At 39.3% G+C, this 144179-nt stretch overlaps 3 protein-coding genes and 2 long non-coding RNA genes across 7 annotated transcripts; 1 reads left to right on the forward strand and 4 right to left on the reverse strand.

Moving 5' to 3' along the window:
- Positions 1-10709: 10709 nt before the first annotated feature.
- Positions 10710-24817, reverse strand: TRAM1 (translocation associated membrane protein 1). The gene is made up of 11 exons (XM_052704929.1): positions 24575-24817; positions 22349-22412; positions 21604-21725; positions 21300-21416; positions 20243-20301; positions 19798-19882; positions 17390-17460; positions 17193-17297; positions 16440-16583; positions 15226-15386; positions 10710-11360 (listed from the first exon to the last, which is right to left on the reverse strand). The coding sequence occupies exons 1-11, from the start codon at positions 24695-24697 to the stop codon at positions 11287-11289; spliced, it is 1125 nt and encodes a 374-aa protein (XP_052560889.1). The 5' UTR covers positions 24698-24817; the 3' UTR covers positions 10710-11286.
- A 2340-nt stretch (positions 24818-27157) lies between these two features.
- Positions 27158-40756, reverse strand: LACTB2 (lactamase beta 2). Its single transcript, XM_052704930.1, has 7 exons — positions 40573-40756; positions 40042-40205; positions 38662-38788; positions 36867-37045; positions 32877-33025; positions 31294-31375; positions 27158-28575 (listed from the first exon to the last, which is right to left on the reverse strand). The coding sequence occupies exons 1-7, from the start codon at positions 40692-40694 to the stop codon at positions 28532-28534; spliced, it is 867 nt and encodes a 288-aa protein (XP_052560890.1). The 5' UTR covers positions 40695-40756; the 3' UTR covers positions 27158-28531.
- Positions 40757-45036: 4280 nt separating this feature from the next.
- Positions 45037-47651, reverse strand: LOC128091605 (uncharacterized). The gene is made up of 3 exons (XR_008211484.1): positions 47532-47651; positions 46481-46688; positions 45037-45454 (listed from the first exon to the last, which is right to left on the reverse strand). It is a non-coding gene; the product is annotated as an uncharacterized LOC128091605 (long non-coding RNA).
- XKR9 (XK related 9) lies at positions 45946-58147 on the forward strand. Of its 3 annotated transcripts, XM_052704926.1 has the most exons (5): positions 45946-46071; positions 46176-46270; positions 48602-49160; positions 54670-54893; positions 55840-58147. In XM_052704926.1, exons 3-5 carry the CDS (start codon positions 48886-48888, stop codon positions 56475-56477), a joined length of 1137 nt encoding a protein of 378 aa, XP_052560886.1. In that variant the 5' UTR covers positions 45946-46071; positions 46176-46270; positions 48602-48885; the 3' UTR covers positions 56478-58147. The 3 variants fall into 3 exon arrangements, with proteins under 3 accessions (XP_052560886.1, XP_052560888.1, XP_052560887.1); XM_052704928.1 differs by lacking the exon at positions 46176-46270; XM_052704927.1 differs by lacking the exon at positions 45946-46071 and having other exon boundaries at positions 46109-46270.
- A 214-nt stretch (positions 58148-58361) lies between these two features.
- On the reverse strand, positions 58362-66095 carry LOC128091600 (uncharacterized). The gene is made up of 4 exons (XR_008211476.1): positions 65640-66095; positions 61467-61690; positions 60995-61121; positions 58362-58601 (listed from the first exon to the last, which is right to left on the reverse strand). It is a non-coding gene; the product is annotated as an uncharacterized LOC128091600 (long non-coding RNA).
- Between the last annotated feature and the right edge of the window lie 78084 nt (positions 66096-144179).

Raw genomic sequence — 144179 nt, forward strand, 5'->3', positions numbered from 1 at the left:
TTTAACCTATCTGTAGGTCACTGAGATCCTTGGATGGAAGGTGTGTAGATGATTGAGTCACTGTCCTATTATGTATGTGAGCTAAAAATAATCCACCATTTAAAGAGAAGCAGGAACGAAGTTTGAAATGACAGGTCTGAGGTTCACAAAGATGACAGATTCAAAGACAGAACTTAACTCATCGCTCTTTTCATCTTAACCTCTTAACTACCTTATGCAGCAATTCCATTTGTTGTGAAATCAAAAGCCATCCTTGGAAGTTGATGCTGGGAGACCAAGTCAAGCTGCTGAGAGCTCCGGAAGACAGCTTCACACTGGGAGAGAGCAACTTTCATTTTATGCAATTTTATGAAATTATCAAGGATAAAGATAAAGCAAAACATATATATATATATTAAAGGCAAAACAAAACAATAAAGTAGCTCTATCTTAAAGATTTTTCTTTCTAAATTTATGGCTTGAGTTTAGTTATGACCCTGTAAGTGTGAGCTGACCTCCAGTGCAAATCCAAGCTTCTCTTGGTACTGGGGCACACTGCTGTGCTCCTGCTAGTGGGGTTCATTTGTTCTGCTGTCCTTTTTCAGGTACTCGCGATCCCAGATCTTTGACACTTCCAGCATTTGCTATTGAAACACTGCAAAAATAAGGCCTCCTGACCAGCTTCTGACCAGTCTTAAGTTCCTGACTTCCTGACTTTCACCATTTGAGTATCTGATCCTAAGTTTTCAGGTATACACACTACATTCTAGATTCTCATTTTTGAGGGTCATATTTTTTCTGTTCAATATCTGTACCTTGTATACTTAGTTTCAGATTCCAGATACACATGCACATAAAAGCTCATGTACTGTAACTGTAAGAGTATTATAAACTCAAAGCAAAACTTAAAATAAGAAGCAAGATATGACAGAACGTTGATTTGATTCCCTCTGACCTTAAGCAGGACAGAATTCAGCTCTGATTATGTTTATAGAGAAGTCAAGAATGATATATTCATATAATAATTACACATTTGCATAAAAATGCCACATTTAAAAGCATTTTTCTGAATCATTTGAACAATGTCACACTAGCACCAGCAGTAACAGCACCAGAGACCAATCCCTGCCCACCAGGCTACAAACAAACCTGGCAGAGAGGAGGGGAATGGAGCAGAGCCAGGACAGACTGCATGCAGGACTAAGCCTCTCTTCCATGCTGACAAGTTACTATTTGATTTGCTTGTGTAATGAGCAGCATTCTAAAACGAATACCTCACTTTCAAATTGTTGAAGGAATATAACTACTCAACTATCTAGCATGGAAACGTGTAGTGAAACTAGAAGAAGAGATGTAAAGTACATACTGGAAAAAATATAGTGTAAGATTTGAAAAAAATAATGTACCTAGAAGGGAATGAACTGTCAGGAACTACTTCCCATTAAGGGTGGATAAGGCCCTGGGCAACCTGATCTAGCTGTGGTGTCCCTGTTTATTGCAAGGAGTTGGACTACGTGGCCTTAAGAGGTCCAAGTCTAAGGGTTCTATGGTTCTATACAGAAAAAAAAAAAGCAATAAAAAAAGCATTTAGGTGAACAAGGAAAGGTACATAAAAATGGCAGAGAGAACTGGATGGGCAGAAGAAAAGACGAAGTAGGTAGGGAATGCCTGGGCTTTAAACAGAGAGATACATAAAATTATGTATAGCATGAAAGAGATGAAGAGGGAATGATTTTCACAGCTCGAGACACACACGGAAATCATCAGGTTTAAAAAAGAAGCCAAAGGAAATACATTCTTTTTAAAAAAGGCGTCATTAAATTGTGTAACCCATTGAGCGTTGTGGATGCCAACTATTTCAATGGGTTCAAGAGGGATCATACAAATGCATGTAGAATACTTCCACCGGCAGCTATAAAACCAAGGAATAATAGAAGTTTTGATGCAACTGAAAGCATCAGAAGTCCCTCAGCTGTTGGTCACCAGACATGGGGTGAATGGTACTGGCTGACAGCTCTCCATCTCGCCTTCCTTCCCCACAGAGCTTTGAAGTCATGGCTCTACACAGGCACATGGGCTCTGGGTTTTCCCAGGACAGCAGCTCTCTGCAAGGCAAAGCAGCTCTAGGGCCCTGGAGACAAGAAGTCTGCTGGCCCCTGCAAGAGGAACCTGCATGATGGGTGAAGCAGCTTCCCACGGCCCCAAAGCTTCCGGGGCAGAGCAAGACTGTGGGAGCAAGAAGGGGCAGGAGGGATGTGGCCCCATCCATGTCGCATCTAGAAATGATAGAGCATTTCCTTCTCCTTCTCAATGTTCTCCTCTAGAAAGCCAAGAGCTTTCATGACAGCACAGTTTACAATGTCTGATTTTTTTTTTTTTTTTTAGTATTTAAATATCAGTGCCAAGAATTAAGATGATTTACATCATTCTCTCCAGGGTGGGGCACACTCCATCCTCCGTTCAGTTAGAGGCTCCTAATAGCCCCCGCGCTGCTGAGCTGCGTTTATTGCTATATATTAAAAGGTTTCAAATGTCTTCAGTTCTTGAAGGAGGGCAGATGTGGGGGGTGGGAAGCAGGGTACAGCTTTCCAGTCCCAAAGGGTTCAGCTGGTCCAGCGTGCCCACATCTCCTGGCTCTGCGTCCTCCTGTAGGACTGAATGCAGCCACAAACGAGAGAGCCCGACCTCCCACCTTGTCAGCGTGAGCACCGCGCGCCTCACGACCCGTTTCCAAACGCATTTACATTGACGAAGAGCCACACAGACGGATTTGCTGCACTCCTGCCCTGGTGGTCAGTGCAGCGCTGCTGAGCTGGGAGCAGGCGGGCCGGCCGGACGCTGAACCCGCCCTCGACTGTTTAATGAATTCCAAATCAGAGCACGCTCACAGCTAATAATGTGACCCTGCTCGTCTGCCATCCCTCACCAGGACTACCCAAATCCAGATGTTCAGGACAGATTTGCCCAGACTCCACCAAAGTCCCAAGACATTCCTGAAGGAAAGCCATTTTAATTATTCTTCCAGGGCTAAATCATCCTGCTCTGCAGTGCTTTCCAGCAGATGAAGGTAAAATGACCCAGAAGATACGAACAAAAAAGAACACATTGCAAAGTCTTCCAAAATCACCCCAGAACGCCCTTCTGCTACATGAAAGTGGGCACATGCTCAAGAAACAAGACCTCTCTGTATTATTGAAGACAAAAACTATAAGCTGCCAAGTTTAATGTATTTCTTCACTGAAATTACTTTTAACTGCAGAGTTCTTCTACAGCATCTAAAGGAGATGTCCACAGGCAATACTCTTGCAAAGTAAGTCTCTCCTATCAGCAGATGAAACAGCTCTTTTTCCATTGCAGAGAACAGATTTATGGGGCCATCACCCCATATCTTGTTCTGAAACCATCAAAAATTGCTGGAGATGCAAAGAGCAGTTTTTTCTTTTTTTTTTTCTTTTTCTTTTTCCCCCACACAAGCAAAGAAATCAGCATCTGCCTCAGCACTGTGCGCTTGCCTGCAAAACCAAACACAGCCAGCAGATCTAATTTGAGGCTTACATTGCATTCTGTACTCTATTTTTAATGTAGGATATTGCAGCTTTGGAACAAAATAAAGCTTTAATAGTGAAGATCTACATCCTGCTCTCCCAAACGTGAGTCAGGAAATAGTTTCCATCCCAACAAGATCGTCTTTTGAGATCTGCAGAGTATCACTTCTCCTAAAAAAAAAAAAAAAAAAAAAAAAATTAAATAAAAATAAAAATTAGGTCAGCAGCAAGATCAAAACCACAAGGAGTTGTGACTAATTTAATTCAGTGCTTGGCTTTCTGAGTTACAGCAGAAATGCTACTTACAAGGAGACAAAAATATATATTCTTTCTTGCAGGAAGGGTAGCAGGACTGTGGGCCTCTGGACACCCACGCTCAAAGCCAGCTGCCAGAAAGATTGTGGTGGCCTCTAGTGGCTGTTTTGCCCAGCACGCCAAACTCATCACACACTCAGCTGCGAAGGCTCCGGCTGCTCCACCTCCCTTCAGCATTTTGCAGGTCACCCACCTGAGATGGGCAGCAGGAGCATGGGAACGACGCTGAGAGGAGCAGCAGGGAAAGGTGAGGCAGGGGGTTGCACTGCATGATCACCAGAGGTCCCTCCCAATCCTACCACCCTGTGACTTGCAGCCCTCCTGGGTGCCAGTCGTGCAACATCCACCAACCCTCACCAGGTGACCTGACAGCTACATCTATCACTCAAGTAGCTCAGGTTCTTAGAATTAGATTATCAATGGACACTACATAACACAATTTCATCTCAAGCTATGAGTGTCTCAATAATGTAATTGACCCAACTGTAACGAACCTGAGAATGAGATGTGTCTTCACAGCTGACTAGCGGTGTAGGATTTTAAAACGATTAAATAGCTCTTCATAAGAAGAACTCTGATTTATCTTGAACTGAATATGAAGATTTTTCAGTCTATTCTCAACCCCTATACCATACAGGAATCAAACTCATTTGAAGGCAACACTTGTGGCACAGATTTTCTACAGTCCGTCTTTACTTTCCCTTAATTTGGGTGAAAGCTCCCTATCACCTGGCCTACATCACCAGTGGATCAATTCAGAGGTTACTTTATAAGATTGCATTCAGTTGTTTTTCTTCTGTGTCAGTGAGCCCTAAGCCTAAAAAGGCTTTAAATGCAAGTATTAGCACAAACAAGCCACATCTTCCCATGATGGAGCACAAAACTGGTTGTCAAGTTGATGGCAGGTGGAAAAACTCAGTCTTGAACTCCCAATAAACGTGCAAGCTCCAGCTCCAGCCTCAGTTGCAGGGTATTTCTCTTCAGCCTAAGGTTGTCTCCTGGCTGTGTTCACCTGTTACAGAGAACAGCGAGCATCTCTCTGCTGCTGGTGCAGCTTGGCTGTAGGCAAACCTCCATCATTTAACAGACTATCCAAGCACAATTTTAATTAGATACTCTTTATTGTGATATCCAGGAAAACAATAACACGGTGATTGCTTATTACAGCTTCCACAGATTGGGGCTCGAGGCCGTATTGTCCTGGGTACACACGCACACACACACAAGACAACTCTTGCCACAAAGAACTTACAATCTAAATAAACAAAACAAAGGTAATGATGAATCTAAGAAACAAAGAGGAGGAATCACCTGCATGAGAACACAAGGTAGTTTTGGTTTGGCTTCCAGCCTCAAGTTCAAGAGTTGAAATTCCTATCCTATTACAATATTCCCATCACCACGGGCTGAATTTTTAATCCATTAATTACAATGCAAGATACATTCTTCAACATTCTTAATCAATATAAGGAGACACAGACAAAGATCAAAGTCCTTGATCATGATTCGCCAATATCTTTGTTGTGTGACAGCAAAACTACTTTCTACAGATACTGAAATCCTTTGCGCCCAGTTTCCTAAATGAGAAAAGCAGTACCAGTGAACGGTAACACAGAAAGATCTGGACTAAGAAATATCCAGGAACACCATTTTTTCCTAAAGCAGTCAGGACTTAGCACTTCTTTTTCTTTTTTTTTTTCTTTTTCTTTTTTCCATTTCAGTGTATTGTATTGCATAATGTTCTTCTGTTTGGAATAAAGAAATGACAACTGCATTGTGCTGCATGACAGCGCCTGACCTTAAGTGTTAACCACAATAAATAAGAAGAAAAAACGAACGCTGAAAAGCTATCAAATTGTAAAGCTACACCTCAGATGCTCTGATTCTGCAAAAAGATCCTAACATAAAAAGAAAAAGGAGTTGTCATTTCTGGCACTCACATCACAGATTTTCCATTCTCGAGCTGGATACAAATAAAAGTCTTTGCAGGTACCCAAAATAAAAGTGACAGGACACACTGCGCGAGATCAAGAGCAATCATCTTAGATCCAAAACTAGGTAGCACTTTCTCTTTTTTTTCTTTCAACCTGAAATAGAAGTCGTTAACTTTTTTCTTGTTGACATCAAAAGAACTTCCCTAAGAGGCAGAAAAAACCCACCTGCAGCTGCAGCCCAGGACTCCTCACCCATCACTCACAGAACGGGAACCGACAGTTGTAGATGCTAATAGTAGTTCTGTTTTGTGGACAGAAAGGCACTTGCTATCTGAATGTGAGCTAAATTCAAACACCTCACTTGAAATACAAGTTGTATCAAAATGTATTCATGCTATAAAGAGTTTCAGTTCCCATTAAACGGGTTCTGATGACACCCTGTATATTGCTTTAATGTGCTTCTTTCTTCTTACGTGTCTGCTCCAGAAACACTCAGGCACTGCTTCTATTTTAGTTCTGAAAAGTATGCCAAATTCCTTAACGTGCACAGAACCAGGCTTATTAGATCCTAAATTGAGTAGTTCGGGGAGCAGGGAAAAGGGGGATAGCAATGAGAAGAGGGTATACCCACCACAGAGATCCATCACCACCTATAGCAGAACAAGAAAACTAAAAAAGCTACAAAGCCAAGAACAACCACAACAAAAGCCCAAACAACAACAGGAGAAATTCAGACACAATGGACAGATGATAACGGACATCAGTTCTTTTAAGAGTCCTATTCTTTTCAAAGGATCTTTTCAGAATCCCCCCCCCCCAGACTTAGCTCTGTAGGACAGTCACACCCAGTGCAAGAAATCACTTCAGCACTTGAATAATAGGATAACTGTTACAGAACCTACAGGCATCAAACTACCAGCCACTAGAACGCAGTATGCTCTGTTTGCTGACTCGCACCGTGCCTGTACCTCAAACAAGCAGTATGACTGTCTGTCTACCTGGTGTTCTAACTCCTTCAATACTGACTTTTTCCACAAAGAACCATTAGGCCAGCAATGACCAACACAAAGAGAGCAGCCATGGAAGCTGCTGCTTTCTACCTTCTGAGCACAGGTCAAGGGCCGAGTCACAAATGGAACAAAACATAAGAATGAGCTAGAAATGGGCTAGCCAGCATCCTGAAAACAGAATAACAAACTTAAGAGAAACAGAACAACCCTCCCTCCCAGATTGCTCAACAGAAAGACAACGCAGTTCTTGCAAAGCTCTTTGGAAGACCTGCTTTAACATACGAAGGGTTCACAGTGAAAAGAAGCTGTAGTTTCCCAGCTGCTAAAGAAAGTAATCTTGGTCCTTGATCCAGAAGAAATTACATTTTCAGAATTCCTATTTCTACACTTCCAGTTCCACTGCTTGGAAACCCATGAACTGAGACAGAGAAAATGCATTTCACTACAGAATACTGATTATTTCCCCTTCACCAAAATACCTGGCAGAAAGCCATAAATACTTAATCAGTTTGGCATGTCAGAGCTACCAGATAGCAGTTTCCTTCTTGTGTTGGAGACTGGAAGCCCTTCAATAAAGTCTTCCAACTTACACATAGTGTAATCTGTCATTTTCAACCAAAAAAAGTGCAGTTGAAAGCAACAATTGCCTTACGCCTTCATGCACGTTTTTCCAGCATCTCCTTGCTTATCTATAAAGACTTGTGTACCTCCAGGATTACTCTCAGGCAACTAATTCAGTCAAGAAATAACTCAGCAAACATGGCAGTTTACAGCTGCGCCAGCTCCTTGATTGAGCTGACCGTGCAATAAAAAAATCTTTGTGCTAGAAAAAGAGAAGGGGCACTTTTTGGCAGCAACTTACAGTATTTTAAGTTTAGCACAGCCATGAAAATGCTCCTTCCCTCCAACACCAAATTTGACTCCCAGCAAAACTGCTTCGGGTGCAGTTACTTTTGCTAAGTTATTTGCTAAAAGGGCTGAAAATGTACGCTAACTCTTTTTAAAGCAGTCTGATAACAGGAGGACGATTACTTTTATCAAAGTACCAAACTACTTCCTAGAATTCAAGATGATGTAATTTCATTAGCACAACTAATATTTTCAAACAAAAAAGCATTTTGGAAAGAGTATCAGATGCTTCATAATGACTGATACTCTAAATACATTACCCCAACATACTTCATTTACTCACAGTGTATTGTAACACCATAACCTACGCATTCTCTCTGCACGACTCCCTTCCCTTGATCACTCCTAACTTTGGGCTCGGGATCACACAGAAAGCAGTTTGTGAAGTGTCACCCTCACAAATAATTTACACATGAGAAATCACTCTTTTTAACTAGTCGTGAGAAATAAGTGTACTAACAAGAGCAGAAAACTGCAAATGCTGAAAATGAATGTCAGCAGCTCTGCAGTCTCTGTTTACACTTCTAAGTTGCATAATGTTATTTAGTAACAGTAAAGTCCCAGCTTTGGTAACTAATTCTGTACATAAAGCAAAGATACATTTAGGGCCAAAAAGAAAAACATAAAAATAAAAAAGAGGCTCAGGATCATCAGTTAGGAAAGAGTTCTTCCAAGGTTGGGGAGAGAGGTATGACAATAAAATGAAAACCCTTAACCACAGTCTGTATGGATCATGAAATGAAAACCCTTAACCACAGTCTGTATGGATCATTCTCTTCACATCCATTTACATGGACAAAGCCTTCTCTTTGTGGGATCTAGTAACTGGTCAGGATAAACTGCCACAGCCTAAGCAAAAAGCATTACAATGAGGCATAGGAGCGCAATAACAAACTCTTCAGTCATTTCCATTTCTGATTTTCCTGATACCGTAACTTTGAAAGCATTATTAGACAACTAATCTCCTATCCTAATGAATCCCAGATTACAAAGAGAGATGAAATGCGGTAAGGTTTGAAAATCAGACTGTAAGCAACTCAAAAGAAGTTATCCAAACAGGAAAGAACAACCTTATGCCAAAGCAAGTAACAAATCGGAAACAGAAATCTCAGAATGTTCTAAATTCACAGAGGTTTTCAGCACAAGGTAGAAATTAAAAAATTATTGCTTCTGCAGGAAGTCAGGAATGCCTCCTCCAAAACTATCAATGGGCATTTTTAACTATGACGTAAGAAGATGAAAGAAACTGGCATTCAATGCTCTGTTCAAACCCAAGAACAAGAGAAATCATTCTATATTACTCATCAGAAAGCAACAAGTCCTATAAGGCAAAGATGAAGATCAAGCCATCGTGGAAGTAAAAATTCTTTTTGTGAAGTCCAAAGGCCGAGAACATCCATAAGGCCAACAGGAGACAAAAGCAATGTCAATATTAACAGGCAAGAACACACTCTTCTGAAGTTTTTAGAAGGGAATCTACAATTGACGTTTCAAGACTCCCGTGACAAACAATGAGCTTTACAAAAACAGTTCCTTTAGGGACACAGCAATCACAATCCTCAGACTCCAATGTATCAAAGAGCTGAAGAAGTACCTTAAAAGCACCCTCTATAATTTCTTTCTCCATCTCTTATGATTCTGACAATACCAAGACAACCGGATGTATCACACGCAAACCTGATTTACAAGTCAAAGTACCAGACAAGAAACTTTAAACATTTGCCCCTTTTGGCTTAAGGTACAACTTGAGAGCAAGGCACACAGAATCTATGCACGTCTGTTAGAAATATCAGATGTGAAATGTGATTTTGTGCAGTATTTCATTTATCAATTCCCTCAGCATTTCTGTATTCCGAATTTCCAGTTTCATGGTCAGATTGGATAGACTCACAGTTCCATCACTTTTCTTTTTTTCCCATCAGTACATAAAAATAACTACACCTACTGAAGTAGATTGGGAGCATTAAAGGGCGTGCAGCTCCAGGGTTCTCAAGTTAACTAAGTCCAAGTCTGCCAAGTACACTTCAGGAGCTGTGAAGCAAGTACTCAAAACTGTGACTTGAACTGCCTGGAACACGTAACAAATTAAATGGTAGTAACACTAAATAGCACTGTATGACTGAAGAACAGATAGTTACATGTAGTCAATATTTTGCACTAGAAATTTTATTCTGTATAGTAAGCAACCGAACTGTGTAAGATACAGAATGCAGATTTTTTGTTGTTGTTGGGCATAAACTCAATTAAAGTAACAATTTTTAGTTCATCTGTTTATTTCTCAGTTTGATTGCTTATAATTACTCCTACTCAATCCATAAGCATTCCAATACTGGGGTTAACTTGAAAGCCTGATTTAGTAACTCGTCAAGACTGAATAAAAATCTTTAACTCATTCCCAAGTCAAATGGTTCCCATTACAAAAGGATACACAAGAAAAACATTAACTGCATATTAAATTGAAAAATTAGCTGGACAAGGCTTCACATTTAATACAATTCTGAAAGACAGATAATGGAAAAAATCTTAAATCCAGATTCCTCCAGCCGTAGCGAAGGGCACACACAATATACGAGTTTTAAGAAGTTGTAGCTTTTAAATATTCTCTCATAAAAATATATATATAGGAGAAATCAAACTATTTCCTAACAGAGGCGAAACAAGGCAAAGCATTTAGAATAGAGGAATGTTTGTCAAAACTTGATCCATTTATCTAACAAATTCCCTCTTCGTGGAGCATTAGATGCCTCCCCATCTAAAACAAACAACACAGTGTAAGAATCTCCCCCTCTAAAATCAGAAAGACAGGTTTTGGAAGAAGGTCCAACGCACGGTAACTGTCCAAGATATGTACACTTTAAAAGCACAGACAGGAGTTAACAGTGCTACTCAAATCAACTCCACGACATACACTTTTCCCTTCTAATTTTCAAGTGCTAAAGCTTTATCTCAGAAAGGTTTCTCTGTTCCTTGTAAGACATTTCTAACCAACGAGCAATAAGACTCTGCAACATTTCCAATCAGTTCAGTTTTGTTTTAATGATATGGGGCAATTCTTAGAGCAGACATCGTGTAGCTAGCAACTACAAAATAAAATAAGTTTACTTTTGTGGTCCTAGAATTCCAATTTGATCTGTGAATTTGAATCAACTAACTTAAAAGTCAGAGTATCTGAAAATGCATACTACATTTTTACTTCAATTTTGTAATATATTTGAAGTTTTGAAGAACTAGGAAAAAGTGAAGTTGGAAAACAGTATATATCACCAAGATTACAAAAACTGGAAAGAAATAATACATTGCATCAGTGATCCTCATTAAGTGAAGTTATTTCATCACAGTAAGTGTTTAAAAAAGTGTCAATGTTATTTAAAAAGTGTTTTGTCCCCCCACCCCCCAAGCGTTTGTTTGAAGACAGATAAACCTTTTCTTTTAGTCAAAATGGCTTTTAAAAAAAGTTTCACAAAACAATAGCAATAATCAAAAAACATGATTTGTATTTTCTTTAATCCATTACATCTCTAGTGCTGAAGGGCCATCCATGTAAAAAGCAGATTCTTTGGGGACACTTGTCAATTAACTTAATAAAACCCAGTTTTACGAGGATTTATCCTTCCTGCTACGAGGCGAGTCTGCTCCATTTGAGGTCACTGTCCCATTTATTCCATTTTCTACAAAAAAAAAAAAATAAAAATAAAGTAGAATGAGACACTTTATTATTTTACTACATTTTAGTAGGTCCTAAACAGTCATTAACTTCTTCTCTGATGCATCTATTTTGTTAAATCTCATCATTACCATTTATAATTGGAACCATACCATTTGTTACCATTTATTCACTGGAACAGGTTGCCCAAGGAGGCTGTGGATGCCCCATCCCTGCAGGCATTCAAGGCCAGGCTGGATGTGGCTCTGTGCAGCCTGGTCTGGTGGCTGGCGACCCTGCACACAGCAGGGAGTGAAACTAGATGAGCATTGTGGTCCTTTTCAACCCAGGCCATTCTATGATAATACAATAGCATAACGAAGCTTTTACCAACTGCACAATATAACGTTTACTCAGACAACTGAAGCACAGTTTGCTGACATGGCCAAATACTGACATGGTTGTGTTACATGTATTATAAACTGAAAATCAAGATTAGCTAGATATTCTCTGATAAAGAGAAATATTCAACTTGTTGGTAAGACATTCATGTGAAATTCTGGAGTCCGACGGTACACCCCTCATATCATTCTTCCTATTTCATTTTTTAATGCCTAAGAAACTTGCACTCCTTTACTCACCTTTACAAGCTTTGTATACATGTAGAAAAATTAAGGTTAATTAATCATGTCCTTAAAAAAATATAGAGGTCATTTATTTTCTGAAGAAAATATTTAAAATAGATAAGATGGATGGAAGTAAAACATCAGTTAAAACATAAGAAAAGTATAGAAGGAGCTCAAGCATAGGACTTAGATACTTAAGAACACAAAGCAAGAACCTGATACCATCAGCAGTTCTTTACTTGTATCCCACATCTGGGTCAGCTCAAGAGTTTTAACATGAAATAGTCAACAAGTGGTACCTGTGCACAGCAAACATTTGCTCTCAGCAATGACCCAACGTCTATGGATCTATCATGTCCTCAAAAGAGTGGAACAGAGCAGCGTGATACCGCTATGAACGAAAGCATCCCCTCTACTTAATGTCACCACAGCCCACGGAAGCACAGCTGCTGCCTGACAGCAACCAAATTTATAAAACAGACCAGAAGAGCAGAAGTGCATAGTCAGCTTTACTGCTTGCATCTCTGCTCAACTAACTTGCACCACCATTTTGATTTAAAGCAACTGCTATAACTTCCCGTACAGATAACAGGTTAAATTCATGTTTTCCATCTCCAAAAGTGCTGCAGATCATCAGAAGGAGTGGCCAATCCACAGAAATAACTGCAAATATTCCTTCTCCCCCCCTTTCCTGCACCCAAAGCTCCCACGCATGCTAACAAGCAACTGAAGTAAAAAGGAGAACAAAAACAAAACCAATCAACCAAGCAGCAATACAAGTGAGAAGGAAACTGGTCACAGGCCTGATCAGTCATAGAGGAACAGCCAGAGCCTCTTTATTTGGGTGTAAATGACACCATCATCTCAAGCTTATGTCAGGCTTTTTGGGCTCCTCTCAAAAAAATTTGGTTATTCTTGATTTATAAAGCTTACAAATAGTGATCTAGATCCAAACCAGCAGAGATCACATTCTCTTAACAGTTAAGTCAAAACAAGTGAAAAGAAAGAACACAAATCAGCAAGTGCTTGGGCATCATACACAGATCACCAACATTTTCCCACTATTATTGCTTGCTTCTGGCACAGTCTAAAAGAAAGGCATTTTGTGTCCTGGCTCCCCAAATGCAGCCTGCCACACTCACATGCAGCTCCCCCCAAAAACAAACATAAAAAAAACCCTGTTTGAAATGCAACTTAATTGCAATGTTTTAGTTCTCAGAAAAAAACCACCACATCTTGTGCAAATGTTCTGAGTCAACAATGTTACAGGAATCTTCCAAACAGAAAAGTCTAAAACAACACCAGCCTTTGGGATCAACCTTTTCTTTAGAATTCCAATTTAAAATAAGCTGCAAAATTCCTGGGTCTTTAAGGCAGTCATAGCTCAATTATTATGTGAATTCAATCATAATTCAAGTTAACTACAAGTTTACCAAATTAAATCAATGAAATTTAAGAAAACTTTGAACATTTTAACTCACTGATTAAATAGCAGATATATAAACGAATTCCACAAGTAAAACAAAGTAATAAATGAACATTAAGCTCTGATTCAGTTGGACACCTACAAGTTCTATTGATAAAAATGCCACTCCTATTTTTTTCTAGTATCACAGAATGATAGAATGGCTTGGGTTGGAAGTGACCTCAAGAATCACCAAGTTCCAACCCCCTGCCACAGGCAGGGCTGCCAACTTCCCCATTTAATACCAGACCAGGCTGCCCAGGGCCCCATCCAATCTGGCCTTGAACACCCCCAGGGACGGGGCATCCACAACCTCTCTGGCAGCCTGTTCCAGCACCTCACCACTCTCCTGGTAAAGAACATCCCCCTGAAATCCAACCTAAATCTTCCCTCCCTCAACTTAAAACCATTTCCCCTTGTCCTGCTGTTATCTACCCTTTCAAAGACTTGATTCCCCTCCTGTTCGTAGGCTCCCTTTAGGTACTGAAAGGCTGCAGTGAGGTCACCCCGCAGCCTTCTTTTCTCCAGACTGAACAAGCCCAGTTCCCTCAGCCTGTCTTTGTAGGGGAGGTGCTCCAGTCCCCTGATCATCTTCATGGCTCTCCTCTGGACCCTCCCCAACAGCTTCCTGTTTTTGTTGTATTGGGAGCTCTGGATCTGGATGCAGAACTCCAGATGGGGCCTCACGAAGGCAGAGTAGAGAGGGAGATCATCATCTCATATACATACCACCTCATGTATATTGTGAAAACCTACACTCTGCCCACCAAGAACCCAAAACAAACTCAAAAAATAATATAAAAATCAAGGTCTGAAATCTGTCAGCTGAAGTAAAAATATGTGCATGTTAGCAATGGGCAACAAAACCTAAAAACTAACAATGGACAAACACAAAATAGTGCTAATCGAAAACAACCAAAATGATGTAAGAATCTAAAGCATGACTTTAATACAAAAAAGACACCTTAAAAGTTGAAAATCCACCTCTGACACATCTCAGTTCTCAGTACAACTGTCTTCATGCAGTAAATTCAATGTATTGAAAAAGCATTAGAGGTTAGCAACAAGCAAAAGATCACGTGGAAATAAGCTTTTGAGGTGACTGTTTCAAAGAAGTTCAGGAATTATTCAAGCTAGCACTTAACTACATAGAAGCTCAACTGTACAACAGATTTATCTACGTAAACTGAGTACATAATTTCATTGGAGGAAATGGCAGATTGTTCATCTTTCATCTTCCCCTAAGAGTGACACAAACCATCAATTCATTTCCAAAAGCTCTTAAAGATTAAAGTAGTAAGCAGTTGTTACCTAAGCCTTTAAAAGAAACATCAAAATGCTGTTATTAGTAAAGACAGCCCAACACGAGCTTATTTACTGGATCTTCACTCAGTGGCAAAGAAAAATACGCCTGAAATTCATTGCAAGAAAAAAGAACTGAAGAGCGATCTCGGGAACATCTAAAAATGTCTCCTCCCTTTTTATAACTGAAAACAACATGAGCACGACAGATTTCATGCAATAAGATTAGACACAATAAATTGCAAAGCTGTAATAACTGTAACAGTGATTCCTTCATTCCATCAATTACAAAACAAAGCCAAGCCCACTTTTTCTAGATCAAGATTTTTTTTTTTTTAATCAATAAAATAAATTCACCAATACTGCTTCTGTAACTGAACCTTCCCATTGGAGAGCAGAACACAGAAATTACTTCAGCAGTTTTATCATAAAAGGTTCTCTGTAATCTGAAGTTGCTTTCGAGACACCAAAGTAAGAGGAAACTTGAAAATACAAACCTCTTTCTTTTCTGGAAGTCTTTCCCTTAGCTGTGACAAACTTCTTTTTCACCGATTGAGGCTGAGAAGAAGAATGCTCTCTCCATCTCCGAAGTTGGAAATTAATGAATTTCCACATCATAAATGCTTGAGCCAAGCAGATGGAGGCCAGCACGCTGATTCTGAAAAAGAAACAGGTACAGATTTAGCAGTAAGTCCACCTTGTTCAAAGAAAAAAGGAAAGCAGAATAGCACATCATACAGTTTTTTTTGTACATCAGAAACGGCCTTTTTACTTTGTTTCCTCCAGTGCAACAGAGTTGTTCTTTCTGGACTACACATTAGTAAATGTTTCGTGCTTTCTGGCTAGGAGGTTTTCCTCTGCTCCTCGTAACACCCATTTTTCCACAGATGCAAGAGTTAGTGGGCTTAACACAGCAGAACAAAACTGGATGTGTACTAAGAGCAAAGACTTCATACTTCCATCAAAACTGAAAAGCAGTAAGTTTCTTTTCTGCTTTCTCCTTTCTCTAACACTCAAGGTACCTGCCACCAGAACACACAATCACAGAATGGCCAGGGTTAGAAGGGACCTCAAGGATCATGAAGCTCCAAGCCCCCTGCCACAGGCAGGGCCACCAACTTCTCCATTTAATACTAGACCAGGCTGCCCAGGGCCCCATCCAATCTCACCCTGAACTCCTCCAGGATGGAACACGGGTCCTCCAGTTCTGAATAGTTAGACTGCAGGGTACTGTGAACACTGGCAATGTTTTAATAAATTCCTTTTATGCATTTAATTCATAAAAAGGCTGAATGGTTGGCCGAACCAACCACTGCATCAGGCAGCAGCAATAAAAGTCATAATAAAGGGAGAGAAAGTGGTGAGAATCTTCAACCAGATTCAAAGATGCTTGGATATGATGTCCAATTGTCACTGCAATTATTTATTGTTCGATTTAATAACTCTAAGGTGTGAAAGGCATCTCTACAGCTGGATATTCCTTTTAATCTTGTTTTATTTTCCTAACTTGTAACCAGTTATAGATTTCTCAGTGACAGACTGTAAATTCTTCCATTCACTTCAATGTGCTTGACAAGCTTTTTATTTATTTATTTTTTTAAAAACCAAAGCCATGCCCACTGATCCCATTCAATACTACCAGCATTAACACTACACAGGTTTCACACAGGCTTACAGATCATGCTTAGGAACCATTCCAAGTTTACTGTACCTAACAGCCAGGATATTGAAGTTTCCAGTGCTGAAATTCAGCTGCTGATTTTCTGCTCTTGCCAGACCAAAGCCAAAAGTGAGGACAGAAAGAATCAAGGTGAGAAGCCTTCCCAAAACAAAAAGGACTGCCCACAGTGAAAATCTGCAAAGAGAAAGACCACAAACACTATATGAATTCTCTGCTCACAGCACAAGTACTAACAAGGCAAATAGATACTCCTAACTCTAAGAACTCATCTGAGAGTTAAGAACTCGACTCAGTTATTTTTCACTTGTCCTAATCCTTTATTTTTAGTTATTACAGAAGACAAAAATTAAGAAACGCCTCACTTAGGATTTTTTTTCCTACAAACCAAAACTTTGTTCTGAAAATTATTTTCATCTCAACAGAAAGTGCCTACTGTGACTATCAGAACATGACTGTGTTAAGAGTTTATTTAGAACCGGCTGCATTAGCAGCCCAGGCTGTTGCCTTTTCTACAAGACTTGTACCTGGAAAATGTTTTATTTTGACTTAATAAAAGTAGTATGAGATTTAACTCCATTTTACATAGCTACTAACATCCACTTATACAGGAGAGTAAGTTAAAAAAAAAAAAAAAGAAAAAAAGTTTTTTTTTTAGTCTGGAGGACAGTGGCCTCTAAGGAAATACAAGACAACCTTCCCTGTAATTCTGGCTTCCTCTTAGTTAAAATGCACGAGATTTGCAAGACAGAGGTTACCTGAATCTGAAAATTGCTGACTACTTACCCTTTCTGGTATCTTTCATCACTAAAGTAGAAAAGACGAGATATGTGGAAAAGAAATTCAACGAAGTAATGTAATACCAGGAGAACAAGTCCAAGGTGGGTCAGACTATTAAAACAAATAGAACATCCATTCAAATGCTTTGTTACATTTTAACATTTTAAGTGATTGAAGACAATAAAACCTTATACATTACTTACTTCAAAAGATAGGCTCCAGCAATATGAAAGAGATAAAGTCCAATGTAGACAATTTGGCGAAAGATATCCTCCTATTGAAAAGAAACAAATAAACATACATTACACACAATGCTATATAATGTTACAGTACAGATTGCTTCCTAGTCCTAGAAACGATCATCTTCTCAGCTACCCCACGTGGCCTGTTTTGGCACTGAGTTACTCCCTCTAATTCCACACCACTTACTGCTTACTTACCAGTAACATACAGTATTTTTACATACACTTTTGTGAGAAAATGCATTTGAAAATGCATTTCAAAAGATGAATTTAATTCTTTGTTAAGACTTATCTGAACTTGCAGCAGTTATTAACAATAAGTACATAATTGGTATGAATTATTGTGTCTCCAGATAAACTTCTGTAGTTTGACACATTTTCTGCCATTTGGATTCTGTCAGATCGTTACAGGAATAGAACAAAAGTCTATGAACCAAAAAGAAGTTTACAACTGTTGTTGTGCATTTAAAAAAATTCAAGATCATTCATGATTCTGGTACACTGTTGGCAGTAAACAGAATAACATCACTAAGCAGTGATACAAACATCACCTGAGAAAAGAAAACTCACTGAAGTATACTAGATCACAGTATGAGTATTCATTCTGAAATGGTAGGTAGAATACATTCATTTGTGCTCAAGAACTCCAACTTCTTTAAAGATTCCCTACGCTTCAGGTAAGGGGCTTTCAGTTTTATCATGCATGCACGTAAATGCAACCAACCAAAGAAACACAAGAAAGCCTCCTAAAAATGTCATCCTTTAAGACCTACTCTACATCTCCAATACTTTACCTCAAAGCTGACAAGACGAAATACCTGTTACAACACCTAACAACACAGAGAGAGGGAATATAGTTAAAAACCTAAGTGGTCCCAAAGAAAATAAAAAACAGGTTGTGCAGAGAAAACACGAGTGTACTCACTGCAAACACTGTGGTTCTCCAAGTACTACCAGAACAAGCCTTTTGCACTTTATTTTTGGAACAAAGGTAACATTTAAATAGCCTCAGCTGCCTGCTTACATAAACTGCCAGACTTAAGGCCTATTGGAATAACTCAGGTGGAGTTATCCACCACTACACAAAAAGCAGAGTTGAGAACCCCCTATATTTTTCTTTTTTAAATGTCAGGACTAGAAATAACTGGACCTGAGCAAAAGCAGCCAATTCCTGCATGAGAAGTAAGGCAGGGAAGTCAAGACAGGAGAGGTGAAACTGTGGTAAGGGGGTGTCAACTCAAAACGTGATAAAATAAAACAAATAGCCTTAAAACTTAACCAAAAAACTAAGAACCCAAATGACCAAACAAAATACTACTATTAAGCATACAGCATTTCTGCCACTTTCTGGCAGCTTTCATAAAGTCACATTAAAGCAAACAAAAAACAGAGCCAACCAATACTTAAATATTAATTCAAGTTCTAGAGATATCACTGCCCCAGTGTGGTAATATTGGAGCATCAGCTGAAATACATGCATAACATCACTGCTGATACTGCAATCAGCATGAAAACAAACCTCATTACTACTTTCCCAAGCCTGCTCTAGGTCCTGGAATAAAGACCTGTGGTTACCTAACATACATTTCATTTCCTTGAATGAAGCAGAATCCTGACAGCAGAAACTCAATCTAGTCACAGAGCAACAAGAGAAGAGTTTTTAAAAGGAAGCTGTGCATGCAAAGACAGCCTGAGCAAAGAACATGCAAAGAGACTATTTGTGTTGGTCAAGAAAAGCAAAAACTGCTACAGAAATCTACAGTGAACTCAATGTGAGCAGTTAAATTCTGAGAAACACAATGGACAAAACTCTCATGTGGCAAAGATGCTGTTCAAATACTCACTGCACTACTAACTAGAAATTCTGCTGAGGACAGTGGTATTTACAACAAATCTCAGTAGTTTATAGTGCTTGGATTTAGCACATTATTCACTGCTTCTATTCAGTACCTATATCGAATAGAATACCTGTATTGTGATTCCTGTATTGTACATTTCTGTATTTCAATGAGATTATTCAGACAAGTAATTACAGAAAACAAGAAAAGATTCTGAAACAAAAACCATCTCCCAATCATTTGTTCAAAGGAAAATTCAAGTTCTTTTAGCAGATGGGATATGCTACTGATTTGTATTTACACAACAGACACACAGTGATTTTACTTCAGAAATACGGGGTTTAAGTGAAAACAAAACACTTGCTTCTCACGTGTACATCAGAGCATCAAAATTCCAAAAAGGAAAAGCTTAAGTACACAGATAAGAAAGGGGTTGCAAATGTAGGGTAACACACTTTCCCAAAAGGATGAATCACTCCACTATTCGAGCTGCTTTGCTTGGCATTCTTTCCATTTGCTTTCTGAACTTACTTTTTTAGTTTTCTGGAAGTACAATTCTGGGAAAGCATGAAACCAGTATGCCAACTGTAAGATGTAGAAAAACTTCATTTGAAACCTGTACAATACAGCAAGAATTGAAGAATATTACTTTCTCTTCATAAACTTAAAATGTTCCAGAAACTTTCTAGTGAATATATTTAATTGTTATCTCTAAAGAGAAACAGAGATCCTTGTTGCCAGTCAGCTTTGTTCTCAAAAAGATCAAATAATCAAATTCACCACAGCTTCATTTTATAAATAAACAGCCTGCAGAAGGATTAATGTATACTCCCCACTGACAGGGAATAAAGCTTCTCTGTCAATACAAACAAAAAATACATCAGTGACAAATTTAATTTCAGCAATTTCCATATGACTTCAAAATGCCAACACCCCTTTCCTCCCCCAGAACAGTCCTTCAAGGAAGAGGCCTTACGGAATCAGAGTGTGTGGGTAGTCCCTCCACAGAGAGGTTGGATCTGATATATAGTTCTCCTAAAAAACAAAAGCACAGCTTCTGAAGTCACACAGCGTTGCTGTTTCTGAGTTAGAAATAACGAAGGGACACACATACATGTATTTTTATACATCTGATGTGTGCACACAGAAATACTGACACGCATTAAAAGCTGCAGATTGATACGTTGCCATTTACAAAACTGAAACAACAAAACACAACTGTATTAGCCTAAAAGGAAAAAAAAATGAGGATCAATAAACAATTCAAGTGCTCATTGAAGAAAAGATTCCTTCTGAGCTGGAGGTTATTTCAACATCACCACAGATAGAAGTCTTCCCTTGTAAACTGCTGACAAGCTTTGAGCTTAACTAAGAGAAGAAAAGTTTTTTTAGGAGTCATTGTGCTACAGAAAAATATTATACTCTACCTTTTTCTTGAAAATTTTAAGTTTCTATAATCATTGTTAGAAAATGAGCTTTCAAATTAAACAATAGGTTATATTCCTGTAAGGGAAGAATAACTTAGGAGCTTACAATGAACCACATACTTCTCCCTAAGCACCTGTGTAAGTGGGAACAAGAGATGGGTTATGCCTTTCTTCTAAAAGCAGAAAGTGGGGTGAGCACAAACACAGCCCAGTGCTAGCAAAGTGCATAGCATCTGACAGGGCTCACCTAAGCCTACAGCAACTTGTCCACTGCCCGTTCCCTAGGCTGCCAAAATGCACTGCATAACTAATACATTAAACATTTATTTTACAATAATGAACCAACACAGAAAAACTATGGAGAATGAAGTACCCTAATGGAGCTTAAAAAGCACATTTTATTCATGTGACAGCAAATTCAATTTACTGAGATGGAGCAACAGTAACGCTGCTGGACTTCATACTTAATTTTGATACAATTCACACTGAATTCTGAAACATGCCCGTGCTTTAATATTAAAATCAGCTAAAATTAGGATAAGTTGAAAACTTACTGGTCTTGCTAAGTTGCAGTCTTATAAGAAACACAAGAGGAAGTGTACTTACAGAGACAAGAATACTCGTGCCCCAAACACAGGAGAAAAGGTAGAACGCACTGAGTTGTCCAGACTCATTGAACTTGCTATGCTTTGTTTTGGAAAAGTGCATTTTCCTGTTAATTTTCTGAAATGAAAGTCCACTGTTATTTATATGTTGTACTTAACATTAGCTGCTACCAGCATTAGAACATCTGAAAGTTCCAATAAATGTTTTAGCATTTTAAAGGTAAATTTTAGCATTAAAGCTTTTAAGTTAACAGTCAAAGTCTAATCTATTATCTTGATGAAAGGAATTAGTATTTTGTACTTACATCCAATACATACTCCTGAATAATAGCATGTATGATTATTGCTACGAGCATATAAAAGAAAATTGTAGCCAAGTCTTTGATGCCATAGTGATAGAGAGAGATTGTTTCTGCAGATTGTTCTTCTAGAAGACAAAAACAGAATTAACTGTTAGGCACTGATACAGTTTTATTGCCAATAAGTTTTTTTCTTAAAGTGAAACCTTTCAGGCAAAAGTCATTTGTTGTCAGCTGAACAAATATAAGTCAAATTAAACCACCACCCTGAGCTAGGTCACTAGACTCCATTTACAGTAATCTTCTCCATCGCATCACAAACTCAATTTGATTTTGGAAGGATGTAATATAAAAATGGAAACTTAAGTGCACTTAGGAAGCTTAGCCAAATGCACTGAAAGGGAACTATAAAATTATGTTAAACTATCAACCCTCCCCCCCCGTCCCCACACACTAAGTAGAACAGATCACTTGCATAACCAGAGTAAGAACATGAACTTATTAACCACTGAGACTGGGTTTCAGGCTCAAGAACAAACCCAGCAGAGCAGAAACATTTACCCTAATGCAATTCACAAAACGACAGAATGGATTCCTTGGAAGTTTTACCAAAACAATTTATATTAAGTCCTTAAAATCTCTGTACTTTCCATTTAAACTCGGTAACTTATCCTCAGTTTAGGGCATACAACACGTTAGCAGTGTCTGAGGTTAACAGCCCATGACTAACCAACCACCTGCAAGCACATACCTGTGGCAGGAATGGTAACGTTATACTGAAGAGTGACGAAAATGACAGCTGCTTTTGCTGTAATCTGGAAAAGAAAACACACAAGTGCTGTCGAATCTCACCAACATAAACTATTTTAAACTGAAGATGTTTACTCCCCAGTTTTAGCACTCTTCCCCAAGCATGTCTGCTCCTCCCAAGAAAACAACCAACTCCCATCATCTGACTTTCTGAAGGCAAAAGAGACCACATAGATTTGTTTACAGAAATACCCTCAAAAATTGCTCTTCATGAGAACAGCAAGAAAAAACGAAATTCACAATAGAAGAGAGAAGCAGAAAATGTTTGTTCTGAAGTCTTTTCTGGGCAGGGAGATGATACCTTCAAAAAAGAAAACAAAAGCAGCAATTCTCGTTCATCAATAACAATTTTCAAGTGTAAGACATTTTGCTACCTGAAGATAACCCACTGAATTATTATTATGGCTCAAAACAAATTGGACTTTTCTTAAAAATTTTTATATCTTTTTCACTGAAACAAGCACTCCATAAACTAGGAGTTTTCCTTGGAACCAACCCTGTGCAACTTCTGGGAACCCAACTAGTCTGCCAGAATTTATTCCACTGCTCAGGACTGTGGAAGGAGCCTCCAGAGGACTCACACCACTAGCCAGTTCCGACATGCCATACCAAGGCTCACTCAGCTAACGCTGTTCAGCTGAGCAAGGGCAAGGCAGTACCTAAAGGAAGCCTATAAACAGGAGGGGAGCCAACTCTTTACAAGGGTTGGTAACAGCAGGATAAGGGGAAATGGTTTTAAGAGAGGGAAGTTCTTTACCATGAGAGTGGTGAGGTGCTGGAACAGGCTACCCAGAAAGGCTGTGGATGCCCTGTCCCTGGAGGTGTTCAAGGCCAGACTGGATGAGGCCCTGGGCAGCCTAGTCTAGTGTTAAATGGGGAAGTTGGTGGTCCTGCCTGTGGCAGGGGGTTGGAGCTTCATGATCCTTGAGGTCCCTTCCAACCTGGGCCATTCCGTGATTCTGTGAGGACAGCATCAATACTGTACCATACCAGCACTAACTGTGGCAGATGATTTCTAAGGCGTGTACGCAAAGCATTGCAGAGACCTAGCAATCTGTTCAGCCTCACTATATGTGTAAGAACAGAGTTACATGGTCCCTCTATGCCAAGATAGAAAATAAATGTTGTGAAGTGAAAATTAGAGAGATTTTCAGAGAAATGTCAAAGAGACAAAGGCTTCGGCACACCCAATGCTAGCAGCAATGTGGTGAATAAACAGTAAGCATACACACACGGGAAGGGTTTAGGTCCGTATATCTTTAACCTTAAAACCACACTGTGAGGCATGGTGTGATTTCTGGTGACTTTTGGTAGTAAAAATCACACAGAGCAGCGTTCTTAGTGTGTCCCATCTTTTCAGAGGTTGGGAGTTTTTCAAATCCTACACCTGAGCAGCACAAAGGCCGGGTAAAACTGCCGAAAGTCACCTGCGTGGGTAAAACAGCCACCGGCTGGGACTCTGAAAAGCCACAACCGCGCCGCGTGGCGGACGTGTCCTGCCGCGATAGGGCACTCTGGGAACATCTCGGGATCCCTCACAAGGGAACCCAGCAAGGCACGCTCAGCTCAGCGGCCGGGTAGGGGAGGGTTTCCGGGGAACCGGGAGCTCCGCAGGCCACGTGGGCCGGGCCGACCAAAGCCAGGCGGCGGCCGCCGGGGGACTCGCGCCCCGCTGCCCGCGCGGCGGCCGTAGGTACACGTCACCGCCGGCCGCCCTTCCCCCTGCGGGCCGCGCGGCGGCGCGCGGCCTCACGGGAGTCGTAGTGCCGGCGGGGCCGCCCGGGCAGCGCACACAAAGAGCGCGGTGAGGCAGGGCAGGGCCGGGCCGCGCCTCCCCGCCGCCCCCCTCCGCCTCCCCCGGTCCGAGCGCGGCCGCACGCCGCGCACCCCTCCCCCGGCCGAGTGCCACGTAACCCCGGCGCGGCGGAGGGAAGCGCGCCTCGGCTCCTCGCGGCGGCGGGGCACGGCCTCGCTCGCGAGGACGGCTGCGGCGGGCAGCGCGTCTCCGCGCCGAAGAGGGCGTTCCCGGAGGGGCCGGGCCCCGGGGAGCGGGGACGCGGCGCCCGCCCGGGCTCCGCCGTACGGCCGCGATCGCGGCACCGCGATGCCGCCCGCCCCCGGGCCGCCCGGGCTCCCGGCGGAGAGGAGGACGGAGCGGGAGTCTCACCTCGAACATGAGCCCCAGCAGGAAGATCATGGCCATGCAGGAGACGATGTCGGCGTGGTTCTGCACGATGAACTCGTGGCTCAGCACCGGCGGGTTCTTGTTGCTCTTCTTGCGGATCGCCATGGCGGGCCGGGAGCTGGGCGCCGCCGCCTCCCCGCTGCCAGCACAGCTCTCGCTGCGGCCAGGAAGAGGCGGGTGGGAGGAGGCGGCCGCGCAGCAGAGGAATGGCAGCAGCCGCCGCTTCACCCCGCCCCGCCCGCCGCGGCCCCGCGCGGCCCTTCCTCCGCTGCCCGGCCGCCGGGAGCGGCCCCCGCCGCCGCCCGCCAGCGCCCCTGCCGGCCGGAGGGGTCTTCGGCCGGCCCGCGGGGAGGCGGTGGCCCGGCGCTTCGCGGGCCCCGACGGCTGGCTGAGGGCCGGCCGGGGCTCCTCGGGCGGCGCTACGTGGCTGTGGCTGCCTGCGCCGGGCCCTGCTTATGCGTTGCCCAAAGCCCCCTTCGGTTTCGTTGTCCTCCCTCTCTCTGGCGAAGTTTAGTTTCTATTAGGCCGTTCCTAGCTGGACGTCGGGGGAAACGAAAAGATGTCGTTAAGAAACGGAACTCGCTGGGTTTGTTAGGGTTATGGCTAGGGCACGGCCTCAGGGTATGAATAACAGCAGAGTCCTGCCAGCCTATAGCCTGGAACAACACACATCCAAACACCCTGGAATCCCAGGACAAGAAAAGTTATCCCATGAGAGGGGTAAAAAAAAATTTCTAAATCAGAAATATATTATGGAGAAGAGATATCAAAAGCCTGTGAATAATTTAAAAAACAAAAAACAAACAAACAAAAAAAAAAAAAAACAAAAAAAACCCAAACCCAATTGCCCCAAAACAAAAGCCTGCTCTTAATTTACAGAAGATATATATATATATATATGAGAAAGATCAGCCCAGATGGAAGAAAAGGGAAGGCAAATAAAGGTGTCCTCAAAAAGTAACCTCCTGACAGATACTCCCACTGGAGAAGAATAGTCTCCAGCGTACCTGATGGCTGAAGCTGAGTATTGTGAGGGTGGGTTCTGGCTTGCCAGAGCAGAGTGCACACCACATCCAGGCCATGACCAGCTTTCTGAATGACACCTGCCAATATAAACTAGATTTATGTTCAGGCTCAAGCATTAAATCAGGTCTTTCCAGAACCAGAGCTACTCTAAACAAAATCTGTGAAGATGCTCAGAAGCTCTGCAAAAGTTTATTAAGTCATGGAGACAGGAATACTCAGTAATTGGAGATGGTCTGGGATACTTAGAATAAACTATTGTATTTTTTTCCTCCTTTTTTTTTTTTTAATATATAAAAGTAGTTCAAACTGAACAAGCGTTCCTGTTTCAATACTAATATATTTCTTTTCAATCCCAGGAATCCCTCCATCTCTTGGCCATATATTTTGTAAAGAACATTATTTCAAAAATGATGATGTGAAAGTTGCATTCAGGTGCATTCCACGTAGTTACAGATGTAATATAATATAATGCAGAAGTGAAGTACACTGAATTAGGATAAAAAATAAAAAAAATTCTTTTTTCAAAGTAGTCTTGAATTTATTTATTAAAAGAAAACAAGTCCACTGAACTTAGGGAATGGGATTTAACTACCTGGGATGGGACATCCTATTTTTCAAGCAATAATCAGCAAATGCCCCCAGCGGATGGCTACTGTCTTCCTTTACAGGCACAGAGATCTTCTTGGTTTTAACTGGCTTTTTGTGTTTATCAATACAAACCACTACACTGACATGGAAAATAAAGCAACCCATTGCCTCATCCGAGTGTTTTCCACATATTCCTATTGTTGGAGACCTCTCTTCTGCCACGTGATGTTTCTTACGGCGCTTTAGGCAAAGTGTTATGATCTGAAATACCTGTCAGTCCTCAGTCTTACTACTTGCCAATGGGCTGTTGGTCTATGTTTGCCAGATTTTGTCCCAGCTTTCCAGACATTGAAAGACTACGCTTCAAAATGATCTTAGGAAGGAAGTCTGAAATCTATTTCAGGTTGGAAGATTGTGGAGGATTTAGCAGTAACAATATTACTGCACCTGATGCAACAGATACAGACAGAACAATGCCCTTCCAATTTGGGAACCTTTCAATCATCATTTATACTTAAAAACATATCTCAAGAAAGATATTTCTTAAGAAATATAAACTTTGCAAGAAGCAGAATGGGAAACTTGAAAATGTTATACCTACTGTCAAAATTATTTCCTAGTTCTTAAACCTAATAACCTACATTTCTGTGTGTTTCATCTCAGGACAGCATATTAAAACTACCCAATTTAGTGCTCCTTCTGTCCCCAGCTGTTTACAAAGTTAGTGCACTGAACAACATTTGCCCTTCCATCTTGATGAGACAGAAATTGCCCCTTCTCCTGTTTTCACTCTCAGTCCTAAATAGATTCTGCACAGACTAATGAATTCAAGGGCAGGGGTTGGAAACAGGATGATCCTCGTTTTTATACAGGCATGGATTATTAAACAAACCTAAAATCTCATAGCAAGGAATCTTATGACTTGTGCAATGTCACAGATGCAAGTATAGGTCTTAGTAAAGCAACCTCTGCTTTTAATATTTCAGGCACCATCTATATCACGAAACAACTCAAGTCTGGTCAAACTGCTATTTCCCTCACCTCTCATGAGCTTTAGACGTCAGCTGCATCACAGCATGGAATATGTAATGTAGTTCTTTGCATCACATCTCTTTCTTTACTATCTGCAATTTAACTCAGTTCTGAAGAATTTTCCATAAACACAGTCAAACAGAAGAAAATGGTGCAGTGACATTTGGGATGCCAGTAGCTTTCTTTAGCTTGGAAGGTAATGAGACATCATCACTTCATACTAAACCCTACTGTGTTTTAGGTTCTCAGGCTTCCCACCATGACAAAACTGTACCATTTCACTTAAATTTCTCTTCTCCTGAAGCAAAAAGCCATCGTTATGAACAAATGTTATCAACTTCATCAGATACTGATAACTATTAAGCTGTGCCTACTAAAAACACCCAAACATACACATGTTCCACAAATGAAGATACAGGAGGAACTTGAAAGGTTCTCAAGGATTTTCAAGAACATACATCTGTCTTTAGTACCTTTAAACATCTCTTTAAGGTTGGACCAGCATTAGAAAAGTGAACCAAAAACATATGTTAAATGCACAATATAATACAAACATTTATATATTACTCTGAAAGCTACACAGAAAACTAAAGTTTGAATTCATCTGCAAACATTTTTCTACAACTACTCAGTACCTTATAACCAAATACAACCTTTAGTTAAGATATTTGTTCTTTAAATGGTGTTAATAACACAATTCTAAGCTTGTTATAAAGTGGTAGAAAAACATAACCTCATATTGTTTACAATATATATTTTGATTTAAGTAGCTTTTTAAACACATTCTTGCAGAAACTTAGAAGATATAGAATTAAAGTCTGTCTTAATGCTGTGTGTGTTTTGACATTAATTAGGTGAAATTAATGATCCTTTAAATTTCACAGAAATGATGTTTCCATGAGCAAACAGATATATCTGGAAGTACTCTCAGTTAAAACATACTGCCAACAAAAACGTGCACAGACAGTTACATTATGGAAAAGAATATGAAAAACAGTATTTCCACTTGCTAGCAAAAATTGGTTGTTTTTAGAATTTACAGAGAAGTTACCATCAGAATCACTTTTTGAAAAGCACAACAGAAGCAGCTGAAGTATCTGATCTTTGTTCTTTTTACTACAGATTTGTTTATACAATCTCCAATTTGTTGTTTAATAAACATCACTTTTAAATTGTTAGAACCTAAAAAACAAATGAAAGACTTTTACTTCACATATCCTCCGAGCTCATCATTCTCTTCTTTCACGCAGCAACCATGCAGACTGAAAATGCTCTCGAGCAATCTTGTGTAAGCTACAGATTGTTTCTCCATCTGAAGCTGAGAGATGCATCACGTACTGTTAAGATAAGGAGTCCAAATTAGTCACAAGCTAACACTTAGATGCTACATATAACAATAGACTATCTCAATCTGCAAATTCTGCATGTCTTTATATGGCATTTTGAAGATCATCAGGTTGGCTATTAAAATGCTTTCCTGCAGGCCAGTGCTGAATTTTAGTGGAAACTGATAAACACTGACTGTTTCACAATGTAAGTCCTAGTGATATTAAAAAAAAAAAAAAAAAGGTTTAATAATCCTGCAGTTATTTAATGTTCAGGATATCAAAATTGCTAGACAGTAATAAATTTGAAGTTGAGGAACACTTGTTGCATTTTGTGACATTTATGAACTTGAGAAGTGTGCTGCTAAATTTATAGCAGTTAAATTATTTTTTATCTCTTCAACTGTTTTTAAAGAACTTGAAACAATGACAATTTTCCAAATATGGCAGAGTTTACATGTATGTGTCGTGCAATGCTCCTGTATGCAAGGCATTGTTTTTCTGTCCAAAGTGAGAAAAACAAATGAGTAAAAGCCATTATCACTCCTAATTGGAGCTATAAAAATTATGTACCCATATACACTGCAATCCCTAGGATGAAGTGGTAAATTAACAACAGTGGCAGGAAGCGTATGGCCATAATCTGCATGGAGCAGCTCTCCAGTAACAGTGGAATATGCCTGTCTTATTCGTTACCAACACCGACAACACGTTTCTTTGAGATAATATTTTGTGAAAATTAGGAGCTGTAGCCATGCTGCTGTTTTCCATCACAATGACAAAATCTGAAATACTGTAAGACTACATGTAAAGTGAGTATGCAAGCATTTGTATGCTACTCATTAAGAACCAATCAATTTTCCTTAACAGATGTGCTTAATTTGAACTGAAAAATCAGCAATGGTTACATGATGTTAAGTGTGTATCACAGGTCCAGGTCTAAGCTCGTACTGAAAAAGTTAGCAGCTATTTTTTAGGCTATTTTTTAGAGGTCAGCACACAGATGCCTCAAGTTTTCTGATGAGATGGCTTTCTTCCTTGTCTGTGAGCATGAAATGAAGATCAAAAACCAAAAACCAAACCAAATCTAAGACCTTTAAAAGGCACTTCTTGTGCTCCTCAGAAAGCAAGAGAAGGCAGCAAAATCATGTAAAAGAATCATAAAAATTATTCTACTCAGTTATCTTCTAGTTACTACAACTCTCTAATGTCTTCAAGCAGAAGCTACTTTGTGAACAGGTATCTGACTGAAGCTCCTGATCTACTGTATCTTCAACCTTCAGAGGTAAGCACCTTTCTGAGGAAAATGGTGTCCACTAAACACGGAATGTTGTTCTGAACAAAACCGGCTTAAAAGATGGAAGCAACTTTGAGAAATTAATTCCTCAGCATTTATGATACATACACACAGCCTACTGTATGAAAGGCTGCAATTCTACTGCTGAAGAGAAAGTTAATTTACCCACTACTTTGTCTAAACATAAAATGCTGTTGCTTGAGCTACTCCAGCAGTAAAAGGGAAGAGATAATTTCAGTCAACAGCATTGGATACCCTGGAGGAACTCTGCGTAGCCAGGTTGGAGAAACGTGCAGGTTTGTGCTCAGTAAGCTGCGTCAACAACCAAGAACTGAAATCAGATTTAGAAGTTGGTGCAGTGCCAGTCAGTGAGCTTACAGGGCATTCCGAATGAAGTACGCATGAAGATACTGTATTTGAACTTTAATAAAAACAACTGTTTGCATGATTCTAGTCCTTTTTCTTGGAACGAATATCATGTCATAATAATAACAGAAATTTGTTCTCAGTTTTTCAATCAGTGCTGAGCCTACCAGATGATTAATTATTAAAATAAACAGGACGATGGAAAAAAGGCACCAGCGGAAAAAAAGGCACCAACTTCACACTGTCGTCATTTACCAATGTAAGCAATTTTGAACAGATAAAATTGTTCATGTAATTGCTTAATTGCAGATGTGTACTAATCTAATGTACAGTGTGTGTGAGTGTACTTATGTAATGTACAGAAACAAATATTTTCCTCAGCTCATAGATGAAAGCGCTTCCAATTGCTCCTGCCATTACCGAAATAAAATACTTCATTTTGTTCACTAATGTAAAGGCAACAGTGTAGAAATAATAAATTAAATATAGTTGCTCTGCTTAAGTTAATCAGAATGCTAATCAGAAAAAAGTAACTCTAACCGATTTTAACCACCCCCAGAACACACATAGACAACATGCACAGTGCACAAAATGAAGGGACCCCAAGGATCATGAAGCTCTAACTCTCCCGCATCAGGCAGGGCCACCAACCTCCACATTCAATACCAGACCAGGCTGCCCAGGGCCCCATCCAACCTGGCCTTGAACACCTCCAGGGACGGGGCATCCACAGCCTCTCTGGGCAGCCTGTACCAGCACCTCACCACTCTTCCTGTGAAGAACTTCCCCCTAACATCCAACCTAAATCTTCCTTCAACTTAAAACCATTTCCCCTTGTCCTGCTGTTATCTACCCTCTCAAAGAGTTGACTCCCCTCCTGTTTGTAGGCTCCCTTTAGGTACTGAAAGGCTGCAATGAGGTCACCCCGCAGCCTTCTCTTCTCCAGGCTGAACAAGCCCAGCTCCCTCAGCCTGTCTTCATAGGGGAGGTGCTCCTGTCCCCTGATCATCTACACAGAAAAACAAAATGGAAATGACTACCTTTACATCCCACCATCCCCAACTTACACACTTTTCCTTCCTTTTCCAACTTCTTCAAGTGGACTATGAGGTTGTTTTCTGCTGCTAGAAGTAAATTTTCAGGAATGTCCTAATGGGAACACAAACGTATGTTTTGTATTAAGTATCTCCCAAATATATATTTAGTACATTGATATTGTTTATTAATATAGTTTTTCCTCTTCTCATTACTGTCTTGCGCATTTAGCTATACAGTGATTAAAACCTGAAATGATTAAATTAACTTCAAACCATTTAAACTGCAGACTATACCACATTTCTGATTACTGTGCCCACTTTTTGCACCACACACTTTCGTAATTTAAGCTTTGGCCAACTCTAAGACTGCATTCTTCTGAGCTTGGTCTACACTGGGTTGTCAATACAGCTAAGCATTTTTCCACAAGTTTCGATGACAAAAATCAAAGATGCATTTCTCCACAGATACTGATTACTTATTTTTTTGACAATATTTGCATGGATTTTAATATTCTTTAACAACTAGCATCCATAAATGTGTAAGCAATTTAAAAATACAACTTCAGGAGGACAAAATATCTTAAAATTTCACACTGATAAAGTATAATATTATAACCAATGATGATAATATTTTTCAAAATCCCCTTCTTCTGCATTATCTTCATATATATAAAGCTTTCTTATAGAAAATTAAAAAAATTCTTCTCCAAGATCTGAAGAAAGGAAGAAACTCTCTAGAAAATTGGCTCAATAAATTGTGAATCTCTAAAAAGCTTTGAGAAAAATACACTTTTTGTTTTAAAGCTTTAGTAGTACTGGAAAAAAACTCTTATAGCATAGTGACAGGAAAAATGGTTTGTGATTTACAGAAGCATAAAGATGGCTCTACACTTACAAAGTGCAAGAAGTAAATAGCCACAGATAATAGTACATCAGCAATGCAAAATATTCAGTGTGACTTGCATTTTCTCCTTTGGAAACTGGGGCTTAGTAGAACCATGAAAAAAATAGTTGTGAAGCTGCGACAGACCTCTTCACATACTACAGCCATTGACAATTATGATATCTTCCTCTGAAGCTAAAGTTGCATTTCTTTAATGTTTGCATCTCTTTCTATTTGCTAAATGCAATAACTCCCACTTCACATGCACAAATTACTGAGGTTACATGAGGAATGAAGTAGGGATGCTTGTCTAATGACACACACGAGCTACCTGACTTCTGAGTGCAATACCTATCTCTGCAAAACTGCAGACCGATGAACGAAGACAGGTCAACAATTAACAGTAATCCCACACTTTGCACTTACAACCAAGCACTACAGCTGTATTTTAGCTTGGTCCTATGAAACCAAGCTTAAGGCTATGTAGTGGAATAAGAAATTTGCAAGGATCATCTGAGCTCCAATCCAATCCAATGCAGTGCTTAAACAATGCTATTTAAAATACACATTTTGAACAGGCAGAAATCTTTCAATCTTTTTTTTTTTTTTTCCCTTCTTTTTTTAAAGCCACCATGATCTTCAATCACACATTTAGGCTGCTATGTACAATTTTAGGAACATACTCTCAATTTTCTTTAGTTAAAGCTAAAAGACTTCCATCAGTAATTACCTTGTACACTATCTTCAGAAGCTCTGAAGATGTATATGATTTTCCAGCATTCTTCTTGAAAACATTCAGAATTTGCTCTTCACGTGCATTTCGGTGAGAAATGTATCCTTGAATTCTAGCATTTGCATCACGGACCACTGGGCCATGGCCTAAATTGAAACACATGCACCAGAGTGCTGTTACTTACATTTGGATTTAAGTATGCTACAGAATAACTGACTCGTTCTTATATATAGACTTTGGTAGGCTTTAAGAACTGTATAAGAGGAACAGCACCTGTATGTATCACTCTGAGCATCCCTGGTGCAAAACTACAAGATGCTCTTCACGCTTCACATTTTTTTTTTCTTATAAAGGGATTGAAATTAAGTTTGAATGCCTTCATCATAGTCTGCACTTCAATAGGATTTAGATGGAAGAGGAGAATTAGGAGATCTCAGAAGTCTGAATGTGCAAAGGGAATGCTTCTGATAAGATAAAAAAAAAAAACCAAAAAACAAACTACTTTATACTGCTTAATGCAAGAAAAAAGAGTTTGCTACTGAACAGATTTGAAAGATGAGAGATTATTATATTACATCTGCTTGTCTCACCCTCCGCAGAGGATATCGGTATTGATTTAGATTGAAACTGGTCTCTATAAAGTAATGATTGAGGCAAAGACTCACGTATTGTACTACCATTCCTGTAACAAACACCAGCAAACACAGAGGTGAAGTAAGTTAAGCTGCAAGAGATACATTTTCCATGACATATCTTCAGAACTCACTCATACACAGTGCTGCGTTAATATCTGTAATGTGCTCCTTATAGCAAGGTTTCTTATATCTTTACTTGCATGCATCATCTAAAGCAGCAGCATCAGCTTCTGGTTCTGCCAGTTTAAACTCATTTTTTAAATAAAATAAAACTTTTCTTTAGAACTAAAATTATCTTTCCTTTAAGTTTTAAAAGTTTAAGTTTAAAAGTTACTGGTTACCATCCCAATCAGTTTTCTTTGATGCTCTTGGGCTGTTTCTGAAAAGTCATCATATTCTCTACTCGTAGTTCTTGGTTGACTGACCAAGTAAGTTTTTAGCTTTCAGGTAGTTTAAATTATGGCTTATTTCACCTGAAAACAGGCACCTTATGAAAAATTATTTGCTCTTTTTCTATAATCTGAATACCTGTGAAATAAAAAAAAAGCGTCAAAGAAATCTATGCTTTACCACGAGTCAAAAGTTTCTTAACTTGTACACTCACTTCAACAGACTTCAAGTAAAAAATTATCAATAAAAGATATCATAGAATCATAGAATGGCCTGGGTTGAAAAGGAGCACAATGATTATTTAGTTTCAACCCCCTGTTATGTACAGGGTCACCAACCACCAGCTCAGGCTGCCCAGAGCCACATCCAGCCTGGCCTTGAATGCCTCCAGGGATGGGGCATCCACAGCCTCCTTGGGCAACCTGTTCCAGTGCGTCGCCACCCTCTGTGTGAAAAACTTCCTCCTAATATCAACCTAAACCTCCCCTGTCTCAGTTTAAAACCATTCCCCCTTGTCCTCCCTATCACTATCCACCCTCGTAAACAGCCGTTCCTCCTCCAAACATATCAAGTACTGGAAAGCCACAATGAGGCCTCCCTGGAGCCTTCTTTTCTCCAAGCTAAACAAACCCAGTTCTTCCTCATAGGAGTGGTGCTCCATGTTAAGGCCAATATAAAAATGTACTGTCACACATGCACTTATTTTTCATGATTTTAATTATATTTCATCTGAATTTATTCTTCCTTACAAAAGGAGCTATAAATATAACAGTAGCCCCTGTAAACACGTTGTCATTCATTAAAAAAAATTCAACTTAGAAAACCACTAAAATACAGAGCAAGGACCATAATATCAACTGTCCACTTACATTCTCAAAAAGACAGCAGGCACAATAAAGTACTCAAGTACTTTAAGTACTTGAGTACTAAATGTCATAAAGCTTGGAACTGAATTTAGGTGTGGATCTTTCACACCTGCAATTTTCAGGGATAGCAACATAATTAACCTCACTGAAAAATTAACATCTACATAAATTTAAAGTATTTCTGAGTATTTGAAGAAGATATCTTAAAATATAACTATCTTTTCAAAAATAACTTAGACATTATGTCAGACAGCTTCATATTTAAGACCTCTGTATATCCCAGGTGATCACACATTTATTCTTATAGCATCCTGTAAAGTAATATAGGTTCTCTTGTTTCATCCATGAGAAATGGAAGCAAGAAAGATAAAACTAAAAGAAAAGAATTGGCTCCTGAAGTCTTGCACAGATTTCTATCTACTGTGCCATTTCTTCTATGCCGCCAAGTAGCAGTTTATTATTACAGGATAGGGCGCCCTCTGCTGGCCAAAAGGTCCTTTTCTGCTCCCGAGGATTCTCACCAACCACGAGCAGCAAAATACTGCAATGAGAACTTTGCCCGGAGTCATTCCAATGCGACAGTAAAACAAACTATCTTCTGCTACGGTTTTTACTATAGTACATAGCAATAACATAAACAGTTATTTTGGCTAGGCAATAACTATCTTTTACACTATTGCACATCCATTTTATGATGTGTGGATAAAGAAACAAAGTTATAAATCATATCAACACCTAGCTACCCATCAGTGAAAATGAGTAATATCCTACTGTCTTCCTAATTGCAAGCAGAGCATGAGCACATTCACAGCAGCGTTGCAAACGGTTACGGATAAGTGGGACAAACGTTCACCCTTGGTGAATGTGTAATCTAGATAAATAATGATGAAGGAGAGAGTGAGACACAGCAGATAGAAGTAATAAACCAAACACAAATTGGCATATGTGGGCTTTTTGGAAGACAGAAATTCAATTAGAGGAACAGATTGTGCTTTGCAGGTTTAAAAAAAGAAAAAAAGTAGAACATTTAATTGATCAATATATCAATAATATATCAGTATCTCAAATATTCTTAGTTTTACCACTAGTTTAGTCAATTACTACAAGCACTATTTATGTTTGTGTCAGCCTCCACATCCATGGAATACATAGAATAATATTTTTCTTAAATTGCACTTTAAAAAAAAAAATAGATCTAAGCAGTTTATGATCTTAGATCTTAAATATCTACTATATCTGTATTAAAACACACAGAAGAGATTTGGCTATGTAGGCTAAACATAGTTAATGGACGTAGACAGAAATGAGAGTGTAGAAAGTCCCTCCAACTAGCTGAAAAAGATGAAACAGGAAAGGCCAGAGAAATTCCTGAGATGTAACTGAGGAAGAAAGTGAGGAGGTTAAACCCATTCTTCTCAAATAGAAATAAACACGTAGTTTATACAAAAAATAAACACATCTTCCCCAAACCTTGGGAATAAGAGGGAAAAAATGAAAAGCAGAGTTTTAGACTGAATCAATCAGCAGTTTATTTTTAGAGCATGATGTTTGGACTTGTTGGATCCTGTTCCTATTAAGCTCAGTCATTAACTAACATAACCATTTGACAGTTCTGCAGCCTTCCAAGATGAATTTGTGATTAAACTGTTGCAAAGGACAAACTCCTCTCTCAAAACACACTGCATAGTGACTGAGCACATGGGCTGCAGAGGACCAAAAGAAGAACTATTTTATTCTTCTAGGGTAACACTGGTGATAGATTGGTTAATGAAATAAAAGCCAACTTCTTATACGATTGCAGCAGTCAACAATTCTGGCTTCTGTATGCTTTTAACGCAGAAAGAACAAGAATCACCCTCAAAGGAAGAAATCACAGGAAAGAAAATTATTTGTCACGGAGAGATTTTTAAGTGTCACAGATGTCCAAGCCATTAACTCAGTTTAGCACCAGGCATACATTCAATATTGAACATGAATTGTTACATTAATAATGATCTTTGACTGTAAGAGTTGATACAGTAAAAAAAAAAAAAAAAATATATATATATATATATATATTTTAAAAATATATAAATAATCAAAACAGAACCACTAACCTGGATATATTAAATCTGGTTTCATTTGTAATAACATTTTCAAACTTTTCATGTAATCATACAGGTCTTCAATTACTGTTGTTCCTTCCCCTAAAATACAGTCACCAGAAAATATAGCATTTTCTTCTTCTAGATGTAAAGACATATGATCATCAGTGTGCCCGGGTGTATATAAAACTCTGTTTAAAGAAAAACAACAAAAAAGTTTAAGACTTTCATTCAGCAGTCATACAGAACTACCTTCATTTCCCAGATGCCTAAAACAACAGTGATAAAATCATACCTTCCTAAAGGAACCTACAGGAAGAATCACAAAAGGTATTCTACTGGGAATTTCTGAAGTGTCAGTGTAAACACAATGTTATTTTGTTTAATCTTAGTCCATTCTCTTATACCAAATAGAGAACACAGATGACCATCTATAACGTTCTTTGTCTTAGTCACATCACAGAGGCAGTGCATTAGTGCAGCTAGTTAGTCATGTAAAACTTCTGTTGTAGAGGGTTTAAGAAAGAAAAAAAAGACAATTTGTTCTCAGATTGAAAAGCTCCTGACATACACATTGCACCTGGCAAAAAAAAAGGCAAAAAAAGTTGCTGATTCTCTGAGAAATTCCTTGTACATTAACAGACATAACACAAATAACATTCTGCATTCCCGTGTTTAGTTTACCCTGAAGGCCCCATGACACAGTGGGCAGAAATGTAAAATGCAAGGACTGGTGGTCTTTTAGCTCTTTTATGTGCAGGTCATGAAACATCTGTAAGGTATGGATTTAAGATACCACAGCTTAGTGAAGTACTGTGTTAAAAGAAAATTAAAAGACAAATATATAGTAATCAGAGCTGCTAAGGAGCTGCACTACAGTTTTTGAAAGGCAGAAATCCTCTGACTCAAGCTCAGACCAGCATCAGTGCTTTAATTCAACAGAATTTACTTGTCAATGGGATGCACAGAGCTGGTGCCAAACATGGCATATAACCTAATGCTAAACAGCCCCAGACACTTCAGCAGAGGGCCAGAAGCACAGCACTGATGCAAAGGCTCTCAATTCTGGAATACCAAGTGCTGTGGAAAGCAGGTGAGTCATCACCCTGCTGAGGCAACAGAAAATCAGGTGAAAGGCTTTCCTAATGGAGTTTCACCAGGAAGTTTCAATACTAATATGCAAAAAAACCAAACATGAATGAAACTAACACGGATTGGCATCCTTGAAAAATTTAAAGTTGCTAACCAGAAATGAAATGTGCTGACATTGTTGCTTTAGAACCACCAGGGAGGGCATCTATGAGTATCCTTAGCTAGTAGAGATTACATGCTCTTAACCAAGTATAAAGGTTGGTTGCATAACTGCATACTTCAAAACGTACCACCTTCAGATTTGTTTGGAATCAAATCAGAATTTAACAATTTAATGCTAAATACTTAATGTTGCAATGTTTCCTTTAGAAGCATTTTATTATGTTCACAGAGATCATCATAAACATCACCAAAGTATCAACTATACATAATAACTATGTATCTAAGAGTAAAGACAAGTTACATAAAATCCTGTGTGGTTCTTCCCTCAGGAAATATTTCTCAAGGAAAGCATTTCTGTGGTGAGGCCAAAGACTAAAGGCTGATTCCTCATAAGAACAACTTTTTTGCATAAACACACCCTGCTGAGTCATGACAGGAAGTCTACTTGGGTAAATGTTGGCAGGGTCAGACATTGGATTGTATGTATTACATATACGCACCAGATTTCTGAAGAAACAAATGATCAAACAAAGCTGCAGAAATCACTGCTTACCTGAGTGTGGCTCCCTCTGTCTGTATCACATCCCCATCTTTAAGATATAAATATTTATATCCTCCATCTCCTATTATTTCTTCACAGTGAGGGACACGAGGAAGCTTACAGATGCGATATTCAGAGTCTATTTAAAGAAAGCAAAGAAAATAATGATTCATATTTTGTCACTAACAAAGCTAATACTACAGAATTACTTATGCTTTTTGTAGATGTACTATAAATTATTACACTGTCTGATAGCAAATCTTCAGGTAAACAATGGTAACCAGTAATTTTATGCTTATAAAATAACTTTCTTATAGAGCCAGAAACACCGAGTAGTGAAGGCTCTGAATTTTATATACCATACTCTGTACCAGCAGCAATTTTGAAGAGTAAAAAGCAAGAGTGAAATTAATACATAACTATGTATAAGCAGAATTCCAATAATCATTACATTTTGAAAATGTTGTTCCTTACTGACTCATCAAGAGCAAAAAGATAAGTGTGTAAAATAGCATTCGAGTCCAACATCATGATTCACAGAAGCACTATGCAACATTTATCTAACACTAAATGGTTTGACATGAAACCTCCCTCAACATCTTTCATTCTAAATTGCGCATGCTTTGATCGCCTTGCCTACAGACAGCATGCAATCCCAAAATTAGGCACTTATACCCCTTGCAAGTCTTAAACTTTAAGGAGTTAGTAAGATTCTCACTAAGACATCCATGCTGGTTTCAGTATTGCCAGAGCTTTTTTGAAGATATGCATCTGGCAACTCAACAAGATCTGATAAAGACTGTGACAAAGTCCACTGAAGCTAAGATGAGCTGCATTATCTACATTGCTTACTCTGTTCTATTGATAACTTCTCAGCTATCACTACAGAATATGAACTTGACATTAGAATTTATCATAAATAACATCCCTACCTTCTTCTCATGATTTGAGGCCTAAAAGTTTGCCATGGTCTACAGTATGAAGTCTCAATGTTAAGCATGTTCTTTTTTTTTTTTTAAAAAAAAAAGAGATTATTTATTGCTTTTTACACAAGTAAAAATAACAGTCAGTTTGTCACAACTGTCGATGCAGAATGGAAAAAGCGCTGTGTTATTCTCATGTCTTTTGATAACATGCAAATTGCTCATTATTCACTTGTAAGAAAAATTCTTCGTGAAGTTACACGCAGGTATTGAAGAAAAATACAGTACTGTAATTATGAAATTCAGATTATTAATTGTCTCACTCTACACATTATAGTGGTACAGTGAAGTTGCATGTGGATTATGTGGAGATCGCAAAAGATTATTCCAATTGTTGTACAAAGAATAAGTCGTTATAAGTTACTTCTTGCCACATATCTTGCAACAAGAACTGAAAGTTGAGGCCTACCATTCGGGATGTTTGTGCAGATGTCAGGTATTCCACCGGTATGATCACGATGCCAGTGTGTCACCAAGATCTCTTGAATTGAGATGTTGAACTCGGACAGGGCCTGCTTCAAGCAGCCAATATACTCAGGAATAGCTGGCTCGCCTGTGTCAATGAGGATTCTTCTACACGTGGGCAAAGAAAAAAAGAAAACAAACAACCACAGAGTTTAGAGCCCTTGTGTGAGTTAAACAATGTCTAAAAATAAAGGAAAAAAAGCAACCACAGCACTGCAGTTACTGAGGCAACAGTAGCTATCCCCAGCTAAACTTCACTACTGTTTCAGCTTTTTGGTCATTAGAAGCAACACAGTTTTCAACCCTCAGTCCTTACACACGATCACAGTTTACTTCCACCACCGACACAGCACGGCCTCGGCTCCACCACCCTTCCCATGGGCTGCACCACAGCTCGGGCAGTCCGACCCGGCTTGTTATTACACTCACACCGCCCAGCCCCGCGCTGCGTCGAGCTTCGCCGCCGGGCCGCTACCTGAGCCCGGTGCCCACCAGATAGGTGTTGGTGCCCTGCAGAGTCATAGGCCCAGGGTTGCAGCCCAGCACCCGCACCACGCGCGACGAGAGCCGTTCGATACGCGGCAGCAGCGACGCCATCTCCACCGCTCGGCCTTCCCGCCGCCGCCACCACCGGACAGCCCGCGGGAAGGCGGAAGCGGCGCTCCGCCTCGCACCGCCCCCCGGTTCCGCTCCTCCCCCGAGGGCCCTTGTGCGCTGCGGGGCGGCGCCGCCGCACTCCGAGGGAACGTCCATGTGAGCCTCTGGCGGTCGCCTTTCTGCTGGCGTTCTTAGAGACGTTGCAGCAGGCAGCCTCCCTCCTTAAAGAGCCTGCAAAAGGAGGAAAAATGCGATTATTTGAAATTAAAGCAGGCAGTACCACGTTGTAGGCAACTTCAGCGGTATTGCAGCTCAAAGTCTGCATTAGTCTCATTGTTTATACATATAAAGGATCTTATGTATTACATACAGCCTAAGAGTTGTAAGTTAACTCTTATAGTTAAGCAATGTTATGAAATAAATGCAATTTTAGAAGTAGTAATAGAGATACAAGACAGAAAAGTGTTCTGTGGTAGCTTTTTTCTTTTTCTTTTTTTTTTACTTAAAATTTTAAATGCTCATCATATGAAAATATGCACAATCTGAGGCTGTCTTAGAGGGTTTGCATAGTCAGATTTGCAGGCCATATTCCCCTTTCTGATGGGGCACGTATCCCCAGATAGAGTCTTGAGAGGCATGCTTCCAGAAGGCTTGTAAGATACAAACAATGCAGTGTGTCTTGGAACTGAAAAACTAAACTACAGACTTTCACAGCAAGTGATATATGCTACATATACAAGGAAATGAGTTACTGGAGAGTTCACATGTAATAAAGGTCTACACGTTTCCATCTATGATAGACTGGTGTTCCCCGCTCCTCTGCAATGTCTCTCTTCCCATTTCAAGCTCTCATTCTGCTGCAGATCCATCTGATATATTTAGCTTGCTGGGCAGTGGCGAGGCAGAGGATGTCAGCTGGCAGGGAGGCAGCTCCAAGGTAGACCTGGTTACCTGCCTGACCTTGTTCTACTTGTTGGTGTCAGTACGCAACTCACCTCTTCCAGCTGGCCTCCAAGGTTAGAGAACAAACAATGTTGTCAGCTGCCAGGTCAGACAGCAGCACTGTGTCTTTGCTTTTCAGGTGCCAACAGCATGCTTGCCTCTATGCTGTTTCAACAGTGCTAATTTAGCTGCATGTTAGTGCACTTAAAGTGCTAACCAGCCCTTCAGCTGTTCAAACAGTATGAATTATTTTCAGTCCCTCATTCAGCAAAACAATCTGTTCTGTGATGTACAAGATGCTTCCTAGCAGCATGTTGTGCAGGTCTCTGTATGCAGCAATTCAAAAAGCCTACTCCTGGGCATGGACTTTAATAGCAGTTGTTAATTGCTAGGCATCAAAAAAGCAACAGACAGCAATTGGACCACAGTGCAGATACTGGACAACCCTATGTTTAGATCTTCAAGCCAATCTCCATTATTCATTTGAATTATTCCTATCAAAACATTGTTTACTCTCTTTTTTCTTCTTCAAACTCATGGAAGCATGATGCACTGATATCAAAAAAATATATTTTCTGTGGAAAGAAATAGGCATTTTTGTGTGCATGTGTGCTACTGGAATAAGGAAGACACACTATATACAATATTTCAATATTTCAATATCTCAATATCTTCCCATATAATTTCCCAGTCTTGTTTTATAAGGACATGTGACTAAATCTGAATTTACTCATGAGATACTCAATTATGTTGACTTTGTAGCACCCATATATACCCATTTGCTGGTACATTCAACCCATTTTCATTTCCTAAGTGAAGTTCAGTTGCTCTGCCATTAAGCAAAAGTACTATCTAATCAAATGTGGGTGTTCCACTGGTTTCCTATTCTGAAAACGTAGAGGCGATTTCTAAAATGAAGATTTACATGCCATTGACAACAGAGTAGTAAGGCACACGTTATTTTATGATCATAGGTTTGATATTGTAAAAACTAAGAGCTGGGGGGAACTGCAGACTTATCCTGTAAGTGGGGATACTTACAACTATGGTGTAGTAAAATCGTATGTTCTATTATTAGGTGAGAGCTTGGATTCTGTTTCGTCTGTAGATGGCAGCAGTGAGTGCCTTCGGACAATTAATTCCAGGTTCTTTCTTTCATTGTGGTCTTCATTTCCTGCACAAGCCCACCAGCTAAAAGTTTAACGTTTCTCTTATAAAATGGGGATAACAGGCATGCATTGACAGTCTTGCTGTCATACATTTGGTACGATCACATGTGACTGCAGAACCTCAAGATGTTCTTTGGTTCAATAAGTTGCTGTTTTACATTGTCAATACAAATTTTTGAGGGGAAATGTAAGTGCTAGTCCTAATGAGGGCCTTAGTTTCTGATATTTGACTACTCTAAAGGTAAAATATCCAGTGTCTTGTCAACACTAATCAAAGTAGAGAGAAAATATACTTCCTGCTCCCTTTGGAAGCAAATAATAAGATGTGTAGTGAATACCATTGGATTTTTGTCATAGTGTGCTTTCTTCAATGGCAAGTCTAGCTAGAAAACAAACAGGTCATCCAGCCACTAGTTTAACTCATGAGTTACATGGTTAGTGAGTCCAAGGATGAGATACGCAAACCTATCTCTCAGTCTTTATTTCTCTGTGCTACAGAATTTGCTTAATTTGTTTAATAACAAAGGTCACAGCAATGGCTTTGTGCCCTGACTAATTTTAGATGCCTTCCCTCAAGGCCACAGGAGCTTAGTTACCATTTGGACAAACAACTTGCAAAGCTTTGTAGAAATTTTAAGTCCTGAGCTTGAGTTATAAGCATTTGAAAATATAGCACAGTATGTAATGTATTTATTGCTCTGCTACTAAATTATGAATATTATTATCATTCTGGTAGAACACTCACCTCAGATGATCAAAAGTTATTTCAAACTTAAAAGTTCTATTAGTAACAGGCTAAAGTCGTTGAAGTTTTTCAACTTTTTTCAAGGTTTAAAAGAGGTCTGTGTTGTACTGGAGGGCACCTGCTTTTCACATCTGGCTCAGACTCATGGAGAGGGGTAGTCTTGGCAAAAACTGTCAACTGTAGGTAGCCTAGTCCACAGCCAGGTTGTCACAGCCTTGTCTTGCTTGTGCAGTTGCATCCATCAAACTCCTGGTGAAGTGCAAGTTATGAAGAACCAGCAGACCAGTGCATTCCAGTGGCTTTTATGCAAGCATAAAATAAAGTCTGGGTGAGATGCATCTCTTTTGTCTTCGCGGAGATTATGCTAGTATCAGACTTTCAATTTGCTGCAAAAACCCATGGTAGCTTAGCTACATGTAAAGACCAAGAAACCTGGGACTTATCACTGTTCATAAATATCAGCAGGGTGGGAGTCAAGTGGATATGCCAGGCTCTTTTCAGTGGTACCCAGTGACAAAAGGAAGGACAATGGCTACAAACCAATGGGCACAAACACAGGGTGATCCATCTGAACTTGGGAAAGAACTTTAAAGTGAGGATGACAGAACACAGGAACAGGGTGCCCAGGCAGGTTGTGGAGTCTCCTTCTCTGGAGGTATTCAAAACCTGCCTGGACATTTTCCTATGTGACCTGCGTACAGAACCTGCTTTAGCAGTGGGGTTGGTCTGGATGAACATCAGAGGTCACTTCCAACCCCTACAATTCTGTGATTCTGGAAATATTGTCCACACATACTATATTCTAACCAAGTGCTTGTATTAATTTGATCATTTATAGGACTGAGCAGGTATCATTACAGTTGCTGAGCTGCTTCTTTCTGGAAGTCACCTGGATTTTGCTGGGATAAATATAAAACTGTATTTTAAATTAATTTGTTAATGATGCTCAGAACCATAATGAAGACTTTGTTTGGCATGTATGCAGCAGCTCTATTATCTTTGAACCATCACCGAGATTTCATATAGGCAGAAAGATCTTCATCTCCAAGAGGGCAGTTATGGATAATGCATTGACCCGCTGATGACTGAAGGTGTTTTCTTAATGCGTTATCTCATAGAGATGAAGGAACCACGTACAGTTAAATCATGAATTCTGCTGGACAGTTTGGGATTCAGACACTGTTCTTTAACTTTGAAAAAATCTCAGATAAACTGATGCCATTATTTAAATGGTGCCATGAAAATACTGGCGCTGCAAGAACTGCTTAGTATTCTGATCTATAGACAGGAGGGAGCACAAGAAAGGGAAATCAGTCATCTTATATTCCCTATGAAGATATTGATTTGGTTGTGTCTCCTGCCCTTAGAGCTAGAAGAGCTACAGACTGCTCTTGCTGAGGGCTTTCATCACCCTGTGCGGCACAGAAAGGCTGAATACCAACACCTCCTCATTGTATCCTGCAGCTCCTTTAAATATGCTCTGGATTTTCTCAGCAGCATCAAGTTTGTGTTGAGTGCTGATAGAACAACTGGAGCAGACTCTTGCAAACACCTGCAGTTTTACCAGAGGGAAGTTTTAATAATTTTTAATAATTTGTCACTGGATACATGCAGTGTCTTCCCATATTATTACATAGAAAAGCTTTTCACAAATATTTTAAAAGTGCATTTTATTGTATCTTTCTACTGTTGCCAAAATGATTTTTTTCATAAATCTTTGAGCTACAGAAATGTGCATACAAATTAATAAATATTTATAAACTTCCGTATAAACACACACATATTGTGGGAATACAAGAAAAACTGTTCAGAGCAGCAGCTGTATTGTAAGGTAAGCAGGCATGAGAACCAAGGACACCTTCGGAAGAAGAAAGAACATCTCACGGCTCTGACTGGATAAGCGCCTGTGTGAACGGTTGGAGAATGTTTTGTTAACATGTAAATGGAATAGTGCTTAACAATAAAGTGGACTAACAGCTTCTAACCACATTGCTGTGCTGTTGCGTCTCCAGCATGTCCTGAGAGTCCAGAGACTTCTCCACAATATATAAACACAGATATATTTATATGTTTTCATAAATATATATTGGGTTTTGCTCAACAGGTCTGACAAACTATGTTCTCAGTTTGAACATGCATACACACACAGGGGAAAAGTGGGATTCTGTTATTTCTTTTTTTTATTATTTTGACCTTTAAGTAGCAAAGTGTCAAATTCATTTACTGAAGGGAATTTTATAATATATTAAACATAGACAGGGATTTATAAATAGACTCCTTACAATGGAATTTTTATAATGTATTCATAAGAACAACGATTCTTAACAGGTAAAAAAACATTAACTATGTCACATGCTTTGCATATGGTTTTAGTTTCGGTTTGTGTTATGTCAGTAAGCCCTGAAACTTTTCTTGTGTTATGAGTCTTAAGGAAGTCTGGATGGGAAACCTGCAAATATGCAAATCTGCAGGTTATTTTACATGAAAAATCTCTTGCATATTTATTGAGGCCAGTGTTATGGTAAGTCTGCATTTTGTAATAGCACTTGAATCATGAAATTATCCAGTTAGAAACATTTTGTTGGTTCTGCTTTATTATAAACTAATTCTATTGAATTATTTTAGCTTTCAAGGCAGGTTTACATTTCTGTTGAGTGACAGATTCTATACTCTGCTTGTTCCTGTCATGCTAGCTCATATGTGTTAAAGACAAGATAACTGTGAGTAATATAATGCATTCTCTCTGGTAGTATTTAAGTGTTCCCTGACTGGGGCACAACACTGTTCTGTTTCTCTAAAGAATGCTCTTGTGGATAAAATATTGGGGATCTTAAGAATTGAGATCTTCAACCTGTGAGCAGACATTCATGCTCGGTCTTGATATTAAGATGTAGGACTACGGGGATGTGAATTTATAAGTCTCAGCTTACCTGATGGCTTTCCATACCAGGCAGGACTGCAGACAGACAGTATGGCAGCTGTTTGGGCAGGATGCATTTCAATGGTAGAAATCGCCTTGTTTCCAGCTACTCTTCATGTTTTTTTTTCTGCATCTGGATGTCGCCCATAAAACTTCCTTTCTAATTAGGGTTAATAAGACAATAAGATAACTCCAGTTTGTTAAGTAGTCACAGAAGCCTGGGAAGGCAATAAAGATGGAGAAGTCCAATTACCTTCATTATTCATTCCAGGTATGAAATTAGAGGCTATTCTTCACTACTGAAATGGTGAATGCAGTATTATTTATTAAATATGAAACCTATTACCTTCTTCAGTCATTTATTGCCTTCACAAGGAAATTTCTGTTTGTAGCAAATCGTTGGCTTACCATTTACTGTTGCGTCTTCTACACAAATAGTGAACTTTTTTTTTTTTAAATCTGTTCCAAAAATTGTGCATAATGTTCTTGTCATAAAAAGGATATACATCCAGTTGTAGACTGACATGATGCTCTTCTATAAAGTAAATGCAGGGCTTTTGTTTTCAATTTTATTGAATGAAGACTGCTTATAAGTTATTAAGTTGATTCATACGTAAGTTTTCAGCTTATGAAATATTCGTAAAGCTCTGTTTATGCTAGACTGTACTAAGGCCCACTTCCCTGAATCTGCCTGTAAGTTGAATGTAGTTTCACTAGTGATTTGAAAGAAACTAGTGATGCTTTGGAGAGGATAGGAAAGGACGGTGAAAGGATACCAGCTGTCCTAACTATGAGATCACCTTATGACCTTTACTGGGTCAGGATGTGCAACCTTAGTAGGAAACAGGCAAGACGCAAGGAATAGCTAAGGCCTAGATTAAATAGTAATAGTAATAATAATAATAATAATAATGCTTAGAGACCCAGACCCAGCACCTATTTAGGCTGTTATGTCCCCATTGCCCTCTTTAGGAAATTAGGAGCTTAGGTTCTCTTTTCAGACTGGTACCTGGGTAAAGATACAGACAAACTCAGCCAGCACAGCTTAGAACAGTTGTTACCTTTCCATAGGTTAGTGTGCTGTTAACTGACTGTGCCAGCCTGCTCCTCTATGATGGTGAGCCTAAACTCACAAAAATCTGCAGGAGGCTGGCCCTGCATGGACCACCATGATGCCGTTGCCCTCATGGCACGGCCTGCTGCCCTTGGGTTTTGGAAGAACCAAACCTGCTGCTCTGGCACCTCCTGCCTCTTCTTCCTTAGGACTGCTGCCAGAAGCCGAGAAATGCAAACAAAAGAGGGAATGCTCTAATTCTAACATTTACAGATTAGCAGAGTGGAACTGAACGAGAGAAAGGATGTATGTACTTCCTTATAGCTTTTATGACTCGCCTGTCAAATATCACCAATCCGTAGAAGGACTAATCAGAAAGATCACAAGAATCCTTGCTATGTTAGGCAATCTACACAGAGTTTGGACTGTGAACAAATTCCATTTGTGGTAGATAGTGTGGTTAGGTCATCTACACATAGCTGCTGCTGATGCAGGCTGTGAGACGCCTGTCAGTGAGGAGTAGGAGCAGGCGTGGCTCCTTCCATGTCTCCTTCACAGAAGAAGCACAGGCCTGCTCAGCACTTTGTTGCTGCATTGGGACAAATGAGCATAAAAGGTGAAACCATGAGGTGCATGCACACAAAGTCAGCCACTCAGATGGAAATGGCATAGTGACGTGTACTGTGATACACCACTGTGTACTCAGGACAGGAGTTCTCTCAGCCTTGCACGTTGTGAGTCATTTGCAAGTTCAAGTTCTGGGATGGAGTCGCTCTTTTTTTCCATAAACTGGCTTCAAAAGTGATTAGAGGTAAGCTTGTTTCTTGGTATTTTGTTGCAATTAAAAGTTGTCTCAGAAGCTGCTTAATAAGGCAAAGAATCACAGTGGTTGGGAGGATGGGTGACCATGAGGTGTTCAGAGGTGCAGCTTCTTTTACACTAATTGTTCACAGATATCTCAGTAAATTCTGATTCACATTCTTTATATGCAAAGTGTGACAACTTAAAAAGAAATTGCTGTGATTCAATTTAAAAAAAAATATTGTCGCTGATGATCTTCCTTTTTCTTCTGTTTAGGAACCAGTAAAGAAGAATGACTGAACCAACTACAAAGACAAAATAGATTTACAATTTACAGAGTAGGCACGCATCAAAGAAGTTAGCTTAATATTTCAATCAAGAACATGGGAAAATGGAAGTAGTGCTTTTAACTTGCCATAATAAAAACACGTAACCAACTTTTGCCTGCATAAAACACTACAAACAGGAAAAAGGACTCTGCTGTAGGAAAGCATTTGGATTTATTCTGAATTTCCTTCACATAAAATGAGGACAGAATGACAACAGTGACAATCTAATGCATGATGAAATTTACCAAATGGAATTTTATTTTTTTAGTTGGTGGAATTGTAGTTTACATAGCTGATATTGGAGTGGATTTCTGGGTTGCTAGTAAATATTTCTATGAGGGACAATATTGTTGGGCTATACTGATACTCTGTTTTAGGGGCTTTTCATCACTAATAACTCAGATATTCAGTTATCAATGGTTTAAAAATGACTGGAAAGGTACTGCTCCTAGGAAGCTAGATTGGATCTTTCTAGCTCATTTCTTCCACTGTGGAATTTTTATAAGGTAAGCTTTGTCTTTTTGTTGTTTGTTTTTAGTTTAAAATGAAAAATCATACTGCTTTTAGCCTTTCTTAAAAAGAAAATCCAGTGGCAGGCTGTCATGTTAATACAGCTTCAGGGATATTTGTGTTAACAATCATTGGTCCATATAAGTGTATACTGCTGCTTATGCTTATGTCAGGTTTTGCTGCACATGCAGATTTCTATTTAATTTTACTTACCAATAATAATCTATTTGATTCATCAACCTTTTGATCAGGTGTATTTATAAACAATTCTTGCTTTACAGAGAAATACTGCCTTAACTGATAAAGAAATGTAAGTAGTTAAAGTGACGCTAGGAAGAGAATTCGTTTGGTTACACTAAGTAGGAGAGAAAGCTGATGAAAGAGCTAATTTGTAGATCCAAGTGCCTATCAATACTTAGAAAACCACAAGATTTGGGAGAGAAATGAATTCTTAAATACTGAAGAAGGATACATTCTATAGGGACCGAGTTAATGGTGATTGGTTCCTTTGTTTCCTGGCAGGTACACATCCAGAAAAAGTTTAGGATATTACACATGTAAGATTCTTTAACTTCTGTGGTGGTATTGCTGTAGAATTATCACTGTCACTACAGAAATCATTTGGGATAAGGTTTGACTTTTGTTTTCAAAATGATTTGAAAGTTTTTAGTGAAAAGTCCTGAGGAACTGAATTTTAATTATTTTCTGTAAGTTACATGCAATAAACACAGGAAGATAAAGACTCCTCAGAGACACTTAATAAAATTCTTATTTTAAAAGCCTGCTTTAAATTCCTATACAAATTAAAGGAAAGTAGTGAAATGTATACTTATGTCAATGTAAAACTTCCCCTTGCACACACATTTTATTCATTTTGTTATCACGGCTTAAGGAGAATGTTGAAGGTTTTGCTCACCACAGTTAACTTTTACTTCTCAATGTTCTTTTTTCTTTTGCTCACCAGCTTTACTTTCCTGCTGTTCCTCATACAATCCTGAAGCCCTAGACTTCACAGAGGAGCACTTACTGCCAAGTTTAATTTTTTTGGTGTCAGGCATTAGAAAAGCTTTAAAATACTTCATTTTGAAGGGCAAAAAAAAATCCCTCTTTAATTTTTCTGAATGGCTTTGTGTTCAGCACAGTTTGGTTCATGAGTGAGGTACAAAGATCCAGCCACAGGAACTGTACCACATTCTGCCTTTTAGGGAGATGTCTCAGGGCCTGCTGAAGCACCCCCCTTTTTGTCCATTTCCAAGGCTCTTAATCTTCAGTTTTCAGTTACTCTGAGCTTGTTTCTTCCAAAGGAAATTAAGGCTCTGACATCAGTTTCTTATAACTCATGATAAATGTTAAACCAGCAACCGCAGTGGCATATGGTAAGCCTCCCTTCTTCCCCTTTCTCTACAATGACATCATTCTCCATGATTTGTACTCAATTCTGGTTTCACCTTTGGTTTAACACACCCAGGTTGCCCCTAAAATCTCCCTCTGATTTGTGCCTATCTTTAAAAACTCTCCTCTTCAACATTCAGATTTAAGTTCTGATCATGTACAGTTCTTGGTGATATAATTTTGATTTAACTCTTACATCAATTCATCTATTCAAAACATTGCCTCTCCAGGCACATTTTCAATGGATTACTTTATTTCCTACTCTTTCAATTTTAATCACACATTTTCACTGTTTCCTTCATACAATGAGCAACACCTTCTCTTAGCAGTTTGTTATCTAGTAAATGTAATTTTGTCTTCTGCAGTCAGTGCAATGTGGCTGTCTTGGTCCTCTTTTTCTCTATTGGGCAAATTGTGTTTTTTCTTATGCTGCTGCTTCTGCATGGAAAAAGTTCCCAGGTTGACACATATAACTGAGCTGCTCCTCAAAATTCAATAGTGTGATAATGCACACTATAAAGTGTAAGTTGGTATCAGCAAGCTGACACCTGTGCTTGTACCTTGTCACCAGCTATTATATACTTCCTATTTCATTTGTTTTCTTAAGTGTATGCATGCACACTCCCCTCCTGTCCCCTTCTCAGTCATCTGATATACCCAGTCGATGCAGACAGTGAGTCTCCCAGGTTTATCTCTATAGTCAATACAGTCAAAATAGATATTGTCAAGAGTCAGGTCATAACTGTTAAGGTGAGCTTACCCAGAGGGCAGGAACCTATCTTCTTCACCCATCAAAGAGGGAAATGGGAGCCTAGACAGTAAATATTGACTCAGCCAGTGAACTGAGGATGTCTGAATTTGGAAGATATTAATACACTTTATCAAACTCTCTTCCTTCATTTTTTTATTCTCTTATGCCTTTTATACCTCTTGCTTTGCCTTTGAAACAGGGAATTTCACTGTATTGTGTTTGTACAGCACTCAGATTGATAGAAGTTCATCCAGTTTTGTTTTTTAATCACAATATCAGTGCTAAATAATAATTGTGGAAGTAATATATATAAATACATTCATATATATGCAAATATTATATATAAGAAAGAAATTAAAACTAGTCATTATCTAATAAGGCTTTATTTTAATGAAAAGATAACTGACATACCATTACATTTTATACAAAATGTTATTCTCTGAACGGAGTTTTTAAAGACAAAATGGAGTTGCTAAAGTATTAGTCATACCAACTAAAATTATTTTCAACTTGACCTATTTAAGTGGGTCCCAAAGATGTTAATAGAATTGAGAACAGACTGAAGCATAACAGCCAACATTAAGAAGATAACACAATCAGTGAATTTGGAAAAAGGGAATATTTCCCTGGAGCAGCATATGAATACATTGACTTATAGCAGTTTGCAGCATCAGTCAAGAACACTTAAGGAAGACTAAATTTTATCAAGAAATAACATTCCTGTCAGAACAGCAGGCCACAGCAGCAGCCATTGTGATATTGGTAGCTGCTACTGTACCTCTTGGTGCTTCAAGCAAGGATCAAAACGCCCCACAGCTTTAAACAGATGAAAACATTTTTTGCTTACTTGTAGATACAAATTATAAGTACATGAAACAATAGAGCAACCTCTTAAACCCAGTATCATTTCATGTCATTTTTAAAAAACGTGAAGAGAAAAAGAGAAGATATGCAGAATGAAGTTGTTAGGAAGGTATTTAAGGTACAAAGTCAGAGAGGTACAGATAGTTAATTGAAAGTGGGAAGTTTGTAAGGCTACTGTGAGTTAGAAGTCACAACATAACATGTACTTGCTCATGCTTTCTTAATGCAAATGTACTGCCCCAAGGTATTGACATAGTCACTTCAGTTTCATGGATTGAATCCAAGCCTTTTGATACTTGGAAGATTAAGTTTAATGCGCAGCAAGGAAGAAATTTCTATTGATTAAAGATTTATTTAAAGCTGCAAATTGTGACTGCCTGATCAAAATTTAGAAGGGACAACTGTTGCTACCAGGTGTCTCTCACATCCTTCTTCCATGGAACTATACATTCTAGCAGGCACCCAAATCTTCATTGGTGTAATTTGATGAGATAGGACATATGCTGTAGTACTGGGACTGATTAATCTCTTGGGGAATAGCCTTTTCCTAACCTCCACCTGACCCTCTCCTGACATCCTGTTCCCTCAGGTCCTGTCACTGTCACCAGAGAGCAGAGCTCAGTGCTGCCCCTCTGCTCCCCTTGTGTGGAAGCTGTATTTCCATATTAATAAGCATATTTCTATAGCAGCACCATGTTTCAATCCCCATAAACTGTTTTCATTATCTCGTGGCTTCACGCATCACCATTAGTGGTTAGTTTATAGCCTTGTTGCCTCCCATGCCCAGACATCCCTTATCATCCTACACGCTACTTTCTCTCCTGCATCTCCACATTTCAGGATCTCTGCTATCAAACCAAAACTGTTTTTCTCTCTCCTACGTCATAATGCCAGTCATACATATCTCATTCAATTTAGAGTAGCAGGTTAGTGTTACCCGTGTAAAACCATGACAGCGCCACACAAAAATAAACAAAAACATCAACTAATCGGTTAGAAAAAGATACCTTTTTTTTTTCCTCTGCAGAAAATCCAAGGGAAGCCAATTTTGGCTACATGAAGGAAAAAGGTTGCAGGCAGGTCAAGAAAACTTCACTTAAGCCAGACAAGCAGAATTCTCAAGGCCTTGCAAAGCCAGTACAATGCTTACAGCCTACTGCTAGCAATGACTTGTTTGTGCTTATTGCTGTGCTTCAGTTCTAGCCTACTGCCTGCACAGCCACTTGAAATCAGGTAACTGCCAGAAGACAGCAAGCATCGCTTTGCTTTATGATGGGAAAGAACTGGCTGGCAGTAGGCTATTGGCAGTGAGAACCCATTCCTCTGGAACTGACACATTTCATCACTCACAGGTAGAAAGTTTTCTATCTCCCCTAGCTTGAGAACCAGTACTATGAGCCAGATCATTCACCAGGGCCAAGCATGAGTGACTCCATCAAGTACAACAAAAATACCATAATTTGCAGGAGCAGGATTTCTGGTGCTTCATCAGGTCACAGCCACCATCCTGTTTTTCTAACACAGGTGTAAAAATTACCATGTACAAGATCTGGTTCCTTCCTTAGCTATCAAAACATTTTTAAAATTACAATTTAATTATTCCCTTCCTTCTGACATGCTATAGCTTCCTTCAGGCCTGAAGCAAAAGCCTTGGAAACAGGAAAAAAAATCTAGGTTTTATTTATCTCCAAGCATGGCATTAGAGATATCCTGAACAGAATAAGTTCTTCACTTAATCAGTCAACTGGCTAACTAATTCCATGTATTTTTGAGTTTCCAGTTCTCTTAGAAGAAATTTTCATTTAGTCTTAATTGAAAATAAACTATTACTGCTATAAAAAGTCATTCAGGTGCAGTCATTCGCTGAAGCAAATGTTGTGTTTATGTAAAACTACTTAGATAATAGAATCTGCAGTCCCAGGAAATCCATCTGTCTTGAAAGTAGTTTTCTGAAATTAGAGTCTTTGTGACTATTTAGAAAAGAACACTGGAGCTTTTTTTTTTTTTTTTTTTTTTGGATGAAATCCTGTTGTATATTTGTAGTTCATTAGATATTATCCTCGGGGTTTATAGACCTATATGCACTGGATATTCACAGCTGGTATTCACTAATACCCTTAGAAGAATACAAAGAAAGTAAATAAGTATCTTAGAGAAAGTGAGAAAAGCTGCTCAGGGAATTTTTAGAATTTTTTTTATCTTTCAACATATAAAAACCCAACAAAGTACTACTCATGATGTTTATTCAAGCAAGTCTCCTGCTCTTTCACTGGTTTTACATTGCATCAGTATCAGTGGGCATAAATGAATATCTGATATCACCAACACCAGTCAGATACTGGTCCAGATTTTATCTTAGCAGAAGGTACATTCAAAGATAAAATATGAAGAATGAAATGGAAAATAATTTGTTAGCCAATATAAATTTATAGAATTGTACTTTAAAAAACATGGTCTAACCAAGTCTCTCTCATTTTTTTCCCCCCCTTTTTAAATAGATATTGGTTTGCCTTGAAGTATGGCTGCCAAGCGGCTTTTAGACAAGACAGCAGTGGAGATATATCAGAAACAGACCCTCCCAACATCATTCATAAACAAGCTATTGAAGTACTGACTGATATTAACATGCTCAGGGTATTCAAGACTTTCCTTGAGACCACACCACAGCTCTTTGTTCAGATTTACGTACTCATGGAACACAGCAACCATAATTTCTATCAATGTGAGTATTTGTTTCACTGTGACTTGGAAGTTGAGGATCTTACCCAAAAGCATAACTGTACAATCAACAAATGTACAGATACTACAGTTAAGAAATACAACAGAGAGTTTAGCTACGCAGTTATTATACCAAAACAGAATAGATAGAATTCTTACCCATATCCTGGGCTTGCTATGAAACTCCAGAGGACTGGATCTCCAGAAGAGATCCTTCCCTACTGGTAGTCAGCTCTTAAACGGGTCTAGGAGAGGTGGAGCCAGGCTCCACCCCTTCCGGCAGCACTGGTGAATTGCCTTCACCTGTGCTCCCAGGGCTGACTTGCCTCAGGTGATCAATCAGAGGTTCAGGCTGTGATTCAGAAGTTCCCATACAATAACTCATATTATTGGATACTATTTTAAAAATATTTTGGTAAATGTATACTTCACTGTATAATTGCTTTGCATTTCATTAAAATTTCAGTCTGAAGAAATCTGCCCTGTTAGGAAGGGTTCTTTGACAGTCCATGACTTCACAGGTACTGAGATAAAATGCTCAGATGAATCTCATCTTAAATATGACCACATGAAGGATCAAGTCTCAGCTATAGATGCTATACATAACCATAGCATCTTTGTCAACATCAGTTGCTCAAACTCAACTATGTATGGGTATAAGGTATTTCCAACACCTTAAGTGTTTCTAAGTCATCTGTGCAAATGACAAACACAGTGCACATTTATGAGATGAGAAACAGCAAGAGATCCCAAATAACAATAGATGTCTAGATTTAGGCAACTAAACTGAGCCTCAAAATTAGTGTGTCTTGTTTAGGAGCACAGAGGATACATGAAGTTGGTATGAAGATAGTGCAAAGAAAGCATATACTTGTCCAAACATCCAGAAGTTCTAATGTAAAAGAAATTCTGTTTCTTAAGTCTAACATTTGTTTTTGCGTTTTGTTTAGATGCTGCCATTATTATTTCATTTTGTGGTATTTCCTTTTCAATGGTTGATTATCAAATATCACTACGAAAATCTCTGCCTGATAAGGAGGAATTGCAAGTGCTTCCCAAGTTAGTGTATCTCTTCTATAAACTGTTCTCCATCACTTCTTGGATACTCAGTATTTCACTGATCACTCTACTGAGTGTTAGAAGTTCCGTAATTCTGCTGATACTTCTTTGGAGCTGCGGTTTTGCCTGGACTTTGAAACAGCACACAACATTTTGCAAATCCACAGAGATGGAATATCTGTACAGAACTGTTGTTGGAATCATTCTACTTTTTACTTTTTTTAACATAAAGGGGAGAAAAACAAAAGCTTGCATTTCTATTTATTATGCTACTCACACCCTTGTAACTGTAGGTATTTTGCTTGTATGTTTGTTTTGGAAACCTGCTGTTATCAAGGAAGTACATCTTACAATTGTGAGCATCTTAACTGTTCTCAGTCAGGTGTTAGGTGTTATTTTTCTTGCTGTTTATTACAAGTATTTTCACCCCACTACTTATTGCAAGCATCAGACACTTTTTGACGAAGTTGACAGAAGGGGAGCAGACAATATGGAAGTTGGTAGATTTCAAAATTTCATAATGCAATGATCAGTATAGGTTTTGGTGCAGACTGCAAAGCAAAAACTTGCTGCAGAGTGTGCTTCTCTGTCTTTGTTTCTTATGTATTTCTACTAAGCAGCACTGGAGTTATTGGTTCTGAATAACTCTTCCACGATATAATATAAAGTACCTTTATAACATGAATATTTTTCTATGTGTTAGTCAGTGTTACTTTTTCTAAAAGGAATCTATTTATGCATCCGACCCAATTCACTGTTTTAGTTTTTAGCAGTGCATGTAGAACATAGGAAAAGCTAAAAACAAGTCAAATGAAAGTTAGCATTACCAACGTATTCTGTTTATTTATGTTAATTCTGTTAAAAGCAAGGCTTAATTCTCTTGATGGAAGGAAAGAGAAATATTGAGGGGTGATGATCTGTGAGCTGGCTGTTTCTTCCCATTACTGTAAGAGTTGCAGTTTTTATATAAATGAGCATAGATACAAACTTCACTGCCTCCTCCTTAAACATCCCATGAAGAAGAATGGCTTTGATTTATGACCCAATCACTGTCATGCTACAAGAAAACATGAGGAGTTATTTTAAAGCATTTTATCTTCTAGGTGTTTTAATGACTCCTTTATTGCTTTTGTTCTGCTAATCTTTCACACACCCCTTATTTAGGAGCAATGCCAGTTTGTTGTTCTGGACTATAATAGCATCTTGAGTGATTTACTGACAGCAACACATGTCTCAGAAATAAAGGAAGAGCTATCTTCCTTGAAGCTTTCCTATCCTCTGAGCTCCAGGATACAATACTTAAATGCTAGCTTCCACTGAAGGACGAAGCTATGCAAGGTATGAAGTGGTACAGTTTCTTTAGTCTTTGCCACCAGCCACAGCTTTTTCAGAAATAAAACCTAAGGTGAAGTCTCTCAGAGCTGCTGGGTTTTTTGAGTAATTTGAGTAATGAAAAATGGGCTTCTCTCCTCCGATAATTCACATTTCTAATTAGCATAGCCACAGGCAAAGGGAGGATACAGTGCTTGAGAAAGGAGACTAGAGATAAGCACAGCTGATAAACTTTGCCAGGAACAAAATCTGTTAGAATTATTGATTGACAGCAAACATCTCTTAAACTCTGGGGGGAGGGCTGATGCTTTGGTTGATACTTAGGGTGCTGAAGAGTTGTTTTCTGTGCTGCTTCGGCAGCAAAATACATGATTTTAGTGTGAATATACTACTCTTTTTCTACAATAAATAAATAAATAGGATCCTAAATAATGAAGACTAAAATCCCTTTATTTCTGTCTACACTTTTATTGTTTGTTCATCTGAAATCATGAGGAAGGGATTACGGGAAGGTAGGGTAGGAAAGTAAGAACATCATCTTGCAGAAAAACTACTTTTTCCTTTTCCTAACTACTACTTGGAAGAAGACCTCGAATCTTGCACATTATCTGGGAAGCAGATCTCTAGGGAAACATGAGCATCTGAGAAACTGAGTGTCAGGCTTCCAGCCCTGGGGCCTCCAGGTTGTCTGCCTGCTTGCCAGATGCCAGAAACGTGGAGCCTGAGTTATGCTGGAGGTTAGTTTATGCTGAAACAAAGCAAACTTGTCCTAGTGATTTTTTTTTCCCTCCCTTTCAGTAAACTGACAAATCCCAACTGAAAGTATTTCACTGTCATATCTCTATGTGATTCTTAACACTTTTTTTTTTTTCTTCCATGAAAATAAATGTGTACAGTGTGTTGGCTTCTATTTCTCCCCTTTTGCATTCTCCTTATGTCTCATCATTCCCTCTTCTGAGCTACAGAAGAGGAATGTTATGTGGAAGTTAATTCGGCAACAAAGGGATCTATATCATAATTTATATCACAATAGCACACACACACCTTATACTTTACTTTCATTCCCCATTTTATGCTTGTGTGTTCTTGAGGATCCAAGTTCATTCTTACTCTAAACTTTGGAACACATCCTTTGGGAAGCCATATGGGTTCTTTTCATAAAGCTTAAGCAGATCTTTGGTACCCTACCAAAGATACCAAAATGAAAATCTCCATTTTGCCACTATCAGTCAGATGATCTTGAAGAAAAGTGAATTCTTGTCAGCATATCCCTTGTAGACTTTTTTCCCCACAGTTTGAATACCCTTCCTTTCTTCCTGACCTTGCATTCAATATTTTCCTCTTAATCAATGAATTCAATGACTTTGAATATCATCCTAATTCATTAGGTCATCCTAATTCATTGTAGCAGAGAGGGAAAGGCAAGAAAGCATATGGATTGGTTATAGACACACTTCATACCATCAGAGGCCACTCAGTCCAAACAAATAAACCCCCACTTCACCAAGGTGTAAAGTTCAAACAATAGATATTATACATGTCCTTTCTGTTCCCTGACTACTCTTAAAATTCAGCTGCCACTCAGTTTATGCATTGCATCTGACCTTGTCATTTTATTCTAACTGCAAATTGAAAACAAATGTTTTTTCTTTCTTTTTTAAAGAACATTTTTTAGGTCCATTACATCTTACAAGAAGTATTTTAATAAGTTAAATAAAAATAATAAACAATTTCTTCCTGTTTTGACTACTGTCAGGCCTAAGTAAGAGGGACAACATTCAACAGAGTTGTTTTAAGTATCCTACTAATATTCAATGTGGTATTTGATGGCATTGGTGAGCTCACCTGATGTACCACAGATAGCACTGATTTATGAAGCCATAATTGGGGTTCCAATAAACATTTGTCAAAATAATGTATTCATTCAAACCAAAGTCTTCTTTATTTATTCATATAAAAGAGCACTTAACTTTCAACAAAGAATTGCTAGCCATCAAAAACACTCCATAAACAGAGGAAATTTATGAAGACGCAGTACCAGAGGGTGATCAGTGAAAGACTAAAGTTCACTTTAACTCTTCAGGGTGCTCCACTCTGCCTCTTCCTTGTTTTTTTGGACTGTACATATTTCTTCCTAAGAGCCCCAAGCCCAGAGGTTAACCTTTGCATATTTACACATTCAAAGTACTAGTCATCTTTTCTACCACAGTCTTGTATCTCAAAGACTTTCAAACCTATGATCTTTCATTTCCATTATATGGTGTAGAAGTACGTATGCAACACAAAGGTAGTTGGTTTTAGGCTTACCAACATTTTTGCCTGAGCCTGAAGCAGTGTATGTACTTGTATGTCATTCCAGCTGAATAATTTTCCACATTCTGCCTCTCTCCACTCTTCTGTATTTCCTTCCTATTAGTTTAGCTTAATTTTATAGATTTTTTTTTTTTTTTAGTAGAGGGATAGCAAAATAGCAGAGATGTACAACTGATAATTGAAGTACAGGTATCCCATTGGGATCCATCTTCTTCAGATTTTTTTTGTTTTGTTTTTAATCTCCAGATGTCTAGCATTTAACGAATAGGAATCAGTGAAGATTCTTTCTATGAGAGTCTTACATTCATCAGCTTAGCAAGAATGCACCTTGTTAGGTAAATGACCAGCACTTTAAACTTTCCTTGACCTGACAACTGTTGAAACTACAAACTGCACCAGCCTTTTGATATTATGTGTTGTAGCTAGGTTATGCATATGCTTGTATTTTCTAGAGCAGAATAAGAAACCATAGTAAAGATTTCAGGTGAACAGTCATGTCTTAGTTAAATGATAGATTCTTATTTCACCAATCTCAATATACAGCCTTCATCATTATTGTCACGGTTACTGGCACTTTGTCTAGAAGTTCAGGATGACATGATAAGGAAGAACTTATGTCTATTGGAATAAGAATATAACGAAAAGTTGCTAGTAAAGTCCTCTGTACTTGTACTAGATTTTGCTTAGATATAATTTGCCAATATTATTCTAACATACTTTCTCAGCTGAGAATAAAAGAACTTATTCCAAACCAAATTCTCTTTGCATTCTCTACCATGCCACTGACTACACAATCTTAACTGAGTACAACATTACAGCTTGCAAAGCTAAAGGTAAGTAATGAGCACAAAGGGAGATAGGATAGACCACAATGTGGAGAAAGTTCTTTAAAAATCACTTAAATGATACTTAAAATTTGCATGAGCTTGGGCTTTGGGAACCAGTTATTTTAATCAACAGCTTTTTTTTTTTTTTTAGAAGACAGCAAACATAAGCCAAGTTTTTTTTTTTCCCTTTCCCCCTCAAGTCTCCTGTCTTCTTCTACTGCTCTTTTCAACAGCTTGGTGAATTTTATGAAAAGAAACAAACAGGGTAGTTCCAAATTGTGGGGAAAAAAAGTTGTATCAAATTTTAATTAGTGGCTTAATGTCTATAACTATAGTAAGACTTTAACAATAATTGTAGCTATCGCTAATTTATGCCTTTGAAAAATGAAAACCTCAAAGCCCCCCCCTCCAGCTTATTTTCTCCCAGGCAAATAAATGTTTATATGTATATAGTCAGCATTGTAATTCAGGCAGCTAGGTGTGGCCTTCCTCAGTCTGGATGAACAACATAAGACTCAAATAATGTTTTGGTAATGAGGGATTGTGCATGGGATAACAGAAGTGAATAACTCACCAGCCTCTTCATAGGCAGTAGCTTCTCACTCATCAAGCAGGGCTGGGCCTGCAGGGTTCAGGTTGAAGTGGTGGATGTGAAAGATGGATGGCACCTTGTTTTCTACTTTGTGGCTTCTTAAGCTTGGCTATTTTGGGAAAGGATGGAGCAAGTTTTCAGCTTAAATGCTTCATAGAAAAGTAACAGAATCCCATGAAAAACACTAAGTCTCCCACTTCCAGCTTCAATTGCTCAATAAGATGAGCAGAACCAGTGACTGTCAAAATAACAATTTGCTGTTCAAAAAAACCCAACACATCAATATGGTCAATGGTATCTCATGTATGTGTCAGACAGCCATACTCAGAGCCAAAAATTTAGCTTTGAGATTAAATTTAAAGACTTCCAGCTGATTTTTTTATTAAATAAAAGATTTTCCTAGAAGCCAATTGAAGTGAAACTGTCAGTACTGATACAGCTTAGTGTAGCTAACCTCACAAAGACGATGATCCCCAGGGCCTTCTGTCAGCTGTTTTCCAAATGGGTGGCTTCAGCACGTTCTGGTGCATGCAATTGTTCCTTCACAGATTCAGGACTTCACAATTCTCCTTGCTGAACTTCATATGGTCCATCTCAGCTGATTTGGGACATCAGTGAGATGAAGTAAGATGTACTAAGTTGGAAAATGCTAGTTATTCCTGCTTGCCATTCTTAGATCTGTAATCAATTACAAAATTAGTTAGATTAGTGGCTTATCTGACCACTCAACCATTTAACAGGGGTTGTCCTCTGTCATCTGAGCATCGGGATAAGTCAACTTTTTGACATTCATAAATTAATATACTACATCCAGACAGACAATTAACTTTAAGTCAGCTGCAGGTCAACAAACAAGACAAAAATAGAAACATTTGAAAAAAATCTCATTTTGATAGTGATGATGTTGGAGATGTACTGCTAACAAATGAAAAGAAAGCATTCTCAGAAGGCAGCATAGCTTCCAAACCGGGAATTGGTTATTGTATGTCAGAACTACAACATCTTCACATTTAGGTAATTTATTTACCAATAGAAAAGCAACAATTGAAAACCTGTGCAGGGAGGAGCGGTGTTGTTTACCATATAAGCAACCATAAATGTGGGGGCTGCTTTCCATTTTCCTAATCCTTCTTTCTCATCTATGCTCTGTTGCCTAACAACTAATCTACTTCATGCATAAAGGGATAATCAGCAGTTCTAGCACTCACTATGCAGTTGATTTTTTTATTGCAGATGCTATTTTCAGAACAGGTTCCTTTAGGAACACATTCCTCACAGAATTACTAAAACTCCACAGCCTTTCAAACAGGCATCAGGGCACGGCATGATCATTTTCTTGCATGGTAATCACGTCAGAAGTTCAGTTTGTGAAAACCATTCTCCATTTTGATGACTTAGCTCACTAAGTGGTTATTAGAGAAAGGAATGTGATAAAGCGATGGAAATTGTTCCTAAGCAACATTTTGGATCACAGTCCTGTTTCCTACTCCCCCTGCTAACTGTGAGGGAATCTTTTTACCCGGTGTACAAAGATGGGAGGCTGACAATGCCAGGGGTAGAGTTTCTCTCTTTATCCATCAAAATTTACAACAAAAGTAAATGCACAGTTTCAACCCATCCTGCCCCATCAAGTTAGACTCTTCATTTAATCAGTGCCAGCCTGAAAAACAAACAAACAAAATAAACCAAAAAGCAACTACTAGGAAGCGGGAATTTGAATGTTAAAAGCTTGCAGAAAAATTACAATCTGCCAATTGGCATCAGTGTTGCTCATTTCTGTTAGTGTTAAATAAAGCAAAATAAATGAAAAATTTCTTAATTCTGAGGTTAAATTGCCTCAGTTACCCCTAGATGAGAACTTCAGTAGTGCAAACAAGCAGCCAAAGCTCTGGCAAAGTACTCAACTCAAGGGCTTGAGCACATCCATAGCTCAACAGTAAATACAGATAGCACATAAATACAGGCTAAGGGATTTGTATTTACCTGAAGAATTACAGAATTATTCTAAGATTTATGAATCTCTGATTGTTATAAAGAATATTTCAGTCCTCTATCGCCCTAGACTTAACTTCAGTTTGATCAAGTGCTGAATTGATTGAATAGTATTTGAATTGAGTTGATTGTCAGGCTGAGGGAGTTGGGCTTGTTCAGCCTGGAGAAGAGAAGGCTGCAGGGTGAACTTCATTGCAGCCTATCAATACCTGAAGGGAACCTACACCCAGGAGGGGAGTAAACTCTTCAAAAGGGCTGACAACAGCAGGACTAGGGGAAATGGAAGCAAGTTGAGGGAGGGAAGATTTAGGTTGGATGTTAGGGGGAAGTTCTTTACAAGGAGAGTGGTTAGGCCCTGGAACGGGCTGCCCAGGGAGGTTGTGGATGCCCCGTCCTTGGACGTGTTCAAGGCCAGGTTGGACGGGGTCCTGGGCAACCTGATCTGAATGTGTATGTTTGGTGGCCCTGCTAGGCAGGGGGGTTGGAACTACATGATCCTTGAGGTCCCTTCCAACCCGGGTGATTCTGTGATTGAATAGTAGTTTAAATGAAGGCAGTTTAAGCTGTTTGAAGTTACTTGTGTTAATGAGTAAATCCCCTAACTTGGTAGATGGTCTGTAGATTTGGTCTCTCTTTAAGCAAGAAGACAGAGTGCACTTGAACTTCAAACTGACATAAGATTTTATTTCTCAACCTATTTTCTGAGTGGATTCTTTATTGCAAGAATACCATGCAATTCTACAACTCTGCAGCACGCTGACCACAAGTCCTACCATTCCTACTTATAAATAATACAATATAATTACAAAAGATATCCACAGGGAGACAAGCACAGTCAAACTGATATTACATCTTTCACACAAAAAAAGCAGATTATATCAAAACTTCAGACTAGAGTGAACTGAAAAGTAGCATACAACAGGTGCCTGAAATTGCTATTGATGTGGAAAAGCAAATTACCACTCCCAATCTGCCCATCTCTTGTGATAGGAGAACAAAGAGACATCAAAGAAAAGAAATGTGCCATTTTCAAAATGAAAGGAGAAACTTACATGCTGTGGAAACTCTTGTCATGGGATGCGTTGGATGATAAGACATTGTGTGAATTTACTCAGCTATTGGAGAAAAATTGCAGAAGAGAAATTCTTGGAGGTCTTACTGAATACCAGCTTTGTATCTATTGATACAGATACAGTTTTGTCAGAAACTTGTCTCATTTTCACACCATCAGTATAAAACACCCTTCCCCTCAGGAATGTACAAGCAGAAGACATACAAGGCCTGGAGACCAAACATGTCACTGGATATTTTTCATATAAGGCAACTATTGGAATTTGTAGTCCAGACTCTTTGATACACCAGTAATTTTGCAATGAAGCAGAAAGCTGAATTTATGGAGATCCACATCTTAAGCATGCAGTTCTAATTTGTTAATGATTACTTGAAAATGTTAATAGGGATGGGTTGCCACAAGCACATTAGCAGCTTTAAGGACAGCTAATAAGGGTAACCACCTACCACAATGTCAGAGTAAAGAAAATTTAAAAAGGCAAGTTGAAAAAAACCAACAACTGGATTTTTTTTAATTTTTGCTTGAAAAAACCACAATGGTTTGAATACGTCAGTTCCAATCACTGAACTGACACTACTGAATCCAACTTTCTCAGTGCGATACTAGGGAAACAGAAAATAAACAGCTCAACAGAGGAATGGCAATGGCTACTCCAATCCTCCCCAGAAAACAGACCAGTGCTGTCATTGCTCTGGTGTACATTAAGAAAACAAGGAAAGCCCTGGGAACCTTGAACTGACAGTGAAGTAGTACTATTCCACTTTCAGTGGAACACTACCTAAAAAGCTCCCTTAGAAGTAAAGAAAAGACTTAAATACGTGAGTGCCTTCAGAGCACCGAAGTGCGTGGAAGAAGGAGGGAGACACATATAGACTACTGCATACACAGGAACAGAATACAAGCCTCTAAATTAAGGTGTACCCTGTGGAGAAGCAGGGCTAACATCTCTCACTGAGATAAGTAATTTGAAAAGGCAATGAAACCAGAAAATAAACATGAGTCTACTGACCTGGAATTGTAGTTCTTAGCCTGCTGGAATAATGAAGCACCCTGCATCCAATTACCAGTTGTCTGCTATGCATTTGTATCCCTCAATGTGCATTAGTTTCCAAACATTTTAAAGGATGGAACATAATGCTCTGACAAGGAACACGTTTGCATACTGATACAACTGTTTTCTGTAAAACTGTTTTCTTTTATTTATTTCACCTAAACTTCTATGTTTTCCTAGGTATAATAGCTTTATTTAAAATGAGCCAAGCAGCACAAATGCTACCGCTCCACATAGGAAAGCAGCCAACAATGTCAGTACATAACATGAATTTATTGTTATCAAAGTCCTCCAGATAACAATTGCTATATATGGAATTAACTGTCACTACTCCAGCAAAAGTGCATTAGAAGTCTGTAGCTTCCATTTTCTTTCTGAAATAATGAAAGAAACTACTGACTCTATCAATAACATAGTTTTTATAAAACTTTAACAAAGCAGAAAGATCATAAGTAGACCTGAACAATGCTTTTCTCTACTGCATTATTCCTACTGAATGATAAATTTCTTACCAGAAAAGGCTTCCACTGTCAGCAGCATCAGCTTCAACTGGGTGTTTCATTCTGGGGAGGAACACTACAGATACAGCAGAAACAGAGATACACCACAAACAGAGACAAGCCAGCAGCAAAGGCTGAGCAGAGCACCAGTAGCAATCTTCCAGTCAGCATACAACCACGCTGTTCCTGGTCAGGATCACATTGGCCACAATTACTACAAACTATCAAATGACAACCTCCAAAAATCTAAGGTTTCAGGTTCCAAGCCCAGCCAGGACAGTGGTCAGAAACAGCAAGGCAAAGATCAGTAGCAAGTCTCCTTTGTGGGATATGTATCTAGAAGCTGGAATTAAATTAGAAAACAAACCAGCTCCACCACAGAAACACCGCTAAACAAACTAGGGAAACAGCAAGAGCTCGGGGCTGAACTTAAATGGAGATCCTAGGCCCAGGAGCAGAGGTGCAGTGGAGGTTCCAGGTGAGGCTGGTCAGGGCAATTAAAGCTGATCAGTGTAATCAGGCTCATAGAGAATCACACCCAGCAGCAAAGAGAGAAACCATGCTTTTTGATTTGACAGCCTAATTTGCAAAGGAAATCGGGGAAATTTCTCAGTTTCACTGAAATTCTTGGCTATCTTCATAGAATCATAAAATGGCTTGGGTTGAAAAGGGCCTCAAAGATCAGCTAGCCCCAGTCCCTGCCTCCCACCAGCTCAGGCTGTCCAGGGCCAGTGCAACCTGGCCTTGAACACCTCCAAGAATGGGACACCCACGGCTTCTCTGGGCAGCCTGTGCCAATGCCTCACCACTCTCTCACTAACATCTAATCCAAATCTCCCTCTTTTAGCTTAAAACCTTGTCCTATCACTATAACAATGTGTAAAAAGTTGATTTCCATCCTGCCTAAAAGCTCCCTTTAAGTACTGCAAAGCTGCTGTGATGCCTCTTCTGAGCCTTCTCCAGGCTGAATAATATCATGCAGTATTTAAGTGCTCAAAACAAGCAGGTACTCTCTTAAACTTAGGGAAAAGTCACGTTTTATCTCAGTGAGGTCAGTAATAAAATTCCCATCAATTTCAATCAGGTCAAGGTTTTACCTTCCCATTTCTTTTCCTGAGCTGCTGCTGTTTTGAAGTCAATCACGGTAATAAAAATAATTAAAGTGCCACAGACTCTCTTCTTCCAAGCCTTTTCTGGAAATCCCATGGATCATTCTTATACCAGTGTGTTTTATACTCCCTACTTTGACCCTTTTGTCAGGCTAACGGCTTGCTGATTGAGAGTCAGATAAACCTACTCCAGAGCACATTAATATCATTCCCTTTCAGCCAGAGGTCTGGGTCAGCAACGTGAGCATGAAATATGCCTTTTGTCCTGACCTGCTGATGGGGGAAATGTTGCTCTATTATAGGGCTTGCTGGTCCAAGCTGAAGGCATCCCAGCAAATGAACCTGGAGTTTAGGACCTTCCTGTGGCAATTCTTTATTCCAATATTGACTATCTTTACTGTGAACTTTTATTGGCAATGCTTTTACTGTATCTGTTTGTGGAAATGGATTAATACTGTTAGTGTTTCTTATCATAGACTTTGGAATATATGAGATTTTTTTCTAATTTTTTTTTTTTTTTTTTAATTTAAGTAAACAGGCTGAGATACTGGAACCAGTAACATGGCAGGAGTTTATACATGCGAAATCCTATGACCTGCATGTCACAGAATCTTAGAATTGCTCAGGTTGGAAAAGACCTTAAAGATAATCAAGACCGACGTCAACCTAACCATACTACCCTAACTCTAACAGCCCTCCGCTAAATCACGTCCCTGATCACCACATCCAATGGTTTTTAATGCATCCGGAGATGTTGACTCAACCACCTCCCTGAGGAGCCTATTCCAGTGCTTAACCACTCCATCTGTAAAGAAGTTTTTCCTGATATCCAAGCTAAACTTACCCTGGTGCAACTTGAGGCCATTTCCCCTCATCTTGTCACCTGTCACCAGTGAGAAGAGACCAACCCTGCTCTCGCTGTAAGCACATTTCAGATATTGGAAGAGAGCAGTAAGGTCTCCCCTCAGCTTCCTTTTCCCCACACTGAACAGCCCCAGTTCCTTCAGTCTCTCCTCATAGGCCATATTCTCCAAGTCCTTCACAAGCCTTGCTGCCCTTCTTTGGACCTGCTCCAGCACCTCAGTGTCCTTTTTGTACTGAGGTGCCCAAAACTGAACACAGTACTCGAGGTGAGGCCTCACCAGTGCTGAGTACAGGGGCAGGATGACTTCCCTAGTCCTGCTCACCACACCATTCCTGATACAAGCCAGGATGCTATTGGCCTTCTTGGCCACCTGGGCACACTGCTGCCTCATATTCAACTGACTGTCCATCAGAACACCAAGGTCTGTTTCTGTCTGGAAGCTTTCCAGCCACTCCTCCGCTCCAGCCACTCCAATTCTATAGGGTTGCTTGGGGTTGTTGTGACCAAAATGCAGGATGTGACACTTGGCTCAATTGAAACTCATACAGTTTACGTTGGCCCACTGATCCAGCCTATCCAGCTCCCTCTCTAGTGCCTTTCTCAATGATCAGAGGCCTGGAGCACCTCCCCTGTGAAGAAAGGTTGAGGGAACTGGGCTTGTTTAGCTTGGAGAAGAGAGGGCTCTGGGGAGGCCTCATTGTGGCTTTCCAATACTCGAAGGGAGCACTGAACAAGAGGGGGAATGGTTGTTTACAGAGATGGATAGTGATAGGACAAGGGGCAATGGTCTTAAACTGAGACAGGGGAGGTTTAGGTTAGATATTAGGAGGAAGTTTTTCACACAGAGGGTGGTGACACACCGGAATGGGTTGCTGAGGGAGGTTGTGGATGCCCCATCCCTGCAGGCATTCAAAGCCAGGCTGGATGTGGCTCTGGGCAGGTGGTTGGTGACCCTGCACATAGCAGGGGATTGAAACTGGATGATCATTGTGGTTCTTTTCAACCCAGACCATTCTGTGATTCTGTGATTCTATGATTCTGTGATTCTCCCCACTGCCTCCCTCATGTTCGTGTCAGCACTTTCAATATTTCTTCTCTGAGGTTCATTATTGCATGGTGTTCAGCAAGGAACTACTCCCAGCACTGTCCAATGCTCTGCTCCTAGTGTCTCACGTACACATTCCATCTCATAGCTAACTATGCTGGAACTGGCAAAGCATATGGGGTTTAGGTATCTACTTAAATTTAGGAATGAATGTATAGATGCGTTAGTTGTTTGTTTCATACCACTAGAGCTTAGGATGCTTTTCAGCTGAGGGTGTTCCTCTCTTGAGGAAGTAACTGGTGTGGAGTGAAAAAAATCCAACAGATTCCTCTCCTGCTTTTCACTGAAACTCCTCCCTGACCACAAGAAAGAGAAAGAAATGTATTAATAATGTCCCCCTCAGACTAATTAATAGCTCTGTTAATGAATAGCTAGATATATTTATATTTCTATATTGCTGTTACTCTGAAGATCTGCCCAGCTTTGAAATCTTGCAGAGGAGACCACAGCTTTTAGGTTCTATCTTTATTTTGTTTTTCCTTTCCAAAGAAGAAAGCTGACCTGCAGACAGCAAGACTCCATTATACGTGTGTCTATATCTGTGAATTAAGTATTTTTTAAAAAGATATATACTACTGCAATTTATTGCTTGGAAAAATGACATAAGATATTAATGTCAAAGATCTCACAGCAATGCACATACACAGGGGACAGAGGATAAACTTCAGTGTGGAAATGGAGTTTGATCTTTTCCTGACTTGTGCTTGGCTGATACTAACCCATTTGCTCTCTCATAATGTTAGTGTTTATAGAGACCATGTATAATGCAAGACTATATTTCATTATAAAATTAACAATATATTTCATATTCTAGTACATTCATTTCTACTTAAATCCTTCCAGTATAACTGATTGATGTTTAAAAAAATATTAAATACATTCTTTTTCTTTGCCATTGAAAATCTAATCTTTGCTTCCAAGTGTCCAACCTCATGCAAATATAAGTATGTTAATGATGGTATGAAGTCTATTTATTTGCATGCATATGAGAGAGCAGCAATGGGACCATTTGCAGACGTGAGCATCTGTGGTAATTTTAGCAAGACAGTCTTTTGGTAACAGTCTTTTAAAACTAAAATAGAGTTGACTTTCAAGAAGAGATAGATGCTGGTAGTTGCTTTTGGTACTGCGTTTTCTAGATTCTTTAACAATCTTACACTCTATTTTTGCCTATTCAGCAGGGAGCCAGTCAGAACCCCTCCTACAGTTTTAATGCTGCAATAGCTAGTGAAATGCATGCTTTCCACTTTCTTCACTTTGCTCCAGGAGGGAATTTCCAGTAGAAATAAAGGGTTAGACTTCGTTTTCTACTGTTTTTGTCTGCTTTGTCTGTGTTCCCCCTCAGACAGCACTGATTCTGCTTGAACATTCAAACAACTTTCAGCTAGAGAATATTGGACCTTCCTATAGCCATAGGAATAAAATGTTCCTAATTGTTTTCTTGTGCAGTATATGAGAACAGCTGAAGTAAAAGGAGACACACACCTAGCATCCAAACAAGGCCTGTACTACGCTTGAACAACATCTGGAACTCCCTGTCTTTGTGGGAGTACAATCTCCTAAGCAAAGCTTAGCTTTTTGGAGGCCAAATACTCCTTTTGTATGTGTGCAGGTAGTTTCCTCGTAAGGTCTTAACTGAATCATGGTGAAGGTTGTCACAGCTCATTCTAACACTTACATTTTTCTTAGAATCACAGAATGGCCAGGGTTGGAAGAGACCTCAAGGATCATGAAACCTCTCTGCCACAGGAAGGGCCACCGACCCCCACATTTAATACCAGACCAGGCTGTCCAACCTGGCCTTGAACACCTTGCGCATCCACAACCTCTTTGGGCAGCCTGTTCCAGCACCTCACCACTCTCTCTGTAAAGAATTTCCCCCTGACATCCAACCTAAATCTTCCTTCCCTCAACTTAAAGCCATTTCCCCTTGTCCTGCCATTATCTATCCCGGTAAAGAGTTGATTCCCCTCTTGTTTGTAGGCTCTCTTTAGGTACTGAAAGGCTCCAGTAAGGTCCCCACAGCCTTCTCTTCTCTGGACTGAACAAGCCCAGCTCCCTCAGCCTATCTTCGCTGGGGAGGTGCTCCAGCCCCCTGAATGTTTATATGACTCTCCTCTGGACTCTCCCCAACAACTCTCTATCTTTCCAGTATTGAGGCTCCAGACCTGGACATGGTGTTCTAGATGGGGCCTCACAAGGGCAGTGTAGAGAAGGACAACCACCTCCATGTCCCTGCTGGCCACCCCTCTTCTGATGGAGCCCAGGATACCATTTGCTTTCCAAGTTGCAAGAGCAAACTGCTGGCTCATTAAGTTTTAGTTTTCAACTTGATTCAGCCATGAAGAAACAATATAGAGAGCTGCAATTCATTTGGAAGGTTTCAGTCTTGCGTATGGTCAAGAAGGAAGAGCAAGGCTTAAGGAAGTGTTTTCCCATTAGATAGAGGCATGCATGAGCTCCTTCCTAGCACTCAAGCTACCCTACCTTCTAATTGAATATTCTTTCCTTACTGCACACATGAGCACAACTTTTGCTCAGTCGAAGTGAACTTCAATACTTGGTGGCACTGCAACCTAGCAGAGCAACTTACCTTCTATGTACATGAGAAAATATTGTTTGTTTTGTTTGTTTCAAAGCAGAAATGCTTAACTGGAAAAACACAGTGCTGCACCGTAAGCTCTGTATATGCAAGTGCTTTAATGAGTCCCAACTTTTAAAAATTTGTCAGACATAAAAGCAGTACTAATCCGATTAGTAACTGTGATTGAGTAAATCTACTGTAAAAATGGACCGTGCCCTGTTTTGAACATGATACCATGCTGGTCATTTGAGAACTGCCACTGTGAAACATAAAAGTCTCTTTGATGGAATATTTATTTCACGAGTTAAAAAAAGGGATAATATAGTATTGTTTGTTTTCAAAATCACTTGTAAAGTTTTATTAGCCAAGGAACCAATATTCAAAACAGCCAGGAAGAGAAGTGAGCTGTGCAGAAAGTGAGATGAAAGCTTGTGGAGGGGAAATGAAGTGGTTAAGCCCATGAGTTGTTAGTTCTACTTATTTAGGCTGCAGTGTCTCATAGGAATAAAGGAAGAGAAGTATTTTGGAAAACCATATTTGTTAAGTTGAAAAAGTCAGCACTTTGTTGTGTGGCCTTGGAAACTCTCGTCAGGCTTTCTATCTGCCCTCCAAAATATTTTTGCGTGTCACTTTGGGAGTCACAGCTACTAATTTTAAAGCAGAGAAGAGACTTCATTCCTTGGGGCTTACATGCGCTGCAATTAGTCTTATTATAAAATGCCAAAAAATCTCCAGCAGCTAAAATAAAGTCCAGGGAAATGTCCACACCACTGATGAATGAGTTCCTTGAAAAGAAGTAGGGGTGGGCATGAGCCACGACGTTTGGATTTAGATCAGGTCTGGAAAACCTGAGGATTGTGTTTTGGCTGGGTCCATCATGCATATATATAGAAGGAGATCAGCAGCGGCGTTTGTATCCAAATTTATGCTCCAGATTTCATTAACTATTTATTATAAGTCCATACACATGTATGCACACGTGCGGTTTACAATTGTTATCCAAACTTCAAATAGCACAATAAATATTATTGCATATAAAAGCTCTCGTTTTTCTTTCACCCACATGGAGCAGCATTTCCTTTCTGGTCAGAGTGCCTATGAGATTGTATTGAGCCATGAACGTTTGACCAACGCTTTGTGCTCTAATGTTAATGCTCTATTTACCTTATTAAACATTAGATCAATTTGTGCAAGATGCCAGACAACGATAGGAAAACAAACAAACAAACAAGCCAGCAACTGCATTTTTTCAGTCAGGACGTGCAATTTATCAACCCAGCTGAAAAGTTTTTCATTTTTTTAAGGAAGAATGAACTCTGTGATGGAGATACTTCCAAATTGTTTGCCAAAGTGAAAAAATGTATAACAGTTTTAGGTTATAAGGAAAGCTTCCTGTGTTGCACAGAAACCTCTAGCCTGATGTTCAGTTTGCACCATTGCACAGAAGGAGCCATTTCAATCACCCGTCAAGACACCCCTCCTGCTCTCTTTCTGCATCACTGTATTCACAGCTGGGGGGATGTGGCTTGAGCTCTCACTGTCTTGGGTCTGCAGTTTTGAGTATCGCAGGCAGTTTCTAAACCACCATGATGAGGGATAGCAGCTCCTATTGTGAGAGAGTGCTTGGTTCCTTGTTGGAGCCAAGGGGTTAGAGGGCCACCAGAGGAACACTGCAGAGGTACGTCCCAAGGGTCTTTCAAAGAACGTGTCTATTAATGCAGACAGGTCTCTGGAAGTTAAATAGGAGGCAGAAGAATGCTTTATGCAGGCTTGAATACAACTTCTGAAGGCTACACAACCCTCCTTTGTTCCCAGCCCCACCAACCTGCATCTGCAGCGCACACCTTTTTTTAGTTTGAATCAGAACTGAATTTTTGCCAACAATTCAACAGGTGTAAAATGTAAAGACAAAAATTACTGTGTCAGCAGTTATTTTCATAATTTTCCTAATCAGATCCAGCTGTTAAGGAGGCACCACAGAACTGCTCAGCTTATGGAGTGAGATAAAAATTGTTTCTCAGAGTTGGAAGAATCATAGGATCACAGAATGATTAAGAATGGAAAAGACCTCTAAGATCACCCAGTCCAACCCTTCCTCACCATGCCCACTAACCACATCCCTCAGTGTCACATCTCCACATTTCTTGAATACCTCCAGAGACAGTGACTCCACCACCTCCCTGGGCAGTCTGTTCCAATGCATCACCACACCTTCTAAGAAGAAATTCTTCCTAATATCCAACCTGAACCTCCCCTGGCATAACTTAAGGCCATTACCTCTCATCTTACTTCTGTTACCTGGGAGAAGAAGCTGTTCCTCACTTCCTCACCTTTCAGGTGGTTGTAGAGAGCAGTAAGGTCTCCCCCAGGCTTCCTCTTCTCCAGTCTTAACAGTCCCTTAAGTATGAAAAAGGCAGGTTAGTGCCTGGGAAGGCTCACACACTGCTCCACATGGCCGTGAATAAAAATTGCATCCAATTACCTTCTTTTAAATAATATGTGACCCACTCTGTATTAAAAAAAAAAAGAAAAAGAAAGAAACTGTGTCTGTAACACACACCTACTGGGATTCTACAGTGAAATGTGGATTTGATCCTCAGAATGTTAATTTCTGACAGAAATTCTCCATCAGTTAACGACACAGGAGCACTAGGGCACAGAGTGATAAATGTGCAGTGTGTTATTGCATGGTGACTGCAGCAGAGTCAAGTCTGGCATTCTGAGAGCAACCGCAAAATACTCTTGGAAATCTTCAAAATCCCACAGATCTTAAAAAACAGAGCTGCAAATCAGTCCTGCTAAAACACTGCATGGATTTTCTCACTGACATTTTTTCCTGACACAAGCTGGATGAGATGCACTTTTCTTTTACACTTCCCACCTGTTCTATCCCAGTGTATTTCAAAATCAGACTCCTTGCCAGAAAACCTTGTTTGTATTGAAACACAGGATTGTGTATTTCTGTCCTTCTGAACAAGGAAAGCCCAGCAGTGCAGTGTCCCTGGCTGCTTGTTAGGGATGATGTTGTGCACAGAGTGAGCCATGAACAATTCTTTGTTTCATTTCCAAACACTTTTATAAATAGAGTTCACTTGCAGTCTCATAAACTTCATTCTGTCCCGAGGCCTTTCTGCACAGCTTCATTTACACGCACACCAATCGAGCATTTAAGAGGTTTACTTTAGTCCGATAATGATCTATTAGGCCTGATTATAAAATAAAAAAATCCGGTATCTAGTACAAATATTCTTTCACATAAACAGCACATCACCTCATTTCACTGTGGTCTTGTTTCTGGATGGGGTATTGAGTTCAAAACATTATTGCAGGGCAATGTGACTCGCTTGTGTAACATATTACTTTGGAAGTTGTATACTTTTAACAAAAGCAGAGCACCAGATCCCGAGCTTTTTTGTGAAGTTTCTTCCTAAAAGACATAAGTAGTGAATCAGATGGGATTCCACATGTAGGTATGTATGTGTGTATGTGTGCAGGGAAGCAGATGTGGATGGAAGGTATTCGCAATGCAGACTTGCACCATCCTGGTCATCCAAAAACTGCATGCTGCATGTCACTGGTTATAATTTAGGCTTCTTTGTTTTCAAGCTGTAATACATCTGGGATAGCAATTCCTAATCCCTTGCCTGCATTTGTAACTTACAAATTCCTCCTTATGCTCCGTCCTACAAAACATTATACATCTTCTTAACTTTACATACAAAGTACGTGATGTGACCTGGGCTTAATGTGCTCAGCAGTGACCAATGCCACAAGCTGGGCTGGGGAGAGAAAGTGGGAATTATACTGGGAATGAGTGGACTAGGACAATCCTGCCTGCAGGCTTCTAACAGCACAGTCAGTGAGGTGGAGGTTAAAGAACACACCAAGCAGGAACAAGTGCATTCCAAGCACTTTATCTGCTGTCACTGCTGGTGCTGTAACCTAGCAAAGAGCTTCAGTCTGCAGTGGTGGTGATGGCTTAGAGTGGTTGGAAGGGATCTATGGGTACAGGGGAAACTGATGAGGAGAAGCTGAGCTGTGAAGGAAAAAGGAGGAGGGGCTTCTAGAAAACTCCCCTGTCAAGTACACTGAATATCAATTTATTGCTCTATTACTCCACCACTCTTCTGCTAAATGCCTTTGTGATCAGTGTTCCAACACTGTTTGTCAGCAGAGGAACAATAGGAAAGTCTGGAGTCACTTTCCAAGCACAGGCCAGGTGGTGGAATTGAACTGTGCTTAGCCCATAACCTAGTGGCCTAAGAATGTAAATGAGACAAGGTGTATGGAGAATAGAATAGAAACCATAAAATGGCTTGCAACATATCTTCACAGTAGGAAGAAGAGAAAAAATGAGACATTCCTGGGTTCAAAAATCCCTTCCCACATCTCAGGAAGGCCTTGGGAGCTCTTTCTGCTCACAGTTGATATCAGGTACAATGCTGTAATTCTTCAGCACCACAAGGAACTTGTTAAAATAGTACCCCAATGGGTTCAACCATTGGGCAGTCAGACCTGTTTATAAGTAGAACAAATAACTGTAAGTGACTATATGCAGGCAGAAAAAGTGAAAGGGTGAAAAAATTGTAAAATTCTGTCCTAGATTTGGTTATTTATTTATTGGAACAGAGTGCCCAGGGAAGTGGTGGGGTCACCATCCCTAAAGGTGTTCAAGAAATGTGTAGCACTGAAGGATGTGGACTAGAGGGCAAGCTGGTGGGGGCTGACAGCTGGACTAGATGATCTTAGTGATCTCTTCCAACCTTAATGACTCTATGAGTCTATTTTTTTCTTCTGAAGAGCTTTCCTTCCAGACAGGCATTTCCACAGAAGGCTGCAGTGGTATACAGCTAAAAATCGTTCAGTTCTTTGTTACCTGTTTGCACTTGATGAGATTCACAACATGATTACATGTAACATCAAAGAATGAGTCAAGCATTGCACTGAATTTGTTCCCACAATTAAAATGAAGTTACATTTCCATCCTGCTGAATGACCCAACCTATGGCAGCCATAAGACTCAACTGCAGATAAACATGTGGTCAAGACCCATCACGTTAATTAACTGACAGTGATCATCAACTCTAAATATCACTAGCTGTTATCTGTCCTGAGTATTTCTTGAAATTCTTATACAGAATCCCAGAATGATTTGGGTTGGAAAAGACCAGTAAGAGTGTTTAGTCAACTGTCAGATCATCCCCACTATGCCCAATGACCATGTCCCTCAGTGCCACATCTCTATGTTTCTTGAACACCTCTAGGGATGGTGACTTCACTACCTCCCTGAGCAGCCCGTTCCAATGCCTCACCACTCCTTCAAAGAAGGAACTTTTCTTAATATCCAACCTGAAGTTACTGAGTTGGTTGATCATCAGTTCAAACAGAGGAGAGGCTCTATCTCACAGCATCCTTTGTCAGAGGAAGAGAACGATGGAAAAAATATATGTATACGAGAAGTTTTCAGATTTTTTTCCTTGTTGGCTTTCAGCACTGACTCAGCGCGGCGGGAGCGACAAGCCCCGCAATCCGGCTCCTCACCGACCCGCAGCCAGGCTCTTCTGCCCCGGAGGCCACGGCGGATGCTGCCGGCAGGTGGCGCTGCCCCTACACGGAACGCCGCCCGCTGGCCCCACGCGGGGCCCCGGCGATCCGAGCGGGTCGGGGCTGCGGTAGCCGCAGGTCCCGGGGTAGTGCTCCTGCGAGGGCTTGGGGTGCAGCCGGTGCATCCTCCTTAACGCAGGCTTTTCTTCTTATTATTCACGTTTGTTTTTAAAATCATGGGTTTTCTGCTTCAGCACTTCTTCACGTAACAGACTGGGTCTGAATAAGTTGACGCATCAAAGATTTTGTCTTTTGCGGAAAGTATAGACAGCATTTAAAAAAGCTCACTGCACAGAAGTGAAAAACTAATAGCAGACCACGTGTCTGCTTTGTACAGAAGTAACAGTGTGGCAACTACTTCATATTTCTGGGAATAATTACTTTACACTTTATTATTTATTTTTCTTTTTAAAGATCAATATTTCTAAGACATTCCAATTTTCAGAGTTAAGTGTTCAGCTTGTTCCAAAAATGAGGCAGATGGAGTCTCAAACAGAGCACCCCCAGCTACTGGTCACTTCTGGAAAACTAAGCCTGAAACTACAAAACTTCTCACTGCCACTGTATTTGCTGATAGAAGCTCATGCTGCCATCTGAAATATTTTGGCCTTCAGAGCAGACACAATTATGCTGTCTCATGAGCTCATCGCCAAGTCAAAAGTATTTGCTCAAATCTTTCTTTTTTTGCTGGACAAACCTCAAAAGATCTGCGTTCAGGTTTGATTGGAACAACCATCCAACGGGAACGCAGTAAGAAGCAACGGTCAATTTTGGTTTCAGATCCGAATTTATTCAGAACTCAAGGAAGAAACAGAACAGAAAGGTGATTTGGGTGTGTTTTGATTCACCCTTTTGTACCTGAGGGGCCCACAGAGAATTTTGGATCTGAATCCAAGCGTGTCTGAAATGCGGGAGCTTTGGTTTGGTTTGGATCTACCTCTCACTGTTTTGAACTGTTTGGGTGTTTACTTGAAACCTAGCCAACCTGCTCCACATTTTGTGAATTTGGAAAACGGAGTTGGAAAACTGAGTGACAAACTGACTTTTTTTCTTTCTCTTTCTCTTTTTTTTTTTTTTTTTTTTGGTGTTATTTAACAATTTCAGTTCTGAACAGAAACCAGAAATGAAGTCTACACATTGCAGAGCTTCTGGCACTTCAGCTGACAATGAGTGTTTGGTAGCAATGAGGGCAAAGAAGCACAGATGCAAGTGTGCCTGCACAGTTCTCAGCGTCTCCTCTCTCCTTACACTCAGAGTACCAACAGAATGAAATGTAATTCTATTAGCAATGATTTGAGAAGGTGCAATGTTGAGACACCACATTTCCATAGATGTTTCAATAAAAAATAGACTTTCCTACTCTTCGATTTGCAAATCCAAAGGCTGGATGTAGCTTTGGGCAGCCTGGTCTGGTGGTTGGCAACCCTACACGTAGCAGGGGGGTTGAAACTAGATGATCACTGTGGTCCTTTTCAAGCCAGTCCATTCTGTGTTTCTATGAAGAAAGTTTGGTGAGCCTCATTAACAGAAAATTGCTTTCATCGTGTGTGCCTTCAGTTTTCTGTAGTTCTGGGCACCTGAAATAAAAGATCCACTGACTTTGGAGGGTTTTTTCATCTTCTCATACATAATATGGTTTGAATCTTTAATGCATCATGTATCCCACTTTCACTTATTCAAAAATGTAATTATGTAAATATAATCAGAGCATCAGCACCAACCCTTGGCTTCAGGATCCTTCCATAGCTACACATGATTTTTATTTGAATTCTTACTTCATGTTAGTTCTGATGATCAATAAAACATTATTTTAAAAGTAACCTGTGATCTGATAATACTGGAACATTCAAACAGCTTTTTTTGATTGTGTTTTTTCTTTTCCTTGTCATTTCACCTTTTACATACTTTAAGTTATCCCAATTTATTACAAAGGCTATTCATGTCTATAGATCTATTTAAATCTGCTTTCTAGCAAAGAGAATCTGCTGACTTCCCTTAAAATCTCACTGAAGCAAATATTTACACAATCGAAAACCGGAGCATATGCGGGTTTTGCTCAGGTAATTTATGAAACAAATGAGGGCCAAAAAGAGAAAAATCAGCATTTATCTTGTGCTAGCAAAAGTGCTTCTCTCAAGCAAGTGTATAAAGCTGTCTGTGCATGCAGAGGGGAATCATATATACAGGTGCTACTTGCAGTCATCATACTCGGCCCCTTTTCAGGTACGTATATTCAACAGCAGCAAAGAAAATATGAGAGAATTAATTTTTAAAAAAGTCTCCCTGAATTAAGTCTGTATAGCAAATCTCTGCAGATAGTGATCTGAAAATTCTGATGTAAAAGAATAAGTATTTTAGCATATTTCTTTTGGGCTGGCAGAGTAAGTACTAAACAGCTTTCTGTGAGCTTTACCATGACAAGAAGCCGTGCATAGATCTCACAAAGTGCTTGAAGGATGACTGCAATAAGTCAGAGATAGTAGCTAGAAATGTAAGTAACAAGGTCACAGTTTATTTCTCTTCTAAAACAAAATAAATTGCTTGATGCTTCAAGGTGAAGAGCTTTAAATTTGCAGAGTGGATTTGCTTGAGCTGACAGTCTTTGAAGAGCTTGACCTGTAACTTGTATGCTCCTGTTCTACTGCCAGCCCAGCCCCATAACTCACCGAGATGGAGAGTGACAGCCTCACCTACAAAGTCATGTCTTCTCCTCGCTGGAGTTCACAGGATTAGCCTCCTTGGAAATGCTAACAAAAGTCTGAACGTATCGTATCACTGTTTGAGACAGCAGTGGGGATGTTTGTGGAACCATTCACTGTCTCAGGGCTAATCTCCGGGATAATTTAGATTGACCTTACAGATCTCTGGAAACCCCATTCCCCATGATGGACTATTTCCATTATATCCATCCTCAACCTTAAAGGTTTAACCCAAACTGACATCACAAAGTTATATCAAAAGCTTCAAACTGATATATATCTCTATATCAGTATAACCCTCAAACCCTCTTCAGTTAGACTTTACCTTTTGCTTTAAGGTCTCTGAGCCCCCTCGCAAAAACACTGTATCTACTGTGAATAATGCTAACCAGAGAGCGCAGGACATCTTGACATCTTCTTGTGTTTACTTTTTCGCAAGATGGATCGCTGTGGCAAATAGATGTAAAGTATCAAAGAGCTGCCCCTCTTGTGTTTGGGAAGGTTTTGAAATCGATCGGTGAGGGCTGGGAAGGGAGAAGGGTTCTTCACCTTAGCAAAGGTACCTGGTACTAGAGGCCAAATCATTCTCTGTTCATGAAGGTATTTATAGCCATAATTACAACTTTGACTGCAGAGTACATGGCCAAAGGCCACTAGAAGCAAGGGGAAATATGCACTAAGAGCATAATTCCAGTCTGAAGCTGAGTAAAAGAAATTAATCATGCTACACAGATTTATTAAAAACTATTCTGGTTTCAGGTGAGTAGAGTTGATTTTGTTCATATTGTCTGATATGTTGCTATGTATATATTGTCTGATACGATGCTTTAGGAGAGAAGAAATGTTCATAACACAGATATGTTTTAGTTGCTGAGCAGTGCTGTACAGAGCCAAGGATGTTTCAGCTCCTTGTACTGAGCTGGAAGAGAGTAGAACCAAGATAGCTTTGGCCAAACAGACCAAAGGGATGTCTCATACCATAAGTGTCATGTGAAAACTAGAAAACTGAGAAGAGTTGGCCAGGGCAGCAGTTGCTGTTTAGGGACTGTTTGGGCATCAATTGGAGGATGGTGCTGGTCCTGCAGCTCCTAGGATCAGGAATCTCCTCTCACACATAAACTTGCTTCTAATGGCCCCCATGACCTGGCCTGCACTGCCTGAGCCTTCTTGCTGACCACTGACTGCTCCCCACCAACAGGCTCAGGATAAAGCTGGCTGAGCTCAGCCATCCAGGTACTATTGCTGCCTATATAAAAAATGTCCAATTAAGCACAATTATTGGAGGGCGAGGAAGATGTAATTGACTTTTTAGCCCAGGAAAAAAGCTGCCCCTCACACCCCCAGTTTTCATATGTGTCTTGCACTGAACCACACTATATCAGAGGGACATTATCCCTCTGATAACTAGAGATTACCCAGCTCCTTGGCTCCGTCAAGATGTTCCCGCCATCCCTGGGTCACAGCAGATAAATTTTACTTTTTGGCAGTTTCGAACAGGTTGAAGAACAGTTACAGAATACAGAAAAAAAATACGTACCTGAAAAAAGCAGGTCAACCATCATTTTGCTCTGGCAACTGTGAAAGTTTTTACTTCCAGACTACTTTTCAAGCACTAGTGTCAAAGATGGAGTAATAAAAGCAGATGAAAAATAATGATGCAAAGAGGCCATGTGTCTTATGGTTTATGTACAAGACAGAAGCTGACATAACATTGAAGGCTATAACTGTCTGGGAGGCACCAGCCTTTGGAGAACATTTTTTTCAGTTTCCATGTTGGTGATGCTCTGGGGAGTACTTATGTGATTGTTTCTCTGGTCTCTATGATTTCACAATTATGCAATCTACCTCCAGGGATGTGATCTCTTGACTCAAGAATAAAACAAAGATCTTAATAAAAATGAATACAAAGGTACAATAGAAAAATGGATTTTAGGACAAAGCGTGGAAAATTTGAAGCATTCCTACAAAGGCGTTTAAACAATGCCACTCACTTCCACATACAGAAAGAGCAAATTTTGGAGCAGACAGTGAAGTCTCCTATTCTGGTGGTATAAAACAGATTTCAGCAAAACACTGGAGAATTTCTGGTGGAAAATCCTCCAACATAAAAAAGAGCAGATGATCCATAAATTGGAGGATTTTCTAACAGAAAATATGCCAATGTACAGATTATTAACTCTTTTTGCCTGTTTCACAAGAAGAGATTATCAATCCCATGGAGCTCTTATCTATGGTATATCCATTTTGGGAGTCCTTAAAGAACTGCTACATAAATATGCCTGCTGTGCCTGGCAGCATAACATTTTGACTGTAGTAATAGTCCTAATTCTAAGTCCTAGGACTTAGAAAGAAAGCCCATGGGCTAACACACCACGTGCATCCATTGATAGGGTCAGAGAGGAGTAGGTGCACATCCATGTGAAAAGTAGTTTGAATGGTGAGCAGGAAGTCAGGTCAGCTAAGGTATGTATGACCTACAACTGCAAGAATCAGGTGAAACCCCAGGAAATGTGTAAAATGAATGGTGTGAATGGATAATGAGAATGTTTTCTCCTACTTTAATATAAAAGTAGCTTTGTTTAAGAAGTGTCAGCCACTTTTCTTTCCTAGTTTTTCACATCCAGCTCCCCAAAGTGCAAGTACTAAAATTCAGCTAGTCATTAAAAAGAACCCCTATTCAGTCTAGATATTGATGTTAATAAAGTAATACATTCAACAGTCAGTATAAGTGACTTTGTTTTTAACTGCACATACAAGCATCCTTCCCATTGCTCGCCCCAAAGATCCTCTCTCTGTTACAAGTGATTTCACAACTATTTCCTTCCGTCTGTGGTGGATTTGGACTAAATTTCAACTACATTTGTGCATTTTTTGTTCTGGAATCACTAATAATGAGTCAAAGAATCAATTCAAATGATGTGATTTATGTGAGAGTTAAGTGCCACTGAAAGGCAGGGTAACTCGTTCTCAAGACTGATTGCTGCTGCAATATTTGGTGTTTTTCTTAAAAGTCCCAGGGAGAGTTTCATGAGAATCCAGTTACTTTAAAATAAAAACCAACAAGTTTCAGGAGACTCAAAAATGGTTATGGGAATGTTAAAAGGGAGACTTCTTAAAGGCCTAGAAGACAAATGCATGAATATTTCAGCAAAAGAGCTGAACTTTCATCATTTGAATGAAGATTTTAAACCAAGTGCTTAGATAATAACTTTTGAATGATTCCTTTGGTGATGCTGAACAGAATCCTTAGCTCTCAAACACTCTATTCTTTGTGCCTGTTTTGGCCTTCAGGAAGAACAGTTTTACTCAAGGGTTAAGAGGTGGAAGAAGATCCTTTTATTAGTAGTAGAGAGAAATCTGTTTGAAGTGTTTAGTTAGGATACGAGGAAACATGCCCTAGCTGTGTTTGGCAACCTCGGTGCTAGGACATTTAGCAGTGCTGGGCAGTGCTGGGGCCCACAGCCTGCCCCAACAGCTGTCAGACAGGGTTTGGGGTGCTGCAGGCCTCTGCAAATGAGCACTTAACTTACTAATATATGTGTGTAGATGTATCCAGTTAGATGGGGACTTGCATATCTAATGATGGCAGAGACAACACATACACCCATTGTAGTTGATTCAGTGACTGCAACCTGCTGCCATGTAGCTGTTGGAAAAGTGGTCCTCGTGGTGTATGAGAGGGAAGAACTCATGACTACCATGTATCCACAAGCTAAAGCCCTTTCACAGAGACTGAGAGCAATTAAGACAGAATGCTCAAGGAATGGGATCAATAGGGCTGCCTATATGAGGTCAGTATGGCTTGGGAAGTGTTGCCAGAAACTTCTTTGATAGGCCTGGGCATCCTGGGGCAAAAAATGAACTATCAGCTATCAGGTATGTGCTTGGATTGGCTGTGATCCTGAAGGCAGCCTGTGGACAGATTTGGAGATCACAGAATCATAGAATTGTTTAAGTTGGAAGGAACCCTTAAAGGTCATCCCAACTCTACTGCAATGAAAAAGGACACCTATGGCTACAACAGGTTGCTCAGAGCGCCATCCAGACTGGCCTTGAACAGCTCCAGGAACAGGGCAGCTCACCACCTTTATTGTAAAAGACTTCTTTCTATCCAATCTAAATCTCCCTTTGTTTAATTTGAAGCCATTTCCCCTAGTCCTGTCACAACAGACCCTGCTTTCTTATAGTCCCCTTTAAATATTGAAAAACCTCTATCAGGTCTCCCTGGAGCTTTCTCTTCTTCAGGCTGAACAGCTCATGCTCTCTCAGCCTGTCCTTGTAGGGAGGCGTTCCATCCCCTGGATCATTTTTGTGACCCTCCTCTGGACAAGTTCTAGAAGGTCCATGTCTCTCCTGTACCGAGGACTCTGTATCTGGAAGCACTATTCCTCACCAGTGCAGAATAGAGGGGTAAGATCACCTCCCTCGACTTGCTGGCCATGCTTTTGATGCAGCCCAGGATATGGTTGGCTTTCTGGGCAAGGACACATTGCTGACTCATGACCAGCTTGCCATCCACTAGTATTCTGAGTCCTTTTTGGCTGGGCTATGTTATATCCTTACAACCACTGGTTTGTATTGGTAATAGAGATTGCCAGGTGCAAGACACTTGGCTTTGTTGAACTTCATGAGATTCTCCTTGGCACTTGGGCACTGCTTGAGACTGAGATGAACTAGAAGATTCATTAACAGCAAACTGCTCTGGGGAATAGGCCCTCAAAATAGGCAAAGCTGTACCTTTGAGTTAAAGGCAGTAAGAACCAAAGCCCACTAGAATGGGGAAGGAACGGTCAACTTTAATTTGGATACTGTATAAATGTGAAGTATCTGGGACTTCCGAAGAGCTATTTTTTACCTGGTGTGGCCAAAAGGAATTGTTTGGTTTGAGTTAATTTCATAAAACAGAACCCAGGAGGGAGATTCCTGCATTGAATCACCTGATGTGTGGTGTGCAAATACCCCTGGGACTCATCAGGGGGAAATATATGGAACGGCAGCAGATGCTGCTTGGGGCAGGAGTGACGTCCTGTCAACACTCATACATCAGCGGTTAAAGGTGCACTGTTCTGTAACAAGGATTTCATGTTTCTTGAACTTAAGCTGCCCATGCAGCCTCTCTGCATTGGCCAGGAAACAAGAAGGAGAAAAAGTTCAACTGCATCTGAGGCCATGCATTTACTGTCTGTGATTAACAGATCAGAGTAAGTATAAATTTGGTTTTGTAAGAAATATGCTTCATGTTTTGACCTAAGTCACATCACATGGACGTGGCTGAGGAGTATGAAACAGTCTAAGCTGAAGTAGTGAATCTAGCTAGCTGTTATTTGCAGGTCATGTCACCCATGTGTTTTGAGTGCTTAGAGGCTCTAACTCTCCAAACTAAAACATTTCACCATAATTGATTAATCGTTTGGCATAGAACTTCTTAAACGTTTTATTCTCTGGGTGCTATTTTTCACGTTTTGTCTCCTTATTAAAAACTATACTCGTCCAATCAGCTCTCAGAAACAATGACCTATGACTCATGTAACCATTGACAGACTGTTTTGGAACAACTCACAAAAAGCTGAAATGCATTAAATGATTCAGCTAATGCATAAATAGAATACAGGGTCAGTTTGCAAGCTATTTGTTAATAGACTAAAGGGCTTGCTTCCCACAAAAATAATTTAAAACATAGTTTATCCAGATTCTTTCAGAACAATTCATTCTTTCCAGAGTCTCCCCAATGTGAATTACAGATGTAAAGACTAGCCTGAATGTAGTTGTCAAAGGCATATAATTTTTGCAGATTTTGGACAATTTTTTTTCCTTATATGTTGGCAAAACACTAGCTAGCTATGGTAGTCTAGCCTGTTGGGTAAAATTCAAGAGCCTTCTTTATTCTTTTTATGGACTGAACAGTGAAACCCCTTTTATGCTGAAGTATTGGGCGTTTTCTCTCTCTGTAGAGTTTCTGAAGAGCTGTAACAATCCTGGTTGAGAAAGTCAAGAAAGCAGAGAGGAAGATCTTTGCTAGAATAGAAAAGGGCCAAATGCTGAGCCTGTAAACTCAAGTTGCCTGGAGGACTGGATATGACTGGAAGAGGGTTGGAGATTACTTTCTCCACGTTTGGTTATGTGGGAAAATCTTTTACTGTTCTGTGTAGTTGCCAGGTTTCATTACAGACAGATGGAAATGCCAACTAACTACTAAACTAGATATTCCCCCCTTTTCCTTGCAATGCAATTACAAACATATAGATACCAAGCTGTACTACAGGTTAAAGGTTATCCAGACCAGTACTCTGTTTTCAGTAGTACCCAGTGGCAGATGCATACCAAAATGCAAAAGAGTAGAGCAAAAAGATAGCGAAAACTTCAGTAAATTCATCTAGAGTCTGCTGTTCACAATCTTCCTCACTTAGACATAGCATCTGATTTTCTGATAGCCTTCAACAGATTTTTTTCCCTGAGTTTATACAATTGCTCCTTAAATCCCTGTAAACCCTGCACCACAGTTTTACCAAGGTTAGGGTTAAGATTCTTCTATTCATTTTGAACATAATCCTGTATTATTTTAGTTCTGCTCTCCGCTCACTTCACATAGCTCCAAATAGTTATGTACATTGTACCAGCTCTTTCCCTTTCCTTCCTTCATTCCACTGTGCTAAAATGGCAGCCAGACATAACACGGCACTTGCTTGGTTACAGTATGCAATTCCTTTTAACATTACTGAGCCCTCTAATGACTTTCTTGGGCACTCACATGGCTGTCAGGGAGTTCAGGCTTTGGCAGCGGTCACCAACCATTCTGTGCTGAGAACTGCCCTGTTCAGCAGCAGGCTATGTTTTGGTCAGCTGTGCTGCCTTGTGGCTTCTCTGGGATCATTTCCACACTGTTGAGAACCCATGGGCTGTTGGCAGACACAGACTGAGGGGCTCTGGGTAATCCAAAGTGCAGATGTGCTTAGGTGCACTTTTGTTGAGGACCGACTTGTCCAGATGCGTGAATATACAAGTCATATTACGTCACTTAGTGCAGCTGGAATGGTCTTACTGCATGGTCATAAGTTTGCATATAACTATATGAAGTCTTCCTGGTCTTACAAGGCTCTTCTTTCAAAGGTCAATCATGTTGTTCAGATATATTCCTAATGCTTTAATGTTTAATTACGATATTGCAAAGAACTATGAAAGGTCTACTACTAGAATTTCCTATTAACATACCTCCTAAATGATCCATATTGTATAAAGTAATATATTTTGAAATAAAACTAACAAAAGCAAACAGCTTTATAAATGAATACATCAATTTTGTTATAAAAGGTAAAGGAAGGTATAAAGATTCATTATTTTTCACACATGGTTGTGCTTTAAAAAGAATCAGGTGGGCAGAGGTAAGTTTCACAGCCAGTTTCAATGGCATTGTCCATAAGTCAGGCTTTCATTTCTTTTCCTCTTCATGAGATCTGAAACAGATGCTCTAAAGGGTTACCTCCAGAATTTAATTTTTTCCAAGTGGAACAAATAACACTATGTAGAAGCAGGGACAATAGGTGAAATTTTGTGCTTTTGAAAACGTGTCAAACAAAACCAGGAGTTGGTGCTTTTCTTGTGAAATGAAAATTACAAGTTTCCTGGGACCACAGGGAGAGTGACATTAGAAAGGCATTGGAGGCTAATCATGATTGCCTCTAAATAAGTTTAGTTGATTAGACGTGTACATATATATATTAATGTATGTTTTATGTTGTTGTGGTTTAATAGAAATTCTTTACTGTGAAGGTGGTGAGACACTGGAACAGGTTGTCCAGCAGGGTTGTGAATAACCCCTCCCTGGAAGCGCTCAAGGCCAGGCTGGATGGGACTGTGAGCAACCTGGTCTAAAGGAATGTGTCCCTGACTATAGCAGGGGGTTGGAACTACATGATATTAAATGTCCCTTCCACCCAAACCATTCTATGATTCTATATACACCCTTAATTTGTAATTCTGTAAGAGGAAAAATGATATTCTGCTGGATGCTCTTGCGTAAAGTCTGGTTGCCCCTCCCACAACTGGTAAACAGAGATGGCAATAGATAGGTTATATACATCTGTAGGAATTTCTATTGCTCATTCCTATGGCAACGAGAAACTCATACAATGGTTGTTCACCTTCAATGTAATTTGCAATAATGCTAGTTTTAGTATTCCTTAACATGCAGAACAAACAGATTTCTTATCTGTGTGCACCAATGCAAAACAACTGAAATATTCTATGTAATTATTGACAGAATCAGCTCACATGTGCCTCATGAGGATGCAGTGACTAGTCAAATAAGTACAGGCATAGCAACCTGCAGTGAGCTCTATTTGGATTTTACCAGTTTTAATAATCAAATACAGACTATTTCTCTGTATTTTCTGATTACTTTTGATGACATGGGAAAGTCAAGTCAGAGGTTTGTGATTTTACTCACCTATCTGCTTCTCAGAGAGGAGGAAATATTTCTGAATGTCATCTAACCCACAAACTATATGTATCTCCCATAACCTCTTTATATTAGCCAACATAAAGAAATTCTTCAGGCATTTTCTGAAAATTTAGTTTTCTGAAAGTATTCCCTGTCAGAAAATGCAAGATGTTATGGAACCTTTTGCTGTGGGGCTGTTTAGAAGATAGTGCCTGGATACGTCTTCCTGGGTAAAATCAGTGAGCCACAGCAGAGCGTGTTGAACAGTGATGAAAATTGAATACATAAATTAATTTCTTTTGTCTGCATTCTTAGGAAGTGCTGGAAGAAAGATGTAGTGAATAGGTGAAAACCTCATCTGAGCATGTTGCAGACATATGAAAGCACATAATGATAGATCAGCCTTGCACACAATGAGAGATCTAACTTCCCTTTTGGACTTGCAATAATATTATTCTCCAGAAACGCTCAAAAATCAGTAAAAAACTAGCCAAATTAATAGTGATTGAAATATATCTCATACCGAGACAAAATATTTGCTATCATAAGATAAATAAGGATTAAAAATGAAGAGATTAGTGAAACATATACAACATTGTCTATACATTTGTATGAACAAGCCTCAATCTGAGGAGATACAATTTTCACCCAGAATCTTGCTGTGAACAAAAACAGACTGTGTAGATATCAGTAATATTTCATTGTTGTAAAAGTAACCTGAAATATAAAATTCACAGCGTGCATACATCTGTGATAGAGTAGCAAAGAAACCTGACATAATCAAGTTAGTGTAACCTGTTAGAATTAGGGTCAGAAGTACCCACTGCAGCAGCCTGTGTCATCAGGTTCCCTGTCAGGTTTAATGGGGTTTATAATCAAGTGTAGGCATTTGTATTAAGATTTCCTATGGGAAAAGAGAGAGGAGGTGGCTAATTTGTTACTGATAGCACTAGACACAAAGCTATGATATGGCCTAAAAACTATTGCTATTATCTGTAAGGAAATCCGTAGCATGGTTTGCTGGATGTAAGTAGACGCAGTGGGAGCATGCTTAACACTGAGCTGTTACCAGGGTTTCATCAAGTGAAGCAGCAGCCACTCCTTTATCTGCAAAAGCGATTAGATAGCAAACTCGCACATGATTTGGTTGCTGAGTGGTGCCTGCAGAAACTTGCTGTTTTCTCTTCACACCTGCCCTGTGTGGCACATGACAAACAGTAGTGAGCTATTAGCAGTTATTGACATTTGTCAACTCTCTGGTTTTCCAGCAGGAAAACGGAAATGGCAGCAATCATGCCCAATTTAGTTTCTCATGATGTCAGGACTTCGTGGACTCACACACACATCAAGAAGCACCCAAAAAAGGTTTACAGATGTGCGGAAGGCAGTCAGCTATGACAGTGATGTTGCCAATGTTGCACATGGATCAACTAACGATTAAGATATCAAAAGCGATCACTGTAGCTTACTGACAGCAAGCTCAATTGTTTGCACCTGTTTCCCCTGCATTACACATGAGTCTGGAATGGATTACCCTAGCTTGTGCTAGACACATTTCACCTTTCCACACCATGATGTACTCCAGCAACATCTCTGCTCAAGATCATACAACTCACTTTTCCATAAGGACCAGGAAAGAGAAGGAGACGATTTGCTGCCTGTTTTCTCCTTGGTGAAAGGCTTCAATTGCTATGGTAATATCTTTACTTATTGCTTCTCCTCTGCAGAATCTGGGTACTGACTGAGAGCTGTAAATCAGGCATCAGCCTGACTGCTAAAATCCAGAAATAGGCCCGTGCTTGATCTCCCACGCATTAAAACAACCTCTTACCATACAGAATTTGTGCAGGAACTCTGAACGCTCCAAGGTCAGATGCACAGTTGACTGAACTAGCTCTGATACCTGTAGTAATAATCACAAAGCAGCCCAGATCTTCTCCCTGGGAGGAGAACCAGAGCCCCTGCAATATCACAGTGGTATGATTTTCCTGGACTTGGTTTCCAAAGTTAGCTGAACTAGTTAAACCTAAGCTGCCACAGGTATATCTATACCAGGCTGCTGTCTGCCTCCTGCTGTACTTCAGGGGCAGCTCTTGTATCAGACTGCAGGCACACTGCTGGGATCAGACAGCTGGAAATGTGCACAGAATGTTTCAGTAATTATTGTACAAAGGCTGCTTATTCCAGAAGCTATTATCAAAATATATTGTTAGTAAAAGGCTGGTGTGAAGACCAGGCTGAGCGGTCTAAATTGTTGTTAGAATCATTCAGAAAAGAGGAGTATAACTTCAGAGAAAACCAGTGTTTATTCAGAAATGGTTTTCTATGAAAACAGGCTAAATTTATTTCAGAACATTCAGAACAAATAGTCCTTCTTATTGTGTGTGTCACGTACCAAATGTGGGAGCTGAGATGTGCCAGTTAGTTAGCAATAACTTTTGCATGAGGTCAGAAACAAGAAGACTTATGCCAAGCTCAAAGCAAATCACACTTAATGTATCACAAGTATCTTGTAGATATCACAGATATCGTGTTGTCTACTATATGATGTTGCCATCTACCATAGACTTATACATGCATACAGTTAGTTATTGTTGCATTTCAGTAGGTGTGATTTATCTGAATGTAATAAAATAAAATTCCATCCTTAAGGCAAATAAGATTTTGCTTTATCAATACAAATCATTTAGCTCATTGTGATTAATACAACTTTTTGATCCATTTCTTTACTTTGCAATGTTTTGTCCTCATTTTTCCATGTAAACTAATGCAGATTCTAGTTAAGAAATTATAGAACAGCATAGATATTTTGCCAAAATGAGCACCATCAGTATTTGTGAGATCACATGGGTATGTTTTACATATTATTATAGTTGCTAAAGATTAAAATTGTAAATAAAAGTTATAGATGATATGCAGGAATAATCTTAGCTATATGGGTAGAATATTTCAACTTGATGGGCTTGTTTCATTATGGTAAATTTGCAGAAATTTAGAGAACTAAACAGACAAATACTTTCAGCTGATTCTTAAATCCAACACTGGACATGACTTTTTCTGAAGAAGCTTTTGCAATCAGAACTTGATCAAATTAGATAGAAAATTATCTGCAGATCCGAATGGAATAAATGTAGGGCATTAAAATGAAAATCAAACTATTCTTCACTTGTGCTCCTGTGGCTTTCTAGTGCATAAATATCAACACAGGCATTCTTTAAACATGTTAAGAATAAAGTATCAGCTTTGAAAATAGATCAGTTCTTTGTAGTCTAAGCTTCTTTTCTTGTTAGACTATTTTTTTTTTAATCATCATTCATGTTGTAATTATTACACTTAACAAAAACCACCATTCTTCATTCTCTCACCATTGCTCTGACTTGTGTTCACAAGGTACTGTCCTGGGACTGAAGGGGCTGAACGTTATTTCTCATTTTGCTGCAGATAGCTGGTACTTTATCACTACAGACCAGTTTTCCAACCTATAAGGTGGATATAAAATTATTAGTCTACTGGATCAGAGAAGAAGAACTAACGAAAAAAAGTTACAGAAAAAAAGTAAATACAGAAGGTTGGTGCTTACTTCTGTCACAGTTTACAGAACCACAGCATGGCTGAGCATGGCAGGGAGTGCTGGGTCCATCTGCTCCAATCCTCCACAGCACCCAGAGCAGAGTGCCCAGGTCCACATCTAGGAGGATTTTGAGTCTTCAGGGAAGAGACTCCACAGTCTCTCTAGGCAACTTGTGCCAGTGTTGGGTCATTTTCGCAGTCAAAAAGTATTTTCTCATGTTCAGATGGAATTCCATATTTTTTGTATCATGGAAGCCAGATGCAACCTCACTGGTGCTGAGTTGAGGGGAAGGGCCTCCTCCCTCCACTAAATGAAAGTTTAGCAGATTGACTAGGTAGCTTCTGTGTAATTCCCTATTCAGATGTAGCAGCATTTCCTGGGGAAGGATTCCTGAAACATGAGAATCATTAAACTAACCCTCTGGAATCAATGGAACACTGACAATTTTGGAGAACAATAATAGTGATAGCTAATTAAGATCACAGAGTTTTCTGTTGTTTGTGGTGTTGATAGTCTAATATTTCCCTGAGATTATTTCATTAGAGTAGTATCCCCCTTTTTTTTTTCATATTAGTAATCTCCAAGAATTAGGAAGAGGTATTTTAACAAACCAAAATACTCTTGTGTTTTAAGTTGTTTCTAGATTAGAAAGGCTCAGTGCTAATGTCATGTGTGGACTCCAAGTGCAAAAGTCTCCACATGCCATTTTGGCAAATCCACTACTATGGCTGAGTGAGACAGAGGTACTCTGTAAGATTCTTGGGAATTTAAGGAAAAGTATGAGACAGAGCAACTTAGCACTTCTATTTCCCCTTTAAGGTAGGACATTTGGGTATCTTTCGATTAATAATAATAAGCATTAAATATTCAGCATTCCAACAGCTTTGTTATTGCTCTTATTTCTGTTTCACCTCCAGGGTTCTGGCCAGAGTCAGGCTTGTCTGAAAGACAGGCAACAGCTGGACTGCAACAGAGATTGCCAAGAAAGCCTACCATGTGTTCAGAAATCTCACTTGTTCATTCCAGGCACGCATTATTTAGAGAAACTATGGCTGCCACACTAAACTGGAAAATACTCTTTTTGGTAAAAACATCAGAATTTCCACATAAACAGTATATATATATATATATACTGTTATATATATATATATAACAGTATATATATATATATATATATATAACAGTAACATATATAAAACAGTAGTATGATTGCTTTTTCACTTTTCTGTATTTTACAGTAAATTATTATTATTATTATTTTTTGTGGGATTTTCTGATCTATTTTTCTTTGTGTATATTAAAACAAAGCCTACATTTTAATTAACATTACAAAAGATTTCCTTTAAAAAATCTCTCAAATCCCAAACAAATTCCTTTGGCATATATGATATCAAGCCCTTCGACCTCAGAAAAAAAAATAGCCCAATAAGAAACTTTTAAAGGCTTTTATTATTTTTTTTAAAGTCATTTATATGTAACTGCTGCTGATCGTTACCTAAAGTCATTATTTCACAAACATAAGCAAAGTAAGTGGGTCATAGAAATGGGACAGACATTAACTGAGGTATGTGGTCAGATTACACAGATAAAGTGATATGTAAGAAGGCCCCAGACTACTGGGCCATAGTTCTAGGAAATATTTTTTACAATTTAGAAAGATGACTCCACTATTACTGCACAAAGAATTCATTTTATACCATACCACAGGTAAACAGAATGAAAAATGCACTATCACAGTTGGAGTGCATTTGTTTATACTTTAGTGTTAGACTGGGCCACTGGCCTTCATAAAGGCAGAACTCCTGATTAAGTCGATGACATCTAAAAGGTTTAAGAGAATAAAAGCTTGCATAGTTTAAATAGCTGTCCAGAATTAAAATTGTGTGTGCATATATATATATATACCCACATGCTTGCACACAATTATATATATATGTATATATTATACACACACACAGATATATATGTGACATCTGCCCCAAAAGTAATGCCTTCTATTTTGTTTTGTAGTCCATGCCATCACATGGCAGATGGTGGTGGTATGGCAGTAGGAGTGAACCTTCCTACCAGCATTCCATTACATGTTGTAGTTGTGTGACAGATGGCAGCAGAGGGGCAGTTTGACAAAATGGCATGGAAGTGTGTATGGAGCAAAAGTGTGTCACTGAATTCCTCTATATGAAATAAAAATGCACCCACGGTCATTCATAGATGCTTGTTGTAAATTTATGGAGATCAAACAGTGGATGTGAGCACAGTGAGACAGTGGGTGGCTCATTTCAGCTGTGGTGACAGTGAAATGATCGGCAAACCATGTTCTGGAAAGCCACGCTCAGCTGAAACACCATGATATGAAGTGCATCTTGATCATCCACATGAACTGGCCAAGGATGGTGACTATATTGAAAAATAGTGTTTTGTAACTGAGAATTTGCACTATCAAATAGTGTTATTGTTCTCTTTGTGTCTGTTTAGGAAATAGGAAGCATTACTTTTGGAGCAACCAACATATATATACATATATATATATATACGTATATATACACACACATATATTTGTTTATGTATCTTATTATTACACGACATATATATATATAGATAAATAAAAGAGTCCAGAGAAACAAAAACACAGAAATCAGAATCAGAGGAAGGAAAACACAAACATATATTCTCAGAAATGTGTCCTACAGGACATTTTCTAATGGTGGCAGCACAGGGGAGAAATAAAGCAGATCTGAGAACAAAATTATTAGGAGCCGATGTCACCAATTTTACTTTATGCAATGCATAAAATACTTATTGGTGGTTGACATTCAGAAATTGCATGTCATTCAATATGATGATTACTGGTAATTAGCTGAATTGAGATCTTCCGCCTTAATTTAACTTTTGAGGTACCAATCCATGCCAGCAAACCGATGTGGCTTAGCATTGCAGATAAGAGATGAAGCGCATTTGGCATGATTACAGACAGGCAGAAAAGGAAAACTAAGAAACTCTTAGGTGTGCAAGAGATCTTGAGGTACAAGGACTTCACTAAAATCATAGGCATGCTTTCAACTTTCTATGCATTTAGTGGGATGAAAATCCAAACATTTAGCAATTTGGTGTGTGAGCACATATATGTAACTTCTCTAAAGGTGTATTATGTATCGTCTTCTTTAAACCTGCCACCTACTGCTTTTGTTTGATGCCTCTTAGGGACAGACAATGAGCAGTTGATCTGTATCTGTCGTGCTGCTCTTAATTATCCAGCCCTCTCTCACAGCCTCCCTCAGATGTCTTTTCCAGGCTGACAAGCCCTTGCCTACTTAGCTGTTTCCTGCCTGAACCCTTCTCTGTCCCTTTGATCATCCTTGTTGCTTTTCTCGAAATCTTTTTCCATTCCCTCTCATGTGTTATGAGAAGAGGGATCTGACCTGCATTCAAGACGTGGGCAGACTCTCTGTGCAGCTGCAGGATGACCAGTAGACACTGAGTACACCAGATGACATCTAACCTTGGTACAGAGCCCTGAGAACTCCCTGGTGACCCTCTTAGTTGTGAAAGTAACTTTGCAGCCCTAGCTTCTGCTTCTATTACCACTCTTGCTTATGCAAATGCTTGGTCATTCCTTTGAAGTACTGCAATAGTTTTCTGAGCTATGATTTCCCTTTATGAAAGATTGTCAGATGTTGATTGAGCACAGAAGCAGTAGGTGACACCTCCCCTGCTGGCATCCTGGCACAGATGCACAAAAGGCAAAGCTAAAGACAGCATTTCGTTGTCCATAGGAGGTGAGACTTGGAAGAAATATACAAACTTTCCACAATCAGCTAGTGACAAATTTAGTATATAAAGACATTTTGTCTGTGTAGCTTACTCCTTAGATTTGTAGTGGTTGTAACATTCACACACAATTGTTTATATATACACACTATATTGATAATTGAACAAAATGCCAGTGAGGTCTACAAAACTCATGTGCTACAAGCTGTTGTGAAACTTGAGCTGAAACCACAGTCCAGGTTATATATCTTCCTTTTGAACCATAAAACCTTGATGTTTATATTTGTTCTCTCTCTCTCTCTCTTTTATTTTTTTTTTTCATTAAGTTCTCTAAAATAAGATGAAGAATATAAATATGAATAGAAATATAAAATGAACTGAGGCAGAAAAAGAGCACATAAACTGCTGAAAGTCACACAGGTACAGGAGCGTGTGGGGAAGAGAGTGCACATTTCCAGGCTCAGGTTAATGTTAAGCACAGGGCCATGCCACTTCAATAAGCTGGGGCTAATTTTATCGACAGTATCAGTAACAATGGGGAGAAAGAGGTTTCAAAAGGGCGATTATTTCTCTCTAGTCCCATTCAAACTAGCTTTGTGAGTACAATCTCCTGATTGTGAACACTTGCAGTGCTTCACTGCTTCTGTGGTAAAAATGTTATTTGCCTCAGGGCTATTTGAGCAGAAAAAGAATATCTCGCTCTGGTAGGAAAGTCTATCTTAGGCAAATGAATCACTCCTACATGACCATAAGCAGTGCAGATGCATTGTAATCACTGCTTAATAATTACTTTCAGATCAAACAATGTTCAAGAGATTACCACAAGTGTAAGATGCTCTAAATGAAAGGACGGGACGTTTTGTACAGATTGATAGAGAGAAGCAAGCTGTTACTTATAGGGGCAGCAACTCTGTGTTACTTTGTGTTATATACTCATGCATGGTGAGGCAGAACCTATGTTATAAGCACAGCAGGAATATGAACGATCTCCGAGCTCTTGTGATTAAAATCTTATTTAGCCAAGCCTTCCTTCAATAATATTACCGATTCAGAAAGCCCCTGTAAAACTGTCTGTGCCTTCTGTGGAATCTCCCCCTCCTCCTGGATGATGTTTGTTATTCTACATGTGTGTTATGAGCATTGGTTAAATTATTTACCCTGATTCTCAGAAGCTTCTCATCATTGTTCAGAATCAAATTAATCATGCTGCACACACATTTCCTTTTAGTCTGGGAACTACCCAGCAACAAAACACCCACACAATATCCACAAGATGAGCAGGTTTCAGTCTTGTGACCATTAGGTTTGGTTTGGTTTGGCTTGGCTTGATTTGGTTTGGTTTTCTCCTGCTCCCTCCCCTGCTCTTTATAAACAAGTGGTATTTATCTAAGCATCCTGCACTGGGCAGCTGGCTGATGGGTCCCTCCAGCTGGATATCTTCTCTACGTTTAGCTCGACCACACCTGCTTCAGATAGCAAACAAGAAGTGTTTTTATTTTCTGCATCTGAAAGAACAGGGAAGGGAAGGGCTACATGAGACGAGGTTGGGGCAGAGGAAAAGGGAAAATCTTGGACAAATCGCACCTCTTTCAGCTGTAATACTTCATGATGTTTTCAGATCCCATCTGGCCTTGTACAGAAAAAAAGAATGAAGTTCAAGGGCTTTTTTCTTTCTTTACTGCTGCACTACTCTCTTTAACACAGTTATTTCATTATCTCTTGCTATCATTTGATCAAATTTATCTTCCATTAGAACTTCCTTTCCCTTGAAGTAGACAGTGACATGAGAATGCATGCCTTTCCAAGCTTTTATTGTTCTGAATTAAGAAATGGTAGAATGGTCTCATGAAAGATTAATGACTTCCCGTAAGCATCTTTGTACCTGCAGACAAGCAATTACAAAAATATGTTCAAAAGAAAACAAGAAAGGATATGAGAATGTATTGGCCAGGTATTTCTTGGCAGGCAGCAAGCTTAGTTTGTTACACTGCCAGCATATTTAGAGCTAAGGCAACTTCTGTCCTGACCTCATGTATCATATTTTGTTTTGTACATTAGTAGCAATATTGGCCTTGTAAGAAGAACTGTCACTTTACAGGTATTTTGTTGATGCTTTGTTGTACTTAATCTCATGTATATGTGCTTGTACCTGTTTCTGGGAGGTAGCTCTATGTTCAAAATTAAGAGTTAAGGACTGAGTATGCTGTACAGCATTTATACAATTTCAGCAGCTATTTCATGCTGATGGATTCTTGTTTTCCTTTCTAGCTTTTTGTTTTTGTTTCTCTTGTGCAGAGATTTTCCATAAAGTTTCTTCTGAGCTCACAAAAATGGTAAATTGAAGAATCTTGATGATTGCCTAAGTCTTAAATATTCTCTGCTTGGATATTGAATATCCTTCATTTGACAGTCTTCTGTCACAGCTTCTGAGGGAGGATGGAAACCTCCAGACCCTCCAGTTTCTGACACTACAGTACAGACTGATTGTAACTTCTCAGCTTCAACTCATCAGCGTGAGCAAGCAGGAGTTGGTGAAGGAGTTCCTGGAGCTGGAGAAGTGCCTCTCCTGCACTTTATCCTGCTGTTATGTTCAAATTAAAGGGACTAGATTGGATGACTCACTTGATTTCCCTGTCTACATACTCAGCCCTAAGGTAACTTCAGCACAGACGTCTAATCAATGTGAAATTGCTTAATTTCAACCATTTTCTCAGTAAAGCCAGTAAATCATGATTTCCTGATTCTGAGAGCTCAGCTGTGGACTCAGGTAAGCACATTTCTTAGGCGACCACATTTCAATATTTCTGGGGTTCTTCAATGAACTGCACTATAAAATCTCTCCTTTGAAAAAGATATTCCATGCCTACAGATAGCTAACACAACCCATTTTTTGTAAACATGTAAGAATATACTGTTCATATAGGACCAGTATAGTAAGTCTATTTTGATGTCAAAGTAGTTTCAGTAGTTAGTGGACCAGGTTATTGCCCACAAGCATCAGCTCAGACAAGTATGCATGCAGAAGAGTACAAAATTAACAGCAGTAAGCAGAGAATGATAGAATCAAGGCAGAGGCAACTCATGTAGATGTACATTCAGACAGGAGAGTAATTGCAGGACTTGAGACCTTGCTAGCTTAAAGAATGATTACAGAATACTGTATTTGCAGTTACTGGCCTCTAACTTTATCTTGGAGTTCTGTGAAATACAAGGAGGGCTCATGTAGAATCAGCTGCTCCAAGAGGAGTGCTGTTGGAGGTCCGGATGTGTTAGTGGAGGGCTATTAGAGTAGTATGAGTAGTATGGTTAGGTTGCAGTTGGAGTTGATGGACTTAAGGTCTTTTCCAACCTAAGCAGTTCTATGACTCCATGATTCTATGATTCCAACAGTTCTAACGTCACACCATGGCTTCATAAAATAGGAAAGGACTGAGTTCCCACTCATCCTAGATTTTGAAACAAAAAAGCAAATATTACTAAATACCATGCGGGTGGGGATTGCAGTTTTGGGGACTCTAGGAAAACTCACCCATGATCTGTTCACTTTCAGTTTTATTTCTGTTTTATTCTCAACTCCAGATTAATTTTCTTGTAGTGTTTTATTCGGGAGTATCAAATCTTGTTTTGTTCCCTTTTCCTCATTAGAGTTACCATAATTTTCACAACTATTTAGTTATTCCTTTAAATCCGTTCTCTCTTTTAAGTCCAAATCTCATCAGCTGAAGGATATGGAGTAGGATAATTTTCCATACAGCTTCGAACGTATCCAAAATTTTCTGTGAAAGAGCATGCAGATGTGAAATGTAATATACACAAAAACACAAAGAACTGCTCTCCTTTATAGAAAATCATTCCAAGAAAGCTGAGACAAACAGTTCCTGTCCTGTTCATTTTGATGTCAGGTGAAAGGAGGATTAGCCTGAACATAAATACATTAAGAATGTGAATGTTTAAAGTTATTGTTTACAGAGAAAACAGGAAAGTGTCTTCAGTTTCTAATTTCTACATGCATCTTTTCTTCATTGGAAGTGCCACATGCTCCAGTCGGTGGCCCTGAGTAACTGAAATGCTCATACTGAGCTTTAGCTGGCTGCATGGAGGTCTTTCAGCAATGGGATTTAACATTCTGACCTAACATTTAATGTATTAATCCCAATTTTATGCTTATACTAAGACTCTCTGCTGTATTAAATCAACCTAGGTTAATTCCAAATTAGGTCTCTCCCACCCAAGATCAATAGGGCCAGTGTTTTGTTCCCCAGAACTGACCACCCACTTTTATGAGAATCTGCAGTGAATTAGAAAATCTGTCATTGCTGGAGGAGCTGGACAGCTAGGATATGGCCTGTCATTCCTTCCATACAATATGCACCCTTTGTCTGCTATCTCTTAAACTAACCTGACATAATTTAGCCTCCTGGTCAATGGTATCTTTATTCTCTCCGAAGGAATGCTTCGTTTGCCAGCATTATTAAGAAATTTCTGGACAATGTTTAGTGGCTGTGCAATCATCCAAGGTTCTATTAAAAAGCCATCTGGGTAATTAATAGCACATTTGTTCTCAGTCTCCTCCCAATTTGTCCATTAGTGGAATAAAAGCACAGGACAAAGGCTAATGTGGTTCACTTATATTTTACAAGAATTCTTCAGGAAGTTGAAAACACATGATAGTTTTCTAAAGATGCTTATGTTTATGGGCACTCTATGACAGTGGCAAAATTGCATAAGGCAGGGGCTCCTAATCAGACTTCTTCCCTGCCAATGGTGGGTTGAGCATTGCTGGTGTGCTGCCTCGCAGTGACACTGCCTGGCCTGAGATGAGGAGGGTCAGCAAATTGTCTCCTTCATCTCCATCCAGTTACAGCTGATAAAACTGATTCCAAGAGCCATGTCAGGGAACCACATCAAATACAGCACAGACGACTTTTATACTCTTTAAGTTGATATTTGAAGGCTTTTCTGAGGTTTCTTTTTAATGTCTCCTCTTGAAAGCAGGATTACAGCCTCAGGCTGCAATCTCTGAGGTTTTTTTTATTCTTTCCCTTTCATTTACCCTTTCTTTTTCCTGTCCCTTGAAATCACCTGAAGAAGAAACACTTTGAGATTTTAGAAGTTTGTTGTTAAAACTAAAACACTCTCCACTTGAGCTTGAATTTTTAGTCCTTTTATTCTTGTTTTCCCTCCTGTAAGGAAGCTACTATTACTTTGTGTCTATTGACATAGATAGAAGCCAAGTCTGCATCTTTCAAACTACTGTGAAATGAACAATTGCTGAATAGCTATGCTTCAGCAGCAGGGATCTCTCTTGTACCACAGACAATTAAAACTAATATTTGTGTGTATGCAGTTATAATTGGGTGTAGGGCTAGAGCTGGTGTAATCCCAGTGGTGAACTCAACAGGACCATGATGATGTAAACATCGTGGGTGGATCTGGCCTCATGAGAAAAATAAGTCTAAAATTCATAAACTGCTTTGATGAAAATTTGGGTTGTGCACAAAATGGGATTTTTTTTTTTAATTAAAAAAAAAATCTTTCTGTGGAAATTTTGGTTTCTTGGGGTTGAAATATTGAATTTCTGAAAACCAAGACTTACCCATTTGCCTATATTGCCCCAGAGGCTGAAAGGGATTACATTTCTGTTGTTTTGTTTGTCTTCATGGGCTGTGCTCTGGAAGGAAAAATGCAAATCCCCAGTGAATCACAAGACGACATTGTCATGGTTCACAACCTCATTGAGATCGCTGTGCAGCTTCAGAGAGCCAGTCCAGAGAGCAGCTTGCATTCATACTCTACAAATGCAGTGCAGAGTACAGAGCACCACACAGTGTTCCTGAAATCACTATCCTCCACTTCTAGTTAACTGCTTGGATTTGATTTTAGTTTTCTGGAGGTGAGTGCACCAGCTTGTCAGTTTTTGTTTCAGCAGATTCCGCAGGTACAGCCTACTTGGTGACATCTGAACTTTCTTGGGTTGTGCTTCCCTTTCGTACCAGCTTTCTGTTTTCCATAGTAGCAGTACAGAAGCCTTTTGAGGCTCCTTCATCTTCTGGTTTAGCAGACAACTGAGATCAGTAACAAGAAGACTGTAAAATTAACACTGTCACCATCTCCACTGAATTTTTACAGCTAATGGAATTTCTACCTGAGCAATAAGGAGTCATTCTTACTTTTTTTCTTTAAAAAGTGAGCAGAGTTTTTTATATATAGGAATTTCTAAAGCAGTTTTCCACTGGAAAAATGGAAAAACTTTCCTGTTCCATATTCAGACCTCCTCCAAGAGATAAAAGTTGAAGTCCCAGAGATAGCTTTTTTCCCCACCTAAATGAAGTGTGTTGGGGTTTTGGCCTGGATTTTGGCCAAAACAAAGAGTGTGTAGAGCACAGAAACAACACAGCAGGTTTTTAATTTACTTTTCACTCCAATGCTTCCCCCACACTTGTATGAAGAAGCTCTTTCCACAGCAGTATAAATGTTTGTTGACACTTCACAACCTCAAGTGCCTATAAGAAAGTGATTATAAAGGAAGTGCTCTGTAAATACTCAAAAAGCTCAAGCTGGTATGTCTAACTATGCAGCACCCATACTTAATTTTGTTTGTGTGGTGTAGGCCTATTGACATAAGTGATGCTCCCAATAAAGGTTGTTTAAGGTAATTAAAGCCCTTAAAGCTTCCATTCTGAGCTAACTGCATTAAAATCAGCAATGCACTCGTAGTACCACTGATTCTGATGGACATGTTGCTATCTTGTTTCTGCCACATCAGTCAGAAGGCTTAAAATTCTTTTTTTTTTTTTGGCAAGGCACAGCTTCTCTTACACAAAGTGCTCCTTAGTGTCTTAGTGCTGTATGATGTCACAGTGTCACATTTCATCCTGCCGTAACGTCCCAGCTTTCCCTGGGCAAAATCGTTTTCCATCTGTGGTACTGAAAGCACAGTACCTTACTCTATACATAGCCCTAAGAACTTGAGAACATTTAGTCTCAAGTGAGACTAATGAAGACCTTTTGGGAAGTACACACATCTTCCTACAACTTCAATAAAAAGAGACAGAAAGATCACATGGAAGAATAAAGGATAATGAAATTATCCTTATCCTTATGAAAAGTGCTAGAAGTCTAAAGAAACAGTCCACAGGAAGATACCTTTTGTAGAAAAAAAGAATAAAGAAAGATTTCAGCACAGCTTCAGTTCACAGCTTCCACATATTCCATCCTCTGCATCTACAGCCTCAAGTTGCTTTTGTGCAATCCCTCCAGATCTGCCAACACCACTCCACCATCAGATGCACATTCCCCTCTTTTACACCTAAGTTAACTCACAGAACAGAAACCTCAAAATAATGTTTTGTCTATTTTCCCCTTCTAGATTCATGTTGGTGTAAAAATCATTGAATTTCTGAATTATGAATGATGCCAGTTGTGTCTGATACTTTGACAGAAGCACTGAACCCATTTTGTTTAAATTTTTACAGGCTTTTACTTTTCTCTGCATTTCCATTCTAAGTTTGACTTCCACATTGGCTCACATAAAAGCTTTCCTCCAGGAGACCCACAGAAATTTTTGTGATGGGGCTCAACTGAAATGCAAAAGAATAATTTTAAGATTGTCCTTTTGTTTACTGTAATTCAGTGAGGAGAGTGGGGCATTTCTTGGCAAGTCTTAATTAGCTGCCTGGAAATTGGCACACATCTACTTGAGGTTTTTAATTAACTCATTTTGGTGATATTGGTGTTTATCCAGGTCCAACATAGAAATGACTGATTTTGTAGGTCACTTAGCAGGAAGTCTTCACTTGACACCAGTTGTGTTTTAGCTGTACCATCCTTTTCCACACTGATCTAGACCTTCTTTTGTGAGACTGTGCTGGAGGAAGTCTGACTGACTGTGAACTACTTCTGTAGGGCATTTTTTTGTCTTTCTGAAAAATGAAGGGTGCCTTCTATAAAACTTATAAACAGTACAAGCTGAACTGCTTCTGACCTGCACTCGACCTATTCAGCTTCTTCTGCTCCTGACAGACTTTTCAACAGTGAGCTCACTTTTTTTTTTCCTCCCTGTTAGGACTTCTCCTCTCCCCTTTTGTTTTTCCTTTCCCTTTCATTTTATCATTTCTTTTTTCTTCCCTCCTCCTCTCCCCTCCCCCCCCTTTTTCCCTCTCCTCCTCTCTCCCCTCCCCCCCATTCCCTTCCTTTTCCCTTCCCCTTCTGCTTCCCTGTTTTAGTTTCAATTAACTTTGTTTACCACTATTTGTGCTCACACTTCGCTCCCCAGGTTCCTAAAAACATTCCTAAGAGCAAGAAAAGAACCAGGAACATTTCATTTACCACTGGTAGCAGAATGTGATTACTGAGAGCATTTGGCCCATAGAAAAATAGTACAATTTAGGAGAAAGTCTCCCAGCCATTCCGTAGAATGACATACTATGACAGAACGTCTGCACAGAAACCTGTACATATTGAGCTCACATACTCTGGGGTTCTGAGGCATGTGTTAGAAGTGGTCGAACAGGGAAAGAAAAGTCTGTTTTCTCTCTTGTGATTTTATATTCTCAAAGCAAAGTTTCATAGTCAACATAATTTCATTTTAAGTATTTCTATTTTCTGTATTTTCTGTCCAGTTTTATGACACATTAAGGACAATTCCTGAGGTGCTGGATATGTGTTGATGAGTACAAGTTAAACACAAAGTATTTCCTGGGAAGCTTTTCACTGTCAGATAATGTATAAGTAACACTTACCCTATCTTCTCCATGGTGCTGTTTGCCAAAAGAGAGCCATTTAAGATGACATACTTAAGCTAATATTTTTCTTTATATTGCACTGATTTTCAGTTCATGGGGAGAAATGCTGAAGATATGTTTCTTCAGTAGAAAAATACTAAGGGCAAGTAATTAGAAATCATGTAGAACAGATTATTGGACTAGATGATCTTTTGAGGTACCTTCCAATCCCTGACATTCTCTGATAATGTGATACGAAATCACTGAAGGGAGATCTGTATTTATTATTTTCACATTAAGATACAGCATGTTAATTTTTACTTCTATCAAACTGCTCTAACAACTTCTTTCACTGATTAAAGACAAAAGCCTGCTATATAGAAGTCACCATATTTTTTTCCCCCTATTAAGTCAAACTCATTAGAAAACCCATAATAGAAACACATGGACTGCATTCAGGTGAACAGATTACGAACTAAATAAACCCTGTAGATCCACACTGCCTTGTTCAGTACTTATGAACTTCAGTGTTTGAGGGGTTTTCAGTTGTTTATGGAAACAAAAGCTGTTACTGCAGTGTCCTGTTCATGAGCCACATCTTTCAGTTTTTTTTTTTTCTTCTCTCTAATGTTCCATTTCCTATGTTCCAGCTACCTTATTGCTGGCAGAAAAGGAAGGAGACCTGGATTGCTGGGTTCTGAGGTAATAACTGAGTTAGATTTGTAAATAGTAAACAGATGATGATAAAGAAATTTTTGTTGACTGATAACGAAAGCCAACTGAAAAGTGCAAACATAATAACATTTCTGGAAGTCATACACTGTAATTAATCTTGTTGTGTTCATTCAGGATCCTTCTGCTAATGGGCCTTTGCCAAAACATAGTAATCAAGAAGGTGGAACATAGCTAATTCCCCATGTTCTTACAAAATGATTTCCTGATCATAACTTTACATTTTCAAGATGACCCCTTCTTATACAAGGTCACTGAAAAAACTTAATAGCATTAGTTAATTCTTTTACTAAGTATCATAGTTTATAATGATACTGGTTCACTTGTTAAGAAAATCAAGTACGTTGCACCCAAAACAGTTACATGAATAGCAGTTTTACAGTTACATGAATAGCTGTGTAGTTTCCCCCATGCCTTAAGAATTTCACAGAATCACAGAACTGCAGGAGTTTGAAGGAGCCTCAAGAGATCATAAAGTCCATCGGGTCTTGAATATCTCTGCAGAAAGAGACTCTACAACCTCTCTGGGCAACCTGCTCCAGTGCTCCAACACCCTTAGCATAATTAGCATAAAAAAAAAAAATTCTTCCATGTTTGTAGGCATCTTCCTACCTTCAAGTTCTAGGCCTATTGCTATGCACCACTGAGAAGAGCCTGGCCTCATCCATGTGCATCCCACCTCCCTTTAAATATTTATAAATATTTATCAGATCCCTCCTTAGTCTTTGTCTCCCCAGTCTGAACAGACCCAGGTTACTCACCCTTTCCTCATAAGAGAGATGCCCAAGGCCATTAATAATCATAGAATCACCAAGGTTGGAAAAGACCTAAAAGATCATCCAATCCAACTGTTCACCTATTACCAATAGCTCCCACTAAACCATGTCCCTCAACACAACATCCAGTCTTTAACCTTTGTGGCTGTACAATCAATGAATATACAGATGCTATAACCATGATATATAAGAGAGTTTGGCTAAGCAAATTATTACACCAAAAGAACCCCCCCCTCCCCCCCCCCCCAAAAAAAAAAAAAACAACCAAAAAAACCCAGATAGAACACTTACCCTTGTCCTAGGCTTGCTGTAAAAGTCCAAAGAAGAGATACCCAGAAGAGATCATTCCCCACTGGTAGTCAGCTCTTAAATGGGGTCTAGGAGAGGTGAAGCCAGGCTCCACCCCTTCCAGCAGCACAGGTGAATTGCCTTCTCCTGTGCTCCCAGGGCTGACTCATTGCTTGTCTCAGGTGATCAATCAGAGGTTCAGGCTGTGATTCAGCAGTTCCCATACAGTGGCCCTCTGCTGGACTCCTTGTAGGAGATCTCTGTCTGTTTTTAACTGTGGATCCTGGAACTACATGTTGAACAAGACCAGACTCAGCACTGATCTCCAGGGAACACCACTAGTTACATGCCTCCAAACTCTGTGCCACTGATGACCACCCTCTGAGCTTTGACAGTCAGCCAGATCTCAATCCACCTCACTGTCGGCATATCATCCCATACTTTCTAAGTTTCATAACAAGGACGTTATGGGACATGGTGTCAAACATGTCATGTTTTGTATTTATTTGCCTGTACCTTCCTCTCCTCCTCTTCACATCCTTCCTTGCTGTCATCCCAGTCTCCCACTCCCACCTGATTTCTATGTGACCCAACTCTCACATTTTCTTTTGCAACTCCCAGCCTCTTCTGAAGTTTGCCTTTTCAGTGTATCCCTGGTCCTTATGATTCCCCCGCCTGTATCTCTAGGTCCCCTTCGATAATTTCCTCTTTCTCAACAGTTTTATATCTCATGATTATTTTTTTTTTTAAATGTTAACAAATTTAACATACTTTCCAAGAAAAAAAATAAAAAAAAATCATTTCCTGTTACTGTAAATATGAGGTCATGGTTCTGCATCTGATTTCTAATGATTTTCAATTTTTTTCCTGCTTTTCAGGAATCTTTTTAACTCAAAACCATAACATGGATGATGCATGATGACTATGCGAGCAGCACCCACACATTCTTCATCATTTTATATTTTAAAATGGATCTTCTTAGGAAAATAATTTATTTATACATCCAGAAAAATCCAAGAATCAGAATGTTATTATCCAATTGCTGGTATGTTATGCCCAATTGGGAAGTATGCAATGAATTTCAAGTCTGAAGTTCACTGAGGAAGTAGACTCCCAGTGTCCCACATGTCTTGTTGAAAAAAGGTAAATGCTTCCTAACATTTGTTTTGTTATTCTGGGACTCTGATAGTGCAAGAGAAGGAAATATTAAATAAGTTCTTCGCATTGGTCTTTTTTTGTTTGTTTTTTAAATCCTGAAGGTTAAACTGTCTGCTCTTTGTTCCTCCTTTTAACCACGATGTGCTAGAGTACACATAGCATTTCTGGTAACATAGATGGCAGATTTAATGTTGACACGAATTAGGAACTTCTGAAAGAACTGTGCTTTCTGATCTACCAAAAAATGATTGCTATGAGAGAACTTAACATAAAAGGAATAAATAATTTGAAAGATATTTAAAGATATTTTCTCCATTGCATTCCTCATATTCTAGAGGTTGTCATCCCATTCCTCCAAGGGTTTCCTGAGATTTATTTGGGAAGGCAGAGGGAGAGGATGGTTAAGGTTTAAGAGTTAGGATATTTCAGGAGGTGTGATTGTGGTCTTGAATGTTGATCTCGTGTATAAAGTTTCCCTTAAGCATTAATATAAGCTGTAGATAAATTATTCTGAAACAAAAAGTAAGTTGGGTTTCCAGAACTGAACTGCAGAAACCAACCACAGTTATGGGTATGTGCAATTATAGCAGAGGTTTTAAAAATAACAAAGCACACACACCAAAAAAGCATGACTGCAGCCAGGAAAGTAAAAAGATATTTTGCATATCTGAGCAAGCTTATCTATTGCTGCTGAAGGGCTTCAGAAAACTGTTACAGCAGAGTATGAAATTGAGTAGTCTTAATATTAAAGCAGTTATAAATCTTGGGATAGAAATCCTTATTTTCTTCTGTGTCCTTAAAAGCATACTTGTTTGAAGCATCAGCATGAGATGCTGTTATATATTGGGACTACTTTTAACATAACTCAGTAACAAAACATAAAACACAGAAGTAATATCTCTGGTCATATTTATCACTAATAAGTTTAGTCAGAAAGATTTCACTGGAATAAATGGACACTTTATGTATGACATTTGGGAAAATTTTCAATCAGTCAAGCTTAACCTTAGGGCTCCATGAAAGTATAGAAACACTCTCTTATACAAAGCAAAATTGTAAGCAATAAAATAATGAGAAACATTAATAAAAAATAATAAATAATAAGAAGATGAGAAGCAGTCCAAACAGATTGCCAAATACAGATTGAGCCAAAGCTAGCTCCAAATCTAATTTTCTTCCATGCTGAATAAGTAGTGTGATGGATAGGCAGGAAACAATAATAGTGACATATTTTGCCTCTAGGAAAGTTTTTCAAAAATGTGCTCTCTATGTGCCATATCCATAAAGAGTGGAAAAACAGTACTCTGACTATCTTAGGTCAAACCTAGGTCAAGATCAGTAGATGCAGAATTGCTTGAAAATCTGTACCCAAACAGCAGTTACTTAGCAATTACACATACAGGTACGACTGCGCAAGGACATCTTCATCCAGTGTCCTTCAGCAGCACTGTCAGTATAGACTGGACTGGTAGAATAGCAAATATGCTAATCAAATTCAGAGGCAGCACAAATTTGTGAGGGGACTCTATAGCAGACTATAAGAAAAGATCAGAATTTAAAATAAGTTCCAAAGTCTGAGGAAGTCAGAAATCAATTAAGTGGATTAATAGAATTCTACAGAGAAAAATTTGAAGGAAGGAAATAATTTGGCCTTTTCAAGGTGCAGTGTAATTGGCTGTGTTAGTAATAAGTAAACAAAATAAAAGCCAAAGGGAAATGTGGTTCTAATATCAAAAGCTAAAACTTAAGAAAAAATATTTTATTTGTTTTTTATTCAGCTTTATCTGGACCACATAGGCATCTCTCCTTTCAAAAAAGGTGCAGATCATTTAGAGATAGACCAAAGGGGCAGCAGGAAAAAATCCTTATGAGACATAATCCACAAGAGGTATGAAGTTAATGAAGATGCATATAAGGGAGAGGAAAAGATTAACTGTTTCTTAACACATCTGTAGAAGCCAAAACATCATCTGCTGGGAAGAGCCTAGGGGTAGACTTGAACCTGCCTAGGGGTTGGCCATTATCAGGTCCCTCCAATTCCATGCTCTGCAGTTATGGAGATGGAGACAGTTCAATTTGAGCATCTGTCATGTTTTCTTTCTTCACGCTTTCTGACCTGGTGATTCATGGAACTGGGGACAGGTCCAGGCGTGCATTAGAGTTAATGGATGTTTACCCAAGGAGAAATATCTTAGCACTTGAGGTATTCAAAACCAGATGAAATTGGGAAAAGGCCCTCAGCAGCGCTAGGGGAATTTGAATGCATGTCTGCATCCTGCAAAATCCAGATCTTCATTGAGAATCCAGAACCATTAGTTAGAGCTTAGGCTTTATTTAGACCTATGCCAGTCTTTTATGTGCCAAAGGTGTTGCACACACTGTTGGCAGGCAGTGTGGAAACGTGCAAACTCCAGCATTTGCAGCATGCTGTTGGGTTTCTATCTCTCTGTGCTCTGTGCATATGGAGTTCCAAAACAATTAACTCGATTTTTTTTCAGTGAAGAAAAGTATTTGATGGGGACTGGGACTGACATTTGGCTTGGAGTCCCCAGGGCAGCCTTGGGAGAGTCTTTTCTGAATTATGGGTTATGTGATGAAGATCATGTAACTTCTTAATACCTTATTTGTGATGGTGGAGAACACAGGCTAAATAGCACAAAAGAAACACAGACCTGTCATCTGGTTCCTAAACGGATCTCTGTCTGTTGTTGCTGCATATTCTGACAATAGTAGCCTTGTCCAGCTGAGTCCTGATAAATGAAATATAAAATATAGCATTTGTGTGCCTGCAGGGAAAACAGGCTTTGATTTCTAATTTTAGTTAGTTCAATACCTTTAAAAAAACACACACACATCACAGGCACCACCACCAAATAAACCCATCAGTACAACAACCAGAAAGATGTGCATGATGTTTTATTTTACTAGTGATAGCGTCTTTTTCAGTGAAGTTAGACATTTCACTCATAATGAAAATACCCTTTAGTTAGAATATTGAGTATTCAGTTCAGAAAACGCACAATAAATTTGGGGCAAAATATTGTGCCTCCCCTCTAAATTTTTCAGACAGTAAAGTAATGTGTTGGTATGAATAAAAGGTTTGATTGTGGTAGTCATTTGTTTCAATTCAGTTTGATTTGAAAATGAAAATTGAAATATCTCTTCAGGTTAGATAGCAGTGCTATTCATCCTTAACTTACAGCTTGTGCTGGGATAGCTGAATGCCAGCTACAGCAATGACCTTGTTATGTTCATGTGTCAAGAAAAGAATGAATAAGCCTGATCCGGTCTTTTGCAATACCCTAAAAGTTTTCCATCCTTTCAGCTCTCTTCCTTTCCTTTTTCATGCTGGAGTCCAGGTGTCCCAGTCCCAAACAGCCCAAAATGCTGTTCAATGAGGCGTGTCTGGCTCACACTTGTCCTGCTGTCTACATGTTCCTACCACAGCCTCCACTCCTCCCACACAGAGTCCCTGTGCACGTTTTGCAAATGGAAACCCTCTAGTACAAAAAAATCCTAGAGCTTTATAAGCTTTAAAAATTTCAGTGCACCCTCGGAAGAGATCAGTAGTCACTGAGAGTGCTGTCAGTGTACCAGGCTGTTCTTACAGGAAAGGAATTTGTTAGCTGAAGTTATCTGTGAATATCATTTCCTAAGATAATTCCTCAGAGCCACCCCCGTTCCCAGAGAAACACAAACTCTCTTTCCTCTGCAAAATCCTCAGCAGTCTCTGCCAATCTTACTCAGGCAAAAAGTCATTAAAATTTAGTCACAGAGCCTTGCTTGGTCCCCTTCCCAAGGATTCTTTTTTTTCAGGTACCAAAAGTACTGCCTCTGTTACTACTGATTTTAATTATGCTTAATTTTATGCACATAAGACTTACAGAGTTGTATCCTGAAGTTTTTATTTATTTTTTATTTTTTTAATTTTTTTTTTTATTTTTAACTTCATATATGAATTTAGTAGTTGCCCATGTTTATTCATATTGGCAGAATCCTTTAATGTAGTGTTAAATAGACTCCTTTGACACACTTATTCTGATAGAAATGATGAAGTAAAAAAGGCTGATGAACAAAATAATGAGTAATTTGTGGGAAATGGTATAACAGGCCTGACTACACATCGGCTTTGTATACCCTAGGCTTTTGGTTTTCAGTATCTGTCAAGATTTGCCTTCTACTTGGAATTTCCAGGTGGATTCCTGTAGTCACTCCAGGTCTCAAAAATCGTGCTTCTTATGTCCTCCATATCACAACTCCTTTATAAATGGTGTTGTTTTTTTTTTTTCATAAAACAGATGCTTCCCATATAAAAAGTTTCTTAGAACAAAATAGGTTTCAGGATCAAGGGAATTAGGTAAACTGTGCAATTACAAGAAAATACATGCTCCAGTGCAACTGGAAAGCACCATATGGGACATTTCAGACTGCAACAGTCCTGCAAAAATCTACTTGTTGAAAGAAACAGACACTGCAAGGGCATTTAATCATCTCACTTTCTTATATAAAAGGAAATCCCTGAACTCCTTTAGAATATCAGCTTTGGATATAATTAGCCTGGTGACGATAATGTACTTCACAAAAAGTGGTCTTTTTTTTCTGAAAGATTTCAAGTATCCAAGAAACACATATATCAACAGATGTTAGCTCTTGCTGCTGTCACCCTGTGACTTCAGCAAAATAGAACTGCAGAACAGTTTTGCCTTAGCTACCTTGAAAAGTGTGAAAGGTAAATAACAAGGCCAAGCAAATGCCTTTAAGACATGTCAGGAAGTTTAGTTTCTGGAAAATGTTGTGATCCTTCTATTCACGTGTTGTGCTTTTGGGCATCCAAATGCTGTGCAGGTACAACAGTTCTTTGAAATCTTAGTTCAGAATATGAACTATGGTGGTAAGACCTAACTGGTGACAAATCCATCCTAACTTGTACCTAACTGGTACTGGAGGAAGCCCCCAGCAAAGGCACAGGCTTAGGCTTGTTGACAAGAGCTTTACTTCATTTGATGCAAAATTTGCCCTAATGTGACTGCTGTCATTTATGATGTAGTTACCAGAACAATTACATCCACATTAGGGGTGGCTAATGTACCTGCAAGGAAATCCCAATGTACTCATTACCTAAAGCTCACCCAGCCAATATAACCTGAAGTCTAAAATTTCTATTACATTTTTTTTCTGTGGTAAACTCAGTAGCTGGCATGCTTGCTAATACATTTTAGTGGCTGAACATAAAAGGGAATTTGCAAAACCAGTGTCGACTGCCTGGATCCTCCTTTTCAGGTGTGAAATGTGAATCTAAAGCATATGAGCAGCTACAGCAATGGCAGCTTGTTACACAATGACTGTCTTTGTTAAAAGAGCAAGCCAGTCTTACTAGAACCTGAAATTTTGCCATCTATATGACTTTAATCAAACCAACAGATGTTAATCAGCTGGCATTGCTTTGTTCACAGAGGTTGTTATATGCTGCTTCTGTGGAAAAGGACTTAAAAGAGAAAGCAAAGCACAGATGTCCTAAGCTCTAAACCCTGGGACCAGATGATGAACTAAACTGGAGCTGCTTGTGTGAATACCCCTTACAAAACGTTCAGAAATGAATGAATGTTTTTCCTTTCTGCTTCTCACACGAGCTGTGCTGTTGTGTGATTACTGTCATAACATCATCCCACTCAAAACTCAAGTCTTTGTCCGAAGTGTATTTTTTTGTTTCTAAGCAGGACATTTTCATTTTTTTTTTTTTACCAGTATGAGTAAATCTGCACACATCCTTGGAAGCCAATAAATATTATTTTAATCAAGGGAGTAATGCTGCCTGACCTCTGTTATTCATTAGGACTCTTTTCCTACTATGAAGCTTTTAAAAAACAGCTAGAAATTTAACTATACTTCAGCACTGAAGCTAAAATAAATGTTGGCTAATATTTTTGGCTTGTTTTGGAAAAATGCAATCTGTGTGACTGAGTGAGACGTTATTTTAACAATAGTAGTAATTCGCTCTGGCAGAATGATATGATCCTTTTCTGCTGTTTTCTAATTTCTGTTTTTGAATTTTTTTATGCCATTACTTTTTGTTATACAAGAAAAAGGAGATTGAACTTTGACACGATTAAAGAGTCCTGACTCAGCACAGCACATGCAAGCCGTTTCAGTTCAAGTGTTCAAACTCATTAATTATGTCAAGACTAGGCTAGTTCACTTCATGCTCACAAAGGAGAAAAAAATTGGAGTAATCATGGATAGAAAGGTAACATCTCTAAAGAATGCATTTGCATAACAGCTGAAAGGTGGATTGCTCATTTGACAGTTCCTATGAGAGAGTGGAGAATGGTTGGGGGTGTAGACTGAGATCATGATTTCAGTTAAAGCACGATGTCCATGGGTGTTCACTGATTCAGCCATAATGATGGTATCTGGCAGACCTCAGCATTAGCAGTTCTGTTGAGCAAGAATCCAACTTTAAAATGCTCCTTCTTAATAAGATCCAGAATTGGTTCTAACTGGGAAACACTGCACAGCCTCTGGAGAAAGAGATTTAGGGCTATTCCAGGCACCTTCAGACAAGAAGTACAGATGGGAAGGACAGTATAGAATGTAGTGGGCATTTGGGCAGTGACCGGGACAGAACCCACAGGGCCATGTCAGCACATTTCCAAACTCAACCTAAGGTTTTATGAATATGTGGAAATATTAGGAGAGTCTTAGAGTGCTGTAACTTGAATGAACATTAGGTCGTATCTTTCAGTGTATTGTAGGAACCTATTCTATATCACATTTGATATCAGCTTTAGTATTTGATCCACTATAAAGAGAAAGAATATGCTGGTCCTCCTTAGCAAAGAGAAACGAAGACCAATTTAGTGCTAACGATGCCTAATATTTTAGACTTCATGTAAAAGCTCAGATTTTGACAGAATCTGTGGCTGAAGTTGTCCCAAAAGAGGTGACAGCAGGGACTCCTGAGATGTGATGGACAGCCAGTGTTGATCAGCATGTCATCCCATATGCTTTAGCACAACACAGTCAAATCTGAATCAGATTGGTTTGGTGAATTAGGTATACAGCCTCTTGAAACATCCTGATAAATGATGAAAGTAGCTAGTAAATTTTGTTCTATCTTTGCTTAGCAAATTTGATGGATACCCTGTAGCTGTTGTGTAACCATAGATATCACAAGAACATCCAGTTCTCTTAGGCCATAAGAACCGAGAACATCCCTTCTGAAAGTCGTATCACTGTAGCTTTACAAAGTTTCTCGTGGGATGCTCAGAGAGCAAAAAATTAGCTGACCTGTCTTGCTGAGTTTACTCTTCTGTCCTGAGCTCCGCAGCACCACTGTTTAGCAAAAACATTCAGCATTGCTGGGATGTCTAACACTGACGTTCTGCAACTTGATTAATAATTACACTATCCAAATTCAAGGATTGGATGTTGCTGGGAAGGCATCCTTTTGATCCAGATTTGAGACAAAAAGTTGTTGCTATACTGGCACAGTTATTTTTGGAGGTTGCCATTCTTACTGAATTGTCCAACAACCACAGGAGCAGATGAATCAAGTTCTTTTGTTTGCATATTTATGGTTTAATGTCATTTATGGTAGTGAAGCATTTGACTTGTCAAACTAACTTAATGGAAAATTCACAGGAGTTCCAGCTCTTCCTGTGGTTCTGCCTGTACAAGTATGAACAACTTGGTGCAAACCACGGCGAACCGCCACTAGTCACTTCTCATTATAGAGAGCAGACATTTAAGATGTAAAAATCCTACATCTTGTGGTGCTGTCTGGAAAGCAGAAACTGTGATTTGTGAGACAATCCTGACAAAAACTGAAAATTGTGGAATACATCACTCCTAGAGAGTTCAGGAGAACAATGAAAAACTGAGAAGTTTGTGACCCTCCAGTCTCTAAATCTGGCTCTTCTCTGTCTTGGATCAAGGGAAGGGAAAGAAAAAGGGAAAGAGAAAGGAAAAGAAGAATTAGGAAGGGAAAGGGGGAAGGGAAGGGAGATTAGAAAAAGGGAAGGAGAAAAGGAAAAAAAAAGGAAAAGAAAAGAAAACAAAAAAAGCAAAGCAAAACAAAGGAAAAAGAAGAGGGGAGGCGAAGAGAGGGGCAGAGAGGAGAGGAGAAGAATATGTATCTTTTATTTGCATCATAATGAAGATTTTTGTTCCTTCCTGAGTATGTTTTAATTAAAATATCCTAATTTCTCTGTTGTTTATATGCATTCATTTTATCAGTTTTAGAATACAAATAATTATTGAAACTAGAGTAACCTCCCAAAATGAAATGTGAACTGTGGATAAATAAACCAATTGATTTATGTCCTTTCTTTGCAATACGCACAAACACATTTTCCTCCATTATTTTTACATAAGTAGTTTAGACCCAGTCCTATTTTTTATGAAAATCTACAGGACTGACCTGAAAGTTATTTTGAGATCATTAAACAAACTTGAGTAGCAGGGTATTTTTATCAAAACAGTACAAACAAAATTCCTTTGAATTTTGAATTGATTATTTAAATCAGAGGGGAAAAAAAAAAGAAACACTTGCAAGAAAGAAAACATTTTAGAAATTCCTTACTCCTTCACTTCAGTAGTGAGACCATTAGCCATAATAGTTACGAGCACGTTTCAGTGAATTAGAGATGCATTTTTGTTCACAAGACTTGAATGTCTTTTTCTACTCACTTTTTATATTCACTTTTGTACCCATTGTGGTTCATAATAGAGTCCATGGAAAATTAATTTTCAGTCTATACAAAAAATAGTGTAAATCAAGTACAACAATCTCTGGAGCAACAGAAATTTTGCCGACTTTTCCTGTTAAGATGACTTTGAACATTTTCAGCATTTTCTGGCATTTACTGTGTTTGCTTGGTTGAATTGCCTTCATCCCAGCTACATTTTTTTAAAAGATCTTTTTCCTGTTTGGTTCTCTTTGTTCTTCATTGTTTGGGCTGATGCCTAGAAACCCAATGGGAAAGATCCTGCAGGGGTCTGACCCTACTTTCTGACAAAGACCATGCACGTTTATATATGCTGCAATAATCATTGTTCTTTCACAATGAATTCTGCTGAAATAATAAAAAAGACAAAAAAAAAAAAAGAAAAATTAAAAACAATATCCCATATAATAATCATGAGAATGAATCACCAGGGGAATTAGAAGCAGACATTTCACAGAATCAACATAGATATTAGAAATTTGAAAAGGCAAATGAGATATTCACATGCAGAGCAGAGAAGCGAAGCTGCAGTGCAGTCAGTCCTTAGGAGAGTTGAAATGATTTAATCCAGAGCTGTTCCTATGGTAATCTTGAATATGTAACAAATCTCTGTAACCAGTTACATAGTGAATCAACAGCTGGTGATGGATTAATGTACTATTTCTCAACGTTTATTCCAAGCCATTCCTGTTCATTTTTTTGCAAACTGGAAACTAACACATTCAGATAATCACAGAATCATAGAACTGTAGAATGGTTTGGGTTGGAAGGGACCTTTAAAATATCTAATTCCAATCTCCTGTCATAGGCAGAGTTGCCACCCGCTGGAATGGGCTGCCCAGGTTCACATCCGCTGTGGCCTTAAACACCTCCAGGAGTGGGGCAACCTGTTCCAGTGCCTCACCACCCTCTTGGTTAAAAATTTCCATCTAGCATCTAAATTAAATCTACCCTCTTTTAGTTAAAAGCCATTCCCCCTTGTCCTATCACTATTAGATCATGTAAAAGGTTGGTCTCCCTCCTGCTTATGATATTCCTTCAAGTACTGGAAAGCTGCAATGATGTCTCTCTGGAACCTTCTCCCAGCTGAGCAAGCCCTACTCCCCCAACCTTTCTTCATAGGAGAGTTGCTCCAGCCCTCTAATCATCTTCATGGCCCTCCTCTGGACTACAATATTGCTTTCCCAGAAAATATCTGGATAATTGAAATCCCTCAGCAAGATGAGAGCCTGTGAATGCAACACTGCTTGCAGCAGAAGCAAGAAAGCCTTATTAACAGACTCCCTTTGATCAGGTGGCCTGTAGTAGACTGCAACCACCAGATATCCTTTATTTGTTCAGACCCTAATTTTAACCCTCAGGCTTTCAACCTGGTCATGGATGTTTTTCAGAGGCAGCTCTTCACTGTCTATCCAGTTCTGAAGTTAGAGGGCAACTCCCCCATCCCATCCCTCCTGCCTTGTGTATTTCTTCTAAAAAACTTGCAGCCCTCAATCATAGCATCCCAGTTGTGCAATGTCTACGCAGTAGCAATCAGGTAATCGTTTTCTACTTGCACCGTGGTTTCCAGCTTGTCCTGCCTGTTCCCTATACTGTGTGCATTAGTGTGGAGGCACAGTAGTTGGCTATTGGTTGTGTTACTTTCTTGGAGGAGGTCTCCCAAATTAACCAAGACAAATCTGAGGTTTCCTCCTGATGCTTCCTAAAGTGACACTGTTCCCAGGCTCTTCTCTGTAACTTAGAATTACATCTCTTTCCTGTATCAAATCCAGCGTAAAGCTTTGGTACTCATCCCAGCCAGCTTGCTGCCCAGTGTATTCTTGCTCCTTCTGGTCAGTTGTATCCTATCTGACATCAGCATGCCCAGTCTATCAAAGGTGCTTGCAGGACCATAGTGCCTGAAACCCTGAGCATAACAATATCCATGCAGCCACTCATTCAACTGGTCTGTTCTCTTCCTTCTGCCTTGGTCCTGGTCTCAGACTGGGAGGATCAAGGAGAACAGTACCTATACTCCTCATCCCTTCAACATCCTCCCACGGGATGTAAAGTCTTTTAAAATATTTTTTAATTTCCATGTTGCAACCTTATGTGACACAGCTTGAAGGACAAGGAACAGATAGTGTTCCTCTGGCTTTATCAAATCTGTTAAGCTCTTCTTGATATCCAGAATGCTGGTCCCTGGCAGGCTAAAAACCTCTCTGGGGAGATTATATGGGTGGCAAATGGGTGCCTCAGTGCCTCCCAGCATGGAGTCCCCATAGGAATATTCTATGATAACTTGTAGAATGAACACATACATATTACTCCATGCTATGCTCGAAAAGCATCCTACATTTATGGTATTAAGTAAGATTGTTCACAAAGCCTATCTTATCATATTAGCAATTTCATACATCCCTCTTAAGAGTAACGTGAGTTTGTGTAGGGTGAAATTACACCTACTTGTGAAGAGAATGAAGTTCCTCAGCAGTTTTCTCACTCACATGGTATTAAACTTGTTATTCTGAAACCTGACATATTATGGATTAGAAATGTAGATTTATTTCTCTACATAAAGAATTGCCATTGTTTTTGGCAGCAGCCTACTTCATGCAAGAGTATCTACTATATAGCCTTCTTTCTTGACATCTACCTAGAGCGGAGCAGAAGTGTCATTTCTATGTTTACAATGGTGGATATTTGGGCTAGGAAAGATGATGGGGGAAAGACTTTTCTCTAACCAAATGTAAGCCAGCTATGCCAAAATTAGATTGAGAAGGAAGATAGCATGTGGAAAATTGCAGCAATTAAGGCACGGTATTTTAGTGCAAGTCCAAGATGATAGCCGGAGTGCAGTGACATTTATCAATAGCTACAACATAGTTTCAACAACAACAAAAGAGCAACAATCTGCTCTCTGCCCTTGGCATGATAATTTGCCTTTTACGTTCTGCATTTTCATATATTAGTTTGGAAATCAGAGGACCAAAACAATCAATCAGCAACAGATGTTCCATACAATCAGCATGGTACGTGAATTCAGTTAGCATGCAAATCGTCATCCCTTGGCTATTCATGTGGACTGCTGGGAAAGCAGGCAGCCTGCTTTGCAAAAATAGATGGAAGGAGTATGATTAAAATGTCTGGATTCAATCACATGTTTAATCGCCATCCCCTTTTTAATCTCAGATACAGTGACTGGTAGCTATTATGACAAAAATTTGAAAATGTGCATGACACACAGTGGCACTCAGGAACCTGATAGGTGGTCTGTACTTGATCAAAGTGATCAAAGCTTTTTCCTCTGTTTCCCCTTGTTCCACCTCACCACAATAACATTAAATGTAAAAAATATGATTTATATGGGGTTGTGCTATACTCTTTTTTTTTTTTTAGGCTAGAGTGTTAAAAATTGCATCTCAGTTTTTCAATGAAATCAGTAAATTATGAATTACCACTCCTTAAAATAAGAACAGATGACTGTGCTATCTTTTAGAAATGGATTCTCAGAGATAAAACAGGGGAATAGATATCTGCAAATACTTTATCACTGCTTCCCCTGCGTTAACACAGGGTAGTAAAATCCTAAGAAAAGTTTTGATGTGTTCCAAAAAAAGCCTATTCAAATTCTCAAACTTAAGGGTCAGATAACAGTAATTCTTGCGTTATTTTGGCATGTTCTAGCTGTGGATATGTGCCAGAAGGTCAGAGAAAAGTAGTAGAAAATATTATAATCTCAATTTCCTTTTTAAAATATAAGAGATTGTTCAGTTAGAATATTTGGCTAAGGTATTTATTGTTTATTCAATGAACTGACATGCCAAAAAAGAGCAGACTCTGAGGAAAAGGAGGGTGAGTAAAATTTCCACAATCTAAGTGCTTGCTCGTGTGAAGAGTTCCACTGGTTTCAGAGGGACTATTTTTGTGCGTTGCATAATCTAGCTCGAAAGTAACCAAATTGACTTGAGAAGGAAAACGAAGACTTTCAGGACACTCTAAACTGGGGATCACCATAAATGGCAACATGTCAAGTAAAGGGAAATCCTCCCTCTGATGGGATATTCTGAGGATCAGATACAGTACAATTGGGTAATGATGAAGAAATAAAAGAAAATTTGAAAGGAGATTCTAAACTGAGAAGATTTACAAACATGGCAAGCTAGCAGAATCTAAGACTAGGGAAATTAGCAACCTGGCCAAAAGGGATAAAATAGTATCTGACTTGGGAACATGCAAGCTATGAAAGCACAGGAAAAAGGAATCACACAATTAATACCAGAAACCTATGAAGCAGAAATGCCAGTAAAGAGAACTGAGCAGAGAGGTGGCTCCTCATCTGCTCTAAGCTGCAGTTGGGAACATGAGATCATGACAGACCACATTCAGAAATTTGCACAGAAGGGAGAATGTATGAGGACTCACGGTTTTGAGAAACAAATGGAGCCTGAGATGATCGTTTTTCAGAGTTGTATCCCAGCCTTTATCTATCAGCTCTGACCTTTCCTGGTATAACGAGTTTAACTTTCTGAGGAAGGTGGGTGATTTTGGAGAGTTAAACCTTTCAGCCTGTGACAAATAGTACATCCAGTTCCCATGTCCTTTCAGTGGGCCTCTAGCTATGACAACCCAATCTCTCTCTGGAGTACCAAAACAGTACCTTTCCACTACAGATCATAAGTTATGGAAAATGTGAAATATTGGGAAAAGAGATAGCAAGTTAACAAATAGAGAACAACGACGCTGCCTGCTTTTACAGCTAATGTGTTATAAAAAGACATTTGCCCCTGTCTTGTAGCAACTCTGCTAGCAATGGGAGGATCAAGCTGTTTCTTAGAAATGAAAGGCTGTATCTGAGCCATTTAGGTTGAGAAGAAACACCGAGTGCCATAACAACAAGGGTAGCATATGCCAGTGGATCAGATGCAATTTGTATATTTTAACATTGAAACATTCTGTCCTGATTAAAGCTTAATCGGCCAAAACACTGACTGCAGACTTCTTGGCTACAGTGAACACAAATATTTAAAATGAATGGCTCTTGATTAAAACAGTGAATGCGTACCACGACTAACACTGCTAATATTTAAACATAAAGGGAAGGAATGAAAATACAGAAAGTTCCCAAGTTGCCCAAACAGAACCACTGTGAAAGTGACTCTGAAGTTGGTCACTTTACGTTATGAAATTATTATTATCATTTTATTAAGACAAAGAGAAATTAAGTGACTGTTATTTCTGGTTTTAAATTGGACTTGGCTGTCCAGCTGGCCTTGTTGCTATTGAAAACAATATCTAAACTTCCTTTTCATCCCATTGTTTGTAAGGCCGCTCTTGATTCCCCAGTATTACAGGGCATTGAGCTCCAGAATGAAACTAAAGGAAATTTCATTTTGCTGCTGGCAAGATGACCAGGAGAAAAAGGTTCACTTCCATGTTGCTACATGGCTCCTCCAGACACAGCTTTTAAAAGTTTTATATTGCTCATTTACTTCCATGAACAGCCACTTACTAGTCCTTCCTTAGTAGAGGACATTTTGGAGAAGATGATGGAAGATGGAGGCAGGAGCAAGCAGAAGACTAGATAGCTGTCACTCACAAAAGCTGTCCCAGTTTTCAGTTCTTTCTATTTGTCATGGTTTTATGACACCATTCTGTTCCATCAGTGTTTGAGTTAGCAGCCTTTTTTTTTCCTAGAAGTCTTATGGAAGACTTTGCAATTCCCCCCACAGACCCAGAAAATGATGGAACATGCATTCTGGCTGGGGCTTATTCATAAGAATGAGTTGTAGTATTAATTTTGGATGAAATTTCCCATCCTTCTTTTTCCAGAAGAACTGCCCATTTCATAGGAGCAGGTCTCATGTTCCAACTGTTCCCCGATGTACAGAGTTATGTGACTGATAGATCTGAAGCATCAAAACCCCTGGACTTACTCTCTTAGCACCAGAATTAAAAGGTGAACTTGTCCAGTCATAGATTTAGTAGATGAAAGGCAAAAATTGCTGGGTATTTCATGAAAAAGGCCTAATATTGTAGAAGCATTGCAGCCTAGAAAGTATTGTAGCCTTCTGAATCTAAGGCACTAGGTCTTTATTCCAGTTGTTAATCCTTTCATTTGATTACATGTGAATTGCTCACAGAACACGAAGTGTATACAATAGCAGTCAGGCTATGGGAATATAAAACAATTCCTCCCTCCACTGGGTCAAGAAATGCTTCTGCCAGATTCAAAAAGTTTTTTGGATGGTCATGTATTACTGTTAGTGGTGTTTTTGAGTTTGAGTAGAAGATGAGGGGGAATTAAATACTCATTTATGCAGTAAGAAAAATTGGAGAGTAGGCAAAAATTCTGCATGGTCCAGGAATTTGCATATGCATTTTAAAATAGATTTAAAAACCAAACCAAACAAAAATCAGTAAAAACCCCAACTTCCTCTAAAGTTTCCAAGGCCTAATTCTGTCATTTTCATTGTTCAGAAGAATTTAAAATAAAAGATGTTAACCCATACTCCATTGTTACATTATAATGGCAACAACACATTTTCAAAGCAGTGAATTTCTAATGGGACTTCAGTATCACCCTGGACTTGTAAAGATTTTTTGAGTAACCATTTCGTCTCCAAAAATACAACCCAAAACCTTTGTAGACAGGAACTTTCTGTAAAAGTCATATTTGACAACCATTGAACCAAAAAAATGTTTTGCAATGAGAAACTACCATCTGTTTACTATATTAAATACTCAGATCTGTGTGTTTTTTATTAGAATTTTTTCCTTTAACAAGGCAAGTGGAAGAGCTCTCATATAGTACAAACACTTTTACTGCACAAATGTGTACAGCATGCAGTGTAGAAATAGCATGACATTTGGGAAGATTACAAATTCTCTCCCTGGGTGCAGGTCACAGACAAGAAATATTATATTTGATTCACTGCTGTAGCTGTGGATGTAAAGCTAACTTGTCAGAGAGAGGATAACATATTTTCATATCAGCTCTGGTACTTTTATTTGGCTACTGGCTCTAGTCCTGTTTAACATATTCATTAGTGAACTGGATTAGGGGGCAGAGCATAACTTCAGTGAATTTATAAATTACACAAAACTGGGCAGGGTGGCAGATACATCAGAGGGCTGTGCTGCTGTTCAGTTGGACCTGGAAAGGCTGGAGAAATGGTTTAGCAGGAACTTCATGAAATTCACAGAATCACAGAATCATAGGGGTTGGAAGGGACCTCCAGAGATCATCGAGTCCAACCCCCCTGCCAAAGCAGGTTCCCTACAGCAGGTCATACAGGTAGGCATCCAGGCAGGTCTTGAACATCTCCACAGAAGGAGACTCCACCACCTCCCTGGGCAGCCTGTTCCAGTGCTCCGTCACCTCACTGTAAAGAAGTTCTTGCGCACGTTTATGCAGAACTTCCTATGCTGCAGTTTCTGGCAGTTTCCCCTCGTCCTGTTTCCACACACTGCTGAAAAGAGTCTGGCCTCACCACTCTGCACCCACACTTTACGTATTTATAGACCTCGATCAGGTCCCCTCTCAGTAGTCTTTTCTCAAGGCTGAACAGACCCAGTTCACTCAGCCTTTCCTCATAGGAGAGATGCTCCAGGCCCTTCACCATCTTCGTGGCCCTCCGCTGGACTCTTTCCAAGAGATCCCTGTCTTTTTTGTACTGGGGAGCCCAGAACTGGACGCAGTGCTCCAGATGAGGCCTTAGCAGGGCAGAGTAGAGGGAGAGGATCACCTCTCTCGCTCCCACACTCTTTTTAATGCACCCCAGGATGCCATTGGCCCTCTTGGCCACAAGGACACTGCTGGCTCATGGCCAACCTGTCATCCACCAAGACACCCAGGTCCCTCTCCGCAGAGCTCCTCTCCAGCAGCTCATCCCCCAACCTGTACTGGTGCATGCAATTATTCCTCCCTAGATGCAAGACTCTACACTTGCTTTTGTTAAACCTCATCTGGTTTCTTACTGCTCAGCTCTCCAGCTTCTCCAAATTCAGCAAGAAGTCTGCACTTGGGAGGAACAATCCCAAGTACCAGGACATGCTGAGGGCATCCAGCTGGAAAGCAGCTCTGCTGAAAAGGCTCTAGCGTCCTGATGGACACCAAGTTAAACACAAGCCAACAGTGTGCCTGTGCTGCAAAGAGGGCAAATGGTATAGTGGGCTGCATTAGGAGGAGCACTGCCACCAGGTCACGGCAAAGAGGATAGAGCCAGGCTAGGTTCAGTGGTGCCCAGTGCCAGTACAAGAGAAAATGGGCATGAACTGGAACATGGGAGGTTCCATCTGAGCATTAGGAAGCATTTCTATTTTGCACAGGTGGCACAGGTTGCCCAGAGGCTGCGGAGATGCCTCCTTAGATATCTTCAAAAGCTACCTGAATGTAGTCAATTCAAAAGCAAAAACAAAAAATAAAACAATGAAAATAAAGAAAAAAGAATGGAGAGGAGAGGATGGAAGAGGGAAATAGTTACATTTCAGTCTTCTAAGAATAACTTCGGAGTAGCTGGTGACAGAATACATTGAATCTGGATTTGAGGCCAAATTCTCTGCTGCACTAACTGAATGAAACTTGATTGATGACACTAGAGCACTAATCACTTCAGCTGGCAGGGGGAACAGGCCTTTATCCTATGGGATTCTTTTAACAAGTCATATATGATGTGGATTGATAAAGTGAATTAAAATTCTTAAAGACATCAGCCATTTTAATTCATATCTTCGTAACATTTAAGAACCTATGAATCTTGTCCCGTGGAGAAGTAGGACTATTACTGGGTCTCTATTTAATATTATATGTTCAGAAGTGTTCAAGAGAAGATATGAGCATTGAGTTGCAATTTATTTACTATAAGACATATTTCTAACAAGGCTTTTGAAAAGATCCTTCTGCCAACAGCTCTTTATCCTTGCTAGAGGTTCTTAGCATGTTGTGTCACATTTCAGAATTATCTCACATTTCCTCCTCTTTCCTTGCTTTAGGCCACCAAATCCCAACTAACAAGATGCTTTACTAGAGAAACATAATGATGTTAGAGAGGAGGCATGGCACAGAGCCCAAGCTAATATTCTTTGCTATGTTTATTATTATGGGCTCTGTTCCAGCACTGCTGGGGTGGTTGGTGTGGGAGGGATGAGGAAGAAGAAAATGGAAACAAACTGATTTTGGGTATAGTGTGGGAATGGGGCAAGAAAAGAGGTGTATGATGTTGAGTGGAGGGATGCAGATGACAAGGATCCATCTTCAAAGGCATAATGAGGTTGACATAACAATCTTGAATACTGGGACAGAGTTGGATGAAGTGAAAATCAGCAACTGTGAAATAATTTAGGAAGCTTCAAACAGTTATCTATATTCATTTGGCATCTGAATTAAAGAGGTAAGAAAATGAAGCAATGCAATGACACTTTGAACTTTCTCACAGTATGTAAATGAACACTCCTTTTTTTTTTAATTATTAGAGCAGATTACAGTTATTTGGCTAAAACCTGTATCTTGATAAATCCTGACAGATCTGAATTGTTGTGGTTCTGGCGTTGCATAGGGGAAACTAAAGTGGAAGGGTAGTTTATGTCACTGGAAGCAGCAAAGAGTTAGTGATGATCATGGAGATGATGTGGATCCTAAATCCAGGATCCTATGATACCACGGGAAGTGTTTTGCTTCTACGCTGGCTGTTCTTGCTCTGAAGGAAGCCGTTACACTTCTGGCAAGGCATGGGACCAATTTGTCCTAGCACAACAGATCACCTAGCTGTCCAGAGCAGAATAGATGTCTAGAAGATGTGCAGGGCATTTGTTGCGCAGTACTGATTTCCTTTGTGTTGTCAGTAGGTGGTGAGAATTACAGCAGATCAGATTTTCTGCTGTAGAAAAGAGCTGGCACATAGCAATTACAAATAAAGGGAACACAGAAGTTAAGAGTAAGATTTCTTTGAAGCCTTCTTAAAGTGCAATTTTCAGCTGCAGATTCAGACTTGGACATTGACTTTATTGTTGCCTATTCTGCAGTTACTCTTGCATCCAACAGCTGGGGCAGCCATAAGCAAACACACAGCATGGGGTAGGAGCTAATGTTAGCTGATGAAAACCATTGCTGGGGATCAGAACAACTGACAGAATCTGTCTTGCTCTTCTCTACAGTCACTCTCTCACCATTTACAGGAGAAAATCTGCTGTGTCCTCGAAGACTCAAAGACACGTTGAATCTTTACTCTCCACTGCAGTGGTCAGAGACCTCTGTGTTCTCATCAGCTCAGTTCAAACAACATTAATTATTGGCATAGCAGAAGAGGAAAGGAAATTTCACATTTTTATTTCTTTGTTCTGTCCACCAGAGAAATTAGAGAATAACTGTGCTTAATGAGGTTAAGATAAGAGGCTTTGATACTCATCTGCCATCACGGTATCAAAGATAATATTTACTCAAGTGGGGTTTATATTTTTCTTATCTCTCAATACATCTCGTCAGCATCGTGTATGTCACACTCCCTTGCTGTGCTCTGCGCATATGTCGTCTTTCTCTTTTTCTTCCTGGCAGTTTTTGAAGAGTCTTGTCCAGACTTCATTCAGCCCTGTTAATGTGTTAACAATATAGAATTGCACTTTGGAAAAAGAGCTCCCCTCAAACTATGTTTCTATTATTCCAAATCTGGAAAAGAGAATGTAGTGAGTATCCTTCTACATTTCTCTCATTCTACTGGATTGCCCTCCCATACATTACATCTGGACAAAAAGCTACCTCCTAACACCAGCTTTAAATCTTAGTTGCATATATTGTCTTTGACCAATGTATTTCTCAGGCTCTCTGAACCTGAAGAAGTTGAATATCTTCAAAATCCAATGCATGATATTATTATTATCCAAACAAGGCTAGCTTAGTGGCTGATATTTTAGACTGCATATTTCTGCTTTAAATATGTTCACAAGAGTATTATCAATCCCAAAGTACTGGAAAATCCTGTCTTCATTCAGAGTCAAACAGATTTGATGCCAAAATCTGTGATGCAAAATCCCATGAGATTAAAAAAAACCACAAACTTAAAGTTTCTCCACCTGTTTGTTCCTGATCTTTTAAAGTTATACGTGGAGTACATCTCTGAGATAGTCTTCAAATCCAGAAATTTTTTGAAGTGATTGTAGCTTTTAAAATAAAGTAGAGAGTATCAAATGTTTGTCCGACCTAGGGGCACTATAAAACACAGCACACACAGTCAAGAAGCAAGAAAAAATGCAAAAGTTGGCAACTGCATTGCAAATCCAAATGTTAGCTTAATTGCTTTTGAACAGGGAAGAAGTTGATTAGTCTAATTATCAGCTTTTATTCATTAGTAACTGAGTATTTATGCACTTAGAGTATCCTTACTTTAAGAAAAGGCAGTTTAAATAATGATTAAGTGCTTTTTCCAGTTCATAAAACCTATGTTTTCTGATGATGGTCTAATATTAGGGACATTTTTTCTCTTTTGTCCTGGACTGAAATGTATGTTGGAATCTTGTGTAATCATTTTTCAACTTGCTGCAAAATAGGTATTTTCATTACAAGTCCTCAGAAAGCACAAAGAAAAAACTGTTAATTGGTGTTGACTTTTTGTTGTTGTTGTTGTTGTTGCTAAAAATCTCTATTAAGTAATAAAACACAGTTCAAAGAAACAACTTGATACCATTTTGTCTGGTCACATGTTGCATCTCTGGCCATCTCTTTCTTTGTACATTCACTGTACATTCTCAATCAATTATTTTGTTTATAGTGCAGTCAAAAGAACTGCATTGCTTCTTTCTGAATGTTTAAAAAATGTGTAAAGACGTGCTCCAAACAGGGATTTAAGTGGAAAACATTAACTAATTGATCTGTTAAACATTTCCTCCTCAATTCCCCTTAGTCTGGAGACTGAAGGGAAGATCAGCATTTTTATGATGTACTGAATGAGCCATTTGGCAAATGTGACTCTAAATCTGTACCTGCAAAATGGAAGGAACCCAGTGCTGCACTGCTGCTGATTTATATCATGACTCTACGTATAGCAAGGGCTTCTTACTGCAAAGCAGGACTGTGATCTCTGCTTGATGTTCCAAAAATCTGTTTCATCAGGATGTCTGTTGAGTCAATCAGTCTCCCTTTTTGCTTGTCCTTGTAGTTTAGAAACACTTCTACTTGCACAATTTGTGCCTGTATCAGAATGAAAGTTTGCAGTAAACTCAATCTGCCAATGAACAAATAGATATACAGACTCATATGGATGCACGCTTCTCAGCAGATACCTCTGACTTATCATGGGTTGTCAGGGACTCCCAGAGAAACCTACAGAAAGCTGGCTTAGCACATGCACACATTTTCCCAGTTGTGGAATGACTTCAATGAATAACAACCAGAGGACATTGGATTTACCACCACTCACAATGGGTTATAACACTGTGGTTGCTGGATGATTTGTGAAATGCAGCAAATCTACCTACTGATGGACCTACTCTGGTTGTTAAGCTGCAAAAACATCTGCTTCCAGCATGCCAGTCCTTTTCTCATTACCAAGGCTCTTTGGACAGAGATCAATGGCCATGTCCTTGTACAGCTTCCCCAGCAACCTGCATCTTGAATCAGTACATCTGACTGGGATGTGAATAGGATGGTGACACAAAGATATTTTCAGTGCCTCAAGTTTTTCTAGCAATCTCCTGCTGATAACCATGCTTGTATCATCTTTGAGTGTGTGTACAGTTATACCAGCATAAATGCAGGCATACAACTGTAATGTTTTCCTATTTTGGGAACTTGGCACCAGACCAAATCATGTTCCTAATTAAATGATCAGCAAAAAATCAAAGTGCTGGAGAACTTGCACTACTGCTAAGATAACCTTCTACAAATGTCTGCACTGTTGCTTCCCTTGTTGTGAAGTTTTTCGTGTGTGCATGTGACAAAGCAAAGGAAATAAGTCTGAATTCAGCAAAAACAAAGGTTTGTGTTTCTTCTTGCACCTGATTAACAGCATTTGTTTAAAGCCTTGACTTAACTCGGTACGATTTGTTTTTTGTGCATGGAAATTCAAAGTATTTGCTGTAACAGGTGTTGGTACAGGGCAAATAGCATCTCAGCATTGAAAAGCATTATTTTTCTGTGATTATTTGGTTAGCCTTGAGTTTTGTTATGTTAGTTTTTGGTGGGTGCATTTCACTTTCATTCTGTTCCCATCAAGCAAACATGTTCAAAGCTGAACAAGAAAAAACCTGAACCCATCTTCAATTTTTCTAAATTTCAAGTTTTCTACATAGAGAAAACTATTTTCTTTAGGGGAAGGATATTGTTGCATATTAAGCTGCTCTGAGACTCCCGCATTATAATTTCCTACACAGAATTCCTCCTTTCTTGTATTATGTTCTGCCATACACACAGTTGTATTCACTGTTACTGAAAGACTTCATTGGGTACTGTGACTGCAGCAGAATGGCCTGTTCTGCTCTTCCTAAAATATATCTTGGATCACTTTGAAGTGCATCATGCAATCAAAAATAGATGTACTTACCCTGTGCTTGCAGATTTTTCCACTGAAAAGGAAAAATACTACTGCATGTGTGCACACTCAGTCAGAGACCAAACAGCCTGGCTGATTTTTGAGAACCCTTATGGTAAATAGTTGGTATTTTTAAACAAGGTTGGCCTTCATACACACTAATGAATTTCCAAAGAGAACCCATTATGAGCTCTGCCAAAGCTTTCCAGTGTCCTCCAGTTTCTTCCTGAATCACCTCCAACTCTGCTGATGTGGTCTATTTTACACCTTGTAGCAGCATCACTTTCTCTCTTATTCATTGCTGATCATGAGACTATCAATGAAGTAAAAGGCTACTTCAACAACCATCAGACCTTCATGCTGATATCTAAGTACTTTAAAAATATTTTTTACTTCATATAGCTGAAAATGTTGGAAATTTCCAAGATAATCAAATTAAAAAGATTGCGCTCGACTAGGCAGGGATCACTAGCCAAGTATCAAGACCGTAGCCAGTAAAACTGAACACCCATTCCTCTTTCTGCTCTCCAGAGATGCTGCCCTATCCATCCCATGGAAGTTCCATGACAGAAGTAATCAGTTAAACTGGTAGTGAGGACTTCAGAAAAAAACAACAAACTTATATTAATAATCCTGTTTGCTTCAGCTCATTTCCTTTGAGGTCAGAAGTTACTAAGTGATCCAAGGAACTGGATTAGACAGCTTTTAAAGGTTTAAAGGTTCCCAAAATTTCTGAAATCAGGTCAGCTTCAGGCTGTTTTCAGTCACAAAAAAACACAAACAAAACCCAGCAACTACAAAACAGGAATGACTTGCGACTCCTGTCGAGACAATTATGTGAGGATGGCAGGAGGATGAATTTCAAAACAGAGATAGTAAAAAACATTTATTTCATTTTATTTTACTTTAATACTCTTTTCATTTTCACTCGGGATCCTAAACCTAAAAGAAGCTACCAGAATAACAAAAGAGTGAGGTAAGTTCCTGGCCAGGTTTTAGGTTCAAATTTTCTCCTTCTATGGCTAAAGCTTATTAAACCACACATCTGTCTTTAGGTAATGGGGACATAAAGTGTACACTGAATGCTGACAAAGCCAGGTTAGTTTATTTTCACAGAATATTTGAGACTGCTCTTGCTTGTACGGAAATGTCAGCGAGTACCCTTCCTGAACGTTTGATTCTTCCCTTCTTTTTTCCTTAAAATTAAAGCAATTGAAAGGTCTGCCTTCTGCCTTCCAGATTCTTTAATATTACTAGACTGAAGAAACAGGCCAAAAATTTATATTGTTCACTATTCTGAATATCAAGGCAGGCAATATTTATCACCTGATGTATTTGTTATTCTGCCCATCTGCTCTTGCACATATAAAATGGCCATAAAAACCAAACAAATTCTCCAAGGTGAATGAAAGATTTTAAAACTGGTTTATTTTCACACACATTTAAAAAATATATTTACTTCCAAAGTTCCAAATACAAAAAATCCTGCTTAAAATGTAGTCTCCAAAAACACAACTGGCAAGGTAGCAATGACAAGCAGATTAAAGTGGGAATAAATGTTACAATAAGATTAAATATTACATAAGAGGGGGGAAAAGTATCTTAAAGTGTCAAAATACCTGCCAAGTACCAGAGTATCCTTCGGCTATGTTGAATTTGAACAATTTCCCATTGTATCACATCATCCATTTCTAGGCCACCTATAATTTTTAAGTTGGCTTGTTAAGTAAAGCACAAAACAACAACTCAATAAAATTGAGTAATTCCCTGGAAACATTTTTCAGTTCCTTCCCTCTTCCTTTCCTTTTACTGCTTTCTTTTAGAAAACAGGGAAATGAAATAAATTTAGGACAATATTTTCCTTCAGAGCAGCAAGCTGTAAATACCAGGTCTTAAAGACCTGTCACCTGCATTTTTTTTTTTTTAAGGTTCAGAGAATTATATTTACCACAGACATTGAAATAGTTGCCATTCAAAGCCTAAAAAAAAAAAAAAAAGAATCACTGCAGAGCATTAAACCCATAGGACTTGAAAAATGGTCTGTGTAGAGGGTTGAACACAGAAATATTTATTACCAAAACTTGACATCTACTAAAATATATTTTTTTGTTGGTTTAAACCATCATTCAAAATTTATGGTGGTCACAAGGATGATTTCTGTGGGTGATTCCTCCGACTACTTCCACCCTGCAGGGAGTCCTGTGGGTCTCTATGTATTATCACATACACAGCACCAGAGAGACTCCCAGGGCACAGGGAATGTCAATATCCCATCAGGGCTTCCCAGCTCCTGAGCACTACTCTTGCTCTGCATGGAAACATGAACATAAGAATCACACAGAATCACAGAATGATTACTCAAGATACTCAAAACACAATTAATATAGATGTGTAGCACTTGGAATAATTTTTAAAATATTTAGAAATGAGACAGATACTATAAAATTTATTGTTTGTGATTTCCCTCCTGGTTATAGGCTCCCTTTAGGTACTGAAAGGCTGCAATGACGTCACCCTGCACCTTTTCTCTAGGCTGAACAAGCCCAGCTCCCTCAGCCTGTCTTTGTAGGGGAGATGCTCCAGCCTCCATCTTTGTGGCTGTCCTCTGGACCCTCTCTAACAGCTCCCCGTCTTGTACTGGAGGCTCCAGACCTGGACACAGTACTCCTGATGGGGCCTCACAAGAGCAGAGTAGAAGGGGACAATCACCTCCCTGTCCCTGCTGGCCACCCCTCTTCTGATGGAACCCAGGATACCATTTGCTTTCTGCAAGAGCACACTGCTGGCTCGTGTTAAGCTTTTCATCCATCAAGACCTCCAGGTCCTTCTCCACAGGGCTGCTCTCAAGGACCGCTCCTTCCAGCCTGTATGGATGCCTGGGATTCCTCTGGCCTAAGTGCAAAACCTTGCACTTTGCAGTGCTGAACCTCATCAGGTTCACTCAGGCCCACCTTTCAAGCCTGTTGAGGTCCCTCTGAATGGCATCTCTTCCTCGTACGGTGTCAACCACACCACTCAGCTTGGTGTCATCAAGAAACTTGCTGAGGGTGCACTCAATTCTGCCATCGATACAATTGATAAAGATGTTAAAGAGCACTGGTCCTAAGACAGACTCCTGGGGGAGGCCGGTCTTACTGGCCTCCACCTGGACATAGAGCCATTGATGACCACCCTCTGTCTGTGAGCTTTCAACTCGTTTCTTATCCATCAAGTGGCCCACCCATCAAATCCACATCCCTCCAATTTGGTGATAAGGATTGGTGGGGACCATGTCAAAGGCCTTGCTCAAGTTCAGGTAAATGACATCAGTCACCTTTCCCTTGTCCACTGATGCTGTCACTCCATCATAGAAGGCCACCAGATTGGTCAAGCATGACCTTTCTCTGGTGAAGCCGTGCTGGCTGTATCGGATCACACACTCATTCCTCATGTGATCAAGCATGTTATCCAGGAGGATCTGTTCCATGATCTTCCCAGGCACAGAGGTGAGACTCACAGGTCTGTAGTTTCCAGTGTCCTCCTTGCTCCCTTTCTTGTAAATGGCAGTGACGTGACCCTTCCACCAGTCATCTGGGACCTCACCTGACAGCCACAACTTTTCAAATATGATGGAGAATGGCTTGGCAACCACCTCAGTCAGCTCCTTCAGAACCCTGGGATGCACACCATCCAGCCCCATAGACTTGTACACATTCAGTCTCATGAGGTGGTCTTGGACTTGGCAGGGGCTTGGCTCAGAGCTGTGAAAGCCTCTGCAATACAGCTGGGATGCGTGTTGAGCATGGAACTGGAGGAGTGTGGCCTGCCAGCAGAACAGACTCCTTGTATGCCATTCTAAGGTGGCTCCCGCCTGCTGAGCTGCTATCTGCCTGTCATTTCATATATTCCTCAGTGAGATATGAGTGCTCAGGAGGGACTAGAAGGAAAAGGAAGGTTGCAGGCTCCAAGAGACTTCCCAGGCATGAGGTGTGGCATTTCTCCTTGGTTTTTGGTGCTCTGCGCACCTGCTGTGCATGTGCACCTAGCATGGCAAGCAGAGATAGAGATAGAAAACTGTTCTGTTAGAGGAGCAAATTGCTGTGGTTGTCTAATAGTACTTCTTGTTTCCACAGAGCTTCCCTGTCATTGCTCATGGCCTCTGCACCTTCATGGCATATCCTGAGCACCAGCAGTGACTCCACATGTCCAGCCTTATGATGAATGCTCTGCAGAGTAGTATGTAAAGATGAAATGAGTGACATGAGATGAAAAAGGACAAATACCCATTCTCTAGAAAAGGCTAACAAGGGGACTGCCTATGTATGTGTGATGCTGCAAGTTCAAGAGCACAGTCACATCTCACCTTCAGCCCTGCAAGCTCAGCTGTAGCAGTGTTAGCATGCTAAGTGGGTGTGTGGGAGTGGGGGTATCAGCTAACAGAGAAAACCTAACTCCATGCAATCCTTCACTGCACTGAAATGGAAAAAACTGAGAACAGCTTGCTTTGTTGAAGACGTAAGTGCTGTACACTTTCATTGCTGAAACCAGTCTGAAAGGAATAAGCAAGGTTTTTACTAATGCTGCCTCTGCCACCATTTTTTTTTTATATATATATATATATAACTCCACCTTCTTTCTTCTTCTAGTGCTTGCTGCAACTTTTAAACACAGGCAAAGACTGAACCCATAGGAAAACATCACCTAGAAAGCACAGTTGTCCTATCAACTCAATCAATGTAGTAAGGAGTGTTTTTGGAAATTTAAAATCCTACATTCTTATTTCTCTGCTCTAGAAAAGAATCTCCAAAGATTGCACTCATATCTTTGGCATCATTAATTTTGGTTCTTCACTGAAAGCCAGACAAGTCAGCAACATTAATGCATATACAAACAAACACTGAAGTTAAATAAATAAAATCTATATCTGCTCCAGTCTGTGGTTCACTGATGAAAAATGTACAGTCTCAAACTATACCTGTCTTCTGGAGTATTATATTCTTTTTCCAATGGTGCTAACTTGTTTAAACCTACAGTATTGACCAGGAGAAACTATAGCTTGGTGTTCAGATGGGGAGGAGATGAGTGTCCTTCCAGTTCATGCTGATGTTTCTGGAAGAAAAAAATCTTCTCTATTTAAGCTTAAAAGGAGAAAGTGCTGAAGTGTTGAAAAATACATTGTTTCATATTTCATAGAAGTATAGTGTAGCAACGACACAATTACGTCAATCAATATATTTTTCATAAACACTGTAGTTTTATGGAAAAATAATAACTTTTAGGATAAATAAGCAACAAAACAAGTCTTTTTTTTTAAAATAAAAACATGGGATGTAATTTAGTTCAAACAAAATCTGAATTCCTTTTCTAATGTGAAATAAAACACTTTGAGGAAATGGTTATTATTATTACTTTTAAACCCTCTTAAAAAGACTGGCCAGATTCTCTCTATATTCTCAGTATTTGAATACTGCCATCAAAGTGGAAAGATGGACCCTTATTAAATGGAGCTTAATTGAGAAAGGTTAACATTTCAAAATATGAAATTAAGTCCCATTTTAAGAACTGGTGACCTAAGGTGAATTCAAATTAAGCAATACAGGACATAATTATATATAAAATAAAGCAATCTGAGGAAAAAATATTAGACTTAAAATAGACAATTCTTGTCAATAAAATACAAGTCTTACATTAAAACAAAAATGTGATTCTAAGCACTAGTCACCATAGATAATGAATATGAATTTACTTTTATTTGGTTGAGCCATTCAAAAGTAATATCACTTGCATTGGCTGAGGAGAAGATTAATGTTCATACAGACATTTGGTTTCTTATAGATCCATAAGCATTCAATATTCTTTTGGCTTATTTTGGGAATATGTACTATTGTTTGTCGCATATAGAGCAAAGGAATCTGAATATGAGCTTTACCTCTGGAGTTAAAGTTCAGGAGGAAAATGGAATTGGGAGTTTTAGTAGAGAACACTGGTGCTGTAATACTTTCTAAAACTGCAAATGCAATTTTTAATTCTTGGACGGACTTCCCATGTTATGTTAAAGCAATTTACCCCCACGCACCATGCTCTTTATTGTCACTTGATGCATCCTTATTACTTCTCCAGGTATTAAAGGGGTACGATATGTTTTCATTTCATTAATCTTCTCTCAGGGGGCAGTGATGAGTTCATCCAACTCTCTGCTCTCAAGACTGAAAATTCTTTTCAATTAAAAAATCATCTCCACAGATGGTACTGGCATTAGCAGCAGCCTATTCTGTCTACAACAACAAATATTGAGATATTTCAGGAATTACCCTATAAATCACTGGACATGGAATGATCTCCAGGATTTGAAAAAAAGAAAAAAAAGAAAACCGCAACCAGAAGTTAAGATTATGAGAACCCGGCCCATATGGTTTATTGTCTCGTCAATGTATCAGTTTCATCACTGTGTCTGGACAATTTAATTGCATGTTAAGGTGAAATATAGTGAAAAATTTAACAAAGCTATTAACTGTAAATATGTTACCCAAAACATCAGGATCACAAAGGTGATAATAGAAATGGTTTAAACTCAGGGAAAAAGCTCTGTTAAAGGGGATTAAAGAGACCATTTATGAATAGGATGGATTTCTTCCAACCCCCTATGTGCAGAAAGCATGCAGTGCGTGAATAATTCATCCAGAAATTCTATCGTGAAGTTGTATCAGTTTCCACAGTAAAACCTGGCTGTAGAGGAGGAAAATACATCAACATCTGTGACAGGCCCTATGAAGAGACAGTTGCAAAGCCTTTCAGGCACCAGGAGCAAACCAAAATATAATAAATTCACTGAGTGTCAAATTTGTGTCGGCTGAATAGTGACACCATATGTCTGGGTTGCTGTGTCACTGCGGGCTGCCCCACAGCAGCAGCCCCTGCACCTCCCATTCTCACCCCACCCCAAAGACACCCCCACAGCTTCATAAAGCACACCTTGGCAGGAGAAGTGCTTTAGCTACCGTTTTCCACCCCCAAGATGGATAGAGACCCACTTGATATATGTGATGCCTGACTGCTCCTTTAAATCAGAGCTCGACCATGTATTTCTATCTCCATCTCCTTCTAGGTGAAACGGTCACTTCCAGTCCAAGGCAAATCCTCTAATTTATTGTGTGATGAAACAGAGGCATCTGGGCCTGAAAAGATGGTTAGCATTCCAGGAGAGACAGGCTTTTCTCAGCCTGAGGGGCATGAAACAAACCTTAAAGCTTTAGCTGGAACTGGCTGACAGGGCTGGTGGCAGAGCTTCGCTGCCCTGCATGAGGCTCCCTCTTGGATGCAATCATCTTCCCTGCAGCGAATAAAGACAATAAATTCTGGTCTGGTGCTTGTGCCCCAGAAAAAGGTGCTGACTGCACTATTCCTACTGTCTGATCCCTGCTGGCAACTGCCAGACAAAACAGGGGAAAAGAGAAGGGGTGGGAAGTGGGGGAAACACTAAGTTTTATGCTGTTAAGTTGGGTTTGTTCAACAGAAAAAGAAAGGGCTAAAGAGAGGACTCAGTGTTTCCCTGGACGATCTGTGCTAACAGGTGAAATCAATCCAGATGACATATATGACTGAAACCCTTGAAAAAGCACCAGAACTTCTCTCAAGTTGTTCTACAAATTGTCTCAGAAGCAGCCAGCTTGTATTCTGTTTCAGAAAGCTGTCTTTTTGTCAGCAAAAGCCTCCCCATTTCAGTGCTGTGCCTGTGGTTCCTTACACCAGAGCCACCTTGCCTTAGCTGGTACCTTTAACAATTCTGTGTTACATAAAGCTCCATTTAAAAACTGAAGGTAAAACATTTTCTGACCTGTGTGAAGATGATGAGAAAATAGACTTCTATTTAGTGTGTCACAGCTAGCATATTATCCAATATGGTGACAGAGACAGATGAGAGCTCTTAAGAGAATATCAAGGAGCTATTAACCTCCCTTGTTAAGCAGAAGAATATCAAATAAACATAAAATGAGCCCAGTTAGAATCACAACTTTAGATTTAGCAAATTCAAACAAGTGTGAATCTATGCAGGAGAGAAGAAAAACCTTGTAGGAAACGTTATTGCCCAGCAAAATCCTGCATTTTTGACACCTGGTCATTGGAAATAATCCCTAAATACACTTGCTGTGGAGAAGAGGGAGCAAAGTCAGTAGAAAAAAGCAAAAAGAAGCAACTACAAGAACAAGTGAAATCCACTGTGGGTTGTTCAGTTACAGACATCTATCTGTCATCATTGCTTTTATGAACATCAGAATCAATGACCAGTCTGTCAATAGCAGGAGGGGAAAATGAAACCATGTCTTTAAAATAGAGGGGAAATATATCACACATTTATCTGTGGGCTGTCAAACTCTCACGCATATGGAAAATGAAAATCAAATTGCCCTCTAAGCAGATCATAAGTGGGGAGGATAAACTCGTATCGGAATTGTTTTGGTTTGTACATTTTACTAATTTAACTTTTGGAGACAGGCATACAAAGGTGTGACTGGTGAATTTTAGCAAGTTAAAATGCTTTCTGCTTTGTACCAACTAGGCGCAAGGAGATGCCTCTTAAAAATGTAGGTAAATGTCAGGTTTATTAAATAATGAAAAAGGCTGTCTTATCTTACTTTCACTCAGCATCTGTGTAAGTGCGAGTAGCATAGAAGAGAGGTGACATTTTTACTACATTGATTCCTTATTTCCAGTTAACAGATTAGCCATTCCTATACGCTCAAAGGTTCAACAGATTCAATCTCTGTAAGCCAGGGCTTATAGCACAAGTTCTCTAAGTCCTTCCATCAGTAAGACCTGATTGTGAAAAGAAACATTGTAGTAGTTGTGAATACTAATAATTAATCACAGAATGGCCAGGGTTGAAAGGGACTTCAAGGATCATGAATCTCCAACCCCCCTGCCACACGCATGGCCACCAACCTCCACATTCAATACTAGACCAGGCAGCCCAGGTGTATAATCAAAGAATATTAAGATGGTATAATCACAAAACAAACAAGAGAATTAGGCAAAGCAGACTATGATAACAAAAGGGAATAAATTGAAGGCTTACCCTATCCTGGGCTCACTCACAAAACACCAGCAGAAGCAATCTCCAAAAGAGACCCTTCCCCACTGGTAGCCAGCTCTTAAATAGGTCTGGCTCCACCCCTTCCGGCAGCACAGGTGCATTGCCTTCACCTGTGCTCCTCTGGCTGACTCATGGCTCGCCTCAGGTGATCAATCAGAGGTTCAGGCTGTGGCTCAGCAGTTCCCATACACCAGGACCCCATCCAATCTGGCTTTGAATACCTTTAGGGATGGGGCATCCACAACCTCTCTGGGCATCCTGTTCCAGCATCAAATTAATAAATAATTATTAAATAATTACTGTTTCAGTTTGAATTAAATTAACTCTTGACAAGTTTATCAAGAATTATTGGCAGTAGAGTTTACTAGCTGGCAGCAGCAGTAGTAAATTCTTTCCAGAACCAGACTTTTGATAGCATGCTCAGCTCTAGTTGGTCCCCTCCTGCCTTCTTTCCTGCTTCTTTAATATCAATTTACACAAGAGCTTTCTCATTTTGTCTCCGAGCACTTCAGCTCATGCTGACATGACAGAAGTTAACCAGAGCACATGATGTTCTTCTCTATTCTCCATGGCTTGATCTCAGGGGAAGGTCTCAACTGCAAAGAGAACATCAAGGTACATTCAGTGTCTACAGCACCATATTCTTGAACATGGCAACAGCTCTTAGAGTAACACACAATACATTCCAAATAAATAGCAAAAAATGAACAAAAAGCAATGTGCCATCCATCTATGAAAACTATCAAAAGAGCCAAATGGAGTGACCTTATCTTCTGAACTACTGTAATTCACTTATTTGAACATAGTTGTGAACATGAAGCTGGGATGAGGGAACCCACTACTTTCTGGAAAAGTAGAAACATTTGGAGAATTATACCCGTGAAAGTGACCTTTACCCCTAGAGCAAAGTGCTCTCTGAAGCATAAATTGCAAAGAGAAAGAAGAAAGAAAGGGCTTTAGCTGCTGATCAAACTCTCTTGTTCTCAGCAATCATAGCACCAAAGAATTAAAAAAAAACATCCCTGAGAGAATGGTTACTTAAGATACTAAGAAGTCCTTTCAATGAAAGATTTTCCCCTAAAACACCAAAGAGATTTCAGGTTAATGACTGATACACTCACCATGCTATATTTAGCTGAAGAAAGTACACTACATTTATTTATTTGTTTGTTTATGGACAGATGTAGTCTGAACTCCCTCCACTGCAAAATCAGGCTAATCTGTATGTCCTTGACTGTTTCAGGTTTTATGCAGTTACAGAGTATCTATGAGAAAGCATGGGATATTTACTATAGGGAGATAAGGCTGTGGGAAAATGCCTGCACATCTCCGCAGATACTTAAAGGCTCAGAATCTCGAATGGCTCACTTTGCACTTAAAACAAACGTGAAATTTTGTGAGCACAGCATGGTGAGCAAAAGTGATCCATTATCTTCAGTGGGTTGCAGGCAAAGAAAAGCTTTTCCATGTACTCTACTCTCCAATTATCTAATTTAGAAAGGCTCTTCACTACTGCACCCCCAAACCTTGTGTAACAAATCAGATGCAGCAGTAGCTTTCTGGGAATGGTATCATTTCCTTTATTCCCTTTCAAATTCCCCATAAACCTTCAAAGCTGATGCAATCAGTCTTCAGCATTTTGCCTTCACTTGGATGTGTGACTTTATTTTTGTGCTACAAACGTGCTTACATATATAGAGCTAATGATAGGATTGAAACCTTGGCATCAACTTCACTTCACTACTGTCTTGTCCAAAAGTTCTGTGGAACTTCTACAAAAATACTCAAGAAAACAAATGAAAGCACCAGCAAGATGAATGCCTGCTTTTTTTTCTTTGCTTGGCGCTAAATAAAATGAGCATGGAAATATGATTGCCATAGAATGTATTATGCAGTCACCTCAGTAAAATGCAAGAGTTCCCTGGTTATATAAATGAAAGGGATTAAAGAGGCTAGTAGCCCAGAGCAAAGAAGGGCTTAATTGAGTGAGTCTTTAGACCTTTGATGCCACAGTGATTTTCTGGGCACTGACTTCCACCTTAAAAAATGATGTAAATGGAATGTGAAACTATTTTAAAACACAACCAAATTCAGTCTCTGCAATAAATATCTAGATCATGCCAGTCTTCATAGACCATTTTTATCCTCCTTCTAAGAATATGAGGGAAAAGAACACATTAATTTCATAATGTGATTCAGACAACCAAGGAACAACTGGGCATCGTAGCACATGACGCCAACTTCATCATGGACTAAAGTATTTCCAGTAGAAATAAACTGGAACATTACTGGTATCCAGATATACCTTAGTGAAACCACTAGGATTTCTCTTCAACTGAAATTCCAAATCTGAAGAATATTTTCTAGAAGGTTGATATATTTTTGTGGAAACTGTACTCAGAGAAAAAAAGAAAGAGAAAGAGAGAGGGGAAGGTGGATTTTATATTAATAGATATTTTTAAATATCTTGATCTGATGTGTTAATAAAAGCACTGATTATTTGTTATGAATGATGTCTCATCTCCAAAAGCCTTTTTGGTACATGATCTATCTCCTTCACAGTTATATTTCAAACCAGATTTTCATTTCCTAAGCACAGACAAAGTTGTCTGGTCATCCAGTTTATCTTGCTAGAATGTGTTGGATTTATATTACATTTACATAAATCAATATCACACTCAGCGTAACAAAAATGAAAAGAAGGGCCATATGTTTTACATAACAGCAATGCTGTTATGTTACAGGAATTCTAATAACTTGGTAGGCTACAACAGCAACAAGTGAAATGTACCAACTTGAGTGGAACAGACTGCTCTTACCAATTTTCAATAAAATTAAGTGTTGATCTCTAAACAAATAAGACCTTGTAGATACCCTCACCTGTTCAGGTCTCCCTGGTGTTTTGATTATTTTCTGTTTCTGCTTCTGTACATCTTCCCAAGAGCTCTGTTGCTCACTTCGCCCTAAATTGCAATTATCTTCATGTCTATTTCCTTTTCAGTCTAAATTCTTAAATGTCACACTCTCATTCCCAGATTATTGGGTTTTACATAGGAAGCATCAGTGAGCAATAACAGACTTCATATTTGGCCATCAGTCATTCAAGCTAAATAGTACAAATCAGATTTTAGAAATCTTGTCTCAGGTATAGATATTACCAAAGCCAAGATTATTTTTACCATATTTCTCTGAACTCTCTCCAATTTGTCCTTATTTTTCTGGTCTACCTCCCCCGAAGGTGAGCACAGACTTTCAGGACTGGTTGTGCTATGGCTGCACAGGAAAGAATTTGTTCTGTGTGAGGTGAAGCCTTCCTCTGAGGAAAAGAATTGGAAAAAAAACCAACAAAGCTCTTGTTTTTAACTGTGGTTATATTTCAGCATATCTGAGAACAAAATACTTACCTGAACATTTTATAATAGTAATATGACACAAAGTATAAACATAGCATATTATGTATTGCACTTAATACACACACACACTTACCCTGTGAATGCCACGATAGTGAACTTATTTTAAAGAAATATACAAAACACTATTAAACTAAATATATTAAACACTACTAAACACTTGAACACCTCCTCTTCTGAATTTTTTTACTGAGATATTTGCACTGTCAAAGAAATGCAAATATCTTTCAAGGATGTTTTTTAAATTGGTCTTCACTTTTGGGTTTCAAGTAGACATTTGAAGTCTTTGAAGCAGAGCTGCCCTCTGTTTTACCTAACGCAAGAGCAGAAAACCTGTGTGGACCAGAAATCACCTTTAGGCATCAAACCTGCAGCCTCAAAACCAGTGAGTGAGTTTCACACGTCCCTTCTACACAGCGAAATTTTTAAAGCAATGCCAGAAACAAAAAGAAGATGAGCTACCTCATAAACCCTTGGCTACCAATGCTTGCCCTGGAGTCACAAGCCCATTGTTTACCTTTTCTTTTGAAGCCTGGGAAAAAATATATCAAAGTACTTCGGGCTGCCAGAACTTTGCACACACAGACACTGGCATTGTGACAGGAAACCAGATGAGAAAAGATGTCTAGGCTTAAATATCACACTCACCCCTGAGCTTTTCTTGAGAACTTGAAAGCTAGTTTGCTTCAAGTTGATGATTATAAAATCTTGCACAGAAATGGAATTGCTGTACAAGTAACCTGTTCTTCCTCTGTGACTCTGCTGGTCCTGACATAGTGTGGCATTTTTTTCAGCCAAACTGAAACAGGAGAACTGAAATGGATTACTTTGTTTTCCAATCCATGTTCAGCTGTTCCTTACAGTTTGACATTGTCCAGTGGAGATGAAAGTGCCAGTTTGCAGAGAAAGTGAGTTGTTTTGTAGAATCACATATCGATTTACAGAATGGATACAGATCCATTTAATACTGAAATATCTGTCGCAAAATCATGATGCTCTACTAGCAAAACTCCTAGCTATAAGAACATTATTTCTTCAATGAAATATTCCCTTTTCATCTGACCTTTCAAGAGAAGATTTCTTTTCTCAGCACACTTTTCATCTGTACTTTGCCTGTCTCCAAATAGATATTCCATTTACTAGGGGAAACTGTGATGCAAACCAGTAACTTTTGACCACATAGGACTTGCATCTTTCAGATACTACAACAAATGACTTCAGAGAGCCATCAGTATAACAATCCCATACAACATGTTTTCTGAAGTATTAGAGAAGATAATTATGCTATTTAAATGAAAAATAAAACTCCCCTTTCTTGTTGTAAATAATTATCAAAGAACTCAGGCTTTCTGAAGCAAAGACAGTATTTTTTTGTACTAGTTCTGTGTATCAGAAGTTTTCTTTTAGATCACAACTCCAAGATGTCCAAGACTTGGAATAAACAAAGAAGACAGAAAAAGACATCCTCTGAACACACACATTTCTGTGTTGCAAAGTATCTGCCCCTTCTCTCAGTGGGTTCCTTCAAAAACATGGAAATTGGGCAGTAGATCCAGTTTGCTCGGGTATACTTAGCTTCCAAGGATGTTTAAGTGATTACCCTTTGTTTCTATGTCTAACACACACATCCCTGTTGGCACTGTCTTATAGAGATTGCAGGGGCTGAGGAACTGAAAGACTGCAGCCACATGTAAACATAATAAAAAAAGGATAAGGCATAGTAGTGCAATAATAATCTTATATTATGCATATCCTACTCATTCACATCTACCACTGCTGCAACATTCCTCTGAGAGACCACCCTGTTGCACAATATAATAAGGTGATACCTTCTCCCATCCTTCTCTAGGTTTTCTCTCTACTTAAGCAACTTAGCATCTTTATATTCCAGATGTTCCCACTGAAAATCATTTCAATAGCATATTGAAGAATAAACTGTTCCAAGATGTTGGCAACTACCAACTGAAATTCCAGTAACACACAATCTTAACATCAAGATTCTCTGTTTGAGCAATCTCTTTGCTCTGGGCTGTATTCCAGCAACACCCTTCTCCATTGTCCTAGCAGCAGAAATAGGAACTGTGAACATGAAAAACCTTGGGGACCAACTCAATTTGAGCAATGCATTCCTTTTTGAGGGGACAGCATTCACAGCTGTTGCCCCTATAAAGCCCACCTGGTCAAATAGTGTAAGTGTCCCCAAACCTATGGGTCTGCCTGTGAAGTTATACTGCAGCCACAAATTAGGAATTTTTATTATTAAGGATTTTTGTAAAAACATATGTTTCTTCTTGACTAGAATTTTGCCTGATGAAGGTAAATTAAAAAATAAGTCTACAGGTAAATGCAAAAGATTGTTATTTCATGTAGGTCAGTATTTTTTGTCACAGAGGGACTTGCACTGTAACTCATCCAACACTTCCATGTT

Source organism: Tympanuchus pallidicinctus, unplaced genomic scaffold, assembly GCF_026119805.1.
Source record: "Tympanuchus pallidicinctus isolate F22 unplaced genomic scaffold, pur_lepc_1.0 scaffold5, whole genome shotgun sequence".
Classification (NCBI taxonomy): Eukaryota; Metazoa; Chordata; class Aves; order Galliformes; family Phasianidae; genus Tympanuchus; species Tympanuchus pallidicinctus.

Coding starts and splice junctions, on each gene's coding strand:
- TRAM1 (XM_052704929.1), bottom strand. CDS start 24,697: ATGGCGATCCGCAAGAAGAGCAACAAGAACCCGCCGGTGCTGAGCCAC. Junction 21,726..22,348: donor CGTTACCATTCCTGCCACAG/GTATGTGCTTGC, acceptor TTTGTCTTCTAG/AAGAACAATCTGCAGAAACA. Junction 19,883..20,242: donor TACCCACACACTCTGATTCC/GTAAGGCCTCTT, acceptor TGTATTGTACAG/GTTTCAAATGAAGTTTTTCT.
- LACTB2 (XM_052704930.1), bottom strand. CDS start 40,694: ATGGCGTCGCTGCTGCCGCGTATCGAACGGCTCTCGTCGCGCGTGGTG. Junction 33,026..36,866: donor ACCAGATTTAATATATCCAG/GTTAGTGGTTCT, acceptor GTTTCAATTTAG/GCCATGGCCCAGTGGTCCGT. Junction 28,576..31,293: donor GGAAAAGGAAGGAAAAGTGT/GTAAGTTGGGGA, acceptor TTATCTTAACAG/TACGTGATGCATCTCTCAGC.
- XKR9 (XM_052704926.1), top strand. CDS start 48,886: ATGATGAAATTTACCAAATGGAATTTTATTTTTTTAGTTGGTGGAATT. Junction 49,161..54,669: donor CACTGTGGAATTTTTATAAG/GTAAGCTTTGTC, acceptor CTTTTTAAATAG/ATATTGGTTTGCCTTGAAGT. Junction 54,894..55,839: donor CAACCATAATTTCTATCAAT/GTGAGTATTTGT, acceptor CGTTTTGTTTAG/ATGCTGCCATTATTATTTCA.